The 131977-nt window shown below is 44.9% G+C and overlaps 3 protein-coding genes and 1 pseudogene across 8 annotated transcripts; 1 reads left to right on the top strand and 3 right to left on the bottom strand.

Annotated features, from left to right (window-relative positions):
• Positions 1-12955: 12955 nt before the first annotated feature.
• On the top strand, positions 12956-125820 carry WDR33 (WD repeat domain 33). 6 transcript variants are annotated; one of them, XM_062181414.1, is made up of 23 exons: positions 12956-13122; positions 24123-24153; positions 52178-52404; positions 54397-54465; positions 56597-56701; positions 59579-59674; positions 59857-60008; positions 61647-61744; positions 102826-102952; positions 104578-104732; positions 104814-104892; positions 105309-105419; positions 105893-105987; positions 106181-106267; positions 106500-106639; positions 107177-107329; positions 108329-109417; positions 113285-113393; positions 115765-116203; positions 121606-121772; positions 121859-121948; positions 122552-122767; positions 125182-125820. In XM_062181414.1, the coding sequence occupies exons 3-23, from the start codon at positions 52201-52203 to the stop codon at positions 125409-125411; spliced, it is 4011 nt and encodes a 1336-aa protein (XP_062037398.1). In that variant the 5' UTR covers positions 12956-13122; positions 24123-24153; positions 52178-52200; the 3' UTR covers positions 125412-125820. The 6 variants fall into 6 exon arrangements, with proteins under 6 accessions (XP_062037398.1, XP_062037525.1, XP_062037466.1 ...); XM_062181541.1 differs by lacking the exon at positions 24123-24153 and having other exon boundaries at positions 12957-13122; positions 122651-122767; XM_062181482.1 differs by lacking the exon at positions 24123-24153 and having other exon boundaries at positions 12957-13122; positions 122621-122767.
• On the bottom strand, positions 38865-41375 carry LOC133762773 (poly [ADP-ribose] polymerase 2-like; annotated as a pseudogene).
• LOC133765557 (NHP2-like protein 1) lies at positions 41439-41808 on the bottom strand. The gene is given in 2 exon segments (XM_062199112.1): positions 41439-41573; positions 41575-41808. Coding segments are annotated over 2 exon segments (369 nt in total).
• A 1445-nt stretch (positions 125821-127265) lies between the features above and the next one.
• SFT2D3 (SFT2 domain containing 3) lies at positions 127266-129736 on the bottom strand. The gene has a single exon (XM_062181090.1). The coding sequence runs from the start codon at positions 129725-129727 to the stop codon at positions 129077-129079; it is 651 nt and encodes a 216-aa protein (XP_062037074.1). The 5' UTR covers positions 129728-129736; the 3' UTR covers positions 127266-129076.
• Between the last annotated feature and the right edge of the window lie 2241 nt (positions 129737-131977).

Below are 131977 nucleotides of genomic sequence, written 5' to 3'. Positions count from 1 at the left end.
AAACCACTGTTTGGGATGGCTACATCCCATATCAGAGTATCTGCTTTGAGTCTTGGCTACTCCGTGCTTCTGATTCAGTTTGCTGCTCATGTATCCAAGAGGCAGTATTTGCTGGCCCAAGTACTTGGGTCCCTGCCACCCATGTAGGAAACCTGAACAGAGTTATTGGCTCCTAGCTTCAGCCTGGTCTAGTCCTAGCTTTTGGCATTTGGGGAATGAACCAGCAGGTGGAAGATCCCTCTTCCTCTCCCTGTCTGTCACTCTATCTTTCCAATAAAATAAATCTTTCAAAATAAAATTACTCAAACCAAGGAATTACTTGTTAAAGCAACCTCATGCCTCCCAGCCATTCTGCTGAGCAGTCTGTTCCTGCAATCCTGAGGCATCTTGCTGTAGAGAGGACTCAGCAGGAGACCCTGGAGAATCCGTAACCATCTGTGAAAACATGGTGAGGCTCACAATACCATATTTGCAAAAGCAAGAAAGTGGAGACACACTGCAAGAAAACAAAAGGATGTGTTGTCAAACCCTCAGTTCACCAGAAAGCTAAGTTAACCAGAAGAACCCTCTCTGAAAATTCTAGAGCTTAGTCTGTTCCTGCTGTTAAAATCCCTGAGTCCAGGACACTCAGTGATTAATAGAAGCTCATTTCTTAAACAGTTCTGGAGCTGGGAAGTCTAAGCTCAAGGCCCTGGTAGATACCAGCTTCTGCTTCCTGGATAGAACCATAGTCCGTCCTCCCAGCAGGTCACTTAGAAGGGTGTTCATCTCATTCACAAGGGCTCTGCCAAGACTTGCCCACCCCCTAGTGGCTCTATTAATAGTATCACATCAATGATTTCCAACTGAGTCACACTCAGACCATAGCATCCAGGCATTTGGCTTTAGAATGTAATAGAATTGAGGCTTGAGAAATAGCTTGATTAGGTGGGGCTCAAGCATCACTGAACCATTCTTGGTGGCCAATAACTTTTCAAGTTTATATAAACCACTGAAGCCCACAGGGTTTGCCAGTGCTCTGATGTTTTTTCACCTTTTTTATTATGAAAAAAATATTTTAAAAATATTTGATTTATTTATTTGAGAGGTAGAGTTACAGAGAGAGAGGGAGAGACAGAAAGGTCTTCCATCTGCTGGTTCACTCCCCAAATGGCTATAATGGCTGGAGCTGGGCTGATCTGAAGTCAGGAGCCAGGAGCTTCTTTCAGGTCTCCCCTGCGGGTACAGGGACCCAAGCATTTGGACCATCCTCTACTGCTTTCCCAGGCAACAGCAGAGAGCTGGATTGGAAGAGGAGCAGCTGGTAGTAGAACAGGTGCCCATATGGGATGCTGGCGCTTCAGGTGGAGGCTTTGTCCCACTGCACCACAGTGCTGGCCCCTATGAAAAATTTTAAACATGCAGAAAAGCTAGACGAGTATGTTGATCACCTGCATGTTCACACCTAGACTTAAACTGTCTGCTGAGGGGCAGGCATTTGGCCAGCCGTTAAGACAACTCTTGGGACTCCTCCATCCTATACTAGAATGCCTGTGTTCAAATCTCAGCTCCGTCCTCCATCCCAGCTTCCTGCTAATGTGTACCCTGGGAGGAAGCAGGTGATGGCTGAAGTACTGGAGCCCCTGCTGCTCACATGGGAGACCTAGATTATGCTCCAGGCTCTTCGTTTCTATCTGAACCCAGCCCTGGCTGTTGGGGGCTTTTGGGGAATGAACCAGTGGATGGAAGATCTTTGTTTAGAATAGGATACATTTTCAAAATGAAAGACAAAGTGGAAAGGTATAATAAAAGTGAAAATCAGGCCTGTGTTGTGGTGCTGCCTGCAACATCCCATATGAGTGCCAGTTCAGGTCCCAGTTGCTCCACTTGCAATCTAGCACCCCTATTAATTGTCTGGAAAGCAGCAGAAGATGGGTGAAGTCCTTGGGCCCCTGCACCCAAGTGGGACACCTAGATGAAGCTCCTGGCTTCTAGTTTCAGCTTGGTCTAGTGCTGGCTGTTGCAGCCATTTTGGGGGAATGAACCAGCTTCAGTATAGCAAGATAAAAAAAGTAAGTGGGTGGCTGTGGCACAGCAGGTTACGCTGCCTTTTGGGATGTCCGTATCCTATATGAGTGCCCACTCCAGTCCTGGCTGCTCTGTTTCTGATCCAGCTTCCTGCTAGCACTTCCTGGGGAGGCAGCAAATGATGGCCCAAGTACCTCAGTCCCTGCTACCCATCTTGGACACTCCTAAGTACTTCAGGCCTCCTGGCTTTGGCCTGGCTCATCCCCAGCTGTTGTGAACATTTGGGCAGTGAGCCAGCCAATGGAAGACCTTTCTCTTGCTCGCTCTGCCTTTGAAATAAATTAAATAAATAAATAAATAAGTCTTGGTGTACTCTTCATTTGTATTGTGACGATTTTGATCTTTAGTGAGCATTGCTTTTACTGTGAAAATGGGTACAACCTGAGTTGTGAAACACTGCTGTAGAGGGTTTTGCACTCCTCCCAGTGCTGTGGGAATATTTCTTACCATTATTTCCCAGTTTGAGGCAGGTCTTGTGGTGCAGTGGGTAAAGCCTCATTTGGGATGCCACCATCCCACTTGGGAGTGCCACTTGAGTCCCAGCGTCTCTGCTTTAGATCTAGCTTCCTGCTAATGCACCTGGGAAGTGGCAGACAATGGCTCAAGTACTTGAGTCTCTGCCTCCCGTGTGAGGGATGTGGACTGAGTTCCTAGCACCTGGCTTTGACCTGGCCTTGCCATTCGGGGTGACAACCAGCATATGGAAGATCTCTCTCTTTCTGTCTGCCACTCTGCCCTTCAAATTAGTCAGTAAATCTTTTAAAAAAATTTTTTTCCTCATGTAGGCATTGTAAATTTGAATTGAAACCCACATCTGACACAAGTTTCAAATTCTGATTTCTCAGGTGAGTGGTTTTTTTTGTTTTTTTGTTTTTTTGTTTTTTCCTCTTAGATTCACAGGTCATGGCAAGCATCCTTTTCTCGCTGAACTTGTGAGCAGGAGCCTCCTTGGCCCTGAGCAGCCAGCCCTGGCTCATATATGGGGTCTCAGTGCTTTGTTCCTGCAGGCCCAGCCTGAAGACCCTCCTGGGAAATCAAACAGGCACCTTCAGCAGCCAGACCTGATGCCACCTCTTGGCCCCATCTGAGGTCACTGCAGTCACACTTTGAAACTCACCACGCTGGCTTTCAGTTCCTACATGGTTTCGTTTTACTTTCTGGATGTTTGCTGTGTGTTTGCTCTTTTCAGTGGGAGCTAGGGGCTGGGTGGTTCTATCAAGATGGTATTTCTAGGTTTCTGCGTGGTGAAAGGTTCACTCAGTGGGAGTGTGAATGCCTAGGTTGGGAGAATTTCGCCTCCCACCTGTTCGTCCACCTTCAGCCCCTGTGAACTCCAGGTTTCCGAGGCCCGTGTTTCCTGCTGGGAGGAGAGCAAGCTGCCCCCTCTGGTTAGCATGTCAGATGAATTCCGGTCTTTGGAGACTTGCCCCAGCTGTTCCCTTCTCTGTCACAATGCCCCTAAAAATGCCCATGAACTCCAGAGTTCATGGCTAATGTCTGCACTGTGGCTCAGCCTCATTTCCTCCTGGCTTTCATTAGTTGGATAAATAGATACTGAACCCCTGTTAGCTCTCTCAGACACTGTTCTAGGCTCTAAGGATACAGGACGGGCAAGGCCAGCCAGAGTCTCCCTGTGAGGAAGCTGATGGTTTAGTAAGGGTTGAAAATGAAGCAAATAAGGTAATGGTGGTAATGGAAGATGTATGGAGAAAAGCAAGCAGACAGGGGGGAGGGGCAGCTCTGTGGCATAGCAGGTTAAAACCCCAGCCTGAAGCGTTGGCATCCCATATGGGCTCCAGTTCTAGTCCCAGCTGCTCCTCTTCTGATCCAGCTCTCTGCTATGGCCTGGGAAAGCAGTGGAAGATGGCCCAAGTCCTTGGACCCCTGTGTTAGGTAGGAAGTTAGGTATAAGCTTATGTGTGTATGACAAAGGCCTAAAGAGAAGACTTCTACGTCCACCATATGCATCTACATCTCAAAGTCATCCCGATAATGTTTCAGGGGCAGCCTGGCATTCGCATCCTGCCCTGCCCCTCTTCTAGCTGATAACCTGCCACGTGGGGGTCCCTGCCCCTTCTGCCTGACAATCTTCCACAATCTCCCAGATGCAGCCCAGTATCTGCATTTCAAACACCCTGCTCCGGATCCCCATTCTCTAGGGGGTCCTGCTCACCCTTCCTCTGAACCCAGGATGGCGCCAGCTAGGCTTCCTCCTGTCTGATACCTTCAAGGGAAAACTCAGATAGGAGCTTCTTAATATTTACAGCCATAAAATCCTTTGTTTCAGGAGGAGATGTGTGAAGACAAAGACCCATCTCCTTAAAAACCTAAATGTAGACCGGGCACTCTCTCTCAGGTCCTGTCTGGAGTGGTGCCCATCCGTTCTTGCGGATGTCCCTACCCTAATAAACTTTGCTATTTTTTACTTTCCACTACTCTGTCTCACGCCTGAATTCTTTCTTGCGCGAAGACAAGAACTCCGCATTTCTCCGGTAACACCTGCACCCGTGCAGAAGACCTGGAAGAAGCAGCTCTTGGCTCCTGACTTCGGATCAGCTCAGCTCCGGCCACTGCAGCCATTTGGGAAGTGAACCAGTGGATGCAAAACCTCTCCCTCTCTTTCTAACTCTCTTTCAAATAAATAAAAATGAATCTTAAAAAAAATATAAGAGTGAGTGAGTGGTTGAATGTTGGCTGCTCACAGGCTTCTCTGAGAGGCAGGAGTGGTGGGGCAGAACTGCCAGAAGAGATTACAATGTGTAAAGGCCTGGAGGTGGGGGTAGCTGGTGAGGAGAAGACCAGGATAGTGCATCTGGGGGTTAGCATGCAGTAATGCAGGGAGGGGTTGTAGAAGGCTGTGTGGAGTGGGGCTGGTGGGGACATGGTCAGGACAGGGTCCTTGCCAAGTGCATGTCTGTGTGCCCATGCGAATGACCCAAAAACTGAGAAGTCCACTCCGGGGGAAGAAGGTAACTGCAGGAGGAGAGCATGATGAGGTTCAATGACCAAGGGCAGAGCTAGGGCGGGAGCAGGGTTTCTTGGTTTTAATAGGAAATAAGCAGCAGGTGATGGCTCAACTAGTGGGCTCCCTGCCACCCAGGTTGTTGGGAAACTGGTGCAGTTTTAGCCAGGTGGCCGCATGGCCCAACCTCTGTGGTCAAGCCCCCACCCCTACCTGCATCCTAATGGGATTCGTTGCTCCTGCTTCCCTGCCCACCCTTGGGCAAAGTTTTAAAAGGGCTTGTTCCTGAACACGTGCTCTCTTGGTTCTTCTCTCTAGCCTCCTCCTCTGGTCTCTTGGCTCTCTCTCAGCTCCTCTCTGCTCTCTCCTCTCTCTTGGCTCCTCTCATCTCTCTTCTCTCCCTTCTCTCCTTGTTAGCTCCTCTCCTCTCCTCTCTTATACTCTCTCTCTCTTTCCCTTCACTGCCCCTTCACTCCGGTCTGTTGGGTGTTCCCCAATAAACCTTTTCCCTTACTCCAGTGTTCGGTGTGTTTTGTGTCGGCTAACAGTAATATATAACACAGGTGGGAGAGTGGGAGACCTAGATTGAGTTTCCCAACTCCCAGCTTTGGTCTGGCCTAGTCCTGGCTGTTGTATATATGGGGAGTGAGACAGTGGATGCGAGCTTTCTGTCTGCCTCTCAAATAAATATGTTGGAAGAGCAAGGACATGAGAAGTACAAGCACTCGCAGGCCATGGATGTTCTCTTAGTCTACTTGTCTTTCCACATGAATTTCACTCTCTCATCCCTGCCCATCTCTTTCTTGTGGCAGAGAACAGGCCCTGACAGCCCCTGAGTTTCATTATCCTCGCTCCTGCCAGCTGAGACAGATTGGGTCACACTCTCTTTGGACTCAGATTCAGAAATCCCAGCAATGGACTTGGTTCTGGTGCCTGCCCCTGAGGACGGTCATAGAGATGGGATAGGAGTCCACATGGTCAGGTAAACAGGAGGGTGGTGGGAGTGGACCTTGCAGCACAGAGGGTCAAGCTGCTGCTTAGGGTACCCATGTTGCATATTGGAACATGGGTTGGTCCTAGTTACCCACCTTCTGATCCAGCTTTCCTGCTAATGCCCTGCAAGAGGCAGTGGATAATGGCCCAAATATCTGGGAGCCTACTACCCTTGTGGGAGATCTAGATGGAGTTTCTGGCTCCTGAGTTCAGCCTGGCCGAACGATGGATCTTGTGGGGCATTTGGGGGAATGAACCAGTGGATGGAAGACCCCTCTGTTACTCTGCCTTTCAAAGAAATAAAAAGTGGTGGCAGTGGTGCCAGATGAAAAGAAGAGGTTCTTGGCCCAAGTACCATAAAAAACGTTCCTCCTTTGAGCCAAGGATTCCATTTCTGGGAATAATCCTGCATGCCAAATATCCTGAAATAGAAAAAACCTCTACATCTAGAGTTCTCATTCCTTTGCTAATAATGGAAAGTTGGCAAAGAATGTCCTGGGTTATCATTCACCTATTAAACAAGTAAGCTTGGGGCCGGCATTATAGCATAGCAGGTAAAGCTGCCACTGGCATATGGGCGCCGGTTCTAGTCCTGGCTACTCCACTTCCTATCCAGCTCTCTGCTATGGCCTGGGAAAGCAGTAGAAGATGGCCCAAGTCCTTGGACCCCTGCACCCGCATGGAAGACCCAGAAGAAGCTCCTGGCTCCTGGCTTTGGATTGGCACAGCTCTAGTCATTGCTGCCAACTGGGGAGTGAACCAGCAGATGGAAGACCTCTCTCACTCTCTGCCTCTCCATCTCTCTCTGTGTAACTCTTTCAAATAAATAAAAAATCTTCAAAAAAAAAAAACTTTAAAAAATAAACAAGTAAGTTTTTTCCGGGAGCTAAATGGTTGACAACCACAGTTATTTTGACTTCAAGTAAAGATGACACAAAGAAGATAAACATGTGTCCTTCCTAAAGGGACATTTGAGAAGGGAAATTGCTTTCTCACCCAGGTCACTTTACTCCAGATTGAACAACAGGGAGGTGCTGGATGCCTGCCTCCATTTCCCCCATGGACATACCAGCTCTGGCTATTCACACCTACTGAACCTGCTAGGCCTGGCCTCAGCTGGAGAGAGGGCAAGAGGCCTCAGCTGCACCCAGGACTCCTAAGAAGGCATCAATATATTTTTTTTAAGTAGTTAATTAATTAATTTGAAAGAGTGACAGCGAGTGATCCTCAGTTCACTGGTTCACTCCCCAAATGTCCACAAAGATCAGGACTAGGCTGGGCTGGGCTGCAGACAGGAGCCCCAAACTCCATTCAGGTCTTTTACATGGGTGGCAGGAACCCAAGCACTTGGGCCATTATCTGCTGCCTTCCCAGGTTCATTAGCAGGAAGATGGATTGGAAGCAGAGCAGCCAGGACACGAATCAGCACTCTGATGTGGGATGCCAGTGTCACAAGTGGCAGCTTCACCCTCTGGACTACAATGCACAGTGCAGTTTTGACACCTCCTCCTGTGGTGGCAACCACTGCTACAACTCACTCACACTCTCACTTGGGGCCCCACAGCTGATTTTCACATCTCTTGGGTTTTCAACACCACCTGTATCTGCATGTTGGGATCAGATGAAGAGGCTACAGTTGGATACACACTTAAAGTGGAAAAGCCAAACTGTGATCACCATGTCCTGTTTTGGGTAGATAAAAATGAGCTGGTTTAAATAACAATAATAATAATAATAATAATAACTTCCCTCCCTATTTAGGGACACACAGCAGCTATTGGCAAGGTCGGTTTTGAAATGTCCTTTTCAAAACTTTGCTTCTGTCAGTAAACCAATTCTCAGTAAATAGGAGTGACTGTGAAGATATTTAACCTAGGGGCCAGTGCCCTTCGGGCTGTCAGAAATTAACCTTCCAGTTGCTGGATCATGGTGAGGTTCTGGGGAGATGGGGTGTGGTGAGAGGTTCCTTATAGATGTATTTCAATTTTTAAATACCTAACAAATTAATCTTCATTTTATTTGAAAGGATGGAGTAGAAAGAGAGAGAGAGAGAGAGATCTGATTTACTCTTCAAATGCCCAAAAAGTAATTTGGGCTGGACCAGGCTGAAGCCAAGAGCCCTGAACTCAATTCAGGTCTCCTACTTGGGTGGCAGGGATCCAAGTACCTGGGCAATCCCCACTGCCTCCCAGAAGTTGGAATTAGAAGGACAGCAAGGACTCAAACCCAGGCAATCCATTATAGAATGTGTATGTCCCAAGCAGCATGGTTAACCCTGCACCAAATGTCTGTCTCCTGGTATTTTCATGTGGCCCTGGGGCACCCTCCCTGGCTGAATCTCCTTCTTCTCACTGCCTTCCTGCCCACAAACTCTTAGGATTATTTGCATTTGAAAGCAAAGGAGTGGGAACTGCTGGCAACTGGAGCCAGGTGTTTGTGGTTAGGTACTCTCAGATGTTTTATGTTTCATACTGAAACTTCACTGTAAACCTCTGAGGAATTTTTAAAAAACAGCCTAAGGTTCTTAGGCTCACTTGCTTTTCAATGTTCTCCTAACCATTTTATTATCTGATATTCCATTCAACAAAATTTATTGAGTACTTACCATATAGATTAGGATCAAAAAGGAGAGCAAGAAGGGTAGGGTTTATGGGGCCAGTGCTGTGGCATAGTGGGTAAAGCTGCTGCCTGCAATGCTGGCATCCCATATGGGTGCCGGTTTGAGTCCTAGTTCCTTCACTTCCAATCCAGCTCTCTGCTATGGCCTGGGAAAGCAGTGGAAGATGGCTCAAGCACTTGGGCCCCTGCACCAAGGTGGGAGACCCAGAAGATACTCCTGGCTTTGGATGGGTGCAGCTCTGGCAGTTGTGGCCAACTGGGGAGTGAACCAGAAGATGGAAGACCTCTCTAACTCTGCCTCTCCTTCTCTCTCTGAGTAACTCAGAGAGTTTAAAAAAAAAAAAAAAAAAAAAGGAGGGGTAGGGTTTAGCCTTGCAATTAAGATGCTGGAGTAAAGTCCTGACCCTGGCTTCTGACTCTAGCTTCCTGCAGACTGTGGGAGGCAGCAGATGGTGACTCAAGCAGTTGGGTTCCTGTGATCCACATGGGACACCTGGATTGAGCTCCTTGTTTCTGTGACATGCATTTAGGGTGTGAACTAACAGATGGGAGTTCTCTGTCTCTGCCTCTCAAAAAAATTAATGACAACATATATATATATATATAAAGTCCCAGCTATAGGAGCATCCAGGGAGAAAAAGCTCCAGAGCAGGAGGGAGGAAGCTCAGGCCAAGGGCATGCAGGATGGGAGAACCACATAGAAAAAAGTTGGGCCGGCACCGTGGCTTAACAGTCTAATCCTCCGCCTTGCGGCGCCAGCATACCGGGTTCTAGTCCCGGTTGGGGTGCCGGATTCTATCCCGGTTGCCCCTCTTCCAGGCCAGCTCTCTGTTATGGCCCGGGAAGGCAGTGGAGGATGGCCCAAGTGCTTGGGCCCTGCACCTGCATGGGAGACCAGGGGAAGCACCTGGCTCCTGGCTTCGGATCAGCGAGATGCGCCGGCAGCAGCGGTCATTGGAAGGTGAACCAATGGCAAAAAGGAAGACCTTTCTCTCTGTCTCTCTCTCTCTCACTATCCACTCTGCCTGTCTAAATAAATAAATAAATAAAAATTTAAAAAAAAGAAAAAAGTTGAAGTGGCTGTCAGTCCCCCCCTTTTTTTCCCCCAAAGATTTATTTATTTATTTGAAAGCAGGAGTTACACAGAGAAAAGGAGAGGCAGAGAGAGAGAAGTCTTCCATCTGCTGGTTCATTCCCCAATTGGCAGCAATGGCTGGAACTGTGTCAATCTGAAGCCAGAAGCCAGGAGCATCCTCCGGGTCTCCCATGCTGGTGCAGGGGCCCAAGGACTTGGTCCATCTTCTACTGCTTTCCTAGGCCATAGCAGAGAGCTGGATTGGAAATGGAGCTGCCGGGACTCAAACTGGTGCCCATATGGGATGCTGGCACTTCAGGCGGTGGCTGTACCACAGCGCTGGCCCCAGCTGTAGGTTCTTGAGTCAAAGAACACTGCTAAGAGCTGAGGTTGTAGATCGAAGCAGGCCTGGGTCATGGTACAAGACGCTTGGACTTCACAACCTGCACACCAGGAGGCAATTGCAAGAGTTTGGCAAAAACTGCTTGAATTACAGCAGGTGTCCACAAACTTCCTGTAAAGGGTTACAGTGTTTTGGGCTCTGTGGGCTACCTATAGTTTCTGTCACATATTTTCTTTTAAGCAACCCTTAAAATGGAGAAGCCATTCTTTTTTTTAAAGTTTCATTTATGTATTTGGAAGGCAGAGTGCCAGAGACGGAGAGAGAGATCTTTCACCTGCTGGTTCAGTCCCCAAATGCCCACAATAGCTAGTGCTGGGCCAGGATGAAGTCAGGTCTACCATATGAGTGGCAGGGACTCAATTACTTGAGCCACCACTTGCTGCTTCCCAGGGTGTGCATTAGTAGGAATCTGGATTGGAAATGGAGGTTGAACTTGAGCTCACGTAAGCACACCAAGCAGTGTCAAACGCCGGCCCCCAGAAGCCATTAGCTGGATGGCTGATACCTGGACTAGAATGACGAGATGAAATGTGGTCAGGTTTGCAGCTGACTTTGATGACTGAGCCAGGTGACTCTCATTTTACCAAGAAAGAAGCTGAAACTCAAACCAGTATTATGCAGCCAGCAAATTATATATGGAAACTTCCAGGGAGGAATTGAACATCAGACTATGTGACTAATGGGATTACAAGAGATAGGAAAATATTTAGGACACACAAGGATGAAGCTTTAGTAGTGGCGTTTGTGTATTCCCATGGCCAAGGGCAAATGCTGGGCCGAGAACTGAATACGCTAAGTGCTCCTAAAATTCAGTAATAGTCATAGTCGGGGGCTGATGGGGGGTAAGCAATGGCAGCCCACACTGGCTCACTGGTGTTTTTCCTTCTTTGTACGCATCGCAAGCCAGACCTATAGTTGTGTATGTAGCATTCTCCTTCACCCTTTTGTTTCCTTGAAGCCTCTGAGCCGTATAAAGAAACTCTATACCCTGTCTTTGGTCTTTTTTTTTTTTTTTTACAGGCAGAGTGGATAGTGAGAGAGAGAGAGAGAGAGAGAAAGGTCTTCCTTTGCTGTTGGTTCACCCTCCAATGGCCGCTGCACTGCTCTGATCCGATGGCAGGAGCAAGGTGCTTATCCTGGTCTCCCATGGGGTGCAGGGCCCAAGCACTTGGGCCATCCTCCACTGCACTCCCAGGCCACAGCAGAGAGCTGTCTTTGGTCTTTAATTCACACCCTTTAGTTGCTACAGTTTAGTTTGTTGCTACTGCTGCATTGAGCAGGCTTGTTATCTCGGTCTCTAGAAGGAAGAGGCTGCATACTTTACACCTGCTGGGAATCTGGGACTGGGATGCCTAGAAAGTCTGTTAACCAGGTGGAAGGTGATTTATGGAGCTGTGCTTAACACATGTAGAGAACTCACAAGGATGGTGACTGAAGCACTATCTGTATTAGGGAAAGACTGAAGTGATCTAAATGCCATCAGTAGAGGTTAAAAAACAGAGCACCTGTTAAAAAGCCTAAAGATATGTCTATTGGGGGTAAGACATCAAAAACTTTGTGGAAAATGGAATTCAAAGATTGGCAGAGCGGTTGGGACACCTGTATTCTGTATCATAGTGCCTGGCTCAAGTCCCGCCTCTGCTTCTGAATCAGTTCCTGACGTGCACCCTGGAAGGTAGCCGGTGATGGCTCAAGTATTTGGGTCTATTGGGAGACCTGGATTGAGTTCCAGGCTCCCAGCTTTGGCCTGCCCTGGCTACTGTGAGCATGTGAGGAGTGACTCGGCAGATGGAGGCTGGCTGTTTCTATCTCACTGCTTTTCAAATGTCACAGTGAATTTTTTAAACAAGGTTAACTCTATTTTGGTGCAAAAGATTTTTGAAATGCATGCAGTTTTTTTCCATAACAGGCATTTTCCATGAACTTTTTTTTTACATCTATTTGAAAGGCAGAATGACAAAGAGGAGAGACAGATATCTTCATTCACTGGTTCACTCCCCAAATGGCTGCCAAAGCCAGGAGTCAGGAACCTCCCTAGGAACTCCCTGTGTGGCAGGGGCCCACTTGAGCCATCTTCCACTGACTTCCCAGGCACACTAGCAAGAAGCTGGATGGAAAGCAGAGCAGCTAGGACTTGAACTGGAGCTCCAGTACCGGATGCCTGTGTTGTGAGCAGCGTACAAGCAGCTGCACCCCAATGTCGGCCCCTCCATAAGCTTTTTTTTTTTAATTTATTTATTTGAAAGTCAGAGTTACACACACAGATAGAGAGGTGGAGAGAGAGAGAGGTGGAGAGAGAGAGAGAGAGAGAGCTCTTCCATCCGCTGGTTCACTCCCCAATTGGCCGCAACGGCCGGAGCCGCGCCGATCCGAAGCCTTCCGAGCCAGGAGCTTCTCCCTGGTCACCCACGCGGGTGCAGTGGCCCAAGCACTTGGGCCATTTTCTACTGCTTTCCCAGGCCACAGCAGAGCCGGATCGGAAGTGGAGCAGCCAGGACTCGAACTGGCGCCCATACGGGATACCGGCACTTTAGGCAGCCTACGGTTACCGCTGCACGGCCCCGAACCAATACCTTGTTCAAACTCTGTAAAACGAGGTACTTTCCAGAGCATCCAGCTTAGCGCACAAAGCGAAGACAGTGAGCCCCATGACCCGCTCTCGCCCGGTTCCTCCGGGAGGCAGCGCGGACCTCCCGGCGTCAGAACAAAGGAAGCCCTCGGCACAGCGCGTGCGGTTCCCCTAGACCCGGCCCCTCCTCCGCACATGCGCAGGCCGAACCTCAGGCGATCCCGCAGCCCCGCGCGCGCGTGATGTAGTCTCGTACGCCGGTACGTGATGACGCAGGGGCGTGCGCTCAGTAGCTCATAGGGGAAGATGGCGGCTGCTCCTTTGGAGGAGAGGGATTGATAGGGGCGGAGGGAGGAGGCCATCCAGCGGAGACATTTCGGAGAGTGAAGACAAACGCTTCACTCGCCGTTAGGAGCTCCGCTCAACGCCAGACGGTGAGTCCGGCGGCGGCGTGGGACCGCCGGCCTGCAGAAGACGGCGGCAGTCTCCGCCATTTTCAGGCTCGGCCGTTGCGTGCTCTGGGGGCTTGGAGGGGCTTGGGACAGGTTGGAGGAGCTGGGAGGACCATCTGCGGGAGGGCTCGTTGAGGCGGGGTCGAGCCTTTGGGGAGGGGCTGGAGGCCATCTAGAAAAAGAGCGGGGTGGGGGTGGGGGGCACCAAGGCCAGGACTGAGAACTGCTGGCGACTGGAAGACGTGGGTAAGGCAGGCCACAGCTGAGACGTGAAGTTTGGAAGCGGGAAGCCCTTAGAAACTGATTTGGGGCGGGAATGGCATGAGGTGGGCCGTAGTGGAGTGTGGCTTTGCTTGGTTTGAAGGGGTCACTGGAAGTTTATGTAAAAAGTGCAGAAACAGCTGAAGATTCGGCCTTGATGCTGTCGCGGCTTGAAATCGGCGTTTGTTTCGGGGATAAAGGCCACGGCTTGACAAGCAAAGCCCTGCTCCTTTGGGATAGTTCTATTAGGTTCTGTTAGGTTCGCTTTAGATCCTGTTCCCCGCAAGCGTCGCTCTGATAACCCCTTCCCTGTGTCCAATTTCAAGGTTGCTCTCCTTCAGATAAGTAGTTAGCATCTTAGCATTCGTGCTTTAAAGAGAATGAAATAAATGTTGGTGCTCGGTTGTAACCCTTGTGGTTAGTGCCTCTTCCCTGGTAAGGAGGCGTTGGGGCGCGTTGATAGGGAACTCCCTAATAGGATCTGTTTAAATCCATTCAGAAAAGAAAGAGTTACTTGGAGAAAGCCCGGGAAGAATGTTTCAAAGAAGTTTCTCACAGATGATATTAACTGTTTAGGAACTTTGGAGGTCTTTAGGGTAAGAACTGAGAGGAGCATCTCTTGGGAGCTTCTGAGTGCACCCTGGAGAGAGAATGCATGGGATATTTTTATTTTATTTTCATTTTGATCTGTGAACATGGTGCAGTGTTAGAGCTATTTAGTTCAAACAGAGCTTTTAGTGACGGTTAGTTAAAACATGTTACTTGTTCCCCTGGTGGCATTTTTCTTTTCCTAATCTTAATTGCGTTTGACATCTGTCTTTTTTTTACTACTGTAAGATACTTTTTTTTTTTTTTAAACTGGTCTCCTTTCTCAATAGAAAGTAAAATGCTGTATAGGTTTGAATTTGTGCTGAGGCTTGAAATTCTATCTTCAGCTTGTTTTCTTGAAACTTATGGGAAAATTTTAGCTTTCTGTACGCAGGGAAAGAATTTTGGTAGAAAGTTGCCTTATCTCCACAGCGCTTTGGGGAAAATTACATCATTATCTATGAAGCTGATGGTTTAACCTGCATTTTTTTCTTTGGTTGGTGAAGATATTAAAGCAGCTGATTTTGTAATCACAGTTTATCTTCAAGCTTTACAAAGTTTATTTTTTCATGTACTTAAGGGGCAGAGCTAGAGAGAGTGAGAGACAAAGATCTTCACTGTTGATTCACTCCCCAAGTGCCCACAACAGCCAGGGCTGAGCCAGGCCAAAGCTGGAAGCTCAAAACTCAATCTTGGTCTCCTATATGGGTGGTAGGGATCCACATACTTGAGCTGTCTGCTATCTCCCAGGATCTATCCATGGGAAACTAGATCAGAAACAAGAGCTGGGACCAAACACTCCAGTATGAGATGTGGGTGTCTCTCTCAAGTTGGTGGTCTAACATGCTGCTTCATAGTGCCGGCCCCCTTTTAAGCTTTTAATTATATTTTTACCAACCACTTAAGATGCTCATTCAGAGCTCTGTTAAGTAACGAAAAGTCCATGTACACTTTGTGTTATTTGGTGAAAAAAAATTTATTTTTTATTTTTTTGACAGGCAGAGTGGACAGTGAGAGAGAAACAGACAGAAAGGTCTTCCTTTTGCCATTGGTTCACCCTCCAATGGCTGCTGCGCTGATCCGATGGCAGGAGCCAGGTGCTTATCCTGGTCTCCCATGGGGTGCAGGGCCCAAGGATTTGGGCCATCCTCCACTGCACTCCCTGGCCACAGCAGAGAGCTGGCCTGGAAGAGGGGCAACCGGGACAGGATCGGTGCCCCGACCGGGACTAGAACCCGGTGTGCCGGCGCCGCAAGGCGGAGGATTAGCCTAGTGAGGCGCGGCGCCGGCCAAAAAATTTTTTTAAAGATTTTATTTGAAAGGCAGAGTGACGAGACACAGAGATAGAAAGATTTTCCATCCACTGACGGCAACAGCCAGGGCTGGGCTGTGTGGAAGCAGGAGCCTTGAACTCCACTGGGGTCTCTTCCATGGGTGGCAGGGACCCAAGCGCTAGGGCCATCTTCAGCTGCTTCCTCAGGCAGAGTAAAGTGGAGCTGGGTGGGAAGCAGAGCAGTGGGATGCAAACTGGTGCTCCAGAATAGGTTGCCAGCATTTCAAGCAGTGGCTTAATCTTCACCACAGCACAGCCCCCCAGTATTTTTTAAAAAAGATTTATTTAGGGCCGGCGCCGTGGCTCAACAGGCTAATCCTCCGCCTTGCGGTGCCGGCACACCGGGTTCTAGTCCCGGTCGGGGCACCGATCCTGTCCCGGTTGCCCCTCTTCCAGGCCAGCTCTCTGCTGTGGCCAGGGAGTGCAGTGGAGGATGGCCCAAGTGCTTGGGCTCTGCACCCCATGGGAGACCAGGAGAAGCACCTGGCTCCTGCCATCGGAACAGCGCGGTGCGCCGGCCGCAGCGCGCTACCGCGGCGGCCATTGGAGGGTGAACCAATGGCAAAAAGGAAGATCTTTCTCTCTCTCTCTCACTGTCCACTCTGCCTATCAAAAAAAAAAAAAAAAATAAAAATAAAAAATAAAAAAAAATAAAAAAAAAAGATTTATTTACTTGAAAGAGCAACAGAGAGGGACACACACACACACATCTTCATCTGCTGCTTCATTTCTCAGACAGCTGGGGCTAAGCCAGACCAGGAGTCAGGAATGGCCAACTATATGGGATGCTGGTATTGCAGTTGGTGGCTTAACATGCTGTACCACAATGCTGGTCCTGTTAAAAAAAATTGATAATTGCCAAAGTTTTAATTGTTTTATATCTCAGAAAAAGAAAGTGAGGTTATGGAGTCAGCGTTATGGCATAACAGGTTAAGCTCTTGTCTGCAGTGCCAGTGTCTCATATAGCTGGCTGGTTTGAGTCCTGGCTGCTCCACTTCTGATCCAGCTCCCTGTTAATGCACCTGGAAAAGCAGTGGAGGATGGCCCAACTTGTTGGGCCCCTGAATCTATGTAGGTGACCCAGATGAAGCTCCTGGCTTTGGCCTGGCCCAACCCTGGCCATTGCAGAGCGAACCAGCAGATGGAAGACCTCTCCTCTCCATTATCAAAGTATGTTTAAATATCATAATTGTTTAAAGCATAGATTGCAGATTTTCTTTTTTTGTTTTTAAACTTATTTATTTGAAAAGTAGAATTATAGAGAAGGAGACAGGGAGAGGTAGAAAGAGATCTTCCATCTGCTGGTTCACTCCCGAAATGGCTGCAATGGCCATCTGGGCCAGGCTGAAGCTGTGAGGCAGGAGCTGCTTCCTGGTTTTCCATGTAGTTGCAAGGGCCCAAGGACTTGGGCCATCCTCCAGTATTTCCCAGACACATTAGCAGGGGGCTGGATTGGAAGTGGAGCAGCTGGAACTCAAACTGGCATCCATATGGGATGTCCCTTAACCCACTACTCCACAATGCTGTCCCCCTCCAATTTTTCTACAAAACATTATTCCGGGCCTGCACTGTGGCTTACTTGGTTAATCCTCCGCCTGTGGCGCCGGCATCCCATATGGGCGCTCGGTTCTAGTCCCGGTTGCTCCTCTTCCAGTCCAGCTCTCTGCTGTGGCCTGGGAGGGCAGTGGAGGATGGCCCAAGTGCTTGGGCCCTGCACCTGCATGGGAGACCAGGAAGAAGCACCTGGCTCCTGGCTTTGGATTGGCGCAGCGCCAGCTGTAGCGGCCATTTGGGGAGTAAACCAACGGAAGGAAGACCTTTTTCTCTGTCTGTAACTCTACCTGTCAAAAAAAAAAAAAAATTATTCCAAGAATTTCATTTGTATTAAAAGTTGCTAGTGAGACACATTAACTGTTTTGTTGCAATGCTTGGAAGTTTCTCAGTTGTTACAGTGTGTTGTGTGGCAAATAACCTGCCTGACCGTTTTAGTAATTAAAAACATTTTGTCTTTTGTCTTTAGCAGTGATTTAGGTTTAAAAGTAAAATTTTGTGACTTCAACCTATTTTTCATTTGTAACATTTCCATCCCCATTGCAGATAATTTATGCTGCTCCTTGGCACAGAAGCTCTTCAGTATATTGGAAACTGGGATGCATATTAGTGTCATTTTTTCTGGTCCTTAAATATTTTAGTAGTTTTCTGGCAGAGTAACTGATTTCACACAGTTTGTGTTGAACTTTGTATTCACAGTTTGAGTGCTTAATAAGTCCCCAGAGCTGGATGGTTTTGAAAAGGGTATACTTTAGGGGCTGGTGCTGTGATGCAGCGGGTTTAAAGCCCATATGGGTGCTGGTTCTAGTACCAGCTGCTCCACTTTTGAACCAGCTCTCTACTATGGCCTGGGAAAGCAGTAGAAGATGGCCAAGTCCTTGAGCTCCTGCACCCATGTGGGAGACCCAGAAGAAGCTCTTGGCTCCTAACCTCAGATCGGCTCAGCTCCGGCCATGCAGCCATTTGAGGAGTGAACCAGTGGATTGGAAGACCTCTTTTTCTGTTTCTACCTCTCTCTCTTTCAAATAAATAAAAATAAATCTTTAAAAAAATAAAAGAAAAGGGCATACTTGTTTCACAGACCTAAGTTTGAATGTCAGGCTCACCACTAACTTTTTATTTTGGGCCAGTTAATTCAACTCTAAGGTTCAGTTTCCTTACACATAAAAAGATTAGTTAAACCGCTGCCTGCAGTGCTGGCATTCCATGTGTGTGCAGCTTCCCTTCCTGGCTGCTCCGCTTCTGGTCCAGCTCTATGCTGTGGCCTGGGAAAGCAGTGGAGCATGGCCCAAGTCCTTGGGCCCCTGTACCCACGTAGGAGATATGGAGGAGGCTCCTGGCTCCTGGTTTTGGATCCGTGCAGTTCTTTCTGACTGTTGTGGCCATCTGTTGAGTAAACCTGCTGATGAAGGTTTCTTTCTCTGCCTCTGCCTCTGTAACTCTGCCTTTCAACTAAATAACTAAATCTTTTTTTTTTTTTAAAGATTAGTTAGAAAAGTTATCCCAAAGGAGAAAGTGCCTTGTGTATAGGAAGCATTCAGTAGATTTTGACATTTTTCTCCATGATTGGAATTTAATTGGTAAATCATTTTTTTTTTAAAGATTTATTTATTTATTTGAAAGAGTTACACAGAGAGAGGAGGAGAGGCAGAGAGAGAGAGAGAGAGGTCTTCCATTTGCTGGTTCTCTCCCCATTTAGCCGCAATGGCTGGAGCTGCGCTTGATCTGAAGCCAGGAGCCAGGAGCTTCTTCTGGGTCTCCCAAAAGGGTGCAGGGGCCCAAGGCCTTGGGCCATCTTCTTCTTCTTCTTTTTTTTTTTTTGACAGGCAGAGTGGATAGTGAGAGAGACACAGAGAGAAAGGTCTTCCTTTTTGCCGTTGGTTCACCCTCCAATGGCCGCTACGGCCGGCGCATCTCGCTGATCCGAAGCCAGGAGCCAGGTGCTTCTCCTGGTCTCCCATGGGGTGCAGGGCCCAAACACTTGGGCCATCCTCCACTGCCTTCCTGGGCCATAGCAGAGAGCTGGCCTGGAAGAGGGGCAACCGGGATAGAATCCGGCGCCCCAACCAGGATTAGAACCCTGTGTGCCGGCACCGCAAGGCGGAGGATTAGCCTGTTAAGCCACGGCGCCGGCCATCTTCTACTACTTTTTCAGGCCATAGCAGAGAGATGGATTGGATGTGGAGCAGCCGGTACTAGAACTGGTCGGTGTCTATATGGGTTGTCGGTACTGCAGGTGGTGGCTTTAACCACTAGCCACAGCATTGGCCCCATGGGAAATGATTTTCAATTTTTAAATCCTCAGATATCTTTGTTGAAAACAAGATCATTAGTATTCTTTCCTCTTTGTTACGAAGCATTTTTCATATATCTCTAATACATTTTGTGAATTTTTACACTACTTTCTGAGCACTTTGAACACAGATACTGTAGTGCTTTATATTTTTGTATTATTAAAACCTAGGCATTTAATGTTGAGTAGTGAATGGACTTTCTACAGAAATTCTCATGACTACTCTAGTCCGTGTTTCACACATGCCTGACTTATTTCTACTCTTGGGCCTTTGCTCACTGCCTTGATTGTCTTCTTTCTTTCAGACTATATATTCATATCCTTTTAACTCCTCAGTAGCCACCTAACTCTGATCCCATTAATAAGGTCTTGCTTGATTTCATTAATTAATTTACTTTTAAACATTTATTTATTTATTTGAAAGGCAGCATTAACAGAGAGGCAGAGGCAGGGAGGGAGGGAGAGAGAGAGAAAGAAAGAGTGAGAGGGAGAGAGAGAGGGAAGGTCTTCTTCCATATGCTGGTTCACTCACCAGATGGCTGAAATGGCTGGAGCTGAGCTGATCAGAAGCCAGGAGCCAGGAGCTTATTCTAGATCTCCCTCACAGGTGCAGGGGCCCAAGGACCTCCGCCATCCTCCACTGCTTCCCAGGCCACAGCAGAGAGCTGGATCGGAAGTGGAGCAGCCGGGACTCGAACTGGCAACCATTTGGGATGCCAGCACTGCAGGTGGTGGCTTCACCTTCCATGCCATAGTGCCGGCCCCTCATATATTTATAATTTGTCTCTCAAGTTAATCTAAGGCCTTTATGACTGCCTCATGTTACTTTATGTCTCTGGTTCCTGGCACTGTGTCTTACCATTTGCTTTTTCTTAATTTTATTTTTTAATTTTAATTATTTATTTGAAAGAGTTACGAAGAAAAATAGGGATAGAGAGAGTTCTTCCATCTGCTGCTTCACTACCCAGATGACTGGAGCTGAGCCAATCTGGATCCAGGAACCTCTTCCCGGTCTCCCAAGTGGGTGCAGGGATTGGGCCGTCCTCTGCTACTTTCTTAGGCACATTATCAGGGAGCTGGATCAGAAATGGAACAGCCAGGACTCAAACTGGCACCTATATGGATGCCATTGCTGCAGGGTGGGGTTTAACCCACTGAGCTACAGCACTGGGGGAACCCCCCTGCCTTTTTTTTTTTTTTTTAAAGGTTTTATTTATTTGAGTGGTAGAGTTACAGAGAGGGAGAGACAGAGAGAGAGGTCTTCCATCCACTGATTCACTCCCCAAATGGCCGCTTGGCTGTAGCTGAGCTGATCCGGAGCCAGGAGCTTCTTCTACATCTCCAATGCAGGTGTAGGGGCCCAAGGAGTTGGACCATCTTCCACTGCTTTCCTAGGCCATAGCAGAAAGCTAGATTGGAAGAGGAGCAACTGGTGCCTATATGGGATGCTGGTGCTGCAGGCTGGGGCTTTAACCTGTTGTACCACAGTGCTGCCCGCCGCCCCACCCAGCCTTTTAAAGATTCATTTATTTATTTGAAAAGGAGAGTTAGAGAATGCTTCCATCCTCTGGTTCACTTCCCAAATGTCTGCTACTGCCAGGGCTGGGCCATGCTGAAGCCAGGAGCCAGAAGCTTCATCTGGGTTTCCCATGTGGGTGCAGGGGCCCAAGGACGTGGGCCATCTTCCACTACCTTCCCAGGAGCATTAGCAGGGAGCCAGATTGGAAGTGGGGCAGCCAGGACTTGAACCAGTACCTTTAAGGGATTCCGGCGTCCCAGGTGGCAGCTTTACCTGCTGTGCTGTGTTGGCCCCTATTTTTAAATTAAAAAGTTAATTTATTTGAGAAGCAGAGAGAGAAAAAACCAAGTGCATATGAACAAACTGGTTCACTCCCCATAGCCTACAGTGGCTGGTGCTGGGCCAGGCTGGAGCCAGGAGCTGGGAACTCAGTTTAGGTTTCCCATGTGGATGGCAGGAACCTAACTACTTGAGCAATTGCCAGCTGCCAATCAGGTTTCATGTTAGCTGGAACCTGAAATGGAGAGTGGAGCTGGGACTCATACCCGGGTACTTGTCTGCCTCCTAGTGTCCCTATCAGTTTGTCAACTGTTTGCCCAAATGCCTACCACTCCATCTTTTCAGACTCTTGCACATTTAAAAATTTTCTGATGGCGTGCTTTAAATGTTACTTACTTTTCCTCTACTCCTTTTATTTCCTACAAATTGGAAGTTAACTCTACAGAGGTTTGATTAAATTTGAACTAAATATTGGCAAAGAATTTCATAGTTGAGAAGATATGATTTATATATTATTACATCAGGAAGGAAAGAATATCTGATTCCTTTCTCATTAGTTCTGAGCCCTTAATACTTGCTGTAGGGACTACCAGGTGTTAGTTTGCCCCATTATTTATAGTGCTGTGTTTGCTTGCTTTGTGTGATTTTTTTTTTTTTTTTTCCTGTTGGAAAGGTACATTTTCCCCTTTGGTATTATTCATGATCTGTAGCCTGATAAATTTGTCATCATGTGAGTACCCTGTAAGAACTCCTGTGTACTTCTTATCCTCACTTACCAATTGTTAATATTTTGTCAAATCTGCATTGTCCCTTCCTCATTTCCCCCAGTCATTCCCAGGGATTTTACATTTTTCACCCTAAGAACAAGTTTGTTCTCTTGAATACTAACAATATTAACAAATTCTGAATATTTAGGATTTGTAGAGTACTTAATGCAGTTCATAATTAAATTTCTTCAGTTGTCCCAGTAACATCACTCACAGAATATTTTTTTAGAAGATTTATTTATTAATTTCAAAGGCAGAATTAAATAGAGAAAGATCTGCCATCTGCTGGTTCACTCACCAAATGGCTGTAACAGCTGGTGCTGTGCCAGGTGAAAGCCAGGAGCCTGGAACTCCACCCAGGTCTTCCATGAGTGGTTGAGGCCCATGTCCTTGGGCTATCTTCCTCTGTTTTCCCAGGTGCTTTAGCAAGGAGTTGGTTGGAAGCAGAACAGCAGGGACTTGAACCACTGCTCATAGGGGATGCCGATGTTGCAAGCGGCTCCTTAACCTGCTGTACCACAATGCTTTCTCCAAAGTGTTTTTTTTTTTTTTCTCTAATCCAAATCCTATCTAGAATCAAACATTGTATTTGTCATATCTCTTAGTTTTAATTGTGATCACTTCTTTTATGACTGAAAATTTTAATATTTGAGAAGCAGACAGAGTCAGAGCTCCCATTCACTGTTTCACTGTCCAAATGCCGTCGATGACCAGAACTTGGCCGGGCACAAGCTAGGGAACTCGGTCTGGGTCTCTCATGTGAGTGACTGCTTCATAGGGTAGGGTCTGCACTACCAGGAAGCTGGGGTTGGGAGCCTGAGCTGGACATCCAACCTAGGTATTTTGATATGATATGGGATGTGGGTGTCCCACCCAATTAGGCCAAATACCTGCTCTGATAATTCTGTTCTTAATTTTTTTTTTTTTTAATATGAAAGAGGGATCGAGAGAGACACAAAAATCTTCCATTCACTGCATCATCCTCTAAATGTCCACAGCAGCCCAGGCTAGGCCATGTTGAAGCCCAGATCTCAGTCGCCCCTGTGTGTGGCAGGGATCCAAGCATTTGATCTATCATCTGCCTCTGAGGGTTTACATTAGCAGGAATCTGGAATCAGAAGCAGAGCTGGAACTTGAACCCAGGTACTTTGATATGGGATTTGAGCATCCTGTGTGGTATCATCTGTTGCACAGTATGCCAGCCTCAGTAGTAGAGAATCGAAAAAAAAAAAATTGATGGGGCTGGTGCTGTGACATAGTAGGTTAAGCCCCGACCTGCATCGCCAGCGTCCCTTATGGGCACCGGTTTGTGTCCTTGCTGCTCCTCTTCTGATCCAGCTCTCTGCTAATGGCCTGGGAAAGCAGATGAAGATGGGCCAAGTGCTTGGGCCCCTGCACCTGCTTGGGAGACCTGGAAGAAGCTCCTGGCTTTGGATCAGCCCAGTTCTGTCTGTTGTGGCCATTTGGAGAGTGAACCAGTCGATGGAAGACCTTTCTCTCTGTGTCCCTTTTTCTTTTTGTAACTCTGCCTCTCAAGTTGGACCATCTTCATCTGCTTTCCCAGGCCATTAGAGAGCTGGATCAGAAGAGGAGCAGCAAGGACACAAACTGGTGCCCATATGGGATGCTGGCGATGCAGGCCGGGGCTTTAACTCTGCGCCACAGTGCTGGTCCCCACAAGTGGCATCTTTTTTTTTTTTGGACAGGCAGAGTGGACAGTGAGAGAGAGACAAAGAAAGGTCTTCCTTTTCCATTGGTTCACCCCCCAATGGCCGCTGCGGCTGGCCTCGCTGGCGCGCCGCACTGGCGCACTGCGCTGATCCAAAGCCAGGAGCCAGGTGCTTCTGGTCTCCCATATGGGTGCAGGGCCCAAGCACTTGGGCCATCCTCCACTGCCCTCCTGGGCCACAGCAGAGAGCTGGGCTGGAAGAGGAGCAACCGGGACAGAATCTGGCGCCCCGACTGGGACTAGAACCCGGGGTGCTGGCGCCACAGGCGGAGGATTAGCCTATTGAGCTGTGCCGCTGGCTTTTTTTTTTTTTTTAAAGATTTTATTTATTTATTTGAGAGGTAGAGTTACAGACAGTGAGAGGGAGAGACAGAAAACTTCTTCCGGTCTCCCATATGGGTGCAGGGGCCCAAGGACTTGGGCCATCTTCTGCTTTCCCAGGCCATGGCAGAGAGCTGGATTGGAGGAGGAGCAGCTGGGACTAGAACCGGCGCCCATATGGGATGCCGGCACTTCAGGCCAGGGCTTTAACTCACTGTGCCACTGAGTCGGCCCCAGCAAATGTATTCTTTAGTGCAACTTAGAATTTTTTTTTTTTTAAATCATGGTAAAACACATATGCAGCAACTTCTGATCGTTGTTCTTTGCACTTTCCACTATAGGGCTCCTCAACCAATATGTGAGATTGAAAAAGTGAGTAAGGCTAATAATTTCTCTTTTTACTACAGATATTTGAAATCTGTGATTACTTGTTTCTTACCATGTTTTATGTTCCCTTTACAGAGCTTTTTCCAGGTGATTTGTGAACCCTCTTTTGATAACTATAGCTATTTTTGTTGTCATAGTAGAAATAAGTAACTCCCTGTACTCAATTGAGTACTATATTTTCAAAACTTTACACCCAGTTATCGTATTTCATTGGTACAGTTTCAAAAGTTAGGTACTGAAGGGTTCATTAAAGAGCTTTAACCCATGTGATAATACTCTGTACACAGTCACAATTATTTTTCTGTAGAGGGAAAGAAATTCCTGTTTTGAGTAGGATGCATAAAAAAAGCTTTAATGAAATTTCAGTTTCATATATAGCAATAGACTCAAACTCAGTTTGCATCAGGCCAAGTACAGTTTACAAAAATAAGCTTTATGACTTCTGTGGTTTTAAATTTAGATGTAGTGGGACATTTGATTTTTTTTTTTTTTTTTAATTCTGTACCTGGTTTGAGTCAATGACTTTTTTTTGAAAGGCAGAGTGACAGAGAGAGATTGTCTATCTACTGGTACATACCCCAAATGGCCTTAACATTCAGGGATTGGAAGTGGAGCAGCCAGGACTTGAACCGGTGTTCTGCCAGGAGATGCCAGCGTTGCAGGCAGTGGCTTAACACAAGCCTCTGAAAGGTGTTGTTTGTTTGTTTGTTTGTTTTTAAAGATTTATTTATTTACTTGAGAGGTTGAGTTAGAGAGGGAAAGACAGAGAGGTTTTCCATCTGCTAGTTCACTCCAAATGACCACCGTGGCTCGAACTGGGCTGACCCAAAGCCAGGAGCCAGGAGCTTCTTCTGGGTTTCTCATATTGTTGCAGGGGCCCAAGCATTTGAGCCATCTTCTACTGTTTTCCCAGGCCATTAGCAGAGAGCTGGATTTGAAGAGGAGCAGCTGGGACACAAACTGGCGCCCATATGGGATGCTGGTGCTGCAGGCGGAGGCTTAGTCTAGTATGCCACAACAAATGCTTGGGCCGTTTGTGTATCTTTGGAGAAATAATTGTCAGATCATTTCCCCATTTAAAATATTGGGTTGTCTTTTTTTTTTTTTTTTTTGACAGGCAGAGTGGATAGTGAGAGAGACACAGAGAGAAAGGTCTTCCTTTTGCCGTTGGTTCACCCTCCAATGGCCGCTACGGCCGGCGCATCTCGCTGATCCGAAGCCAGGAGCCAGGTGCTTCTCCTGGTCTCCCATGCGGGTGCAGGGCCCAAGCACTTGGGCCATCCTCCACTGGCTTCCCGGGCCATAGCAGAGAGCTGGCCTGGAAGAGGGGCAACCGGGATAGAATCTGGCGCCCCAACCGGGACTAGAACCCGGTATGCCGGCGCCGCAAGGCAGAGGATTAGCCTGTTAAGCCACGGCGCCGGCCTTTTTTTTTTTTTCTTTTAAGATTTATTTATTTGAATGACACGGTGACAGATCTTCTGTCCTTTGGTTTATTCCCAAAATGGCTGCAATAGCCAGGACCAGGCCAAAGCCAGGACCCAGGAACTCATTCAGGTCTCCCCCATGGGTGGTAAGGGCCCAAGTACTTCTGTCACCTTTCTCTGTTGCCTTCCCAGGCACGTTAGCAGGAGCTGAATTGGAAGTGGAGCAGTTGGCGTTTGAACTGGCACTCTGATATGGGATGCAGGTGTTGCAAGTGCTGGCTATGACCCTTGTCTTCTTTTTTTTTTTTTTTGACAGAGTGGACAGTGAGAGAGAGAGACAGAGAGAAAAGGTCTTCCTTTTTGCCGTTGGTTCACCCTCCAATGGCCACCGCGGCTGGCGCACTGCGCTGATCCGAAGCCAGGAGCCAGGTACTTATCCTGGTCTCCCATGCGGGTACAGGGCCCAAGCACTTGGGCCATCCTCCACTGCACTCCTGGGCCATAGCAGAGAGCTGGCCTGGAAGAGGGGCAACTGGGACAGAATCCGGCGCCCCGACCGGGACTAGAACCCAGTGTGCCGGTGCCGCTAGGCAAAGGATTAGCCTGTTGAGCCACGGTGCCGGCCGACCCTTGTCTTTTTATTATTGAGTTATTAAGAGTTCTTTATATATTTTAGATGCAGATCTGTTTTAGATACATACTTTGCATACATGTTCTTTAATTCTTTGGGCTCTTTTCACTCTTTTTTTTTTTTTTTTTTTAATTTACTATTTATTTGAAAGTCAGAGTTACAGAGAAACAGGGAGAGACACAGAGATCTTGCAACCAGTGGTTTACTCGCCAAATGGCCACAATAGCAAGAGCTGGGCCAGGCTGAAGCCTGGAGCCTGGAGCCTGGAGCCTGGAGCTTCATCCAGGTCTCCCACATGTGTGCAGGGGCCCAGGCACTTGGTCCATCTTCTGCTACTTTCCCAGGTGCATCAGCAGGGAGCTGCATCAGAAGAGGAGCAGCCGGGCAATGGCTTTACTCACTGCGCCAAAGTGCCAGCCCCTCTTTTCACTCTTTATAAAATAGTATTTAACGTTTTACTTTTTATTTGTTTATTTAGGAGAGAGCGAGCGAGCGAGCAAGGGAGCGATATCTTCCTCTGTCTGCTGGTTCACTTCCCTAATGACCCCAGCAGCCAGCTGGGCCAGGCATTTGAGTCTATCATGTAGGTGGCAGGAACCCAGGTCCTTGGGCCTTCATTTGCTGACTGCTAGGTTACATTAGCAAGAAGCTAGACCAAAAGCCAGGACTTGAACCGGCACTCTGATATGGGATGATGCATCCTAAGCGGCAGCTTAACCCACTACACCGTAATGCCCATTCCTTTCATGTTTGGTTTTGCTTTTTCATTGTCATGGTGCCAGCTGAGGTCATCAGTACATTGAAACTAGATTGACAGGGTGGCAACAGATTGTTCTGCCATTCCTCTAGTTTGAGTTGTACATCAAAGCTGGGACTGATCACTCCAAACTTGTTTAACCTTCTTGTGAGGTAGACAACACTTCCAGCTCTGTGATAATGAGTGATTTCAAATTTGCCAAGGTTGGGGCCAGTGCTGTGGTGTAGTGGGTAAAGCCACTGCCTACAGTGCTGGCATCCCATGTGGGCGCCACTTTGAGTCCCTGCTGCTCCACTTCCCATCCAGCTCTCTGCTATGACTTGGGAAAGCAATAGAGGATAGCCCAAGTGCTGGGGTCCCTGTACCCATGTGGGAGACCTAGAGCAAACTCCTGCTGCTAGCTTAGGATAGGCACAGCTCTGGCTTTTGGTGGCCATCTGGAGAGTGAACCAGTGGATGGAAGACATCTCTTTCCCTGCCTCTGCTCTCTGTAACTTTGCATTTCAAATAAATAAGTAAATCTTTAAAAAAAGAATACTCACCAAGGTCACTGCTTCATTATAACACTTGGAAACCTGACAGTGACTTTGGAGCATGGCCTAATCTAGAGAGCATTTGTCAGGACATTTGTGTGCACTGTTGCGGTGGCACAGAAACATGGTGGTTTTGGTGTCCTATCCAAGGGAGCTTTGCCTTTCCCAAGGTTATGAGTGTATTTCCTATATTGAATAAAATTTGCAATTGGTTAAGCAGTTGATTTTCTCAACGAAGAATATGAATTATGATCTGAGTATAAATATAAATATGAGTTTGACTTTTTGGTTAGAATAGCTATAACCTTTAGGTAGTTTTAATAAAACTAACTTTTAGTAACTGTGTTGAACCTTAACTATTTAGTAAAGGATGTTTCAAGTTACAAAATGGGCATGTTTCATTTATGAAACTTTTTTCCACTTTATTTTTAGATATTTAATTAACTTTCAGTTCATCATATCCTAATAAGCACTGTTCTTTGAAATCCAGACTGACTTGTTTGAAAGGATATACCTAAACTGTTTTGTTGTAAGGCAATTAAAAGGCATTATAGATTGCAGATACACTGAGGAACCAATTAGATTTTTTAGGCCAATGTGTATAGTAGAACTAGAAACTGAAAACTACTGTTCCAGAATCAGGAGGCTCTCTGAAACTTAAGCTTGTCATTTCCTCTTGCTATTGACAGATTTAAGAAATAGACAGGACCAACCAAATCTTTAGGCTGGTCCATTTTGGAATGGTTGTCTTTTTCTGTTAAATGCCTTATCTTCAGTTTGGTTGTTAAACCAGGTTTAAAAATGAGCTAAAAGAAATTTTGGATAAGTTTTAAAAAATATTTATTTATTTATTTATTTGAAACGCAGATTACAGAGAGGCAGAGGCAGGGAGAGAAAGAAGGGTCTTCCATCCGCTGTTCACTCTTCAAATGGTTGTAATGGTCGGAGCTGGGCCAGTCTGAAGCCAGGGTCCTGAAGCTTCTTCTGGTTTTCCACGTGGGTGCAGGGCCCAGGGCCATAGCAGAGAGCTGGATTGGAAGTGGAGCAGCTGGGATTCAAGTCAGCAATGATATGTAATGCCAGCACTGCAGGTGGCAGCTTAACCTGCTATGCCTTAATAGCACTTTCCATGAAATTAAAAAAATATATATTTTTATTTCAGAAGGCAGTCAGAAAAAGAAACAGAGACAGAGATCTTCCATCTACTGATTAGCTATCTAAATGCTTTCAGAAAGCTGGAGCTGGCCATACAGAGCCCAGAATTCAATCATGTCGGTGGCAGAGACCCAAATACTTTATTCATTTGCTGCCTCCGAGAATGCGCTTTAGTAGGAGGCTGGAATTGGAAGTGGAGCTGCACTCTGACTTGGGATTCACGTGTCCCAAGCAGGATATTGACATCTGGGCCCAATGCCCACCTTTAGTTTTAGCCTTTAAATCTGTCAGATAATCATGGAATTTGGCAGGATTTTTCTTGGTAGGTTTTATGTGTGTTGTGTATGTATATATATATATATACACTAAGTGTGTAGCTCAGTGTTTTCCTTATATTTTGTATCAGATATTCAAATTGTTGATATCAGGGAATTTTTCTCACCTATATTTTCTACCCACAGTGCTCATTTCCAACTATCTTTTTCTTTTCACTTTACTTTTGTGTCTAGAGTACACTTTCCTGATTTTACATTTCAACATATCTATAATACTGTTGTTAGTATTTTTTAGGGCTGGTGTTGTGGCATAGTGGGTTGAGTGTTGGCATCCCATATGGGCATCGATTTGAGTCCCAGCTGCTGTAGTTTCAATCCAGCTCCCTGCTGGTAGCCTGGGAAAAGCAGTGAAGGATGACCCAAGAATTTGGGCTCCTGCCACCCATGTGGGAGACCTGGAAGAAGCTCCTGGCTACTGACTTTGGCTTGGCCCAGCTCCATCCATTGTGGCCATCTGGGGAATAAACCAGCAGATGAAGGATCTCTCTGGCTCTCCCTTTCTGTAATTCTTTCAAATCAATATATAAAGCTTTAAAAACAAATTAAAAAAAAAATCTATTTGAATGGTATGATGATAGAGGAAGGGAGAGATAGAGATCTTCAATCTATTGGTTCATTCCCCAAATGGCTTCAATAGCTGGGGCTCCAGAAACTCCATCTGAGTCTGCCATGTGGGTGGCAGGAGCCCAAATATTTTAGACCATGTATAGGAAGTGTATTTGCGTCTGTGTCTTTATTGTTTTTCACATACATTGCAATATTCTGTACACTGTGTGCTTTGCTTTTTACACTTGCAGTTCCTAATTAAAACTACCTCCTTCATAATTGTATGAGTATTTCATAATTGTGTGAGTATTTCATGATTTACTGTCACTGGACCTCTGTTTACAGATGTTGGGTCGTTTCTAGTTTTTTGTTATTAGTAGCTGCTTCATTGAGTAACTTGATGCATAAGTTGTATGAGTATGTAGCAATATGTGAAAGTGAAATTGCTTGGTCATACATAAGCGTTATCAGTGTATAATATGAATGTCTCATACCTCATCAGCACTTGAACTGTAATTTTTAAAAAATATTTATTTTATTTGAAAGGCAGTGTTAGAGGAGAGATAGAGGTATCTTTCATCTGCTGGTTCACTCAAATGGCCACAATGGCTGGGGCTGTGTCAGGCCAAAGCTAGGAGCCTGGAACTTCATCTGTGTTTTCCATGAGGGTGGCAGGAGCCCAGATACTTGGGCCATCCATCCTCCACTGCTTTCCCAGGCATGTTAATAGGGAGCTGAATGGGAAGTGGAATAGCTGAAACTCAAACCAGTGTTCATGGGATGCCAGCATTGCAAGCAGTAGTAATTTAACCCGCTATGCCTTAACACTGGCCCCCCAAATTTTTACTTTTTTGAGTGCTGTTGCTTCTCAGTAAGTGAGGAGGAGTCATTCCTCAGCATGAGTGACAAGGGAATTTAAAATTTATTTGTCCCTTTTGGTAATTTTCATGTTAGACATTTTTAATGCAGTAAAAATGTTATGCAGCTTGTTGCATGCTAATTATGCAAGGTGGGTTCTAAGAGGCAGTCAAAGTCCTGATCAGCGTAGGTCAAAAGGTCAGGTTTCAGTGTAAAAATAGTAGACTTGTAAAAAAAATTTGTCTTCTACCTGGGTTATTATAGATAACCTTATAAGTCCAGATAAAAGTTGGACAGTCAAAAACTGTAAAAGGTTTATTTGAGAGGCAGAGACAGGGACTGAAACAGAGATCCCAATTTTTGTCTTAATTGGTAGGCCAAACACCTGCCCCCCAGTTCCATTTTTACTAACACCTTTTGTTATATTTTTTAAAAATCAAACTGTAAGTTTTTGACCGAATTGTTTTCTTGCTTCTTACCCCTCCTTTACATTGCAGAAAATTTTAATCCACATATCTGGCATTATTCACTATTGCTCACCTTAGTGGTTTTTATACTTTTTGGATCCTTTTGGAATCTGACACGGACTGAATGTTTTGTTTCTAGAAAAAGTACAGGCCTGTGCTGTGGCGCAGTGTGTTAAAGCCCCAGCCTGCAGTACCGGCATCCCACACGAGCACCAGTTCAAGTCCCGGCTGCTCCACTTCCTACCCAGCTCTTTGCTGTGGCCTGGGAAAGCAGTAAAAGATGGCCCAAGTCCTTGGGCCCCTGCACCCTCGTGGGAGACCTGGAAGAAGCTCCTGGCTTCAGATCAGTGCAGCTCTGGCCATTGCAGCCAACTGGGGAGTGAAACATGTGGATGGAAGACCTGTCTCTCTGCCTTGCCTCTTTGAAACTCTTATCTTTCAAATGAATAAAATGAATCTTAAAAGAAAAAGTAAAAGTATCCATACTAGAATGCTGCATGCAGCTTTGGGATGGGAGGTGTGATTGAACTTCTTTTGCCATCTGTGTATCCACAGACTCCAGTTAAGGCTTCCTGCTTTGCATTTTAGGATCCAGCTTCAAAGTATGAATTCAAGTTTCCAGTTTCTTCCCCTGCTGCTGTTTATTTTTCTTACTCTGTGAATTGTTTTATCTTAAAATCTTTTTTTTTTTTTCCCCATGGCTCACTTAGTTAATCCTCTGCCTGTGGTGCTGGCATCCCATATAGGCACCAGATTTTAGTCCTGGTTGCTCCTCTTCCAGTCTAGCTCTCTGCTGTGGCCCGGAGGGCAGTGGAGGATGGCCCAAGTGCTTGGGCCTCTGCACCCACATGGGAGACCAGGAAGAAGCACCTGGCTCCTGACTTTGGATCGGCATAGCTCTGGCCGTAGCGGCCATTTTGGGGAGTGAACCAATGAAGGAAGACCTTTCTGTCTGTCTGTCTCTCTCACTGTCTAACTCTATCTGTCAAATAAATTAATAAAAAAAATCTTTTTTTCTTAAAAAATTATTTATTTGAATAAGTGACAGAAGGAGACAGAGCTCTCCATCTGTTGGTTCTCTGTCTAGATGACTAGTAGCTGGGGTTGGGCCAGGCTGAAGTCAAGAGCCAGGAACTCTTTTAGATTTCCCACATGGATGCTAGGGATCCAAGTACTTGAGTCGTAGTCCATTACTTTCCAGGTGTTTTAGCAGGAAATTGGATCTGGAATAGAGTAGCTGGGACTTGAACTGGCACTTTGATATAGTATGCTGGTGTTGCAAGCTGCAGCTTAACCCACTGTGCCAAAAAAGCCAGCCCCAGCACATTTTTTTTTTTTTTTTGGACAGGCAGAGTGGATAGTGAGAGAGAGAGAGAGAGAAAGGTCTTCCTTTTTGCCGTTGGTTCACCCTCCAATGGCCGCTGCGGCCAGCGCATCGCACTGATCTGAAGGCAGGAGCCAGGTGCTTCTCCTGGTCTCCCATGCTGGTGCAGGGCCCAAGGACTTGGGCCATCCTCCACTGCCTTCCCGGGCCATAGCAGAGAGCTGGCCTGGAAGAGGGGTAACTGGGATAGAATCCGGCGCCCCAACCAGGATTAGAACCCGGTGTGCTGGCGCTGCTAGGCGGAGGATTAGCCTGTTGAGCCACGGTGCCGGCCCCCAGCACATTTTAAAATGCAGAAAAAAGGGGCTGTCATTGTGGTACAGGGAATAAGCCATTTGCTGCTTATGACAATGGCATCTCTGCCAGTTCCAGCCCCAGCTGCTTTGCTTCCAGTCAAGCCCAAGTGCTTGAACCCCTACCACCCATATGGGACACTTGGATGGAGTTAATTGGTTCATGGCTGCAGCCTTGCCTAGCCCTGGCTGTTGTATCTAATTGCATTAGCCAGCTGGTGGAAGATCACTGCTCCTCACTACCCTCACCTGCCACCCTTGTTTCTCCCTCTGTCTCTGCTACTCTACCTTCTAAATAAATAAATAGGCTTTTTTTTTTCTTTTTCTTTTTTTCTTTTTTTTTTGACAGGCAGAGTGGACAGTAGAGGGAGACAGAAAGGTCTTCCTTTTTGCCGTTGGTTCACCCTCCAATGGCCGCCGCGGTAGGCGTGCTGCGGCCGGCGCACCACGCTGTTCCGATGGCAGGAGCCAGGTGCTTCTCCTGGTCTCCCATGGGGTGCAGGGCCCAAGAACTTGGGCCATCCTAGCCTGGAAGAGGGGCAACCGGGGCAGGATTGGTGCCCCGACCGGGACTAGAACCCGGTGTGCCGGCGCCGCAAGGCGGAGGATTAGCCTGTTAAGCCACGGCGCCGGCCGGCTTTTTTTTTTTTTAAACTGACAACAGATAACGCTACTCCTACCTCCTTATAAAAATGTTATCTATATTTGTTTTGGACAACTTGGAGAAACCCCAGGTATGAAGAAGATAAAAAGATTTTACCATAATTCCATGTTGAGCTTTTTCATGTGTTCCTTCCATTTTTTGCCTTTTACACATAAGTATACATTACTTTTAAAATAATCAGTTATCATGTACTTTCCATGTAACATTAGATCATATATAGCTTGTTGAAAAACTTTTCATTTTCATGGAATTTTATGATATGGATATGCTGAAGTTGTTTTCCTATAGTTGCTTATACCTGTGAACTGAAATGAAGGACCCTCTTGCAGAATAGAATTTTTTAGGTTGCCTACATTGATCTCTAATAACCTGTTAAATTGTAAGCTTTCTTTTTCTGTTTATTTATTTGAAAGGCAGAGAGTTACAGAGAGAAGGCAAGATGGAGAGATCTTTAATCTGCTGGTTCACTCCACAAATGGCTGTAATGGCTGTAAAAGACTGTAAATGCTGGTGTTGCAGGCGATAGCATTACCCACTACATGACAATGCTGGCCTCAAATCACAAGTTTTTAGTTCTGCATGTATTTCAATGATGTAATATTTATTTCAAAGTCACCATAAGTGGCATATCCATTGCATAATTTGTCTTTGTATTTTGTCATATATATATGTATTTATATAGGATGATGGGACATAGCTAGATTAAATCATTGGATGTTTCTGAATTTTATACGTATTCGAAGGCACTTCTGAAAAATTACAGCTAGTTGTAACATGGCTTAAAAATAGCAAAAATTTGAGATCGATTTTGTAGTGCACCAGGTTAACCTGCAGGTTGGGATACCTCTGTCCCATATTGGAATGCTGCTTCAAGTCAAGTCCTGGCTACTCTGCTTCCTATCTGGCTTCTTGCTACTTCATCCTGGGTGGCAGCAGATGATGGCTCGAGTGCTTTTGGCCTCTGTGGACTTTGTGGGAGACTGGATGGAATTCTGGCTCCTGGCTTCAGCTTGGCCTGTCCCTGGGCGTTATGGGTGTTTGGGGAGTGAATCAGAGGATGGGAGATCAGTACATTGAGCTCTCTTTCCCTCTCTTCTCCCCCACCCTGTCCCTCCCTCTGTCATTCTGCCTTTCAAGTAGATGAAAAATAAATTTTAAAAATAGCAGAAATTGGGGGTGGGCATTTAGTGGAGTGGTTAAGATGGCATGGAATACCCACATTCTATGTTAGAGTGCCCTGGTTTGAGTACCAGTCTCTCTGCCTCAGATCCAGCTTGCTGCTAATGTGCACCATAGGAAGCAGCAGGTAATAACTTGAGTGAGTCTCTGCCACCCATGTTGGAGCTTGAGTGTTTATCGCAGCGCTATGTATAGTAATCAGATATTTAACCAGCTTAGTTGTCCACCGGTGCGTGAATGGATAAAGAAAATGTGACATATATACACAATGAAGTATTATTCAAAATATGAAATTTTGTCACTTGCTACTACATGGATGGAACTGGAGGACATTAAGTGACATAAAATAGACACAGAAAGACAAATATTACATGTTTTTATATGTGGAAACTGTTGATCTCATGGAAATAAAGAATGGAATAGTGGTTATCAGAGCCTGGGAATGTGTTGGGGGTAAAGAGAAAGGATGGTTACTGGGTACAGAATGCAGCTGGATGGGAAGAGTAACATCTAATGTTCTATAGCAAGGTCAGGTAACCATGGTTGCAGTAGTTAATTTTTTTTTAAACATAGCTAGCAGAGAGGATTTTGAATGTTTCCAGCACAAATAAATTATTATTATTATTATTATTATTGTTATTTTTGAGTTAGAGTTAGACAGTGAGAGAGAGAGAGAAAGGTCTTTCTTTTTCTGTTGGTTCACTCCTCAAGTGGCCGCCATGGCTGGCGTGTTGCGGCCAGCGTGCTGCAGGTGCTTCCTCCTGGTCTCCCATGCGGGTGCAGGGCCCAAGGACCTGGGCCATCCTCCACTGCCCTCCCGGGCCACAGCAGAGAGCTGGACTGGAAGAGGAGCAACTGGGACAGAATCCGGTGCCCCAGTGAGCTGCAGCGCTGGCCAACAAATAAATTATGATATTCCAGTTGTCCTGATCTGACCATTACACACTATATCCTTATTGAAATGTCACACTGTACCCAATAAATATGTATCGTTTCTATGTGTCAACTAAAAATAAAAAGCCAAGGTTTTCTTGAAAGTCAAATAAAAGATTTTAAGTATATATTTACAAATTTTATGTGTTAAATGGTATTAAAGATCCTAAATCTTGTTCCCCCACTCTTGAGGTTGAAGAAACAAAGACCTAGTGATCACAGTTTTCTCTAGGATAGGAAAGTAATAGAGCCTCAAGTTCATGGTTATTTGCCCTCCATAGTTGCTCCCCATTCTGCACCCTAGCACCTAAAATAGTGGTAATTAGAGTGGTACAATTTTGTTCCATTTCTTGAATTTGCTTCTGAGATGTGGCTTGAAGAAGGGATTCTGTTGCTGAAGGAGATTGCAAAAGACTGGAGAGGGGCAGATGTTTGGCTTAGTGGTTAACATGCCTGGTAAGACACCTATGTCCCATGTTAGAGTGCCTGGATATGATGTCTACCTCCAGCTCCTGATTCCAGCTTCATGTTGAATCAGACCCTGGAAAGAGGGGATGGCTTAAGTAATTGACTCCTACCACCACCATGGGAAATCTGGATTGAGTTCCCAATTCCCAGCTTTGGTCTTGACCCAGCCTTGGGTCTGCCTGTCTTATGCTGTCCTATCCAGTTCTATTATTTTTTTCTTGTAAAATAGAAGGTACTGCCAACTCTAGTTAATTCTTATTATTTACAATACTTAGGTTCTGTGAAGTCTTCATGAATACTGAATTAATTTTTTTTCTAAAATTTTATTTTATTAATTTGAAAGGCAAAATTGGAGACACAAGAGAGAGAGAGCTCTTCCATCTTCTGGTTCACTCCCCAAATGGCAGCAACGGCTGGGACTGGACCATGCTGAAGCCAGGAGCTTCTTCCAGGTCTCCCACGCGGGTGCAAGAGCCCAAGCACTAGAGTCATCCTTCACTGCTTCCCCAGGCTCATTAGTAGGGAGCTGGATTGGAAGTAGAGCAGCTAGGACTCAAATGAGTGCCTATATGGGATACTGGCACTACAAGGAGCGGTTTAACCGCCATACCACAGCATCTGCTGCTGAATTAACAAATATTGAACTATTAGTCTTAAGGGAAATACAGGGTAAGATTGCCGTAGGTCTATGGTGATTGTAATTTTGTGAGCTGATCAATACAAAATCTTGTTTTGTGTGTGTTTCTGTTATTTTAAAAATATTTATTTAAGGCCGGCACCATGGCTCAATAGGCTATTCCTCCGCCTGCGGTGCCGGCACACCGGGTTCTAGTCCCAGTCGGGGTGCCAGATTCTGTCCCGGTTGCCCCTCTTCCGGGCCAGCTGTCTGCTGTGGCCAGGGAGTGCAGTGGAGGATGGCCCAAGTGCTTGGGCCCTGCACCCCATGGGAGACCAGGAGAAACACCTGGCTCCTGCCTTTGGATCAGTGCGGCGCGCCGGCTGCAGCGCGGCGGCTATTGGAGGGTGAACCAACGGCAAAAGAGACCTTTCTCTCTGTCTCTCTCACTGTCCAATCTGCCTGTCAAAAACAAAAACAAAAAAATATTTATTTATATATTTGAAAGGCAGAGTGACAGATTTTCTGTCGTTTACTATCCTGATGGCTCCCACAGGTAGGATTTGGCCAGGAACTCTTTCCAGTCTCTCACATGGTTGGCAAGAACTTGAGTACTTGAGCCATATTCTGCTGCTTCCCTGGAACATTAGCAGGTATCTGGGTTGGAAGTGGAGTAGCCAGACTCGGATCAGCACTCCAGTGTGGGATGGAGTGTTCCAAGCTGTGGCTTAGCTCACAGCACCACAGGACCCACCCCTGTGTTTCTATTTAAAGGCATATAAAGTTGATCTGCTAGAACTTAACTCATAGCCAACATTTTTGATTTTTTTAGTTTTTATTTTTTTAAAGATTTTATTTTTTTGAGAGGTAGAGTTACAGACAGTGAGAGGGAGAGACAGAGAGAAAGGTCTGCTTGTGCTGGTTCACTCCCCAAATGGCTACAATGGCTGGAGCTGCGCTTTTCTGAAGCCAGGAGCCAGGAGCTTCTTCTGGGTATCCAAGAGGGTGCAGGGGCCCAAGAACTTGGCCATTTCCTACTGCTTTTCCAGGCCATAGCAGAGAGCTGGATTGGAAGTAGAGCAATTGGATCTTGAACTGGTGCAGGTATGGGATGCCAGTGCTTCAGGCAGAGGATTAACCTGTACCACAGCACTGGCCCCAACATTTTTTATTTTTAATAAAACAACTTATTTGGGTTTTCTCTTTTTGATTTTTTAAAACTTTATTTATTTGAAAGAGTGACCTTGCATCTACTGGTTCATTCGCCAAATGGCCAGAACAGGGCTTCACAAGGCTGAACCGGAGCTGGAACTCCATCTGGGTCTTGCACAAAAGGTAGTAGAGGCCTTCCCAGTGCATCACCAGGGAGCTGGATCAGAAGCTGAGTAGCTGGAGCTAGAACTGGCCCTTCAAAATGGAATGCTGGCTTTGCAAGCAGTGACTTATCTGTTGTTCCACAGCACTTCCTACAGCCAGTAGTACTTAAAAAATTGAGAGAACTACTGATTCATTTCTCAGGTGTTAGGAGCTAGGAACTTAATCTAGGTTTTACATGTGGGTTGTAGGTACCAAACTATTTGAGCCATCACCTGCTGCCTCACACGAAGCTGAAAACAGAAGCAGAGCCACAACTAAAACCTGGGCACTCCCAGGTATTTCCATATGGGACATGCGTATCCCTAGTGACAACTTAATGGCTGTACCACAGGCCCTCCTCCCACCTTTTTCTTTTTTTTTAATTCCTTTTAAAAAAATTTATTTATTTACTTATTTATTTTAAATTCAGGATTCCATCATAACCTAGACTAGTTAATTCTCTTCTCCTGTATTATTCTAGTTTAAATTTCTAAACCAGTTGTCTCAGAATGTCCTGTACATTTTTGTATGCTGTAGCTTTGATTTTACTGTCTCACTATATTGTTTTAAACTAGAGATTTGCTGAGATGCGTTAACTAAATTGTCTCATTTTCATGTACTTCTCCCTGACAAGTATAACTGTCCTAGTGATTGGACCCATCAGTGTATCAGAACCTTTGGCATGAAAAGTTCTCATTATAGGGGAGGGTGGGAGTGGGCATTTGGCACAACAGATGGGATATTCCTTAGAGTGCCAACATCCTGTATTTGAGCGCTTCTTGCTGGGGGAATGAACCAGTAGATGGATTATCTCTGTGTCTCTACTTTTCAAATAAATAAAAATTTAAAAATCTGATAATTTACAATTCCTGTACAGATTGCATGTTCAGTCAGTCTCTAGGTTAGTGTCATATAGTTTGGGAGGAGACAGTACTTCTGAGGTACATGTGAAAGGGTATCCATCCTTTAGGCAGATGTATTTGTATTTTTATTACACAAAATATATTTATACATAAAGAAATCAGAAGCACAACACTACTTATTTGCTGGAAAAGTACATTTTGTTTTCCTTGTTTTTTTAAAAAAATCAACATTCACCAGAGCTGTAGGAAATTAAATTGAACCTTTAAAAGGTATCGCATACGGACATAGTTGGGATTATAGACAATAAACTCATTGTAGTTGAGAGTATAACCCTCTGGATTCAGAATTCCTGTGTCACTTGCTGGTCCTAATGACATTGTACTCCTACTCAGGGTGATGGGGGAGGTGGGACTGGGAGCCATCTTGCCTAGTCCCTTGGTGCTGTGTTTGCCCTGAAGTAGTCCTGCTTTAGGATTGGCCTCTAGTAATTCATTACAGTGCCTGAGAGCTACCTCTGATAAGAGCAGCAGTCGTATATTAGGCGAGAGGCAAAGCAGTAATTGGCACTTTTGGAAGACATGTCAGCAAAATAGATTCCTTTCCCAAACATGTAACCTGTGATGGGAGCTTCAGGAGGGGCAGTTCGAAGCCCATGGCTCAGGATTCCTATCCAGTTATTCAGCCTGGAACCATGCCACAGCAGCATCCTGTTATGAAGGTCCTCTCTGAAGGCTTCTTTCTCACCCTCCTTCTCTACTTCAAAAACATCCAGCAAGGTCATGGTATAGTCATTGTGTGTAGGAGTGTGGGTAGACTGTAGGTACTGAGAAATCACTTTGAACTCATAACTTTCAGGCTCTAGAGGGTGCAAGGAACAATGTAGGTTTCTATAGTGTTGGTTCAATGAGGCAGATGTATTTCTTATTTAAAATAAACTGTAGTTAAAAATATCTCAAATATACTTGGGGCCGGTGCTGTGGCTCAGTAGGTTAATCCTCCGCCTGTGGCACCAGCATCCCATATGGGCACCGGTTCTATTCCTGGCTGCCCCTCCTCCGATCCAGCTCTCTGCTATGGCCTGGGAAAGCAGTAGTAGATGACCCAAGTCCTTGGGCCCCTGCACCCACGTGGGAAACCCAGAAGAAGCTCCTGGCTCCTGGCTTTGGATCGGTGCAGCTCCGGCCGTTGCAGCCATTTGGGGAGTGAACCAGCGGACGAAAGACCTTTCTCTCTGTCTCTCCTTCTCACTGTCTGTAACTCTACCTCTCAAATAAATAAATAAAAAAAAAATCTCTAATACACTAAAGATACTTATCTCCTTATTTCGTACTTTTAAAAAATATTTATGTTGAAGCTGATTGTCAGTTCTCTAGAAATATCTTCGGCTGAATCTCTGTTTGGAAGGACCCTTATCACATATGGGATACATGCTGTTTTTCACTTTACAGAACTTCCAACTAAAACTGCCCTGTATTTTTGGTTGAAAACTTAAGCCGATATAGAATTAGCAACTGAATTTATATTCTACTTGAAGGGCTGAGTTATGGAGGCAGAGGCAGGAGAGGTCTCCCATCCGATGGTTCACTCCTCAAATGGCTTCAACAGCTAGAGCTGGGCCGATCTGAAGCCAAGAGCCTGGAGCTTTTTCCAGATCTTCCACGTGAGTGCAGGGGCCCAAGAACTTGAGCCATTTTGAAATGCTTTCCCAGGCCATAGCAGAGAGCTGCATCAGACGTGGAGCAGCCAGGACTCGAACTGAGCCCATGTGGGATGCTGGCACTTCGGCAGCAGCTTTACCTGCTCCGACACAGCGTCAGCCCCCAAACTAGTTTCTTTTTTCTTTTCTTTTTTGAATTGGAATTATGAATTTATTTTTATTAGGATGCAAGGATGAATGATACATTAGCATTTTGGTGATAAAGAATCCACTTGACCCACTATGGCAGGAGACAGTGCCATGTGTCCATTGAAGACGGCCCTGTTCACCAGAGAGGATGTTTCCTTGAATTCCACCAGCTGCACTGCAGCTTCCAGCCAGGTCTCCATGATTTTCCCAGAATCCTTCATTCCAGCATAATCTAACCCTCTGTTACTCCTGACTCCTTCAAGAACTAGGTCAGCTTCCTTGTCTCATTCACCCAGCTGCTTGTGGAATCTCATGTCACCCTCAGGGTTGAGAACACAGTGTCACATCAAAAGCAAACATCAGGGGTACATTAGTATATAGTGCTTTGACATAAACCTAACAACCTCAGAGGATGCTTTCTTCTCAACCAGTACACATTCCCCTAGAGAGCAAAACAAGCCTCTCACTCATTTTAACATGTACGGGATGATTCTGTATGCCAGGCACAAGGGACGTAATGTGACTGTTGTTATCTAGTCATGAAGAGAGATAATGTTGGAATCCCTATTGAGTTAGAATTATTATACTATATATGCATGATACCCTGCACACAGTAGGAGGTTAAAGCATGAAAGGAACCCGATCTCTATCTTGGCACAGTCAGGTTTCTCCTGCTCTTCCTGCCTTTGAATGCTGCTGCCCTCTGTTTGGGGTATTACTTCCTTATTCGCTAGGGAAGGTAAAAGGATGGCAGAGAGAAAGGGTGGGAAAGGAGATGGGGAGAAACAATCCTGGAAACAAAACCAAAATACAAAAGTCCAGAGACCAGATTTAATACTACAATATTTTATAATAGAAAGCAGCTGAAAATGCTACACACTAACACAGACACCATGATACCCAGCCTCAGCCCTCAGGGGGAGGAGTCAGCGTGGAGGGCATGGGGGAGATCACAGGTTTACACTGAGAGCCTTTCAGTGGATTGCTGAATGGAGTGAATCTGCAGCTTCAGTTGTGACCCTTCTTTGATGGTGATGGAACAGGTGATGACAGCCCGCCCCAGGGCCTACTTGGAGCGCACAACCACATTAGGGCACTTTCTTGTCTTCAAACCGCAGCGGGTGGTGCAAGATGATGTCCAGGGGCTCAGGGACTGCTGCCATCACAGTGAACTCAGAGATGCCCCAGTTGAGGGTCTTGGTGGCTCCATTGGCCCCTTTCCAAAGCTGCTTGTAATTACACGACTGCTGAACCAGGTCTAGTAGCTTCTTGGTGAGGTGGACAACCATAAAGGGGCAGGCTTTTGGATTTACATGAACTTCAGTCATGGCTGCGGCTCTGCGGGCTCGCCACTCTCGAAGAACAACCAGTGTCAGAGCCAAAACTAGTTTCTTAAAACTTAGTTCTGGGCCAGCACCATGGCTTAACAGGCTAATCCTACGCCTAGCGGCGCCGGCACACCGGGTTCTAGTTCCGGTAAGGGCGCTGGATTCTATCCCGGTTGCCCCTCTTCCAGGCCAGCTCTCTGCTATGGCCCGGGAGTGCAGTGGAGGATGGCCCAAGTGCTTGGGCCCTGCACCCCATGGGAGACCAGGAGAAGCACCTGGCTCCTGGCTTCGGATCGGCGTGGTGCGCCGGCCGCAGCACGCCAGCTGCGGCAGCCATTGGAGGGTGAACCAACGGCAAACGAAGACCTTTCTCTCTCTCTCTCTCTCACTGTCCACTCTGCCTGTCAAAAAATAAATAATAAAAGATATTAGTAAGGCAGTATGAATGGTTCTCTGCCTCCAAATTTGATGACTTGGGAGAAAGTGAGCAATTTTTTCAAAGATTCAAACTACCAGAACTCATTCAGGAATAGGAACCTTGAGTAGTCTTGTTATCTATCAAAAAATTGAATTCATGGTTTGAACCTTCCAGAGGAAGCTTGAGGTCCACATGGTTTCACTGGTGAATTTTTTTTTTTTATTTTTATTTTTTTTGACAGGCAGAGTGGACAGTGAGAGAGAGAGACAGAGAGAAAGGTCTTCCTTTGCCGTTGGTTCACCCTCCGATGGCCGCTGCGGCCGGCGCGCTGCAGCCTGCGCACTGCGCTGATCCGAAGCCAGGAGCCAGGAGCCAGGTGCCTCTCCCTACATGCAGGTGTAGGGCCCAAGGACTTGGGCCATCCTCCACTGCACTCCCGGGCCACAGCAGAGATCTGGCCTGGAAGAGGGGCAACCGGGATAGAATCCGGCGCCCCGACCGAGACTAGAACCCGGTGTGCTGGTGCCGCAAGGCGGAGGATTAGCCTAGTGAGCCAAGGCGCCGGCCTCACTGGTGAATTCTACCCAACATTTCTAGAGGATAATAGTACCAATTCTACATAGTCCAGGAAATACTGGAGGAGTGAGCTCTTCCAGCTCATTTTTGAGGCTTGATGTAAACCAAATAAAGATATAACAAGAAAACCACATCAGTATCCCTCCGAAACATAGATGTTAAAGTCAAAACAAAATATTAGTAACTTCAATCTAGCAATATACAAAAGTACAATACATCAGAACCCAAGGGGTGGGACTGGCGCTGTGGCATAGTGGGTAAAGCCGCCGCCTGCAGTGCCAGCATCCCATATGGGCACTGGTTCAAGACCCAGCTGCTCCATTTCTGATGCAGCTCTCTGCTACGGCCTGGGAAAGCAGTAGAAGATGACCCCAGTGCTTGGGCCCCTGCATCCATGTGGGAGACCCAAAAGAAGCTCCTGGCTCCTGGCTTCAGATCAGCACAGCTCCAGCCATTGCCCAGTTGGCTAACTGGGGAGTGAACCAGCAGATGGCAGACCTCTCTCTGCCTCTCCTTCTCTCTTTGTGTAACTCTGACTTTCAAGTAAATAAATAATATTTAAAAAAAAACAAAGAACCCAAGGGGTTTATGCTAGAAATATAAAGCTGGTTCAACATTTGAAAATCAACATGGATAATTTACTCTAATAATAGACTAAGAAAAAAACCACATCATCATCTCTGTAGATGGAGAATAAATATAATCTTGTGCTGTATAACAACATTTCAGTTATTGTAGACTGCGTATGTAATGTCATTTTTTGAGGGAATGATAAGCTGTTAAAAGTGATAAGAATAAGCAAAGGAACACATTGATAAATTGATAATGCTGCCTTTTTTTTTTTTTTTTAAGATTTATTTATTTACTTGAAAGAGTTAGAGATGGAAAGACAGAGAGACAGGTCTTCTATATGCTGGTTCACTCCCCAGAGGTTTGTAACAGCCAGGGCTGGGCCAGGCTGAAGCCAGAATCCAGGAGCCATCTGGGTCTCCTGCATGGGTGGAAGGGACCCAAGTACTTGGGCCATCTTTTGCTGCTTTCCCAGGTCAGTAGCAGGGAGCTATATCAGAAGTGGATCAGGGGGCTGGCACTGTGGTGTAGTGAGTAAAGCTGTAGCCTGCAGTGCCAGCATCTTATATGGGCGCTGATTTGAGACCTGGCTGCTCCTCTTCCCATCCAGCTTTCTGCTATGGCCTGGGAAAGCAGTGGAAGATGGCCCAAGTCCTTAGGCTCTTGCACCTGCGTGGGAGACCCAGAGGAAGCTCCTGGCTCCTGGCTTCAGATTGGCGCAGCTCTGGCTTTGGGGCCATCTGGGGAGTAAACTTGCAGATGGAAGACCTCTGTCTCTTGCCTCTGGCTCTCTGTAACTCTGCCAACTCTGCCTTTCAAAAAATAAATTAATAAAAAAAAAATGTGGAGCATCTGGGATAGGAACTGACATCCATATTGGATGCCAGAATCTCAGGCTGTGGCTTTACCTGCTACACCACAACCCACCTCCCCCCTTAATGTTTATTTTTCATCACTTGAAAGGCAGAGGGACAGTGACAGAGACAGATCTTTGAACTGCTGATTCACTTCCAAATACCCACCATAGCTAGGACTGGGCCATGCCAAAGCTCGGAGTCTGGAACACCATCAGGGTCTTCCACTTGGGTGGCAGGGACTCAGCCACTTGAGCCATCATCTGCTGCAATAAGCTGGATTGGAAGCAGAGCAGCCAGGTCTTGAAATAGCATTGTGGGGCCAGTGCTGTGGTGCACCGGGTTAACGCCCTGGCCTGAAGCGCTGGCATCCCATATGGGCGCCGGTTCTAGTCTTCTGATCCAGCTCTCTGCTATGGCCTGGGAGAGCAGTAGAAGGTGGCCCAAGTCCTTGGGCCCCTGCACCCATGTGGGAGACCTGAAGGAAGCTCCTGGCTCCTGGCTTCGGATTGGCACAGCCCCGGCCGTTGTGGCCATCTGGGGAGTGAACCAACAGGTGGAAGACCTCTTCTCTGTCTCAAACTCTTTGTAACTCTGTCTTTCAAAATAAATAAAATAAATCTTTTTCTAAAAAAAGAAATGGCATTTATGATGTGGCATGTGGGAATCCCAAGAGGTGTGACTTAACTTGCTGTACCACAGTGTACACCTTATGTCTTGTATCTTTTCTCTCCCTTCACCGCCCCCCCCCCCCCCCCCCCCGCCCCTTAAGGGTTATTTGAAAGGCAAAATGACAGGGAGAAACCCACACATAGAGAATAAGAGAGAGAGAGAGAGAGAGAGATATCTTCCATTCACTGGTTCACTCCTCAAATGTCAACAGCCAGATCTGGGTCAGGCTGAAGCCAGGAACTTCATCTAGGTCTCCTTGGACTATCCCCTTTTACCCTCCCAGATGCATTCACAGGAAGCTGGGTCAAGCAGAGTAGTTGAGACTCAAACTGACACTCTTGAGGCGTCACAGGTGTCAGCCTAACCTGCTGTGCCACAACACTGATCTCACATTCTGTATCTTGATTGTGATTTTTCATTGATTCTGTGTATTTGTCAAAATGCAAAAATGTATACCAAAATGTGAATGTCTTTGCATACAACTTTAAAGTGAATTTAATCAAGTCCATGAGAAGCCAAGCCACAGAGTGGGAGAAAATGTATCTTATAAGGACTGATTTGCAAAATATACCAAAAACTCTTAAAACAGGAAGAAAAGGAACAGTTTGATTAAAAATGGACAAAAGGGGACCGCCACTATGGTGTAATGGATGAAGATGCCGTCCGCTGGGTTGGCATCCCATATGGGCGCCAGTTTGAGTACCGGCCACTCCACTTCCAATCCGGCTCTCTGCTTTCTTGTGGGAAAGCAGTAGAAGATGGGAAAAGCAGTAGAAGATGGCCCAAGTGCTTGGGCCTCTGCATCCACGTGGGAGACCTGGAAGGAGCTCCTGGCTCCTGGTTCCAGATTGGCCCAGCTCCATTGTGGCCATCTGGCGATTGAACCAGCAGATGGAACCCCTTTCTCTTTCTGCCTCTGTCTCTCAGTAACTCTTTCAAGTAAATAAATAAAAATATTTAAAAAAATATTATAAAAAATGCTCAGATGTGAAATAAACATGAAAAGGTACCTAGTATCAAACATTAGAAAACTGCAAAGAGAAAACAGCAAATACCACTACATGTCTGTTAAGAATGACTAAAATCTAAAGTGCTGACCATTCCAAATTCTGTCAAAGCTATGGAGCCCAGGAACACTCAACTCATTGTTGGTGTGAATACAGAATAGAACATTTTGGAGTATAGTACAGCAACTTTGACAGTTTCTTACAAAACTAAACTTACTCTAATGATATAATCCAGCCACAGTGCTGCTTTTTTTTTTTTTTTAAAGTGTGTGTATGTGTGTATGTGAGACAAAGAAATAGGTGAATCTTCATCTGCTGGTTTACTCCCCATTGTACCTGACCAAATCCAGGAGCCTGGAACTCAGTTCAGGTCTCAAATTGGGTGTCAGAGGCCCAAGTATTTGGTCCATATTCTGCCTTCCCAGTCACATAAGCAGGCAGCTGGATGGGAAGCAGAGCTAAGACTCAAACCGGCCCTCTGATATGAGATATCAGGATTGCAAGTGGTGACTTAACCCACAACACTGGCTGTTTGTGTGTGTGTTTAAAGACTTATTTGAAAGAGTTAGAGAGGTAGAGACAGAGAGAGAAAGGTTTTCCACCTGCTGGTTTACTCCCAAATGACCGTAATGGACAAAGCTGAGCTGATCAGAAACTTTTGGGTCTCCCACGTGGGTGCAGGGACACAAGGACTTGGGCCATTCTCCACTGCTTTCCCAGGTGCATTAGTAGGGAGATGGATTGGCAGAGGGGCAGCTGGGACTCGAGCCGACACCCATATGGGATGCTAGCACTGCAGGCTGTGTCTTTAACCCGCTGCACCACAACGCTGGCCCCTGGTCGTGGTATTTAACACAATGAGTTAAAAATCAGGATTTTAATGTAAATACAGAAAGCTTACCGTTATGATTTCAAATGACATTGTTAATATTTAATAAACTAGCACTTGTTACATTTTATTGCAGTATCAAAGAATATTCACAGTTATCTGAAAATGTTGTTAAAATATATATCTGAATAGATCCAGATATTTTTCTTTTCTAGGATTTATTTATTTATTTGAAAGAGAGAGAAAGGGAGAGAGATCTTCCATCTGCTGGTTCACTCCCCAAATGGCTGCAATGGCCAGAGCTGGGTGGATCAGAAACCAGGAGCTAGGAATTTCTTCTGGGTTTCCCATGTGGGTCCAGGGGCTAGGTATTTGGGCCATCTTTTGCTGCTTTCCCAGGAGCATTAGCAGAGAGCTGGATCAGAAGTGGAGCAGCTAAGACATGAACTGGCACCCATAGGGGATGCCGGCATTGCAGGCAGCAGCTTTACCCACTAAGCCATGGTGCCAGCCTTGCAGATATTTTTCATAATACTTCTCATATCCTTATAACCCAAATTTCTTATCACAGCAGATTGGATGGAGAAGCAGATAAGAGAATCCAGGTATTTTCACTTTAGCTAGACGTTAAAAAGACTTTCAAAAATGTAAAAAAACAGTGCTTCTCATTAATTAGTGAACTTAATATTTGAAAATGATTTAATATTAAAACATTTTTAAATTTAAAGTTGTATATTTGAAAAGTTGAGATAGAGATTGTTCATTCCCTAAGTGCCTACAAAAATGGGTAACTGGGCCAGGTGACAGCCAGGAACCAGGAACTCAAATTAGGTGTTGCAGTGGATGTCAAGAGCCCAGGCAACTTGAATTATCACTGATTACCTCCCATGGTGCTCTTTAGCAACAAGTGTAATTGAAAGCTGAGGTGCTATGACTTGAACCAGACACAGGATGTGGATGTCCAAAGTGGTGTCTTTACTGCTGCACCAAGTGCCCCATCCCAAAATTTCTGTTGTCATTTCTGTCACTTACAAATACCACAATAGGATTATAGTGGTTCTCTCTATCACTTTTAACTTTTTAACTTTTCAACTATCATTTATGTAATATCGGGTGGCTATTATAAAAAGTTATTTTGTGAGTAGTTGGGACCAGACACAGATTATAGTGGTTATGACAGCATCCCATGCCTGAGTGCTGGGTTGAATCCTGGCTATTCTGATCCAGCTTCCTGTTTGGAAAGGCTACACATGGTGGCTCACGTACTTGGGCCCTTGTCACCACGTGGGAGACCGGGATGAAGCTTCTGGCTTCAGCCTGGCTCAGACCTGGCTGTTGTAACTGTTGGGGAGTAAAACAGTGAATGGCAGACCTTTTTTCTTTCCTTCTCTGTTGCTTTCTTCCTGATAGATAGATTGTTTAGATAGATAGAGCTGGTAAAGTAGGAACCACAAAGACATAAGACTGTGGTAGAATTAGAAGTCGTATTTTAGTGAATTGGAATGCTGTACTTTATGCGGTACATAATGTAAACTAGGTCCTTGATAAAATCGTATGGTTTCTTGAAACACTGGAGATTTGTGTAGAGGAAAAAAAAATGATGGAGTCACAGTTTCAAGTATGTTTTTATACTTAGCAGTTTGCTTCTGTTATTCTGTTAAATCTTTTAGAAAATATTTTTCTCTATATAACAATGGGACTATTCAAAAGACTGTTATAATAGCATTGCTTGCTTTTTTTTGCATTTCTTTTTTCTTTTTTTTCAAAACTTTTTTTTTTTTTTTAAATTTGACAGGTAGAGTTATAGACAGTGAAAGAGACAGAAAGGTCTTCCTTCCATTGGTTCAATCCCTAAATGGCCGCTACGGCTGGTGCAGTGCTGATCCGAAGCTAGGGGACAGGTGCTTCCTCCTGGTCTCCCATGCAGGTGCAGGGGCCCAAGCACTTGGGCCATCCTCCACTGCCCTCCTGGGCCACAGCAGAGAGCTGGACTGCAAGAGGAGCAACCGGGACTTGAACCCGGTGCCCATGTGGGGTGCCGGCGCTGCAGGCGGAGGATTAATCAAGTGAGCCACGGCACTGGCCCTCCATTTATTAATTAATTAATTATTATCTATCGTCGGCCCTGCATCTATCTGTCTATTTATTTATGTGAAAGGCAAAATTATTGAAGGGAGGGAGGGAGGGAGGGAGAGAGAGAGAGAGAGAGAGAGAGAGCGAGATCGAGATCCTTCATCTGCTGTTCATTCCCCAAATGGCTGCAATGGCCTGTGCTGGATCAGGCTGAGATCAGTAGCCAGGAACTTCATCTGGGTCTCCCATATGGGTGACGGGGCCTAAGCAGTTGGGCCAGCTTCTGCTGCTTTCCCAGACACATTAGCAGGGAGCTGGACTGGAAGTGAAACAGTGGACACTCAAATTGATGTCCATTTGGGATGCTGGCGTTGTAGGCAAATAGCTTAACTCCCCATGCCACAACGTAGGCACCTGCATTTGACTTTGATTATCATCCTCATCTTTGTACAGTTGATCCTTGATTTTACCTGCCTCTGTGTATTAGCGTAATCTGAAGTTTTAATGTAAATGGAATCATAATATGTGACTTTTTTGTCTCACTTCTTTTTCGTAGCAGATAGTTTCTATGTTTATCCATGTTGTGATTTCTTTCAGTACTTCCAATCATTCTATTTTTATAAGCTGAATCATTTTTTAAGATTTATTTTTATTTATTTGAAAGGTACAGTTACAAAGAGAGAATGAGAGAGAGAGAGAGAAAGAGAACACACTTCCATCTGCTGATTTACTCCCCAAATGGCCGTAATGGCTAGTGCTGGGCCACATCAAAACCAGGAGCCAGGAGCTCCTTCTAGGTCTCCCAGGTGGGCTATCCTCTGCTGCTTTCCTAGGCGCATCAGCAGGAAGCTGGATCAGAAGTAGAGCATCCAGGACTCCAACCAGTGCCCATTTGAGATGCCGGGATCACAGGTGCCAGCTTTACCTGCTACAACACAACACTGACACCAGGCTGGATAATTTTTAAGCACCTTTTTTTTTTTTTTTTAACCTTAATCTTGATTTTTTAAATGCTAAGTACCTTTTGATATGTATAGAAATCTTTATTCACATTTGCTATTAAGAAGAAACTACTATTAAAATAATTCTAATAAAATTAGAAATTTGATTATTGTAACATGAAAAAATAATAGTTTTACAGTATACTTTTCAAAGCTTCATTCTTTTGGGATTACTGACCTAGACATCTGAATTGAAGCTATTAATTTAAATCTGATGTTGAGACTTAGTTGGATTCATGTTAGCTTAGTGAACAGATTTTTCCACCAACCTCATTGACTCAAAAGCTTAGTGCCGGTGCGGGGTTTAAGCTATAACTTGGGATATTTGCATCCCATATTGGAGTGCTGGTTTGAGTTCCAGCTACTCTGTTTTCAAACCAGTTTCTTGTTATTGTGCCTGGCAAAGCAGTGGATGATAGCTCAAGTAGTTGAGTTCCTGCTAACCAAGAGGAGACCTGAATGGAGTTCCTGGCTCCTGGTTTCTGCCTGGCCTAGCCTCAGCTGTTGCAGGACATTTGAGGAATGAACCAGCAGCTGGAAGATCTTTGTCACTCAACCTTTCAATTAAATAAATAAATTTGTCTCTAAAAGCATGGTGTGTTCTGAAGTTGGTATAGTAGATTAAACCGCTGCCTGCAATGCAGGCATCCTGTATGGTTGCTGGTTTGAGTCCTGGGTGCTCTACTTCCAATCCAGCTGCCTGTTAATGGTCTGGGAAAAGCAGCGTAAGATAACCCAAGTGCCAGTCATGTGGGAGACCCCGATGGTGTTCCTGGCTGCAGCCTGGCTGTTGGAGCCATTTGGGGAGTGGATCAGCTGGTAGAATATCTGCCCCCCACCCCATAACTCTGACTTTCAAAATAAACAAATCTTTTGCTTTTTAAAGCTTAGTGTATTTTGTATACTCCAAATTAATTCACACACCACTCTGAGAGACAGCAATATTTGTCATCTCATTACAAGTTAATATTTTGTCAGGAACCTTCCAAGATTGCTCCAGAGCAGTGGAAATCAGGTGTCAATTTTATTGTACTATTTAGTTTTGGTGCAATAGGGTCAAGGTTTTCCTTCTACCCCTTTTCCCTTATCCTCATTATTGTTTTGGTTATTATGTTATTCAGGAAGAACCGAAGTGACAAGGCTGAATAAAGTAGACTTAAGACATTTTCATTCAAAGGAAATAGTGAATCTTTTCAGGCCTTTTATTTAGTGTTTTGAGAATGAGGTAAGGGAAATATACAATATAGAAAAATAATGGTGACTGCAACCTTTCCTGCTCTTGAAACAAAAATTGTTGTGATTTGTTTCTAACTTCAATCCTTTATGCGTTTTTGGTGGTCAGATTTTAAAAACATGCTTACAAATTTGTTTTAAAACCATGCATATTTGTGTTATTGGCATGAAAGTTTAGATGTAGAACATGGAAGTTGAAAAACTACAAGGTTTAATATCTTTCTCTTCAGATGTTAATGTTCCCTTTGTAAATAAACATTTTGAGAGAGGAGTTTCTGTGGTAGTTATTTTGCTCCTGAAATTAGATATGTGCTTTTTGGTTCATTATAGATTGAAATAGGATAATTTATTCTTCTTTCTACACAATAATAAGAAATTTAAAGACAAACGTCAGAATTTAAGAATTTTTAGTGACTCATATAAAGTCTTAAGATGAACTTAAAATAATTAGTTTGGGGGCCAACGCTGTGGCGCAGCTGGTAAAGCTGCCACTTGCAGTGCCGGCATCTCATATGGGCGCCAGTTTGAGTCTTGGCTGCTCCACTTCTGATCCGGTTCTCTGCTGTGGCCTGAGAAAGCAGTAGAAGATGGCCCAAGGCCTTGGGCCCCTGCACCCACATGGGAGACCCGGAGGAGGCTTCTGGCTCCTGGCTTCAGTTGGCGCAGCTCTGACCATTGCGGCCAATTGGGAAGTGGACCAGTGATGGAAGACCTCTCTCTCTCTCTCTCTGCCTCTCCTTCTCTCTCTCTGTAACTCTTTCAAATAAATAACTAAATAAATCTTTAAAAAATTAGTTTGATTATCAAACATCTAAATGAAAATTCCTTTCAGAAAGTGTGAAGTTATCAGTGATTCTACCTTCCTTTTCTACAGACACAGACACATTTTTCTGTCAGCTGAGGTTTACACCAAATATGCCTATTGACACTGTTTTTTTTAATTAGCCTTTTTCAAATGTGTAACTGGTCTTTGCCATTCATTAATCCTGTAGTTCATTTTGCAGTTAGATTGAAAGGTAGAAACAAGACAAATTAGAAATGGGAAGGAAGGATAAAAATCAGAGTTCATTTGAAAGTGTTTACCAGTAATGTTGCAGTGCTAATACTTGTAGTGAAAGTATTTTTTCTTATTCTAGTGTCTTAGAAGGAAAGCATCACCATGGCCACAGAAATTGGTTCTCCTCCTCGTTTTTTCCATATGCCAAGGTTCCAGCACCAAGCACCTCGACAACTCTTTTATAAGCGACCTGATTTTGCACAGCAGCAAGCAATGCAACAACTTACCTTTGATGGAAAACGAATGAGAAAAGCTGTAAACCGAAAAACCATAGACTACAACCCTTCTGTAATTAAGTATTTGGAGGTAAGTCCAACGAATATGCATCAGGTAATCAGACTCTGATACTTTATTTTTTTAAAGAAGTATTTTCAGATTTGGGTAGTAAGTACAGCTGTGTTTCTTGAATTAGTGTGATGAGGTGAAATTTCATACAAGGCCATTAAGGGTGACTTCAGATTAGTAATACTTTTTTCTTTTTCTTTCTTTCTTTTTTTATTTTTGGTCAAGATTTATTTATTTATTTGAGAGGCAGAGTTACGGACAGAGAGGGAGATAAAGAGAGAGGTCTTCCATCCACTGGTTCACTGAACTAATGGCCACAGTGGCTGGAGCTGAGCCAGTCCGAAGCCAGGAGCTTCCTCTAGGTCTCCCCCAAGGGTACAGGGGTGCAAGCACTTGGGCCATCTTCCACTGCTTTCCCAGGCCATCAGTGGAGGGAGCTGGATCAGAACAGGAGCTGCTAGGACATGAACTGGTGTCCGTGTGTGATGCTGGTGGCTCAGGCAGAGACTCAGCCTACTGTACCACAGTGCCAGCCCCTAGTTGTACTTTTTTTCTTTTGTTTTGAGTGTGAAGCATCTGAAAAATTATTAGGCTACAGTTGAGAAATAGACTTTGTTTTAAAGATTCAAAACAAATCAGAAATAGCTCTGGTGCTTTATTCCCTTAGCCAACCTTAAAACACTTGTTGAACTCACATTGTGTGTGTATTGTAAAGCTTTCTCAGCTTACTATTTCTCATTTTTGGGTTCTTAGAAATTAATTTCTGTGATTTTTTTAAAAAAGATTTATTTATTTATTTGAAAGGCAGAGTTACAGAGAGGCAGAGGTAGAGACACAGAGAGAGATCTTCCATCCACTGGTTCACTCCCCAAATGGCTGCAATGGCTGGAGCTGAGCCGATCTGAAGCCAGGAGTTTCTTCCAGGTTTCCCATGCGGCTGCAGGAGCCCAAACATTTGAACCATCTTCATCTGCTTTCCCAGGCCATAGCAGAAAGCTGGATCGGAAGTGGAGCAGCTGGGACTCAAACCAGCGCCAATATGGGATGCTGGCACTGCAGTTGGCAGCTTTACCTGCTGTGCTACAGTGCCAGCTCTGACATTGTTTTTTTTAAAAGATCTATTATTTATTTATATATTTCTTTGAGAGGCAGAGTTACAGAGAGAGGGAGAGACAGAGAGAAAGGTCTTCCATCTTCTCATTCACTCCCCAAATGGCTGCAACAGCTGAAGCTGGGCCATTCTGATGCCAGGAGCCAGGAGCTTCCTCTGGGTCTCCCACATAGTTGCAAGCACTTGGGCCATCTTCCACTGCTTTCCCAGGTGTATTAGTGAGAGCTGGATTGGAAGAGTATCAGCTGGGACACAAACTGGCACCCATGTGGGATGCTGGTGCTGCAGGCGGAAGCGTAGCCTACTATACCACAGTGCTAGCCCCGACATTTCATTATTAACATTACCCTGTTTACTGGGTTGCTGTGACCTGTGAAAATTTGTCTACTTTTCATTAACTGAGACCTGTAGTTAAAGACCTATTTGCATATTGGGCCTGATTCTAAAGAAAGTTCAGAGTAGAGACAGATTTAGACTTTTCCAGAAATTTGAGTTGGGAAACCAGACTAGGAGAGAGAGTTTGAGAGGAAATATGAAAGCCAAGGGTGAAGAATTGATTTGTCTTGAGGGTTTTTGAGGAATTGGGAATGTCTGTCATCTCCAGCTGTGTTTGCTTTTATTAAGGGATGATGGTTGAGAATGTTTTGGGGTCAACAGCATCTTGGATGAGTGGGTAGGGGTTTATGTGAGTTATGTAAGGAGTGGAATTATAAGCAATGTCAGTAGGATAAGAGGGAAAATCGCTTTAGGATACCCATTATTATCCACATTCTACAAAATAACATTTTTGAATCCCGTTCCACTCATTTAATATAGCTAACATTTTTGTTATGTCGTTTCAAATTGACTATAGTTAAACCATATATTCATTAACTGATCTTTTTTCTTTTTTATTTTAACAGAATAGAATATGGCAAAGAGACCAGAGAGATATGCGGGCAATTCAGCCTGATGCAGGCTATTATAATGATGTAAGTGTAATTGTCAACACTAGCTTATAAAAACCTCCCTGCTTAGACATTTAAACCTCAAAATACATTGCCTCAAGTTGAAGTCTTATTTTTGAATTAAAAAAAAAAAATCCATTTTTATGTGTTTGAGAATCAGAGGGTATTCCTGCTCACTAGTTACTCCCCAGGTACCCACAGTGGTTGAAACTATTATCCAGGCACTCAATCCATGTCTCCTATGTTAATGGCAGGCCTTAACTATTTGAGCCATCACTGCTCACTTTCAGGGTCTTCATTGGCAGAAGGCTGGTGTTTGAAGCTGGAGCCAAGTATCAGACTCAGATACTGTTTATTGTATGGGATGCTGGAGTCTTTACTAGGCCAAATGGCCACCTATTTCTACATAAAATTTTACTTATTTGAGAGGCAGAGAGAAAGAGAGCTGTCTTCCACTGGTTTTCTTCCCAAATGCCCATAGTGGTGGGACTGGAACTCCATCCAGGTCTTCCATGTGGGTGGCAGGAACCCAGTTACTGTTGTCTGCCAGGATCTGCATTAGTAGGAAGAGCCAAGAATCCAACCCAGGTACTCTGGTGTGGGTCACAGGCATCTTAACATCTTAACCACTAGGCTAAATACCTGCTCTTGTTTTTACATTTTTATGACTAAAATAAACATTCTTCTTTTTTTTTTTTTTTTTAAAGATGTATTTGTTTGAAAGGCAGAAGTAGAGAGTTTTCCATCTGCTGGTTCACTCCCTAAATGGCCACAATGGCTGGGGCTGGGCCAGGCCAAAGCCAGGAGCCAGGAGCTGCTTCTGGGTCTCCCAAGTGGGTGCAGGGTCCCAAGAACTTGGGCCATCTTCCACTGCTTTCTCAGGCACATACCAGGTCGCTGGATTGGAAGTGGAACAGCCAAGAACATACCAGGTTGCTGGATTGGAAGTGGAACAGCCAAGACTCCAGCTGGTGTTCATGTGGGTTGCTGACATTGCAGGCTGAGGCTTAACCTTCTGTACCACAATGGCAGCCCTATAGTAAAGCATTCCTAAAGGGATAATATACTATATCTATGTAGACTATGGGTTATATTTTATATCAGTTTAAATTTTTCTTTTAATTAATTGAATTATTTGGATTTTCAATCCAAGTCTTTTGATTTAAGGCTTAATGTAATGTCCAACATTAAATAGCCTCAAAATCTTGTAATAGGAAAGTTAATTCTAAATTTGGCTTATAGGGCCAGTATTGTGTTACAATGAATTATGTTTCTGCCTATGATGACAGTATTGAATATGGGAGCCTGTTCGAGTCTCAGCTGATACGCTTTTGGTTCAGCTCCCTACTAAGTTGCCTGAGAAAGCAGCAGAAGATGGCCCAAATACTTGGGCCCCTGCCACCCTTATAGGAGGCCCTGGTGGAGTTCTGGGCTTCTGACTTCATCCTGACCATTCCCTGGTCTTTGGGGAGTGCACAAGCAAATTCTCCCTTTGACTCTCCCTCTCTCTCTCTAACTGTGCCTTTCAAATAAATAAATAAATCTTTAAATCTGGCTTATTGTAAACATGTTTGTGTTGACTTTGGGAAGTAACTTGGGAAACCTGATACTTAATCTTATACTTGATTTTGCTGTCTGTTTATTAGTATTGTATATTTAACTTTCTCGTATCTTAGTATTTTTATTTTAGTTAATAGAGACTAATTTTACTCTGTTATAATCATTTAAAAATATTTATTTATTTATTTGAAAGGCAGAGTTACAGGAAGAGAGGGAGAGACAGAGAGAGCTTCCATTCTCTGCTTCACTCCTCAAATGGCTGCATTGGCCAGGAACTTCTTCTGGGTCTCCCATATGGGTGCAGGGGCCCAGGGACTTGTGCCATCTTGTGCTACTTTACTAGGCACATCGACAGGGAGCTAGATCAAAAATGGAACAGCTGGAACTTGAACTGTTGCCCATATGGGATGCCAGCATTGCAGTCCGTGGCTCAACCAATTGCGCTACAGCACCCACCCCTATAATAATTTTTTTGTGAGTCATATATAGCCTCCAGTTGTCATCACATGTTGAAATTATTATCTTGCCTCTTTCTTGCTTTCTGTCCTATTTGTAATATGATGCTCTAAAAACCCAATTTTCTTTTTTTGTGCAGCTGGTCCCACCTATAGGAATGTTGAATAATCCTATGAATGCTGTAACCACAAAATTTGTTCGGACATCAACAAATAAAGTAAAGTGTCCAGTATTTGTTGTAAGGGTAAGTATTGAATATTGTTTGGAAAAATTAATCTTGTGTTAGTCTGCAGATTTGACAGAAAAAGAAAAATTAAGGATTATTTTAAATGTATGCCTGGGATAATGGTTTATTTTTAGTAATTTTATTTCAGAATACCACTAATTTTAAACTTTAAGTTATACAGATTTCATGTATTTCGTATATACAGATTTAGGAACATAGTGATACTTTCCTATCCTTGGAATAACACTAATTTATCTACCTTTATTAAGATATAACTTTTGGATTATTTTTCTTTGTATTGCAATTTCCATAGAATTATCTCTGAATACATGGATATACATTGCAGAGGTCTCAGACATGCCCTTGAATAGGAATGTTTTTGCTACTGTTTGCAAGGCAGCACTCTGAGGCGAATGGAAAGTTCTGAGGTGTTACTAAGAAGGAAAGTACCCGAGAATAGTGCAAGAACTGGTATGCTAAGATTGCTCTGCAAAGGCACATGGAAGGCACTCAGTAGGTTTTCAAGGAGATCTTTTTTTAAAAATATTTATTTATTATTTTTATTTGAAAGAGTTACACTGAAGCAAAGGCAGAGAGAGAGAGAAAGAGAGAGAGAGGTCTTCCATCCACTGGTTCACTCCCCAGTTGGCCACAATGGCCGGAGCATGCCAATCTGAAGCCAGGAGCCTGGAGCCTCCTCCAGGTCTCCCACGCGGGTGCAGGGGCCCAAGGCCTTGGGCCGTCTTCTACTGCTTTCCCAGGCCATAGCAGAGAGCTGGATCGGAAGTGGAACAGCTGGGACTTGAACCAGTGCACATATGGGATGCCGGCACTGCAGGCAGCAGCTTTACCTGCTATGCCACAGCGCCGGCCTCACTGAGATTTTTAAGAATACAATTTTAGGTCAGTGCTGCGGCTCACTAGGCTAATCCTCCGCCTGTGGCGCTGGCACCCCAGGTTCTAGTCCCGGTCAGGGCGCCGAATTCTGTCCCGGTTGCTCCTCTTCCAGTCCAGCTCTCTGCTGTGGCCCGGGAAGGCAGTGGAGGATGGCCCAAGTGTTTGGGCCCTGCATCAGCACGGGAGACCAGGAGGAAGCACCTGGCTTCTGACTTCAAATCAGTGCCGTGCGCCGGCCGTAGCAGCCATTTGCGGGATGAACCAATGGAAGGTAGACCTTTCTCTCTGTCTCTCTCTCTCACTGTCTAACTCTGCCTGTCAAAAAAAAAAAAAAAAAAAAAAAAATTAAAATAGTATATTCACGTGGTTCCAAAATTTGAGATTTGCAGGCGTATGCAATAAAAAAAAATTCTTATCTCTGTCACTCAGGCATTCTGTTACTATTCTGATAGGTTGTAGTGAAGTCATTTTTGTGTTTTGATCATTCTGTATCCTAACTAAAAATGTGTTTGTTGGTTAGCAATATCTAGAGTGGTTCATAGTAATGTTGAATTCATGACAGCTGAAAAAAAAGGGACAGAGGAAAACCAGTCATGGCAAACATTAGTGTCAAATGAGCAAACTCAGCAGATCTGATGTTGAGGAGGTGAGATAGCAGGGAGAATGGAGAGGGATTTGAAGAAGTGCCAGCTGGAGCTCTTTGGACATGGCTGCAGTTAGTCTTTGCCCTCTTATTTACTTCAAAGACTGAAGGCAATAGAAGCAGCTAGAAAAGAAATAATGTATGAGTAGAACCAACCACTGTGTGGTCTAATTTTATTTGTCAAGAAATCTGTTCAAAGGAATATGGTATGCAACCAATTGTAATATCATCTTAGCATTAGAAAACCTTTTTGAAATGAATAAAATCTGGGTATATCAATATTATTAGGTAGGTAAACCTTTTCATTTGAGGATCAAGCTTTAAAGTCTTAGGTAAAAAATATACACAAGTTGGAGACACAGTCCAAATTCAAAGATGTTAAGAAATAATGTGGGTTCTGTGTCTACAGTTTGGTTGCTTGCAGTGTTGATTGGGTTGAGATTTGTAACTGATTACAGAGATGGGGAAGGCAGGTGGCTTTTATTCAGAGTAATTGAAACCTTCACAGGGAAGTCATTAGAAAATTACATGTATGTCTGTAATTTACTAAATATTCTTTATATGTACTATCCAGCAGTTCTTAAAAAGCACATTTTTAATGTTTTAGTTCCTTGTCAAAGTTTTTATTTTGGAAAAGAAGACTGTTCTGTTGACATTTTGTATATATCTATCTTCTCAGGAAAATGAAACTGAATATTTTGTATTGACCAGTGTATTTGTCACAGATTCTCTCCAGTATGCAAATTGTGATATGAACATATTGATGTTAATTAGACAGAATTCTTCTGGTTTTTTTTTTTTTTTTTTTTTGGAGAGTATATCAGTCAGCATAAGACTTGTTTCTCCTTGGTACTGTGAATCAAGGAGAGCTTAAAATACTTTTAAGTATGTTTAGCCTGTAAGTATGATGACCTAGATGTCCTTAAGTTGGTGCTGATTGTTAACCTGTTTATAACTTTTCTGCCTGAATCTGCTATCAGTAGTAAGACATCAAATTCTTCATTCAGTCTTTGCATTTTTCTGGTGACTGAAAATGAGAAAAATGAGATCTTTGCATAGTGTGAATGTATTCTTTAGAGTGCACAGGTAAGTGTAATTTAGTGTGGAGTTAGTGGGAAAGTGTGTATACTCATAACACTATTTTCAATTAATGAGTTTTCCCTGTACTATGTGAATAGAAATTCTTTTCTGACAAAGTACTTGTAAAGTTGAGTTAAACTTTTTTGAAAGTCAGTGTTATCCATTTAATGTTGATTATTTGATATTTTATAAATAAAAATTTTCTTGGTGTTTTCAGTGTTACTGAAAGTGGAGGATTTGTACCCTCATATAATGTGCCTTTCTTTCTCCCCCAGTGGACTCCAGAAGGAAGACGATTGGTCACTGGAGCTTCCAGTGGAGAGTTCACCTTGTGGAATGGACTCACTTTCAACTTTGAAACAATATTACAGGTACCAGTAATCACTAGTTGACAGCATAGTCTTGGGCTACGGTACAGAACTTGAGATGGGGTTGCTTACGGGCCTTCTTAAGTACACAATTGAATGACACATTGCCACCTCAACACTCGGCCCGGTAAAGGCTTTCACCCATTCTTTGAAGTATTCCCTTACAAGTGTTTTCTTGTTCACAGGCTCATGATAGCCCAGTGAGGGCCATGACTTGGTCACATAATGACATGTGGATGCTGACAGCAGACCACGGAGGATATGTGAAATATTGGCAGTCGAACATGAACAACGTCAAGATGTTCCAGGCACATAAGGAGGCGATTAGAGAGGCCAGGTTTATACACAATATACCATTTTCTGTAGTCCCTATTGTCATGGTTAAATTATTCTCTAAGTGTATTCTGGGTGCAGAGATGCATGGGCTCTGTCAGATTCTGGGAAACTTTCTGCACCCTATGCACACAATATTTTTCTTTGTTTTCACACATTCACCATTTTGCTGGCATCTTTCTGAAGTAGTGTTGTCCTGGTTTCAGCCTTTACAATATGTTAGAGATGTATTGTCTGCCGCATTTTGCACTGGTTTTCTCTTTTCATTGATGGTAAATGATGTGTATACATTGCTCCTTTTTATTACCTTCTATGTAAGACAAGAATATTTCATTCCAAATAAAGAATTCAGTCTTTAATTATACAACTGAATAAAAACTAAAGCCTACAGAAAACATCTTCAGAATTCACACATAATACAAGGAAAAAAAAAGGCTTAAGTGAAGACCTGGTTGGCTTGATTATGCCACGACTTCAGAAGGAAAGTATAGGACTTAAAACCCTCACAGATAACTCTCTGGATGTGGCAAACATTAATGGATTAATGAATGGGTTCTTCAAGCTTTGCAGCTGTAAGCAGACCATGGGCAAGACGACTCTAGGACTTTTCTTCTGATTCACTGTTAATAACATCAGCTATACAAATGTATATTTTCAGTGAGTTGTATATTTTTGCATATCAATGAGATATGTGTAGTAAAAGTGAAGAAAGAAGCTCATCAACAAGTCTGAAAATGGCCACAGCCTCAGAATAAAGCTAAGCAGCATTCTGTAAGGTTTTTGCCACCACTTGTGGGAGGAGGTTCACATCTTTAGAGAAACACCATCCACTGCAGACACCTGTTTCTACTTTGAGAGTCTTAAAGAAATTGTTGGATAAGCATGCTTGCTTTTTCTTACAGACTGTGCTTTAGTGCCTTGTGCATATATTGAGTTTTCATAGTTGGTCCTTTCTTATTTGTAGGATTCAGAAGTTCAGGGGAGTTCTTAACAGTTAGTTGATAAACTTGATGACCTTTCACTACTGAGAAGAAACAGGCACCTCCCTATTTCAGCAGATTCTTTGCCTTTAAACTCAAACCCGAGTGTCCCTATTATAAAGTTTTCCTCAAAAGGTATAATACTTACTGGATAGATTGCCAGGAAGGAGTGAAAGTTTTCCACAGACCTTATGAATACATGAAAAACCATTGTATGTAGGAATGTATAGCATTTTCAGCTTATTTTATAAAATATCTGAGGCAGAAGCTGATGCTAATCTTTTGAGGAGTATTCCTGTGTGACTTACAGGCAACAGGAACATCGCAAAAATAGAATTCATTTAGCTTCAGTATTTTTGTCAGCTCCATGTGTTTTGCAGGTGTGATAGGAGATACTATGCTGAGAGTAGCATGGGCAGCATTAGTACTAATAATACACTTGTTCTGATTGTCACTGATCGAAAACTAAGAAACAGCCACTCTCTTGAAGTCTTCTTTTGATGTTTGTTAGCTCACAGCATTCTCTTTAAGGGCTTCTTCACTGGATACTTCCCTCTCCTGGTTATAATGCAGCACAGTGTTTTTGTTTTTCCCTGTCTGAGAAGCTCAGATATCTGTTAAATGCTGACTTCTTTCCCCTGCTGTGTGTCTTCATGTAACAGTTTCTCACCCACGGATAATAAATTTGCTACATGCTCTGATGACGGCACTGTTAGAATCTGGGACTTTCTTCGTTGCCATGAGGAAAGAATTCTCCGAGGTATGTGTACTAACGGTACTGATTGGAATATTTAAATAGGGAAGGCACTTGTGATTAAATCATCACAACACCACAAATGCTGGCTTACATCTCCATTTGATTTATTTTTTTATACATACAACATTCCAGCCAGGCTCCTTAAAGAAACCAACACTCTCTTCCCCTGGTTCACTCAATGTTGTAGCTTTTTACTACTAATATTGAGTTCTTTCAACTGTCTATTAAATACAAGATCTCCCTTTCCCCTTTCACTTGCTTATCTGTATGCATCTTTTAGGGTTCTATTCCTTTCCTGCCTTGTACCCATGATGTCTTTCCCCAACACAACAATATTATTCTGTTTAGATAGGTCACATTTTACATTATGAATTAATTGACAAGATCCATGTTTCAATGGCTATGCTTTTTTTTTTTTTTTAAAGATTGATTTGTTTATATGAAAGAGTTACAGAGCAGAGAGAGAGAAAGAGTAAGAGAAGTCTTCCAACCACTATGGCTATAACCAGCTAGGGCTGGGCCAGGTGGAAACCAGGAACCAGGATCTGGGAGCTTCATCGGGCTCTCCCACTTAGGTGCAGGGGCCCAAGCACTTGGGCCATCTGCTGCTGCTTTTCCAGGCCCATCAGCAGGGAGCTGGATGGGAAATGAAGCAGCTGGGACTTGAACTGGCAGGTGCCCATATGGGATGCCAGTGCTGCAGGCGGCAGTTTCACCTGCTATACCATAGAGCTTGCCCCCAATAGCTATACTTCTGTTTCTAATAGCAGTTGGTTTTTCAGTATACCACATTTGTACTACATGGCTGTCTTGTTAGTAGGCTTGTGAAGGATTGCTTCTTTACTTTTCTTCTCTTCATAATTATAAATAAACCTGAATACTCTCATCCTGCAAAGGAAATCCATATTTTCTCTTGAATTATTGAACAAGATTATCAGATGAGATTATTGGACTTCATAAAGTGGAGCTGTTGAAATATTAAACAGTTCACCAATGCCATTTTTGTGAATGCAGTAGTGTTAGAGTTAGGGAATTAACTGTGTGGTATACATTTGCAATACAGACATCACAACAAAAACATGTATGCTTCTAACTAAAAATCACTAGATTATTATTCCCTAGGAATGTAATATTCTCAAATGCTTCATTTGAACCTAAACTGGTGTAAATAAACAATACATTCTACTTCATATGGTTGATTCCCGTGTCCCACAAAGGTATCATCTTCCTCTGACACATAAATGCAGGGTGGGAGAATGGCTACCACACATACTGGGTGCCCAAAAATTATTGAGTGATTTCTCTTTCATTTCAAGAATCAGCAGAGTTAGTTGTCGTGGTGGATTTGTTAAGTTTCTCTTAACTTTTCGGAGCTTCATTTATAGCATATAATGTTGATACTTCTAGCCAAGGAAAGACTTGAGATACTTGAACCCTTATTTAACCATTTAACCCCCATTTCTGTAGCCAGTATCTGTGATGACATTTACTTAAGCATTTCCTGCTATGCACATTTTATTGGGTTCCTCCACAATGCTTTATGACTAAACATAAGAACATGGTACCTCACATATTGAGGGAATGCACTTGCTATGAAGTTTGGAATATTGTACAACTCTAGAATGAGAAGCAGTCCTTTCAATCATCTAGTCTGAGTTCTCTTTTGAGTGTGCACCATGACCCGGAATTCTCAAGTGATGTGTTCAAAGTAATACAGGTTCACAGCCAGGAGTGGCATCTTATCACCTGATTCCCAGCCTTTTTGATACACTAATGTATATTTTCATCACTATTAGAATTCCTAGCAATTAAACACAGATATGATAAACGTTTTTGTAAGCTTTGAAAATGCTTAGAAATATAATAGAAAATAATATATTAGAAAATAGCTTTATTCATTAGATGTGATTTTGAGGTGCAAAACAGTTTGACAGTAGATTATGCTACCTGAAGTTTGATTAAAAAAAACCACTGCAGTTTGGGTAAGCAAAAGAAGAAAATCTGCTATATGATACCATTTTTAAAATTCCACTAAGGAAGTGTTATTCTTTGGTTTTGGTAATGAAACTCTGCAAATTGTGCTTAAGTTTTTAGAGTGTTTGGGAAGTAACTAGCCATTAAATATTTTCAGATTTGAGTCATGGTTAATTTAGATGAAGTTAAGTAGATGCTGAATCATTAGTTCTTGAAGAATAGGTAATGTGACTTAAAAATACACCACACTCATGTCTGTTAATTGAATTGCTTTCTTTTTTATATGAGGACTCTTTATTTTAGGAAATTTCAAACATGCACAAAAGTATAATGACCCTTCATGTACTTTTGGCTTTATGTTCTAGTTTATGTCTTGATTTCTTTAAAACAAGTACTTAACTATCATCTTTTCTTAGTACCTCAATGAATATCTGAAGTGAATCTGTTAAACTAAGTTAATTATACAACTGAAGCAGTAGTTCTGATAGTGAGTCTGTGATCCCTTTTTGTCACCTCTCACTTTTCTAAATTTTATAAATCTTAACGAAATTTCTCACACCTCTACTTGATGGGTTGAGGGTCATGGGGATGGTGAATCTATCACGGATGATTTGAGAATCTTCAAATAAAACTTGAAGTGAACTTAATTCAGCTCTACCTGGAGAGAGAAAATTAGATCACAAATTCAAACAAATAGGGATAGCAAGCTTTAACTCCTGCTATGTCACTTGGTCTGTATTAATGGTGATGTTCCTGTTATTCGTATAGACCGTATATTAACCAACAAGCAGGCTTACTACTTCTTTGAATTATGTGTTATACAATTAAGCTATCACTTTCATGCTTAACTATTAATATAATCCAGGAACATCCTAATTAAGGGAAGTTTGTGATTATTTAGTCCAAGTCTATGTCAAATGCTTATCTTTTCTGTGTCATTCCTTAATATCAATCTTCTACTTAGAGATTTTCAGTAATGGAATATTCACTGCCTCGTGTGGTTCCCCTTTTCAGTTTTAGACAGCTGTAATTTCCAGAGTTGTTTTTTTTTTTTTTTTTTTTTTCCCTTGACAGGCAGAGTTAGCGAGAGAGAGAGAGAGAGAGAGAGAGAGACAGGATGACAGACAGAGAAAGGTCTTCCTTCCATTGGTTCACCCCTCAAATGGCTGTTGCAGCCAGCGCACGGTGCTGATCCGAAGCCAGGAGCCAGGTGCTTCCTCCTGGTCTCCCATGCAGGTGCAGGGCCCAAGCACTTGGGCCATCCTCCACTGCCTTCCCGGGCCACAGCAGAGAGCTGGACTGGAAGAGGAGCAACCGAGACAGAATCCAGTGCACCAACCGGCACCGCAGGCAGTGTGCCGGCACCACAGGCGGAGGATTAGCCTAGTGAGTCATGGCGCCGGCCGAGCATTTTCTTTGTATCAGAAATCTGCTTCCCTATAACTTGTCCTGTGTTTTAGAACAACCAAAATCCATTTGCTGTCCTCTGTGGAGCAGCCTATTGAATATTTAGCAGCAGCTATTATGTCATATTGACTTAATCTTAGTTTAGACCTGCAGAGTCCCTGTGCATAGCAGAAGCCATGATACCTTACTTTTGAATACAGAATTTAGTTGTTTTTGAATTTTGTTTCTGAGATTATTTTGCGTTTTGGAAATAGAAGTTACAAAAAAATAGTAATCAATAGTTTCTAAAATTTAAAAGGAATATAGGTTTTTGTTGAGAGACTTACTATGCAAAAAATTTTGCTGGTTTGTTCATAGGTTGAAAAAACATTTATGAAGCTGAGTATGCTGCAGCATTGAGAGCCTCTAAGTATATACCCATTACAAATCATATGTAATCATAGTTTATACACATTCATCCCTTTTGTTATAGTCTGAATTAGGGCACTCAGTTTGTGGACTGGGGTTAAAATAACATTTTAAACACGGGGAGTATATGCAACTGGAAGTCTTCAAGTTATTGGTACTTACATTTGAACCAAGTGAAGTATTACAATTAAAGCTCATTTAGTAAATAGTGAGCATATCCCATATGCAAAATACTTAAGTAGAATTTTTTTCTTACAAGATAGGACCCATATTCTTCTGCTTGTTAACTTCTAAGGAAGTTAAGATATTTTCATAAACTTTTTAAGACATTTGGTAATATGAGAGAAGAGTTGTGTGTGTTACAGTGTAATTTTTTTTTGGCATAGTAGTGGAAGCAGATCGTTTATTACTTGCAGGTTGAAAATATTGAATCAGTAGGAATAACAAATTTTAATGAGAGGCATTGAACCTAAAAATAAGTTTACAAGTTTTAGCATGCTTTAATTTCATTATATTTTCTTAATTTTAGTAATAGCTGATGTATTACACTTGATTGTATCATACATGTTCTAAGTACTTCATTTATTATTCCCAGTAACCCTATGAGATAAGAACTGATTGTTGCCCATTTTTGAAGTAAGTAAACCAAGGCACCAAAAATTAAATAAACCCTTCAGAAGTCCTACAGGTTTTTAGTGGTGGGGTAGGATTTGAACCCAGGTTGTTTGGCTCCAGATTTTATGCTTTTAACCACTAAACGATTTATTTATTTATTTATTTGAAAGATTTATTTATTTGAAAGGCAGAAGGAGATAGGAGAGATCTTTCATCCACTGGTTCAATTCCTAAAGGCCGTAATGGCTTGGGCTGGTCCAAGCCAAAGCCAGGATCCCGCAACTCCATTAGATTATCCCATATGGATGGCAAGGGGCCAAGCACCAGTGCATTAGCTGGGAACTGGATTGAAGTGGAGCAGCTAAGATTCAGATCAGCTTCTGACGTGGGATGCTGGTGTCCCAAGCAGTGGCTTAATTTGCTCCACAATGCCGACCCTGACCACTAAGTTAAAGAAATGTCAGTAAGGATTTAGCAGCATCTTCCTGAGCTGTATTGACAGAATTGTGAGGTAAAGATTTTTGAGAGGAGGACAAGGGTATGAGTAGAAGGAACTAATTTAGATATTCATGATTTAAATGCATTCTTCTTTAAAGCTGTATATATTAAATGTTTTGACTGTAACATACATTTAGCAATAAACTTCAATTTAAACACAATCAATGGTTTAAACTGCAAATGGGTTATTATAAGGTACATACCAGGTCATACAGAGCATGAACATAATAAAGAGTTACACTGAAACTTATTCAGGAAGTAGTCTGTTTTCAGTTTTAAAGTGTAACAAAGGAAATGAGGGCCTAAGTACTCATTGAACAGCTTAAGAGAAAGAGTATTATTAGTACTTTTGGTAAGTTTCTGTGTCCCTCCTTGGTGATTACATCTGAGATTTTTAGAGAGTGAAGTAACTCCTCCCCCACCCAGATATTTGGTTCAGCAATCTGTTTTTGAGGTAGATGAAGACAGTTTACAAAATCTGAAGAGTCTGAAAAACTCTTAATGCATGTTGATGGAAATAATTTTACTTAGTAAAGTAATGCTGACAGACTACATAATTTTTTTACTTTTATTTTTTTATTTAAAGATTTATTTTATTTATTTGAAAGACAGAGTTACAGAGAGAGTTAGAGACAGAGAGGTCTTCCATCCACTGGTTCACTCCCCAGATGGCCGCAATGGCCGGAGTTGCGCCGATCTGAAGCCAGCCAGGAGCTTCTTCCGGGTCTCCCACATGGGTGCAGGGGCACAAGGCCTTGGGCCATCTTCTGCTTTCCCATGCCACAGCAGAGAACTGGATCGGAAGAGGAGCAGCTGGGGCTAGAACCGGTGCACATATGGGATGCTGCACTGCAGGCCAGGACTTTAACCCACTGCACCATAGCACCAGCCCCAGACTACATAGTTTATAACAGTGGGCCTGATTTATTTGTATAAGGTTTTACAAAACGTTTCACAAAATCTAGTCTTCTTTCCAAGACAAAAACAAAAACAGCTTATAGCAGAATAACAATTTCCACTGACACAATATGCTTTAATATTAAAAGTACTTAAAACTCCTCCCATTTTGTCATCCAAATGACTGTATGAACCCATTTTACATGCTGATGCTGTTTTCTGTATCTGTGGTTATTTTGAGAAAGAGCTTAAGGCTCTGTTCTGTCCTGAAAAGACCAGATCATATAAGCTTATGGTAGGTTCCCTGATATAATTATCTGGGTATATTATAGGAGGGAATACTAGTGTAGTAATGGGCTGAAATATTTATATGGTACATTCATATTTTTACAGGAGTTGTGTTAAGATTTATGCTAAGCTTCTTTCTTTCTGTCTTTCTTATAGAGTTATAGACAGTGAGAGATGAAGACAGACAGAAAGGTCTTCCTTCCGTTGGTTCACTCCCCAAATGGCCGCTACGGCTGGCGGTGTGCCGATCCGAAGCCAGGAGCCAGATGCTGCTTCCTGGTTTCCCATGTGGGTGCAGGAGCCCAAACACTTGGGCCATCCTCCACTGCTCTCCTGGGCCACAGCAGAGAGCTGGACTGGAAGAGGAGCAAATGGGACTAGAACCCGGTGCCCATATGGGATGCTGGCACTGCAGGCAGAGGATTAACCAACTGAGCCATGGTGCTGGCCGCTAAGCTTTGTTCTATCTCTGATCTCCCACATGGGTGGCAGGGGCCCAAGCACTTGGACCATCTTCCCTTACCTTCCCAGTCGGCAGTGGCAGTAAACTGGATTAGAAGTGAAGCAGATGGGAGTTGAATTGGCACTTGAATATGGGAAGCTGGTGTTGGAAGAGACAGCTTAACCTGCTGTTCTCACCCCCCTCCTCTGCAAAACAAAACTATATTTCACTCATCTGCAAGCCCACGATGGCTGAGGCTTTCCAGGCCAAAGCTAGGAAATGGGAGCTCAATCCAGGTCTCCCTTGTGGGTTGCAGGACCCCAGTTACTTGAGTTATCACCTGTTGCCTCCCAGGGTGCACATCATTAGGAAGTTAGACAGGAATGGGGTCTAGACTGGAACCCAGGCACTCGGATATGGGACACAGGTGATCCAAAGGGCATCTTAACTGCTATGCTAGATATTCATTCCAATCCTGGATTTTTTAAATGGTTGATGTGTGAATGCTTGAGGCGTTTTCCCTATTTACAGAAATATTCAGAGTGGTGATGCTTCACTTTTGAGAGCTGTTGATGAGAATGGAAGAGGATCTGAATATTATGAGAACAGTAAAGGGGAGTTTAGTATTTAGCCTGGTCAAAAGGTTACAGTCATTTTTCAAAAATATAATGAATTTTCTATGTAAGTAAGATGGGGGTTATTTTGTACAGGTCCCTAGACTATAAGGCATGGGAAAGTATAGGACACTGTGTTTGGATTAGATTATAGAAATGTTTTCCTGTTGAAAGGTAAGAGAATGGACTGTTGTGTGAGCGTTTGGGCTTTTGATGGCTGAAATAGTGCCACAGTTACCTTCCAACCTACCAGGGAGATTATGAATGGATTTAATAATATTTAACCTAGTTTGTGTTTTAGTCATAGTTTCATGTTTTAGAGCAGATGCAAAAGTCTGAAAGTCAAGCAGTGGGCAAAGTATTAAGTGGACAAGTTATATTTCATAAGGAGATGTTGCCTTCTGTTGAGATATTAGAAAATATTATTAATTCTATTTGAGGTCATGAAATAGAGCCTCAAAATCTAATGTTTAAAAATACATATGTGTTTAAATTATTTATACATATAAATATAGAGAGAAGCACACAAATCTTAAATGCTACAGTGCTGTTTTTGCAGTGCTATGCTGCAGTGTGTTTTTGCTTGCTTATTAGCTCAGCTAGCTACCTCTAGATAAAGAGTATTTTCAGCACTCCAAAGATTTCTTCATGCCTGTTTTAGCTTTGGTTAGTTGGTTTAGGCTTTGAATATTTTTTTAAACAGTAAATTCTATTTTCATCAGTAGCCACCTAAAGAGCTTATTACACTGAAGATTATTTTTATTAAATGAATTTTCCTTTTTCTCTGCTCTTCTTCAAATTTATTTTGTGGGTTTCTGATTTCTGTTATCTCATCCTCTATGGTATAGAGTCACCTTAATTTTCTTACATTAATTTTCCTCCTATTCTTTTGAAAATACTATGATATTTTTAATCTTTCTGATTTGATCCATCTGCTAGTTTCCTGCTACTAAAGTGAACACCATGGAAGTTAATATAGGAACAGTATTGCACCTGATTACAGACACAGTCTGTAGAACCTGGATATTATTTAACAGTTTTAATCTTCAGCAGCTGTGTGACATGTACAGGTCATTATAGTGTATTTCTGTCCTAATCTGTTCAGTAGAGATTCATGATAACACTGACCTTATTGAGTTACTCTGAGAATTAAATGAGTTAATTCATGAGACTTTTACTAGTGCCTGTACATAAAGTGGTCAGTTATGCTATTTCCAATGCTAGTTTCAGAGCCTGTTTTCATATCTCTGGCCTGTTTAAGGACAAACATGATTATTTCAGAATTGTGCAATAGTACAGTATCACTGATAGGGTAGGGGTATATAGGTTTTAGGAGCCCCAAGAATTCCAAAATCTGTACATGCTCAAATACCTGAAATAAAATGGTATAGTCGTTACATGTAACCTGTGCTTATCCTCCTATATATTATAAATGATCTTTAAATTACTTATAATACCTAATACAGTATAAATACTATGGAAATAATTGTACTGTATTGTCTAGGGAATGATGACAAACATTTGTGTGTATTTAGTACATTTTTTTAATCTTATTAATTTGAGAGGCAGAGTTACAGAGAATGGTCTTCCACCCACTACTTCACTCCCCAAACGTCCATAATGGCCGGAGTTGGGCCAGTCCAAAGCCAGGAGCCAGGGGCTTCTTCGAGGTCTCTCACATGGATACAGGGGTCCAAGCACTTGAGCCATCTTCCACTGCTTTCCCAGGCCAACAGCAGGGAGCTGGATTGGAAGAGGAGCAGCCAGAACTCAGACTGGTGCCCATATGGGATGCCAGCAATGCAGGCGGAGACTTAACCTACTATGCCACAGCTCCGACCCCAGAAGAAAGGCCAGCCACTATTTAAAATAAAAAGATATTTTTGACCCATGGTTGGTTGAATCCACAGAGCTGGAACCCACATATGTAGAGAGCTGACTGAATTTTATTTTTATCATTTAAAATGTTTTTCAGCTGTGGTGGTAGAATGTACAGGTTTTTTTGTTTGTTTATAGGTAGTTCATAAATATTACCACTTTAAACAAAGTTTTGGTTTTCTAGTGTTTTCAGTTGTAAAAAACTTCAACAGGTATGAACTTAGAATTCGTCTCATAGAAGCGTTTAAGATTCTGTATTAATGTTAGATGAGCTTAATAATTATCAAAGTAAATAATGATTGCTCATTGTGGCCAAGGGTCTGTGCTTGGTTTGTTGATAAAAAATTTAGAGGACAGGCCTCTTCCCTTCAGGACCATGTCCGCCTTTTAGTTCTCTCATTTCTTTTTTTTTTTTTAATTAATTAATTATTGGAGAAGTAGAGTTAATGGACTAATGGACAGTGAGAAGGAGAGATAGAGAGAAAGGTATTCTACCTGCTGATTCATTCCCCAAATGGCCTCAATAGCTGGAGCTGGACCTTTCCAAAGCCAGGAGCCAGGAACTTCTTCCAGGTCTCTGACATGGGTGTAGGGGTCCAAGTGCTCAGGCCATCTGCTACTGCCTTCCCAGGCCATAGCAGAGAGCTGGATTGGAAGAGGAGCAGCCGGGACTAGAACCAGTGCCCATATGGGATGCCAGTTCCACAGGCAGAGGATTAACCTACTGCACCACAGCGCTGGCCCCTTCTCATTTCTTAAGATAACGTTTGTGGCTTGACAAAGTACTATAGTGAACAGAAATGCTGTTCACTCTGAACATTGACCATGGATAGTCTTCATAGTTCATCTCAGCCATAATGTCTGTTCTGTTTTGTTAAGACAGTATTGGTTTTCTCCAGACTGAAGATCAGAGTGTTTCCTTGTTGACCAATCTTAGTCATAGAAATTACGATCTGGCTTAATTTAGTAATAAGAATGTTAGATAATGAAGTTATAACTCTGATAAAATGTCATTTCTTTTTGCTATCTTGGATGAGTAATGTGATTAGCAAAAGGTAGGAATCTTGGGGAAGTATTTGTATGTATTTTTTGTTGGAGTAGATAAGATTTACAGAAATCTGATGTCATCAGTGAAGGTCTCTTGGGTACATTGTAGCCTAGTCTGCCCCCAGAGTCTTGGGTGTGGTTTGTTTTAGTGTAGGAGCCAAGTCCTTACCTAGAATGTAGCAAATATAGGCCTAATTAAATGATTGAGTGGACTATATAGGAAACATTTAGAATTAAAATTTTTTAATTATATTTTTAAAAGATCTATTTTATTTATTTGAAAGGCAAAGTTACAGAGTTCTTCCATCTGCTGTTTCACTTCCCAAATGTTTGCAACGGTAAGGGCTGGGATGAGTGGAAGCCAGAGCTTTCTCTGGGTCTCTTAACTTGGGTGCAGGGGCCAAAGCAGCTGGGCCAGCCTCTGCTGCCTTCCCATGCACACTGGCAGGGAGCTGGATTGGAAGTGGAACAGTTGGGACTCAAACTGGTGCCCACAAGGGATGCCGGTGCTACAGGTGGCAGCCCAACCTGCTGTGCTACAACACCAGTCCCAGAATGAAACATTTTTAAAATTTATTTTCACTTCATTTGAAAAGCACAGAGGGATCTTTCATCTGCATGTTCACTCCCCAAATGCTTGGGACAGCTGAGGCTGATGAAGGTTAAAGCTAGGAACCGGGAGCTCCGTGTAGGTCTCCCATGTGGGTAACAGGAACCCTGACCCTTGAGCTGTCACCTGCTGCATCCCAGGGAAGCAAGAATCAGAAGCAGAGCAAGAACTCAAACCCAGGCATTCCATATGGGATGTGGTATGATCTGCTGAGCCAGGTATTTTCCCCTAAGAACGTTTTCCCTGGTAAATATTGTTTACTTAATCAAGAAGCAGAATGACAGATCTTTTAAAGGTCATTTTAAGGTCAGTGATTTCATTTATAATTTTTGTTGTTGTTGTTGATTTCCATTTATTTGTAAGCCAGAGAGACAGAAACAGAGATCTTCCATTCACTTGGTCACTTGCAAATGCCTGCCTCAGCCTGGGCTGGGACAGGCTGAACCCAGGAACCTTTAACTGAATCTCAGTTTCCTGCATGGGTGGCAGGGCCCTAGCTATCTGAGCCATTACCTTCTGCCCCCCAGGGTGTGTGCTAGGAGGAAACACAGCTGGGACCTGAACCCTAGTATTCCCATATGAGTTATGTAGACTTTTCCATTTATGTATTTTTTCAAGTATCATCCTTGCTTGAGAACATTTTTTGTTTTACAAATTTTTTGAAAGACTTATATTTATTTTGAAAGAGTTACCAGAGAGAGACAGGAAGACAGATCTCTGACCTGCTGGTTCACTTTCCAGATGTCCACAGCACCCTGTGCTGGGCCAGGCTGAAACCAGGAGCCAGGAGTTTTATCCAGGTCTCCTACATGGGTGGCAGGGGCCCAAACACTTAGACCATCTTCTGTTGTTTTCCCAGGTCATTAGTAGGGAGCTGGATTGGAAGTGGAGCAGCTAGAACAGGAACTGGCACCCAAATGGGATGTGGGTATCACAAGTGGCAGCTTACCTGATGTGACATATGGCAGCCCAAAGTTTCACAGTTCTAAAAAATTTATCTGTTTATTTATTTGAAAGGCAGATTTAGGGAGAGAAGGCTTTTTTTTTTTTTTTTTTTTTAAGGTGTATTTTATTTTATTTGAAAGAGAGGTAGGTCGGCCTTCTGTCAGCTGGTTCACTCCCCAAATGGCTGCAACAGCCGGAGCTGAGCCAATCTGAAGCTGGTATCCAGGAGCTTTTTCTGGGTCTCCTACATGAGTGCAGGGGCCCAAAGACTTGGGCCACCTTCCGCTGCTTTCCCAGGCACATTAGCAGGGAGCTGGATCAGAAGTGGAGCAGCTGGGACTCTTAACGGGCACCCATATATGATGCCGGTGCTGCAGGCTGGGACATTAACCCGCTGCGCCACACTGCTGGGCCCAAGAAGGCTCTTTAAAAGGCTGATTTTATAACTGACAAAATGCGTTCTTCCTTTTCTTTGGAGTGGAGGTGGATTGCTTTTTTATTTCCCTGAAATTCAGTTAAGATTTCTAGTTTTTTTAACTTTTGTGTTAAAAAATTAGTAATTAGCTTTAAAATACTTAGTTTTGACAAAATGTTTACTTTGTGTCTCTGATTTGTGTTACAGAAATATTATTTGTGCTAAGTGTGTATTTTGAGTGTGCCTCTGGATGTGATTAATGTGAGTATGTATAGAAATAGCATTCATCTGCAAAGAGTTTGTACATTTGTAGCAATCTTTTGGTGAAAGAGTACATAAGAAGTATTCTCACAGCTAAGCTATTATCCAGATATTTTAAGGTGAACACTTTTGTCTTCAAGCCTTAACAGTTTCCAGTGTGATTGTCAGTAATGCTTTTTACTTTATGTATTTGGTACATTTTAATAATACTTTTTGTATTTGACATTAAAAGTACATGGAGAAATCACCTACCAAAGTCATCCAAACCTGCCCATTAGGTGATGTGCATGAATGAGCTGTAATTTAGGGTCACTTTGTAAACCTAAAACATTTTCATTCCACTCTTGAGTATTCCCAGGAGTCAACACCCTTCAGCCAAGACCACTAGGAATACACCTGTAGTTGGACAAGTTGCTTTTGTTACTCATTGAAGCAAAGAACACAGACCATAAGGAACCACAGGGTGTCTCAGTAAGAAAGAGTAATGAAGAATCTATTACGGGGTTTTGCTTTGATTAGTTTTTGGGGAGAATATAAGGAAGTGGGCACTTGATATTAATTGGATACTGTCAGAAAGCAGAGGCAGTTCTCTGATTGGGCATCAATGAATCTTACAGACAGGGCAGATGAGAGTGAGAATGCAGCCAGCAGTAATTGGAGTGCACTAAGCTGTCACATTTGACAAGAAGTTGAGTTTGTATTTTGTGAATCATATGGTGACCTTTTTTTGTTTATCTTTATCATAGTCTCATAGTGACTACTTTTGATAACAAAGTGATCAAGCTGAAAATGTCACATCATTTTGTGATTACATTGAGGCTTGTATGTGAACATCAGATTAGTTCTTTGATATCAGGTTGCTTTTTTCCTTTCCCAAATGTATTCCAATCTAAGCTGGACTCTCACTGTGAAGGAGGTCATGATTTAGCAGGACTGCCATTAGGGATGTATAAGTTGGAATAGGCTGCAGCATGCCACCAGTTACAAAACAGAACAGCAATTGGGAAGTAGTTGGTGGCATTAAGTAGCATGTGTCCTTTTTGAACTGAATGTAAGTAGTGGGTGTTATTAGAAGCATGCTCTTTTTACGAAGTAAGATGACTATTTTTTTCAGCTTTAATCTCTCTTGGATTTATTCCACTAGATTTAGTGTGTAGGGATTGCTTTTTAGCTCTTCAGGAGATGCTCCTTTAAAGCTTGAAAGAGTCAACTGTCCGTTTTCTATATGGTGTATGTGACTACAAAAGATTTTCCAAGGCTTTGAAGACTCTTTTTTTATTATTTATTTACTTGATAAAGTTACACAGAGATAGAAGGAGAGTCAGAGGCAGAGAGAGAGATTGGTCCTCTATCTGCTGGTTCACTCTCCAGATGGCCGCAGAGGCCATAGCCTCGCCAATCTGAAGCCAGGAGCCAGGAGATTCTTCCAGGTCTCTCACATGGGTGCAGGAGCCCAAAGATTTGGGCTATCTTCTATTGCTTTCCCAGGCCATAACAGAGAACTGTATGGGAAGTGGAACAGCCAGGACTTGAACTGGTGCCCATAAGGGATGCTGGTACTGCAGATGGCGGTTTTACACACTATGCCACAGCGCTGGCTCCTTAGTTGTGTGTTAAAGTCTTTGTGTCTGTTTATTTATTCACATAATTCTTGTGTGTTCAAGGTGGGTCAGGTACCAGGCACTGGGTGTTGGGGAGGGATTGGTCATTCTAATTTTTTTAAATTTATTTTTTCATATTTGAAAGGCAGAGGATACAAAGAAAGGAGAGAGAGATAGATCTTTCATCCACTGGTTCGCTTCCCAAATGTCTGGCAATAGCCAGGATTGGGCCAGGCCAAAGCCAGGAGCCAGGAGCTTCTTCCTGGTCTCCCACATGTGTGCAGGGGCCCAAGGGCTGGGAGTGGAGTAGCCAGAACTTGAACCAGTGCCTATGTGGAATGCTGGCAGTGCAGACAGAGGCTTAGCCTTTTATACCACACAGTGTGGCCCCAGTCCTCATCTTCACACACAGTGTAAGTGACCACTGGAGATGGTCAGTTCTGAAACAGCACTTTTAATGGTATCATTCACATAACATTTTTTTAAAAGATGTATTTTATTTATTTGAAAGAGTTACAGAGAGAGGCAGAGACAGAGAGAAAGGCCTTCCACCCGCTGGTTTACTCCCCAGATGGCCACAACGGCTGGAGCTATGCTGTTCAGGAGCCGGGAGCTTCTTCCAGGTCTCCCACAAGGGCACAGGGGCCCAAGGACTTGGGCCATAACCTGCTGTGCCACAGCGCCAGCCTCACATAACATTCTAAAATAAGCACTGCATTATAATATAGAGAAGATATTCCTGTGAGTTATGACTAATTTTTACAGGGTTTATGATCTTAAAAATGATAATAACTTTTTAAAAAAAGATTTATTTATTTATTTGAAAGAGTTAAGAGAAGGGAGGCAGAGAGAGAGAGATCTTCCATCTGCTGGTTCCCTCCACAATTGGCCGCAAAGGCTGGAGCTGCGCCTATATGAAGCCGGGAGCCAGGAGCTTCTTCCGGGTCTCCCACATGGGTGCAGGGGCCCAAGGATTTGGGCCATCTTCTACTGCTTTCACAGGCCATAGCAGAGAGCTGGATTGGAAGAGGAGCAGCCAGGACTTGAACCAGTGCCCATATGGGATGCCAGCACTGCAGCCTGCTGCTTTACCTGCTATACCACAGTGCCAGCCCCTATAATAACTTTTTAAAATCAACTTATTAGGCAGTTTTGGAGAAATCTTTAAAATGTGTAGATCTTCAAACATAAACTATCTTTTAATAAACTCCAGCATATGTTTCTTCCATTGTATCTTTACTTTGAGTGATCAGTTGAGGATATTCTCCTTTTTAAAAAAAAAATGAAGAGAATGAGAAAGAGACAGATCTTCCATCTACTGGTTCACTCCTCAGATGGTTGCAATGGCTAGGACTGGGGTGAAAGCCAGGGACTGGGAGCTTCATCTGGGTCTCCCATTTGGGTGGCAGGGACCCAAACATTTGTGCCATCTTCTTCTTGTTTTTCCAGGCCATTAGCCAAGTGCTGGATTAGAATTGGAGCACCTGGGACATGAACCAGCACCCATTTGGGATGCTGGCATTGCATGTGTCAGTTTTACCTGCTATGATGCAGTGCCGGTCTTGAGGGTATGCTCTTTTTTTTTTTTTTTTTTTTTTTTTTTTTTTTTTTTTTTTGACAGGCAGAGTGGACAGTGAGAGAGAGACAGAGAGAAAGGTCTTCCTTTTGCCGTTGGTTCACCCTCCAATGGCCGCCGCGGTAGCGCGCTGCGGCCGGCGCACCGCGCTGATCCGTTGGCGGGAGCCAGGTGCTTCTCCTGGTCTCCTCTTTAACACTGAACCCTTAAACTGCTTGGTATAATTGAGTAAGTGTTAAAGCTCTAAAGTTAAATTTGTAGTTACAACTTAGCTATGGGAGCTGGTGCTGTGGCACAGTGGGTTAACGCCTTGGCCTGAAGCGCTGGCATCCCATATGGGCGCCGGTTCGAGATCTGGCCGCTCTATTTCCGATCTAGCTCTCTGCTATGGCCTGGGAAAGCAGAAGATGGCCCAAGTCCTTGGGCCCCTGCACCGACGTTGGCAACCTGGAGGAAGCTCCTGGCTCCTGGCTTTGGATCAGCGCAGCTGTGGCTGTTGCAGCCAACTGGGGAGTGTACCAGCGGGTAGAAGATCCCCCCTCCCTCTCTGCCTCTCCTCTCTGTATAACTCTGACTTTCAAATAGATAAATAAATCTTTAAAAAAAAAAAAAGACTTAGCTATGAATGTTTTAATAAGTGTAGAGCACGTTTGAGTAGTGTCACATGATTAGAGAATCCAGAGTATCTGGCTTCAGTAGAAAAGATACTTTATAGGCAGAACCAGTCTCTTCCAGTAGTGCTACTAATACTGCCATTGCTCTCTAGAATTTTCCCATAGAAATAATGTCATCATGTTTTGCTGTTGAAATCTTCATAGCTCATTTAATGGTAGCTATGAACACTTTGCAAGAAACTGCATGACTTTTAAGAAAAGATGTAAATTACAAAGGCTTTTACATTTTGATTCTTTCAGTAGAGCAGTAATGTAGTAAACTGCAAATATTGTTGATTTGCATCAAACTAAGGATAGAATCTTTTCAGAGTAAGATTTTTTTCCTTAGCGACTATTGCACATGAATATTTTTGAGGTTTTAAACATTCTATAATGATCTATCATTTAGATTTACTTAGTCTGTAATTTTTCAGGGAAAAACTAATATTTCAGGATTACCACAAATTTCAGAATTGACGGGAAATACACAGCCATTTTTGACTGTGTCCAGGCTACATATAGATGCCAGAATGCCTCTTTACATTATTTAGGCTCATAAGATTTGTGATCCATTGTCTTAGTGATAGTGTCTAGATAATAAGGCTTTGTATTTTGAAACTACAGCTCTTGGAGTAGAAACCCACCTTTGTGATTCCTACCAAATTCTCTGCTCCTGTCACTGCTGTAATCATTGTGTTTACATTTATGTTGTCAGAAGGACTGATGTAGAATAGTACCACTTTACTATGTTTTTAATGGTGAATCCAAGTATATTAATAATCTTATTTTTCCTATACAAAGGGATACAAACTATTTTGTGTAGTCTTTAAAATTGAATAGCAGAAGAATAGAATATATCACTGTTGTCAATGGTTAAATGGCAAGAAAGAAGAAATTATTAATATTGTTGAACCTCTTCTCTGCCAGCTTCAAAATCCAGGGTATAGTCCTAGTTCCTGTTTGCCACAATCTTTATTTTTCTTCTTGGGTACTCAGCAAAAAGTCAGCAGGTCTGTCTGATTCCCAACTTTGTCACTGGGCAAGTCTGTCTTTCCAACCTGCAAGTCCTTGTGTCTAATGTGGGTCTCCTGATACCTACCTCACAGGGCTGTTGTGAGGGCTGCAGACATACATGGAACCAGTCGCTCCCAACAGTCCAGGAGGAAGCACGTGTTCATTGCTTAAGTTACAGATGTCAAGGACAGATGCTAAAAGGCATGATGAGAGTAAAGAAAGTAATATAGTTTAGTTAATTTGAGAAGAGGTTGGAATTGATTAGGAAAGGTATTAAAGAGCTCATTTAAGGAAGGAGATAATGGGTCAAGAGGTAGAATGCGGTATGATTATCAGTAGGCATTTTAGGTTTAGAAGTGTTACTGATAAATCAATTGTATTGTAAGCCACATTTAAATAAATAACATTACACAGAAATGAACTATGACTTATTTTTTAAAGCTTTATTGTATAAGTCCTCATCCTTCCTCTGTCATCCCAGAACCGTGGGATGACCATAAGACAGTCCTTCACCCCAGAGTTCCCCATTCACCATTTCCAACATTCTCCTCTTGTTGTCTCTGCTCACTAGCTTGTTATTTGAATAGCTGATATGTTGGAACCATTCTTAAGAACCACTGTCTACTTTTTTGAGTTCTAGTGAAGTAAATCTATATTTATTGTCTGTGATACACTGAGTTACTCTGTAGATTTATCACAGAGTATTTTTTATTACCACTTTTTACTAGGTTTACAGTATTTTGAAAAACTATAAAGATCAAAAAAAGGTATATTTTTATGGTGTGATTTATTTGGGCATTTTTAATAGACATTTGGATCAAAATCAAACACTCCATTGTTAAAAATACTTGTATCAGCAGTGCTTGATTGCATTGTAAGTTCTCATTTAGACTGCTCATCTTCAGTCTTCTTTTATTTATTGTTACGCTTTCTAAAAAATGAGTAGTGAAAGAAAAAACCACTATTCAAACACAGTTAAGGGTAAGAAGCCTTCACTCTCCCACATTGCTTCAATTTGGCTTCAGTGTGTGGCTGAAGAAGAGAAGTACAGACCAGAGACTGGGAGCTTCCTGGTCCCACAGCACAGAGAGGCTGTGCTGCAGAGACCATTAACCAGCATTCTCTCTCTGGGAAGGGTCAACAGCATGATTATGTGATTAGTGTGTGCTTGACTGGAAAAAGGAATGCATACATTTTGGTCATGTGTGTACACAAATGTGTTCTCCAGAATACAACAACCATGCCAATGAAGCCTACTCCGATGTATTCTAAAGAAGTGTTCTTACAAAGGGATTTACTTTGAGCTTTCCATATCTTGTTCTGTGATCAGGAAGATGACAGAGGATGAATACAAAAGCAGGCTGACTGCCTAACAATCACTGACCTGTGTGGAATTTCATTTGCAACCTGGCCCCATTATCAGCACCATTCCCTAAGCAATCAAGCTGAAGAATAAATGCAACACAAAGATGCCTTTTTTTCCATCAATCACACATGGTGACGGGTATATTCTATGTGCTGCATGGAAGTAAGAATTTGAGAGAGTTGTAAGGTGGACTCACACATTCACACCATGTGCCATATGGAAGTTTGAGATCTGTGGTTCAACAGTATGGAGGGTAGGGGATGGAATAGAAAGGTATGGAAGAAGTGGGTGGGGTTAATGTATGAATTTCCACCTTTTACAAAAGTAATAAACATCCATAAAAAGTTCAAGAGTCAACATCTTCCCTTTTCCCAATCTCACATCCAGAGGTAAGCACTTTTGTGTGATTAGGTTTGTGTGTACCTTTCCAGAATTCCTGTGCAAAAACAAAAGTATGTATTTTAAGATTACTATATGGAAGGTGATTGTACTCCATAAATTCTTTTCTGTTTACTCCCCTACTATACAATGGATCATGGTCATCTTTCTGTATCATTGCTACCCCAGTCTTTCTGACTGCTCAGTGGCATTCCATAGAATGTATCAACCATAATTTACTTAGCCATTTCTCATTGATAAGACATTGAGGATTTGTGTGAGGTTTTTACTGAGACACAGTTGTGCTCAGAGCCTCCTACCTTTATGCTTGTATCCACATTGAAAATTTTCCTTTAGGATAGATACCTCATGATAAACTTGGTGGATCAGAGTATGAACATTTAAACTTTGGGAAGATGAGTTGACCTCCCTGTTCCAGAAGTCATTAAAGATGAAGTTTTCTCTCTTTTTAATTCTGACTTTCATGTAAGTAAATCAATAAATCTTAAAAACAAAACAAAACAAAACAAAAACGGAAGATTAAGAAAGTTGTGATCTAGCCAAACTCTGGAGCTTACATAGGGTTAACAATTTAGGAAATTTCCACCATTTAAAATTTTAACTGTATTTTTTAGAATGGTAAAATCTTCTCTAATGCCACCCAGAGATGGAATTTGAAATGTGAAAAATCTAATCATTTATTTCTCCCTAGAGATAATATTTTAAAACTAATTTGTTTTTGTTTATACTTGTTCTGATAGTCTTTTAAATAATATCTCTCTTGATACATCTGATATATTTTGCCTTGGCACCAACCATATCTTTTCTCTCCTGGTTTTTTTAATGAATTATATTTGTTTTGGTGGTTTTTTTTAATAGCTTTAACTTTTTTTTCTTTTTCTTTTCTTTTCTTTTTTTTTTTTTTTTTGACAGGCAGAGTGGACAGTGAGAGAGAGAAAGGTCTTCGTTTGCCGTTGGTTCACCCTCCAATGGCTGCCGCAGCACGAAGGCAGGAGCCAGGTGCTTTTCCTGGTCTCCCATGGGGTGCAGGGCCCAAGTACTTGGGCCATCCTCCACTGCACTCCCTGGCCACAGCAGAGAGCTGGCCTGGAAGAGGGGCAACCGGGACAGAATCCGGCACCCCGGCCAGGACTAGAACCCGGTGTGCTGGCGCCGCTAGGCGGAGGATTAGCCTGTTGAACCATGGCGCCGGATATAGCTTTAACTTAACGCCTGTATTTTGCAGACAGGGCAACAACTTTAGGCAATATTAGACTCACTAAGTTACAGAGAGAAGTCTATGCCCTTCACTGTTTTTCTACTCTTCTACCTTTATTTGTACATAATCAAGAATTTTGAGCCATTTTATTCTCTTCAGCTATAATTCTGTTCTCTTCCTATGTTAAAATTGTAAAAAATGAAAACCAAAAAAAAAAAAAAATCACATTTCTACTGCAAATTACGTTATTGATTATACACTTCAGTGAAGGGATGATAATCCTGTAGCAGTTAAAAAAAGTTGTTTATGCTTCAAGAATGTCAAGGTCAATTCCGATTCTGTTTTCTTAAAACCTATCACTCTATCAACTATTGAAAATAATGCCACAGCTTGGTTTGCTTTAGTGTTTCTTGGGATTTCTAATTATCTTTTTTCTTTTTCTCTTAATGTCACTAAAACCTTTTATTTTTTTTTTATTAAACAGGCAGAGTTAGGCAGTGAGAGAGAGACAGAAAGGTCTTCTTTTTCCGTTGGTTCACCCCCCAAGTGTCTGCTATGGCCGGCGTGCTGCACTGATCCGAAGCCAGGAGCCATGTGCCTCCTCCTGGTCTCCCATGTGGGTGCAGGGCGCAAGGACCTGGGCCATCCTCCATTGCACTCACGGGCCACAGCAGAGAGCTAGACTGGAAGAGGAGCAACCAGGACAGAATCTGGCGCCCCAACCGATACTAGAACCTGGTGTGCCGGCGCCGCAGGTGGAGGTTTAGCCTAGTGAGCTGCGGCGCTGGCCACTAAAACCTTTATGATAACAAATATTTACCTTTGTAATTTTGCAGTTTGAGTAATTAGGGTTTTTGTTTTTTTTTAAGATTTATTTTAGTTGAAGGGCAGAGTTAGCAGGCATGAGAGAGGTTTTCCATCTGCTGGTTTACTCCCCAAATGGCCACAATGGCCAGGGTGAACCAGGCCAAAGCCTGGAGCTCCAACTGGGTCTTCCATGTGGATGCAGGTGCTCAAGCACTTGGGTTGTCATCTGCTGATTTCCCAGGTGCTTTAACAGGGAATTAGATTGGAAGCAGAGCAGCTAGGACTCGAACCAGTGCCCACATGGGATTCGGGTGTCACAAGCAGTGGCTTAACACACTTCGCCACAGTGCTGGCCCCTGAGTAAATGGGTTTTTGTTTTTGATTTCCTGCTCTAGTTAGGTCTACTACTTTTCTGAACCTGTGACAAAACTCAGCCTGGGATTTCTTTACCCTCTTCTTAAAGTCTATTCACTTTTTTCAGTTTAGTTGAAAATGTATTTTATTTGTTCTCAGAAACAGAGCTTGGTGAATACATTTCAAAATTCTTTTTTCTGGAAAGGTCTTCATTTGCCATCATACTTGACTCATAGTTTGGGTTCCAAGTTCTTTTCCTTCAGAAGTTTGAAGGCTGCCATTATATTCTATGCATTTTGCAGACAGTTGTATGTGTATGTTCTGGTTTTTCTATTTGAACATTGGAAAAATTATCTTTCCTCTTTCTTTCTTTCTTTCTTTTTTATTTTTTTACTATTGGTGTAGGTGTAGGCATTTTAAGCTTCATCTTTCTTGACGCACTTTAATACTCTACAGTCTCCATTCCATTCAGTTTTCCTTTTTGATTACTGTTTCCTTGTCTCTACTCAGCTTACGGAATTCTTTGTAAGTTCTTGTTAGTCCTTGTGGAGTTGTCTACTTTGAGTTACCTTTTCCTTCCTATTTTGTGTTTCTATCCTTTCTCTAAGTATTGGGAGGCTTCATTTTGCCTTCCAGAATACTTACCTCGTCTTTCAGTCACACTCAAGCTATTATTCAGCATGTCTGATGAAGGTTTTATTTTGTCAACGGCATGATTAATTTCTGAGTACTTTTAGTGGTTCTCTGGTCTCTTCATTTTTCACAGTGGCCTGTTTTGTTACTTGTTTTTAATGAATATACCTCTTAAAACTTTTAGCATAGTAATCAAAGTGTTCATGTATTTGGTATGATCTAATGCTCTGTTTTCCTCTGAACTGCTTAATCTGTTTTCTTTTTTAGTTTTTCTCTTTCCTACTGGTTAATTTTCTTCAAATCTCCAGTGCGCCTTGATTGGACAAATATTTGGTGGCTTGTGTTGGTTAATACAAGTGGTTGCCCTCCTAAATGGTAGACTTCTCTGTGGACGATGTGCTGGGGGGTGTAGGATGTTTAGGATGTGTAGGATAATATTGGAGTAGACAGGCACCTGCTCCCTGGCCAGTGTCGGTGGGTTGGACTCAGAGGTGGAGTGTTGATTCCGCTGTGGGTGGCACTGCCGCTGTCCTCCCTCCCCTTGCTGCTCTCACTCCTCTTTCCCTTTTCCTTCCCTGCCTCCTTTCCGTCCTTCAGGATGGTGGCAGGGCGCATCTGCAAGCTCCATGCTGCTTGCTTCTCCAGCCACAGTTCCTGCTCTGTGATTTTGTTCTCAAACTTAGTTTTGTTTTGTTAAGAAAGCAGTCGTTTGCCTCTAGCTGAAGGTAGCTATTCTGTATAAATGGATGCTCAGGAGGGGCCCCTGGACAAGTTGCCTTTGGTGAGTCCTGTACTTACACCCCATCACTGCATCACAGTCAATATACCTGAGTTGTCAGGAGTTCCTGACATCTACAGCCTTCTATGTATTTTGTGTGTTTTGTTGTTGTTGTTCTGGCTTACTCAGTCATATGAGTCCATCTGTTTTTGACAGATGCCCACCTTTGGGTGGAAGTTTTTTCAACTTTTCCTTAGATTTAAGGTGAAGGTATGTCAGTCTCGGGAAATAAGTTCATGTCCTACAAACCTTTGAAATTAATTTACCAAGGGGCTTGAAAACATGATTTCATTAGTACTAAAATCTTGATTTGATTCTAGCCATAGTTCCCTGTTCATATTAGTGACCTTGAAACAGTTTCCCTGATCTCTGGTATTGTACCTACTACCATCATTTCTCTATTTCCTTTCCTTTTCTTTTGCTTTTTCCCTTTCCTTAGATGTACTTATTTATTTCAAAGGCAGAGCAATGGAGAGGAAGACAGAGATATCTTCCATCTGCTGGTTTACTTCCCAAGTGGCCACAACAGCTAGGTCTGGGCCAGGAGCCAGGAACTCCATCCTGGTCTCCTACATGGGTGATACGGACTCAGTTACTTGAGCCATTTTTTGCTGCTTTCCCAGGCACTTCAGCAGGAAACTGGATTGAAAGTGGACCTGCCGGGCCTGGACTGGCACTGAGATATGGGATACCAGTGTGGCAAGCGGCAGCTTAACTTGCTGTGTGGCAATGTTGTCCCCTATTTCTCCATTTTTTTTTTTATAAAGATTTATTTATTTATTTGAAAGAGAGGAGAGGCAGAGATCTTCCATCTGCTGATTCGCTCCCCACATAGCCACAACGGCCAGGTCTGGGCCAGGCTGAAGCCAGGATCTTCTGGGTTGTCCACGTGGGCACAGGGGCTGAAGGACTTGGACCACTTTCCATTGTTCTCCCAGGCCATCAGCAGGGAGCGGGATTGGTAGTGGAGCAGCTGGGACAGGATGCCTGCATTGCAGACAGCAGCTTAACCTGCTGTGCCACAGTGCGAGCCCCCCATCTCTCCATTTTTAAAGAAATTCTACATATTAAAATATGTATAAATAAAGTACATATACATGGGCTTTAATCATGTACTTGATGCTTCAGATAATCATGGTATTATGGGATTTAGAGGTAAGTGATCAAATAAAATAACTTGAAATTCCTTGAATTAAACCTAGTATTTTTTCTGTAGGATCTCTGTTCCTAAACATGAGTTGATGTTCTTTAGAAAATGAGAAACTGTAACAAGAATTATTTACACCATAAATAAAAGGAAGTATTCAAAGTGGCAAGTAGAATAAATAGTTACATTGAAAGTATTATTTATCTTAATTACTTAAAACAGTGGAAATGATGAAGGTAACAGTGTCTCTGATAGGTTTTCTAGCTGTGAGAAGTGATTGCATTGTATCAAGTCTAATACTTAGGCTGGGTGTTTGTGATTTTCAGGGGGTTTTTGAAAACAAATTTAACAGTGTTACAAAAGTCTTTAAGGAAGTACACTTAGGTGGAATCATACTATGCCTTCCCATACTATGTTCATAGTAATAGAAGCTGCTTTATTACACTGGTTGGAAATACTGTTCCTTGATGAAGTTTTTCAGGGCAGAAATTGCATCAGACTGAAAGCTTTCATTCATTTAGTGTTCAAGATGTAAACTAGGCATGATACTAAGTGCCTCATCTATTTCACTTAATCTCTGAAATGCAGTAATTAATTGACTCATAGTCTGCCATTTGACACACGAAAATGCTATGGCTTAACAAGGGTGAAGTTGTAAAAGGATTGAAGTGGTAAGTGACATCTAAGATTTAAACATCTGTTTTACTTGAGATTTTGCTAGTTACATTCACGTAGCAAATGAGCAATGAACACAGAACTTAGACTTGAATTAAATGATGTCTCACATGTCCCTTTTTTTTATTTTTTATTTATTTTTTTAATTTATTTTTTGACAGGCAGAGTGGACAGTAGAGGGAGACAGAGAAAGGTCTTCCTTTTTGCCATTGGTTCACCCTCCAATGGCCGCCGCGGTAGGTGCGCTGCGGCCAGAGCACCGCGCTGTTCCGATGGCAGGAGCCAGGTGCTTCTCCTGGTCTCCCATGGGGTGCAGGGCCCAAGCACTTGGGTCATCCTCCACTGCACTCCCTGGCCACAGCAGAGAGCTGGCCTGGAAGAGGGGCAACCGGAACAGAATCCGGCACCCCGACTGGGACTAGAACCCGGTGTGCCGGCGCCGCAAGGCGGAGGATTAGCCTACTGAGCCGCAGCGCCGGCTATGTCCTTTTCTTGATTCCAAAAAAGAAACAACTAAAACTGTGCTTGTTGTGCTCCTATTGGGTGAAGCTGATTTCATCTCTGTTTGGCCTTTCTTTCTCTTTTTAAAAAAGAGATTTATTTTACTTGAAAGGGGGAGTTACAGAGAGAGAGGGAGAGACAGAGAGAGGTCTTCCATCCTCTGATGCACTCCCCAAAGCGGCCAGAACTGAGCTGATCCGAAGCCAGGAGCCAGGAGCTTCTTCAGGGTCTCCCATGCAGAGGCCCAAGGAGTTGAACCATTTTCTGCGGCTTTCCCAGACCATAGCAGAGAATTGGATCAGAAGTGGAGCAGCTGGGACATGAACTGGCACCCATATGGAATGCCAGCACTGTAGGCAGTTGCTTTACTTTCTATACCACAGTGCTGGGTTATGCCTTTCTTAAGAGAAGGAATTATGTTATAAGTGGAAATGTGAAGTCTCCTGATTGATTCCTTCTTGGCCTGCCCAGAGAGGAGGGCAGAATAAAATGTTAGTCTGTTTCACCCAAGAACACAATTTTTGGTGTTTTTTTTTTTTTTTAACTTTATTTTTGAAAGATACACACACAGAGACAAGGGGTTTCCATCTGTTGGCTCACTTTTCAAATGCTACTGTTGTTAGCCAGGGATAGACCAGGCCAAAGCCAGGAGTCTGGAACTCAATTTGGATCTCCTATGTGCGTGGCAGGGACCCAAACACTTGAGTCATCACTGCTGCTGCCTCCCAGGTACTCCAGTAGGTGATGCTTATGTCCCAGGCAGTGACTTAACCTTCTGTCTTTCCTTCTCTCTCTCTCTGTAACTCTACCTTTCAAATAAATACGTGAAATCTTTTTCTTTTTAGATTTATTTATTTATTGATTGATTTGAAAAAGAGGAGAGACAACAGGGAGATTTTCCATCCTTTGGTTCACTCTCCAAATGGCCATAGTGGCCGGGCCTGGGCCAAGCCAAAGCCAGGAGTCAGGAGCTTCTTCCAGCTCTCCCACTTGGATGCAAGGGCCCAAGAACCTGCGCTGTCTTCTACTGCTTTCCCAGGTGCATTAGCAGGGAGCTGGATCGGAAGTGGAGCAGCCAGTACTGGAACCAGCATCCATATGCAATGCTGGCACTACGGACAGTGGCTTAACCTGCTGCTCACAGAGCTAGCCCTAATAAGTAAAATCTTATGGGGCAGGACAGGGGGTGGAGAGGGAGCAGAGCGTGGACTTTAAGAACCCAGGCACTCAGATAAGGATGCAGGATTTCCAAGAAAAATCTGCTGCTCCAGACACCTTTGTTTTTTTTTTTTTTTTCCACAAAGAATTATTTATTTATTTGAAAGTCAGAGGTACACAGAGGAGAGGCAAAGAGAGAGAGGTCTTCGATGGTTCACTCTCCAATTGGCCGCAACAGCCGGAGCTGTGCTGATCCGAAGCCAGGGGTTCCTTCTGGGTCTCCCACGCAGGTGCAGGGGCCCAAGGATTTGGGCCATCTTCTACTGTTTTCCCAGGCCATAGCAGAGAGCTGGATCAGAGTTGGATCAGCCGGGTCCCGAACTGGCATCCATATGGGATGCCGGCAAATACCTGCAATGACCAGGGCTGTTCTACACCAAAGTCAGGAGCTGGGAACACAGGTCCTGCATGTGGGTGTCAGGGACCCAGTTACTTGAGTCGTCACCACTTCCTCCCAGGATCTGTAATAGCAGAAAATGCATCAGGAACTGAAGCTGAGGATTGAACACAGGCACTGATAAAGATTGCAGGTTTCTTAACCAGCATTTTAGCTTTGAGACCAAACACTTGCCCCTGGAATGTGTTTTCAATATGATGGAAATGAAGTCATATGACCAGTGGAGGTTTATTTCTGCTTTGAAACAAAAATCAAGATAATTATCAATATCCAATTTAGAGTCGTTCCAGATTACTTATTAATGGGAAGAAAATTTAGTAATAGCTAGAATTGACTTGGGATTCTGCAATAGATACACACCCCCAGCAATATTTATGGGTTCATGTAACCTTTGTTTTGATACAGGAAGATTTCTGTCATTTCCATTGTTACCTGTCATTCTCCCAAGAGGTAAATAGTAGTTGAATTAAGAGTATAGGGCACTACACTTCCCAAAAACGTGTGAATGTGCTCACAAAGATTCTGGGAAATGCAGGCTTACGATACAGTTGATGCTGTGAGTGCCTATGGTTACCGTGGGAATACTTTATTTTAGCTGCAGCCAGCATTGTTGCTTCTATGTACCTAAACTTTCAACTTAAAAAAAAAAAGGATCAATCTCACCAAGTAAAGTGAACCCATTCACCTTTTTAAATGGTTTTCAGAAGGAGAGCTTGTTCTCAGAGTACCCCAGAGTGTCACTTCAGACATCTTTTTTCTTCTTGGCTGTTTTTTCTTTGCTGTAAGGAGCTTAATTTGTGACTTTTCTTCATTTGTGGTGCAGATTATCTCCTGGCACTAACTCCTGTATTTACTTGGCATAGGTGGGTACTGTCTTTACGGTGGCCATATTCCTGTCAATCCTTTATAAAGATTTTCATATTTTTCTTTTTCTACTTTTTTGGAGTGATGACTACATGCTACTTTACTTGATTCTATATGTTGCTATATGAATTGTAAATGTCTGAAGAAAATTTTTACCAGAGAATCAATGGCTATTACATGCACACACATGTACACACGCATACACACACAAAATGCATCATTTCTTATCAAGGACATGTGTGGGATCCCAGTCTCACATATTAGACTAATGACTGAACTGCTTTAATATTTTTGTTTTAAATTTATTATATTGGTTTGAAAGAGTGGCAGAGAGAGAGAGAGAGAGAGAGAGAGAGAGAGAGATGTGGTGGTGAGAGGAAATCTTCCATCTGTTTGTTCATTCCCAAAATGATCCCAATAGTTGAGCCTGGGCCAGGCCAAACCTAAAGCCAGGAACTTCATCCGGGTCTCCCATGTGGATACAGGGGCCCAAGTATCTGAGCCACCTACTGCTGTTGTCATAGACGTGTTAGCAGGAAATTGGATCAGAACTGGAACAGCCAGGTTTGGAACCGACAGTGCAGTAGGGGATGCTGACTTTATAGCCGTGCCTTAACCCACTGCAGTACAGCGCAGACCCCTCTGATGTCACTAATACCAAAGAAATAGAAGAGTATAACAACAATGAGGGTGAAGAATATTTGGTTGTTCCATTCTGTTCCTTTACATTTAAATTTATTTTTTTCATTTATTTGAGAGAAAGCAAGTCCACTGGTATAGTCCCCAGTGACTGGGAACTCAATCCAGGTTTCCTCTGTGGGTAGCAGAAACTCAACTACTTGAGCCATCACCAATGTCTGTGCCACATTAGCAGGAAGCTGAAATCAGAAGTTGGAGCAGGGAATTAAACCCCTGTACCCTGACTTGGGACGTGAATGTCCTTTCTGGCATCTTTACCCATTTGGCCAAATGGTTAAAATAATCTGCAAAATAGCAGTGCCTCCCTCTCTCTAAATGATTTGAATTTTTAAAGTTCTGATGAGAATGTACTGGTCGGCACAAAAACCTACAAAATTGCTTCTTTCTGGTTTTTGGCATTGAAGAATATAGAGGATTGACACACATTCTGAATACTCTGGGGCAGTGTTTGGGGGGAAATATTGTAGATTTTCCTAGTGTATCTGTTATCTTCTCACTATTTCCATTTTATAATCTTCAAGATTTTTCCAAATGCAATCTTTAAACTTCATTTACGTGGAAATCGTGCCCTTCCCTGCTTATGCATTTCCTCCAGGTTATTGTATTAAAAATTTGACAACACTTTGGTATGTCAGCAAAATATATGCCTGTATATGTTTTGACTCAAAATTGCATATTTCATCCTACATTCATAAGAATTTGTTCACATTGGTGCTAGAGGTACTTAAGTAGTTATACAGCATTATTCTTAGAAGCTGTATGCTTAACTTTAATTTCTAACCTGATTTTTTTCTTTTAGATTAGCTTTTTTGTCTACCATGTAAATACATAATTGGTAGAAACCATGTTATCTGCATATGCAAATTGAATGTGTAACATAAGTGTGAGATTGAGTTTCTAGTTTTATATTTGTGTTTCCGTTGCTCATCAAATCCTTACACGTTGCCACAACTTAATTCTGGTTTTTTAAGAGGATAAATACACATTATAGATACAGTCAATAGCCCCTTTGCATGCTCCATTCCAATCTTCTCCTCCTCCTTTCCCCGAGGTGTCCACTTGGAATTTAGATTCACCGCCACCATACAACATAATGAGCTAGCATTTCCAGTTTCCCAAATTGGTCTTCTGAGAGATTTGAAAGTGTTCTGGGGAGACTCATGAGCACGTTCTTTCTCAGATTTGTGATAGATACTGCAAGCACTGAAGGTCCACACGTGGAAACAAACTTGCCCATTTTCAAAAAACTTATTTGACCCCAACTTAACTTGAACCCCTTCAGCTCCAATCCTGTGCACTGTAGATGCTTGGAACATATTTTGTGGAAACACAACCTAGAGGTTATACCCTTTGCAGAATTAATTTCCCATTTAATTCTGTAGTTGTTTGCTATTGTAACTTTCTAGATTTGGATGACAAAGACAATTAGTCACTCCCAGTTGATGTTGACTGTTGGATCATGGTGAGAATCATGATGGCAAAATGGAAGGTAAACTGCTAGTTGCATATTCATTGACCAGGGTAATTTTGCTGCTTCAATTTTCAAATATCTGAGTCCTCTCCTACACTGAAGTGTTTGCTTCTAGACCATGGCTTTGAATACCCTCTGGCTTAAACTGATCTGTTACATTTTATGTTCTTAAAGCTGGAAGGAGCAGGAATTTATTGTTAATGTGTAACAGATTTTCTTGAGTAACAGTTCTTCAACTTATATTGTACGAGATGATACTTGAATTCTTTGTTTGCCTTATTTTTAATTCCTGTATTGGAAAATATTGGTACTTTCTGTAAGTTATGTATGAAAGAAACTTTTCTTAAGATTTGTTTATATAATGGCCTGATCCAGGAGAAATAAAATGGGAAAATGGACACTCGTTCTGACCTTCAAATAAAATTCATTAAGTATTGGTTTTCAGACTGTTAACCAAGCCTTGGGGTCGTACACACTGCCTTATGGTGAGGCTGTTTACTCTTCCTGGGTGAATGGTCCCTTAAAATCTGGAGAGGCTATGGAGGAGGGTCAAGCTCCTGAGAGATTCACTGGGGCCCCGTTTACAAACAAGAACCTCATCTCAGGGAAGAGTCAAGGAATAGTCCTCGTTTCCTTACTGGCTTCACTGCTAGGCTTCACTGTACTGCACTTGAGGATCTGGGGATGGCAAATAATGAACAGGAACGCTCTGTCAGAGTCTGGAATGTCTGCCCAACAGCTGTCTAAAGTCTGTTATTGTAGAACTTTGGGGTTATTAAGAAGCTCTCTCTCCTTTTAAAGAAAAAATTAGCTTTTTTTTTTAGTAGAAAAATTATCTTGTGTGCAGTGTTGGTTTTCTTGGGAGTTGCTGTTCCAGGACTGTGTAATCCTGCAAGCACTCCTTCAATATTCAGTCCTGGTTTTGTTTGGTGATCACATATTTTAGAAGTTCCACATGTATAATAGGAGCCTTGTACATGTTGGTGTTGTGCACACTCATTTTGAATTAATAGATAAATGAGACACACGAAATGTGTGAAGGAATGATCAAGTGGAGTAAGTGAAGTCTTTATTTACTTCCTGTTCAGTATGATTTTTAAAGCACAATTGTTTTCTGCAATTATGAAATAATAAGTTAAACATTTCTGGCACGTTAGACACAGGTTAGTTCACAGAGCAGGGTCGCCTGTCTCCAACAGACACTAATTCTGTCACTATTCATTTAGGTAGGATTCCAGATGAATGTTTTGCTAGCTAACTTGTCTAGCTCTAAAGAGGTGATACAGAATTCATTGCCCTCAAAACTTCCCCTCTAAAAATAACCCAGTGTGTTTATGTTAATTTGGAACCTTTTTTAGTGGAGTGAGGTCATCAGAGCTACTTTCTTTTATTCCTTTTTTTTTTTTTAAGACTTACATATTTGAAATGCAGAGTCAGAGAGAGAGAGAGAGAGAGAGAGAGAGAGAGAGAGAGAGAGACTCCCCAAGTGGCCACAACTACAGGAGCTGGGCTGGCCAGGAGCCAGGAGTTTCTTCCTTGTCTCTCACATGGGTGCAGGGGCTCAGACACTTGGGCCATCTGCTTTCCCAAGCACGATAGCAGGGAGCTGAATCAGAAGTGGAGCATCTGGGACTTGAACCAGTGTTCATATGGGAAGCTGGCACTACAGGCAGCAGCTTTACCTGCTACACTACAGCACTGGCAAGATCCTGGTCTTCAGAATCAATTTGACTATTTCACAGGTTGTTGACAGAATTAACTATTTTTTATTTTTAGATTTTATCCCTAAGTTTATTCTATCACCTTGTATAGTTTTGTGAGATGGAAAGTGATATAGAAGTTGTCACACAGTTGAGAAAGTGAAGTTTGATTTTAATTAAAAGGAAATATTCTGCCATTTCATTTGCATCTTATATTTAGTACGATCAAGAGAGGGCTGGATCAGGAAGAAGAAAGGTGGAGCCCGTTCCCCCAGTTGGCTGCCCACCTGTTTAGGCCTCACTGTTATGTAAAAATTATAGGGCTAGATCATTTTGCAAGTCTAGCATCAGTTAAAGGTAATCTTTTGTTGTTACTGGTTCATTGTGAAACTGTAGAATAAAAATAATATGGCTATGGAAATTTATAGAGAAATTTTACTTTAAGACTAGTTATTGTCCAATAAGACTTTTTATGGTGATGAAAATGTTTTATTATGTCTGCCCTGTGCAGTATGCTGGCAACTAGTCACATGTGGCTAATATGATGGAGGAATTGACATTTTAGCTTTAAAACACACTCAAATTAGCTGTATGTGACTATTAGCTACCATACTGGATGGGGCAGGTTAAATTCTTAAGTATTTGAATTCAAAGTGAATTCCACATAGAGATCTGTGACAGTCTTCTTCTTTATATATTGAAGCTCTTCCTTTTAGAATTCTGCAGTTGCACCCCCATATCTCAGTTGCAGTCAAGTGTGGATAAGGTGCCCTGACTTTCCCCAGTGATCCTGGGCTCTCGATAATCACCTTGCTACTTCACTGGTGTCCTTAAGCTCTGCCATCCTACTGAGGACTGTGTATCCCACAATGCCTACCTTTAGGCCCGTGTTCTCCCCGTGTGGCCCATCTTTGTGGCTGTGGAAGGTATTGCATTGACTGCAACAAGTTTGCTGTGGACCAGTTTCATTTTCATGGTTTTAGGAGCTTCTTTCTGAGAAGTTGAATTAAATGCTGTTTTAAAAAACTCTGGGTCCTTCACTGGCAAGCACATTTTAGCACTAAAGCATCTAGATGACTAAGTTATAAACACAGCTGCCACCAGAATGAGTTTTCCATTAAATCTGTATTAATTGCTTTGGCATTGCAAATACTGCATTCTTGGAATTCCCATGTTTGGGGATCATAGACAGCCTTGAGTGATTCCTGAAATTCTGTTCCCTCATAAATGAAAGAATCAAATTTGATGTAGAGGCCTTCTTTAGGGGTAATGTTTGAAATTGATAAACCATGTATGTGGTACTCAATTGGCTTTCTATGAGATTTATGTAAGATGAATATTTTATATACAGCTTGCCAGTTCACAAACTCCTAATATACTAGAAAATTGATTCAGCCATACTGAATCTGAGGGTTGTCAAGGAAAACCGCCTCCACTCAGGATTTGAAGGGCATCTTTCTGGAGCCACAAGTGCTGGCTAGCCCTTTACAGTTTGCCTTGGAAACCATGGGAGATGGGTTCCAGGAATCCCCCAGTCCCTCAACAGCTCTCTACCCCACAGAATCTGCAGACACTCAAGTCCCTGACATAAAATGGCGTGGTATTTGCATATAACCTGTGCACACCCTGCTGTGTGCTATAAATGTCTCTAGATCACTCCTGATAGCTAATTCAGTGCCTACACATCACTATTCATGTAGATTCAGTGAATTACATGGCACACAGCAAATCCAAGTTTTGCTGTTTGAAATTTTCTGAATTTTTTCCTGGATATTTTCTGCCTGAGATTGGTTGAATCCATGACTGCATTCGTGTGGGACATTGTGAGTTTTGGATAGAGGGAGACCAAAGGCAGCTGTCAGAAAGAAAGTGATAAAAACTCCTGTTAAGAAAACTTCAACTAGTGCAGGAGAGTAAATAATCTTCTCACTTCATACTGTTTCTTCTCCCTGAAAAATTAGTGCTAGCTTAAGTTACTTTATATATGAATGGAACCATATTATACCTGGCTTTTCAGCCTGTAGTCTTTAAAAGGCACATTGACGTATGTTTTACATAAGGTAGCACTCACCCCTTTTAGATATGCAGTACTATGAATTTTGACAAATACACACATTACAACTGTGGTTAAAGAACATTTCTACCAATCTTGGTATGCTTGTGTGTTATAGGGTAAATTTCTAGCAGAGGATTTAGAGGAACAAAATCGTCATGACTTTAAAATACAGGTATAGGTAACTGGCCTTTCCCTAAGTTGTACTGGTTACTTCCCAGCCCGTTACAGATGAGAGCGGCTGTTTCTCTCTCCTACTGAGTGTCACCAAACAAGTGATGTTAACATTACTTAACAACATAACTTACATTCTCTTGATGTTTTGTTCTCACGTTAAAAACATGCCAGAAAGTTCACACACATAAAAATCTAACCCATGTTCTTTGTTCTCAACACCACAGTATCATGCTCCAGGAAATGTGAAGAGAAAAATATGACCTTTGTTTCTACTGTCCCAGTACACTTTTATTTTCTGCTTATCTGCTTCTACACTTTTGTAACCATACATGTGCAGTTTTCGTCATCCTCACAACACATGCACAGTTTGTGAGTTATTTTGTTTGCTTTTTGTGCATATTATTTCATGAGCTTTTTTCTTTGCTTCCAGAATTTTCATTTTTATAGTTGTATGGTTTGTATGTTTTGGCTAAAGCAGAGTTCTAAAAACTGTTTCCAAGTTTTCACTGTTAGAACAAGGCTTCGAATACCATCTCTACATATAAGTTTTTTTTTTTTTTTTTTTTTTGACAGAGTGGACAGTGAGAGACAGAGAGACAGAGAGAAAGGTCTTCCTTTGCCATTGGTTCACCCTCCAATGGCCGCTGCGGCCAGCGCGCTGCAGCTGGCGCACCGCGCTGATCCAAAGGCAGGAGCCAGGTGCTTCTCCTGGTCTCCCATGGGGTGCAGGGCCCAAGCACTTGGGCCATCCTCCACTGCACTCCCAGGCCACAGCAGAGAGCTGGCCTGGAAGAGGGGCAACCAGGACAGAATCCGGCGCCCCGACCGGGACTAGAACCTGGTGTGCTGGCGCCACAAGGCAGAGGATTAGCCTATTGAGCCGCAGCGCCGGCTACATATAAGTTTTAAAAGCTCTTTTAGTTTCTTAGGATAAGTTTTCACCCGTCTTAATGCTTCTGCATCTAAATCCATCAATATTGACATGAGAGGGTAGAACTTTCTCATTTGAAATAGTTTTTGTCACTTGGATAGAAATTCAGTAACTTTTTCCTTTATAACAAAAGATGCAGTTGCTTATCTATTTGCCTCTGTGCTGGTTCAATCTGGTTAGTTCATTTTCTTAATTGAAATGTTTTCTCAATATGTCATGTGTTTCAAAAAGAAAAACTGCATAACACTATGAGGTTGACTATTCCATATCTGAAATGCTTGGGACCAGAAGTGTTTTGGATTTTAGAATTCTCCAGATTTTAGAATATTTTCATATACATGACAAGCTATCTCAGGCATAGGACCTAAGTGTAAACATGAAATTCATTTATGTTGTCTATATGCCTTGTATAAATAGCCTGAAGGTAATTTTACACAGTGTTTTTTAACAATTTTGTACATGAAATGAAGTTTTGTGATGTGAGATTTTCCATTTGTGCCATGGTATCAGTGTTCACAAAGTTTCGGGTATGGAATTTTCATAGTAGGTGTGCTCAGTCTGTGTAGCGAGAAGTCGCCTTTCCCACATTCTCCAGCTCCCTAGTCACTTCCTTGGAGGAAGTTAAGACCACACTGATAGGTGTGCTTTCAGAAACATCTGATGTGGTTTTGAGCAAATGAATGTTTGTGCTGTGTGTGTGTGTGTGTGTACCTTTTAAAAGTCACAGATGTTAACATGCTGCACACACTTTTTTGCACCTATTTTCTTAGGCAGCATTTGTACTTAATTTTAAAAACTATTTTATTTGAAGGGCAAAGGTCAAAGGAGGTGGTGAGAGGTCTTCCATCTGCTGGTTTATTCCCTAAATGCTTACAACAGCCCAAGGCTAGACCAGGCCAAAGCTGGGAGCCAGGAACTCATATTTGCTTCTCCTCGTGAGTGGTAGGAACCCAAGTACTTGAGCTATTACCTGTTGCCTTCCAGGGTGCTCATTAGAAGGAAGTTGTGTCAAAGTGGAGGTGTCAGAACTCGAACCAGCAGCGTTGTGATACGTGCTGTGTGATGCAGGTGGCCTAAGCAGGAGCTTAACCTGTTGCAGCAACACAATGCCAGGCCCTGTATTTAATTTTTTTTAAAAGTAGCTAGTACCTCATACAGTTCAAGATAGTATAATTTCGGCTAAAATAATGGATAGTTTTTCTCTGTCTCAGTTTCCTGTCTGCAAATACCACCCACCAGGAGTCTTTATACACACAGGAGCAAAGAAGAAGGTACACATCATTGTGCTTTCCCCTTCTTGTTCTCTTTAAAGCTGGGAGTGTGGTGCAGTCCTGAGCTGTGCTTCTTGCATTCACATCTCTGTTCAGCCACAGAGCAACTGTAGGATTCTGAGCAAGTTCTTTAGCCGTCTGCTCTATAGTAAAATGTCTGCTCATATGGAAGATGATGCTTTCTGACTTCCCTTAGAATAGTACCATACATATAAGGGCACTTTAGAAAGTTCATGAAAAATGCATATTATGGAAAAACTATTAATGGATTTCAGATTTTTTTCCACCAAAGGGACCTTCTTTCAATTCCATTTTCCCATGAACTTTACTGTTTTAGTTGAATGTGTTTGCTACAACAGTGACCAGTAAAATATTATTACAGGATTAGTAGCAATGGATTTGGTATATATTCATGCTGTGAATGCGTATGGAAAATTTTACCTGAAATAAACTTTAGGGAACTCCAGAAAACCAAATTAAAGCAGCTGAAGTATATTTTATTCTTTTTTAATGGGTTGATAGCGTTCTAATTTTACAGATACTCCTTTAAAATAAACTCTATCTTTAAGTAGATATGCTTTTTTAGGTAATAAAATTTCCCTAGAAAAGATGAGAGTAGTAATAGTGCCTAAGAATTTTTTTTTAGCATAGGGCATTGTAATTTGAAAGTGTTTTTTCATGCACGTTCCATAAGCTCAAATTTGAATGGCTAAAATTTCTGTTCTTTTTAAGGATTTATTTATTTGAAAGGCTGAGTGACAGAGACAGAGGGAAAGACGTCTTCTTTCTGCTGCTGTTTCACTCCCCAAGTGGCTGCAAAAGCCAGGGCTGGGCCTGGCTGAAGCCAGGAGCCTGGAACTCTCTCTCCCATGTGGGTGGCAAGGCCAACTTGAGAATTCTCCCTGCTTTCCAAGGCGCATTAGCAGGGAGTTGGACAGGAAACAAAGTAGCTAGGACTTGAACCACTGCTCTGATATGGGATACTAGTAGATTAACCCACTGCACCATGACACTGTCCTCCACATTTATTTATTTATTTTAAAGATTTATTTATTTGAAAGGCAGAATTACAGAGAGGCAGGGGCAAAGAAGAGAGAGGTCTTCCATCCACTGGTTTACTCCCCAAGTGGCTGCAACAGCCGGAGCTGAGCTGATCTGAAGCCCCGAGCCAGGAGCTACATCCTCTTCCCATGAGAATGTAGGGGCCCAAGGATTTGGGCCATCTTCTACTGCTTTCCCAGGCCATAGCAGAGAGCTGGATCGGAAGTGGAGCAGCCAGGTCTTCAACCAGTGCTCATATAGGATGCCAGCGCTACAGGCTGCAGCTTTTATCCACTACTCCATAGCTGCAGCCCTCCAAGTTTTAAGAGATTTGTTTGTTTGAAAGGCAGAGTGAGAGATCCACCATTCTAAGACTCTGCTGCTTAAATTTTTTTTTTATTAAAATAAAAAGATTTATTTAGTTGAAAGGCAGAATAGCAGAGAGAGAGAGAGAGAAATCGTCTATCCATTGGTTCATTCCCCAAATGGCCACAAGGCTGAGGCTGAACCAGGCACTCCCTTCAAGTCTCCCACATGGGTGGCAGGATCCCAAATACTTAGGCCATCTGCTCCTTCCACTGGTTCGTTAGCAGCAAAATGGATCAGAAGCAGAACATCCAGAACTGGCCCTCTGATATGCTGGTGTTGCAGGCAGTGGCTTAACCCATTGTGCCACAGTGCCAGCCCCTCCACTGGTTAAAATTCATACACAGTAATATGTAATCCTTATCTTTTTTTATTTTTAAAAGATTTTATTTATTTGAGAGGTAGAGTTACAGACAGTGAGAGGGAGAGACAGAGAGAAAGTTCTTCCTTCCGTTGGTTCACTCCCCAGATGGCTGCAACGGTTGAAGCTGTGCTGATCCAAAGCCAGGAGCCAAGTGTTTCTTCCCAGTCTCCTATGCAGGTGCATTGGCCCAAGCACTTGGGCCATCTTCTACTGCTTTCCCAGGCCATAGCAGAGAACTGGATTGGAAGAGGGGCAGCCGGGACTAGATCCGGTGCCTATATGGGATGCTGACGCCACAGGTGGTGGATTAACCTACTGCACCACAGAACCTGCCCCAATCCTTATCTTTTGATTACAGTGACTTTTTAAAATTAAAAAAAAAAAAATTTTTTTTTTTATTTGACAGAGTTATAGACAGAGAGAGAGAGAGAGAAAGGTCTTCCTTCCGTTGGTTCACTCCCCAAATGGCCACCATGGCCGGCACTGCACCAGTCTGAAGCCAGGGGCCAGGTGCTTCTTCCTGGTCTCCCATGCAGGTGCAGGGGCCCAAGCACTTGGGCCATCCTCCACTGCCCTCCCGGGCCACAGCAGAGAGCTGCACTGGAAGAGGAGCAACCGGGCCTAGAACCGGCGCCCATATGGGATACCATAGCCGAAGGTGGAGGATTAACCAAGTGAACCACGGCGCCAGCCCCGATTATAGTGACTTGTAAGGTTTTAAAATTTGCTGACTGCATCTTTTTAGGGTCAAATCCTTCATAACATTAAAATTGCTTAAGGAAGGCTTATGGAAACTGAATTAGTTTTCTTTTTTAAAAAAAACTAATTTGTGGGAGGGAGGGAGGGGGAGAGAGAGAGAGAGAGAACAAGAGCACTCCCATATGCTGGTTTTACTCCCTAAATGCCTGCAGTGGCTGGGGATGAACCCCAGGACTTCAAGCTGAAGCCTAGAGTGTGAAATGCACCCTGGTGTCCCACATGGGTGGCAGAGACCCAAACACTTGAGTTATCATCTGCTGCCTCCCAGGGTCTGCATTAGCAGGAAATGGAACTGGGAACCATAGCCAGTACTCCAACCCAGGTACTCCAGTATGGGATGTAGATCTCTTAATTGCTAGTCTACATGCCTGCACCTGAATTATGTTTCTATTTCAATTTTTCTGTCTTCAGTTGATTTTTCTTAAAAGACAAAGCAACAGCAAAACCTTTTCCTTTCTCACCCTTAGATGGCAGTTAAAAAATATGTTCATTTTATAAAATGTAAAAACATAGGGAAATGAGAATTTCCACCCCCACCTCCCTTCAACTTACTGTTGCTTCTCTTAACAGGTTCGTGTATAAGCTGTTGCCTTTTTCTTTATATAAAAATGCACACACAGTCATTCATTTTGCTGATTTCTTTATTTCCTACAATGTTGATATAGACTAATTGTTTTTTTTTAAGAAAATCTTAATATGGATACTTTAATCATTTTTTTGAAGATTTATTTATTTATTTGAAAGGCAGAATTATAGAGAGGCAGAGGAAGAGAGAAAGTCTTCCATCTGCTGGTTCACCCCTGAAATGGCCACAATGGTCGGAGCTGGGCTGATCCAAAGCCAGGAGTCAGGAGTTTCTTCCAGGTCTCCCACATGGGTGCAAAAACCCAAGCACTTGGGCCATCGTCTACTGCTTTCCTAGGCCATAGCAGAGATCCAGATCAGAAGTGGCACAGCCAGAACTCGAATTGGTGCCCATATGGAATGCTGGCACTGCAGGCAGTGGATTTTTACCTGCCACACCACAGAACTGGTCCCTTGATCATGTTATTAAATCATCTATATGTTTATTTATAAAAAGTACAACATTTTTCATTGAGTACATATGTCAAATTCCAGTATTTTTAAAAATACATTTGCATTGCATAAATAAACTGCACTAGTAGACATTCTTGCAGACAAATCCTTTTGGGCAGACGTGGTTTCCATGTGTTAAAACTGGGGACGTTAGGCCGCCGCCGTGGCTCAACAGGCTAATCCTCCGCCTTGCGGCGCCGGCACACCAGGTTCTAGTCCCGGTCGGGGCACCGGATTCTGTCCCGGTTGCCCCTCTTCTAGGCCAGCTCTCTGCTGTGGCCCGGGAGTGCAGTGGAGGATGGCCCAAGTGCTTGGGCCCTGCACCCCATAGGAGACCAGGAGAAGCACCTGGCTCCTGCCTTTGGATCAGCGCGGTGCGCTAGCCACAGCGTGCTGGCCGCGGCGGCCATTGGAGGGTGAACCAACAGCAAAGGAAGACCTTTCTTTCTGTCTCTCTCTCTCACTGTCCACTCTGCCTGTCAAAAAAAACAAAAAAACTGGGGACATGAGATTGGTGGTAAGATCTACCCTTTTTCATGCTTTTAGTACATGTTGCCACACTTCAGGTAGTTGGTATCGCTGTACGTGCTTCCCAGAATGGGGCTCAACCATGCCTCTTTGAGATGAGAACATTTCTCCTTTCTGAATTGGTGCCAGTCACTTCCAGTGCCTCCAAGACCATCTGTGCTTTCTTCCCTACTTCTGTATCCTTCCTCCTCTCCAACTCAGAACTTCTCAGAAGCTGGTTGGAGAAGGAAACTGTGTGAAATGCTCTATCTTACTCTCTGTGTGCTTCCAAGTGCATCTGCTATGTAAAATATTAGCAGGACTCTGAATGACACCCAGCTTTTCAAAAACCGTACCCTTGTCTTTCAGTTGTATGACTCTTCATGTTCACATTTATCATTTATTAATCACTTATCTGTCAGATTTGTGACGTGACCTCCTGCTTGAGCACTGAGGGTTAGTGCTCTAACCATCTCTGGAAGCCCATGCTTTAGACCCAGACCCTACTCTTCTTGCTGACGGGCTTTGGAGACGAGGGTGCCCTACTTAATCCCCCCTGGTCTTCTATTTCTCAACTTGTAACATGGGGATAATGCTTATACGTGTCTCCAAACTTGGTGATGATTCAAAAGGGTGATGCTTATATATAATTTATATACTACCTAAAATATAGTATGCACTCATTAAGGTAGCTTTTAATATCTGATTATCACAATGTTTTTGTGACTCAAACAGGGATTGTTTAGACCTTTCCTGTCTTCACAAAATTGAGAAAGTGGTGATTTCAACCTGAGTTTAGTGCTTTAGATCTCTGAGGATTACTACAACATGGGAAAACTGAAGTGAGTGACAGGGGTTGTAAAGCATGAAAAGCTTCAGTGGCAAATATAGAGGGACTTGAGTGTTGCAGATTCCAGGAGACAGTAGATGACCTGCCAGCAAGTTGGAGAGAAAATACACTTAGTTCCAGGGGAAGAGGGCCAGTTCCTGTGCATCATGGCTTCAGAGGGTAGGTTGCTGTATCCAAAAGGCTTCTAGACACGGCCACAGAGTCTTCTAAAGACTAAGTTAACTGAGCACTAAAATCAAGCATTTAATAGGTTTCTCTGCTTTGGTTTAAATTGCAATGAAGTCTTGCTTTAAATGCATATGACTGATTAGGTTTTTATCCTAACTTGTTTCCAACAGGGCATGGTGCTGACGTGAAATGTGTAGACTGGCATCCAACCAAAGGGTTAGTTGTTTCAGGAAGTAAAGATAGTCAACAGCCAATCAAGTTCTGGGATCCCAAGACTGGGCAGAGTCTTGCAACACTGTAAGTGGTAGGAACCCCACCTTGGTCCCTCAGCCGAAGATCACAAAGCAGCTTGCCTTCTTGAATGTTTAGCTTTCTCTTCTCTCATGTGTTCCTGAGAACATAGTTTAGACAACAGTTGAAGACTTGCATCTGTGGACTTCTTGTTAATTAAATGTGCTTTATCTCTAAGTTTCTAATAAAGTGAGGCTTGATTTTTGTTCTGCCATACAACCCTCCATTGAATTTGGTTACCATAGGAGGTAGTGATGAGGAGGAGCTGGTTATTGCTAGTGCAGCTTGCTGTCTCTCCTCATCAGAGGGCCTTCTGGCACTGTGTGGAGTTGATACGTGTGCCTCCTACTAACAAACAGCCATGCCTTCTCCATCTCTCACTACATCTACCTGGAAAGGAAATATCCCTCCGCTTTTGAACTGTTCTCATTTTTGTCTGATGTATTTGGATATGATGCAGCTACATAATTGAGTTATTTGTAAACATTCACAGCTATTTGAATACATTAATGATTTTTTGACCAAGCAGCTGTAACCTGGTCCTCTGATCAGAAAGTGGACCGTATCCAGCAAACACTGGTTGGAGCAAGGCTGGCCCAGTTGTACAGTTCCGACGACCACAGCCAACACACAGCACCCTTGAATGGTGTCCCTTAGAGATGCACACTGTGCAGGCATTGGGTTTCAAATTAACCCTCAGACTACCCAGCACTCATTTTTATGCTTTGCCTTACTGAGAGGAACGTCACTGAATTTCCTAAATTTCGGGAGCGTTATTGAGTACTTTTTTTTTTTTTTGACAGGCAGAGTGGACAGTGAGAGAGAGAGAGGCAGAAAGAAAGGTCTTCCTTTTGCCATTGGTTCACCCTCCAATGGCCGCCGCGGCCGGCACGCTGCGTTTTTTTTTTTTTTTTTGACAGGCATAGTGGACAGTATCCGTAGGTGGAGGATTAGCCACAGCGCCGGCCCTTATTGAGTTTTTTTTTTTTTTTTTTTTTTGACAGGCATAGTGGACAGTGAGAGAGAGAGACAGAGAGAAAGGTCTTCCTTTGGCATTGGTTCACCTTCCAGTGGCCGATGCGGCCGGCACACTGCAGCCGGCGCACCGCACTGATCCGATGGCAGGAGCCAGGTGCTTATCCTGGTCTCCCGTGGGGTGCAGGGCCCAAGCACTTGGACCATCCTCCACTGCACTCCCAGGCCACAGCAGAGAGCTGGCCTGGAAGAGGGGCAACTGGGACAGAATCCAGTGCCCCGACCGGGACTAGAACCTGGTGTGCCAGCGCCGCAAGGCAGAGGATTAGCCTATTGAGCTGCAATTATTGAGTATTAATTGATGTATTCAAATGCTTCCCCTGCTTCAGGAGAAACTTTGCTATGCAGTTGGAGCTCTGCTGCTGCTTTAACTGGCTGGAGAGAGAGGGCTGTGCTTGGATAGGTGACATTGCTGCTGCTGACCTATTTATTTCAAGTGTACTTCAACCTGGTCCTGTAATGTTACATGCTTTGTTACTTCTAGGCAAGTCTCTTGCCACCTCGGTCCATGTACTTTTCAACAAAAAAGGGCCATTGGATTGCTCTATACTCGGTTTCAGTTCTCACATATTACTTTCTTGGTGCTTTGCTTCTAGTCATGCCCATAAAAACACCGTAATGGAAGTGAAGTTAAATCTCAATGGGAATTGGCTGCTCACAGCATCACGTGACCATCTCTGTAAGCTTTTTGACATCCGAAACCTGAAAGAAGAGCTTCAAGTCTTCCGGGGTCATAAGAAAGAAGCCACAGGTTGGTGGTTGTGATGTGAGAAGGATAGAAAGACTGTTAACCTGTGGCATTCTCAGACGGCAGTAATTTTGTCTTTGACAGCTGTGGCCTGGCATCCTGTTCATGAGGGACTTTTTGCCAGCGGAGGGTCTGACGGTTCTTTGTTATTCTGGCATGTTGGGTATGTAACACTTTTTATATAAAGGAGCAGTATATTTTTGCAAAGAGAGCACCTAACTGTGTAGGAACATGATAAGGTTTTGTGTTTTTTTCTGAGTTGTTTGAATGTCCTGGGTTAAACACTGAGTTTTCCGTTCTGTCCACTTTTGGTGTGGAAGTCATCAAGGGAGAATAAAATAGACTTCCTGTTTGCTTACTGGGGTACTAATTCTAGGAGCATGTTTCCTTTAGGAGTGCTCTTTGGATAAAAGAATATATTTCTGATGACAAACCAGCATCTTTGAAATATGTAGAAATTGTCCACATTCAAAGAAACAGGCTTTGGTAGTCTTGTTTTAAAGCTAAAAGAAAATGCCTTTTTTGGGCAATGGGGTGGGGTAACTTATGAAAAGACTTCTTTGTTGCATGCCATTGTAGGGTTGAGAAGGAAGTGGGTGGGATGGAGATGGCCCACGAAGGAATGATCTGGAGTCTGGCTTGGCACCCTCTTGGACATATTCTCTGCTCAGGTTCAAATGACCACACCAGGTGAGCTCCATGTCAGAAATAGCCAGGGGTTGCTGTACTCACAGAGTAACATGACGTGCATTTTATGTGTATTTAGTTTAATTTATTGATTGATATTCTAGCTTCTTAGAAACATTTTTTAGTGGCTTAAAAATACTTGTATTAGAATAAGAAAATTTGGTATCAAATATAACTTTGGTTATTTGATTTTTGTTTTGCTTTCTGATTTCAAAAAAACCTTGTAAGCAGGAGGGAGGAAGGGAATATCATTATGTGCTTAGAATTGTGTCTACAAATCACATTGAATGTGTTAAAAATGAGTTAAAATTAAAATTAAAAGAAATTTTAAAATAAACCTTCCCATATTTTAAAGTTTTGTAAGAAAGACATTGTAAAAAGTTGTGTTTGTCAAGGGACTGCTTAGTACTATGTAGTGCCCAGGAAAACACTTAAACCATGCCCTACCTCCCATTACTTTTATCTTATTTTGACAGCAAATTCTGGACTCGAAATCGACCAGGTGATAAAATGCGAGATCGATATAATCTGAACCTGTTACCTGGGATGTCTGAAGATGGAGTAGAATATGGTGAGGCTCTTGCACATTTGAAACTCAACATTCTATGAGAAAAGTGTTAGTTGGAAGATAATAAATATTTCATTTCACAGTTCATTGATCTTTAAGTCACCAATGATATATATGAAGAATATTTAAGGGACGTTCATTTATTGACTACTGTTTTTATGAAAATCTCTTTTCATTGAATGCATTACTATTACAGATGACCTTGAACCTAATAGCCTGGCCGTAATTCCAGGGATGGGAATACCAGAACAACTAAAATTAGCTATGGAACAAGAACAGATGGGTAAGAGAAGCTACACAAATACATTTTACTTTTATAAGGTTTATATAGACCTGTTTCTTACCTTCATAATAAACTATGTGGAAATGCCAAAATCATTTATGTGGAGAAGTATTGAGAAAAGTGACCTAAACTACATAGTATTTAAACATCGCTTTTTCCAAAGATGTGTTCGTGGAACAAGTGGCCAGTTCCTTTAATTTGGGGGACTAACTCTTTCTCTTTATGGTTACAGGGAAAGATGAAGCAAATGAAATCGAAATGACAATTCCTGGTTTAGATTGGGGAATGGAGGAAGTGATGCAAAAGGATCAGAAAAAAGTACCTCAGAAGAAAGTTCCTTATGCAAAACCTATTCCTGCTCAGTTCCAGCAGGTGAGGAGCTAGATAGGACTCCTCTGCATCCAGACACTGGAGATTATGGTTGCTTAGTTTATTTGATGTGCAGAAATAGATTTCTCTTGGATTATTCCATCTGTTGGAAGTATTTATGGACTATAGATTTTTTTTTGGAACATTCTTCACATTTTTCATTCACTCCTAGACAGTTCCCATCTGCTGCTTTGCAGTTAGGTTGAGTTGGCCTTGGATTGTTTGTTTGTTCTTTCATTCTGACTGTGTACCATCAGAAGAATGGTCATGGAGGCGAGAGAGTGAGCCGACACTCTTCCCCATTGTTTGTCTGCTCTCTGCTTCCACTGGCCCTCGACACAACGTACTGAGAGCGGCAAGCTTTCTGTTCAGTAATAATATGCAATGTCTTGCAATTTTTATCATTTTAATTTCTGCCTAATAGTCTGCCTGCCTAATAACCTCATTCCCATGTCACTAAGAATTAATAAGAGAAATGAAGACATTCTTTGTGTTATAATTTTCATGTTTCTGACATATTTTAATATTCTTTTTCCCAAGGCTTGGATGCAAAATAAAGTTCCAGTTCCTGCTCCAAATGAGGTGCTGAATGACAGAAAAGAGGACATTAAATTGGAAGAGAAGAAAAAAACACAAGCAGAAATTGAGCAAGAAATGGCCACATTACAGTATACCAACCCACAACTTCTAGAGGTGAGTGAAGCTCCTTAAGGTATTCACGATGATGCAAGAAGATAGAGACATGTTTTTTATTGATAAACTCTTAAGGAAAAGGGAAAGGGCTCTCAAAATTTTCTGATGAACACCGTAATTTCCTATTGTTGCATTGGGAGCCTCGTTTCTCAAAGTGCCCTCTTTCTCACACTTTTAAGATCATATCAATGGGCCTGAGTAAAATATTATCTTTAATAGAAGAAGTAAAGTCAATATTGTTTTAATTTGGATTAATTTATCTGTGAGTATCCTTCTAGCTAGAAGAGCAGATAACTTTTTTTTTTTTTTTTTTAAGATTTATTTATTTATTTGAAAGTCAGAGTTACACAGAGAGAGAAGGAGAGGCAGAGAGTGAGAGAGAGAGGTCTTTCATCTGCTGGTTCACTCTCCAAATGGCCTCAATGGCCGGAGCTGTGCCGATCTGAAGCCAGGAGCCAGGGGCTTCTTCCAGGTCTCCTATGTGGGTGCAGGGGCCCAGGGACTTGGGCCATCTTTTGCTGCTTTCCCAGGCCATAGCAGAGAGCTGGATCGGAAGTGGAGCAGCCAGGTCTTGAACTGGCGCCCATATGGGATGCCGGCACTGCAGGCGGTGGCTTTACCCCCTGTGCCATAGCTTCAGCCCCAGATAGTTTGTTCTTGTTTCTCCTCTCTATGAGAGCTATCAATAGGGACAAAATCTATTGAATTATTGCACTTTCCCTGGTCAAAATAATATATAAGCAATCCTGTCTGCCGTGTTCCCAGCACCTAAAAAGAAGCAGTCTAAAGGGCGCTTGAAAGCCTTGGTGCTGAGAGGTTGTATGTATCCTCACAGTGCTGGAGTTATATGGACCCTAACTGTTCAAGGTGTTAGAAGACTGGGCAGTTTTTATGTTTGTTTTGAGAATCTGGTAAGGAAATAACATGTTAGCAGGATTGCCATCCTTAAGGGCTCCAGCTCAATGATTCAGCTTTTTTTTTCCTTTCCTTTCTTTCCAGCAACTCAAAATTGAAAGACTGGCACAGAAGCAGGCTGAGCAAATCCAGCCTCCTCCCTCAGCTGGCACTCCTCTCCTCGGACCCCAGCCCTTCCCAGGACAAGGTCCAATGTCACAGATTCCTCAAGGTTTTCAACAACCTCACCCATCTCAGCAGATGCCAATGAGCATGGCTCAGATGGGACCTCCAGGTCCACAAGGACAGTTTAGACCCCCTGGACCCCAGGGGCAAATGGGACCACAAGGCCCTCCACTGCATCAGGGAGGTGGGGGGCCACAAGGATTCATGGGACCACAAGGGCCCCAGGGCCCGCCTCAGGGGCTGCCACGGCCTCAGGACATGCACGGGCCCCAAGGAATGCAGAGGCATCCTGGGCCTCATGGCCCTTTGGGGCCTCAAGGACCGCCTGGACCACAGGGTAGTTCTGGTCCTCAAGGTCATATGGGTCCCCAGGGTCCACCTGGCCCCCAGGGTCACATGGGCCCCCAAGGTCCACCTGGTCCCCAGGGTCACTTGGGCCCCCAGGGGCCTCCTGGTACGCCAGGTATGCAGGGACCACCTGGTCCCAGAGGAATGCAAGGACCTCCTCATCCTCATGGAATGCAAGGCGGGCCTGGGTCTCAAGGGATCCAAGGCCCTGTGTCTCAGGGACCTCTGATGGGATTGAATCCAAGAGGAATGCAAGGCCCTCCTGGCCCCCGGGAGGGTCAGGGTCCTGCTCCCCAAGGCATGATGATGGGTCACCCGCCTCAAGAACTGAGAGGACCTCACCCTCCGAGCGGACTCCTTGGCCACGGCCCTCAGGAAATGAGAGGTCCTCAGGAGATGCGGGGCATGCCCGGGCCGCCACCCCAAGGATCGATGCTGGGCCCTCCCCAGGAACTGCGCGGGCCACCAGGCTCACAGGGCCAGCAGGGGCCACCCCAGGGCTCTTTGGGACCTCCACCCCAGGGTGGCATGCAAGGGCCCCCTGGACCTCAGGGACAGCAGAACCCGGCAAGAGGGCCACATCCGTCTCAAGGGCCAATACCATTCCAGCAACAGAAAACACCTCTGCTAGGCGATGGGCCCCGGGCGCCCTTCAATCAGGTATTACTTATTTGCAACTTGTGGCAGTAACACATTGGGAGACGCACTGTGCACTGACGTGGCACTGCTGAGGCCCCCAAAAGCAGTCACAGTTGCGCTCCACAGGTCTCGAGGAGTGGTGGTGGCTTAGCATAACAGCGTCCTGGCTGAAGAGGGGAATGCAGAGAATGATGAGCTGGGTTCTGCCACCATCAGCACCTCCAGGAAAGGTCAGCTGTTCGACTGAAGACAGTTTGCAGTTATTCCAGGGCTCCAAGAGACCCGGGGCCCCGAGGAGGAGGCTGCCACGTGTGGGCAGCTCTTGAGGCTTTACCTTGAAGCCTGGTGTTCCATGGGCCTGCCAGCAGCTGAGCCACCTCCAGCCTGTGTGCCAGCCCTGCCTTTAGAGATGGCATGGGGTATTGAGCTCACCGTTGGCACTGCAGGCTACGCTCCCTCTTTTTTGTTCCATGAACCAGAATTGAACTTTCTAAACTGCTGAGTCTTTGGGTGAAATTCTGTTCAAGTTGTTTTCAGCTCACACAGAAAAGTATTTGCAGTAAGGTGTATTTCTGTAGAAAATTCCTTCATCTCTTTTCAGGGACTTGGTTTTTGTTTTTTTAAAGATTAATTAGTCAGTTTACATGAATAGCAGCCTGACAGAGGGAGAGGGAGACAGAGCAAGGGAGAGATCTTCCATCCCTGCTTCACTCTCCAGATGGCTGCAACAGCCAGGGATGGACTGGGCTGAAGCCAGGAGCCAGGAACTCCATCTGGGTCTCCATGGGTGGCAAGAGCCCACGCACTTGGGCCATCTTCCACTGCCTTCCCAGGAGCATTAGCAGGGAGCTGGATCAGAAGCAGAGTAGCCAGAACTCAGACTGGCAGTCTGGTACAGAATACAGGTGTTGTAAGCAGTGACTTAGCTCGCTGTGCCACACCAGCCTCCAGGGACTTTGTTTTTGTTAGCCGGGTTTTGTTGCTTGCTCACCAAGCTGGTGCTTGAGAAGTGATGTCAGGAGGGTATCAGTTGTCAGGAGCGAGTCACAAAAGACCACATAAGCACGAGTGTCTAATCTGGCTTCCTTTGTCTCTGTTTTACATTTTTCTAGTTTCTTAGTCTAGAGGCATTATTTGGGTATGAAAAATTGGGTTTTATCCCTGGAGTCAGTTAGGGACCAAGGCAGTGAGCAGGTATTGATTCCCTGTGCCATCGCTGAGAGGTGGGCGGTGACAGTGAGGGGATGCCGTAGAGGCTGCAGGCAGAAAGCACCGCCTCAGCATCTGTACTGTAGAGCGAGCCGCTGGATTTACGGAGCTAAAGCCGCTAGCCAAATCCGTGAGTCGTGTGATAATCTTCAGTCATTCTTCTAGAACTAAAAAATACAGCCGTGAAGAATATGAAGGCATTTGAGTTTATTTCAGTCTTATTAACCACTTTTCAGAATTTAGTTCAGTAAACTCTAGGATTGCTATTCTCAATTGCCCTAAAGCTTGAATTATTCTGTGTTCTATTTAGTGTGTATTTGTGTCTGTATACAATATTCATTTATGGTAAGCATTTTTCTAGCCTTATGGTAATGGATTAATTTTCATTTTGAAAGTTAAAAAAGTAATGAACTTTAGGTACCATGTTATGACTGAAATTATAAACATGCCAGCATCAAAAGGTCAGGTCTAAGTGTCTGGTATAATCCAGTAAGAATTTGTATTACACCATGTAGTAAAACATTTTATAGAAGAAAAGCATAATATTCTAAAATTTTAATCAACCTGTAGAAATTTTGATAAAATGAATTTGAATATTCAATGCTTTGTAGGGCATTTCAAATCTCAAGTTGCCAGAAAAAAACCTCTGCTCTTTTTTAGTATTATTATTTTTAATTTTTTAAATAAGCTGAACTCTTACTTTCTACATTTTGACCAGGCTGGTTTTAGAAACCAGCTTCTCGGCCAGCGCTGCGGCTCACTAGGCTAATCCTCCACCTTGCGGCGCCGGCACACCGGGTTCTAGTCCCAGTCGGGGCGCCGGATTCTGTCCCGGTTGCCCCTCTTCCAGGCCAGCTCTCTGCTGTGGCCCAGGAGTGCAGTGGAGGATGGACCAAGTGCTTGGGCCCTGCACCCCATGGGAGACCAGGAGAAACACCTGGCTCCTGCCATCGGATCAGCGTGGTGCGCCAGCCGCAGTGCGCTAGCCGCGGCGGCCATTGGAGGGTGAACCAACGGCAAAAGGAAGACCTTTCTCTCTGTCTCTCCTCACTGTACACTCTGCCTGTCAAAAAAGAAAAAAAAAGAAACCAGCTTCTCTCATTGGTTTACTTCCATGGGATCGCTTCCAAGCACTAAAGCAGCAGTGTGGAAGGTGCTGGGGAGAGCATTCCTGGAGGGGAAAGGGCCGGCACCGAAGTGTGACTGAAGTTCCTGCTGTTGAGTTCATGGTGGCCACTTGGGACTCCTGGTGTTACACCTCCTCTCAGGGCCAGTTTGAGGAGGGGAAGCAATTTTGCTATTTATGTTTCTGAAACTGTGCTAGGAGGAAATGTCACTACATGTATTTTGTAAAATGGTCTTTATATCTATTTGAAAGGCAGCAGGGCCAGCATTGTGGCATAGTGGGTAAAGCTGCTGCCTGTGATGCCAGCATCCAGTATGGGCACTGGTTCAAATCCCGGCTGCTCCTCTTCCCATCCAGCTCCCTGCTAATGTGCCAGGGAAAGCAATGGAGGATGGCCCAAGTGCTTGGGCCCCTGTACCCTTGTGGGAGATTCAGAAGAAGCTCCTGGCTCCTGGCTTCTGCCTGGCCCAGACCTGACCGTTGAGGCCATTTGGGGAGTGAACCAGCAGATGGAAGATCACTCTCTCTCTCTCTGGGTCTCTTCCTCTCTCTTTGTAACTCTGATTTTCAAATAAATACATCTTAAAAAAAAAAAAAAAAAAGGCAGGGTGACGAGGGTTGAAGGGACAGAGGAAGACAGAAAGAGAGAGAAGTGTTCCATCCAATGGTTTACTCCCCAAGTGCCTGCAACAGCCAGGCCTAGACCGGGCTGACGCCAAGAGCCAGGAACTCCACCTGTGTGCAGGAACTGAAGCACTTGGGACATCATCTGTTGCCTCCCAGGAGTGTTAGCAGGAAGCTGGATTGGAGAAGGAGGTGAGACTTGATCTCAGGCACTTCAGTGGCATGTGGGTATTCCAAGTGGGAGCTTAGCCTGCTGTGTGGGCTATACCACCTGCCCCACTGAACATTAGTTTTTATATGAGAGAATAGCTTTGATATATTTGTCTATTTACTTATTTGTTGAGAGCCCTATTCCAAGGTCACTGGGCTATGGAGAATAAAAATTTAGACATAGCTAGGTAAAAATACAGGCTGTTAGGACTAGGGATAAGCTGGGGTCCCTGAGCAATGGGATTAAAGGATTAGGGGAGTAGATTTGTATCAGGATGGATGGGGTGACTTAAACGGGTCTAAGCCGCAGGGTGCCCAGGAAGGAGTGAGGAGGCCCCAGGACCTTCTGGCTCAGCAGGGCCCCTTTCCAAGTCCTGCTCTGACCTTTGAGAGGACTCTATTTCTGTTACCAGTAGGGGTCCTGGGCTTGACAGAGTTTGCCTCTCTTGGCACATTGCCAGGAAGTTACTCCCCTGCGTACAATGGTGGTATTACTGTGTCACGGTTTCCGTGTGCACTGATGTTCTTGCTTCACGTTGCATGTAAAGAGTTAGCCATAAATAAAGCATGTTGTCAGCCAGCTTGAAGGATCCGTGCTGCTGTGTGCTGTAATGTCACCAGGGCATGCTTACTGCTGTAGGCCACCTAGTGTTTTTATCGTGTCGCATTGTAATGCAGTTGCTATGATTTCACACTCCCGCTTTTACACATCTTTTCAGGAAGGACAGAGCGCAGGCCCCCCACCCCTGATCCCAGGCCTAGGGCAGCAGGGAGCACAAGGCCGCATCCCCCCTCTGAACCCCGGACAAGGACCTGGCCCTAACAAAGGTAAATATCTGCTCAGCTGAGCAAGAGATCACATTCTGTCACCTGTGTGCCTTTTGCAGGAAACAGTTTGTCTATACATTATTGGTAGAAGGTGCTTTGAACTCCTGGGGCACGTAAGGGAACAGCCATCTTAGGTAATCCCTTTGTCCTACCTGTTCTCCTATATTGGTTTAGTTAGGCCGCAGTGCTGGCCCTCGGAGGTGAGCTCCTCTTAGCCCAATCTGGCAGGGATGGACGGCGTTCTGCGCTCATTGACTGTGAGTCAAGAGCTGAATCGTTTGTGTTCCAATTTTTTAATGGGATAAACAATGCAGTATTTCAACTGTTTTTATTATCAACCCCTTCCCCTGCAATTTGAGTCATACTGAATTCTGCATTGTTTGAAAAGAAGAAAGTAAAGTACCCACATGTGGCCAGACATGAGAACTGGCAGTGTGACTGGTCTCAGGAGTTAGGACGCACACCAGGGGCCCTTGCTGGGGATGCAGAGTTAGAGGGGTGGTGTGGGGGCAGGGGACTTAGGAGATGGAGTTGTTACACATTCCACAGATTCTTCCACTGGGAGAAGTCCCGGATCAGATCCTTGGGAGCTTCACTCCTTTTCCTGGCTGAGCCCTCAGCACTGTGTGACATGGGTTAGGTTTCCCCTCCCCATTGGATCAGATTAAGACAAGTCTTTGTCAGCAAGCATTTCCAGCCCTAGGACTTTGGAAATTGAAAGTTCACTCTTAGATATATACACATTAATCGAGGTAGAAAAGAGAGAGAGAGAGAGAGAGAAAGAGAGAGGAATTAGCATTTACTTTCCTCCCCTCCATGGGAGTGGGCACACAGGCTATGCAGGAGGAGTCTCTAGGTTGGGGCCACAGGGGCCACCATCCACCTCTCCACCTCGTCTCCTCCCCCTGCCCTGTCTCCACCCCTTCCTTCTCCACCTTCTTCTCCCTTTCCCTTTCCTCTTCTTGCTCTTTCTTTCTTTTCCTTTCTCTGTCCCCCCCAGGGAACCCAGAGAGAAGGGAGAAAGTGGCCCCACTGCTGCCCCTTGTTAATTAGCATGGTGGGCTTCTCTCCTTGGGAAAGCAGGGCACTTCTAAGCAGATAGAGGGAAGCAGAGAACAGGTAGTCCTAGCTAAGTCCAAATGGAGGATGTTCTACGTCCTCCTCAGAGGTCGCTGTGTGCAGTCACGCTAAGTTCAAGCGGCACAGACTTAGAAGCCATTGGCCCAGGCACATGCTGAGAAGCGAGGAGTTGGCCACCAGGAGTGCGTGTCAGGTGTTGGCCATCTGACCTGGGGGCCATTCTGGGGGGCTTCCTCAGCATGGAGGGACTGCAGAGGAGGCAGAAGAGGGAGACTCCTTCTCATGGCATAGATTCTGCTGAGATTTCCAAGCTCTTCATGAGTTTTGAGTGGTGGGGAAGCACAGAAGTGGCCAAGAGAGATGACCAGGCGGGCTGCAGGAGGGGTGGGAGTTAAGGCTGACTGTGGCACAAGCCAGGGCACGGGAAGAGCAGCAGAAGGCATGAACTGGGCAAGTGGAGGCCTGTCATTCTAAAAACATAGTTGTATAGAAGCAAGAGTGTCCCTTTGCCACCTGCTATTTAAAGCCTGTTTGGGTTACCTTGTATGTCGACATGCAGTAGGTATGCTTTCAGTAGCTGGGGAAGCAAACCCTTCAGTGTTAGGGGCGCACCAAGATAACTGTTACCGATTTAATTGGCCTTTTCCCATTTTTATTCCGTGCTCTGAACACAGTCCAAACACTCAGATATGTTAAGAATCTTTAGTGAGAGTCTGCAGCCGGTCTGCCAGCGTTGCCCATGTGGGATTGATTCGCAGAAGGCAGCAGAAGAGGTGTTCGTGTGAACCTAGAGACTGAGGGACAGCAGATGCCCTGTGGCTGATGGGGATTAGTTAAGATTTACTCTAAAGGAGGTGACCTCTGTGGGTGGCGGCTGTGCAGACCCAGCACCCTGTCGCTGGGTTGCGGCTGTCCCAGGTGTAGAGGTGGGGTCTTGACGCTCGGCTTCCGCCTGCAGCGTTCTTTTCCTCTGGGCGTGGAACACAGGGTCCTTGTGAAACCACGGAAGGAGAGGGTCAGGGAAGGGAAGCTCATTCTTACTCTGCCAAGGAGGCTCGCTCGTGTCCTCTGACCTCATCTGAGGCTAGTGGTTTGCCTTCTCTTAGCAAGTGAGTGATGAAGCTGAAATCCACACCCCCAAACCAGAGTCCTCTCCATGCAGTGACGCCTCTGGGACCCTTGTCTTGTAAGGAGGGCAGACATTCTAAATAGGCATGGTGATGCTGTGAATCAGACCTGTACAGGCAGGTTTCCTGGAAGCCCTGGTAAAAGTCAGCTTTGTTTCCTTTAGGTGACTCCCGCGGCCCCCCAAACCATCACATGGGCTCGATGGCAGAGAGGCGGCATGAGCAGAGCGGCGGCCCTGAGCACGGGCCTGAGAGGGGGCCTTTCCGGGGCGGCCAGGACTGCAGGGGTCCCCCTGATAGGCGCGGCCCTCACCCCGACTTCCCCGATGACTTCAGCAGACCAGACGACTTTCACCCCGACAAGCGCTTTGGCCACCGATTACGCGAATTTGAGGGTCGAGGAGGACCTTTACCACAAGAAGAGAAGTGGAGGCGAGGGGGGCCCGGGCCTCCGTTTCCTCCTGATCACAGGGAATTCAGTGAGGGCGATGGCCGCAGTGCAGCCCGAGGCCCCCCGGGGGCGTGGGAAGGCCGCAGACCTGGAGACGAACGATTCCCCCGGGATCCCGAGGACCCACGTTTTCGAGGGCGCAGAGAAGAAAGGTGGGACGGAGACCGTGTGGGCCTGTTCCATCTGCCCTGGAGCTTTCTGCCTGTTCCTGCCACCGAGGCCTCTTTCCTCTTGCTCTTGGGAGGAGCGAGGCCTCCTCTGTCCTTTCTAGGTTCTGCCTTTCAGCTTTTAAAAAACTTAATGCTTTCTAACCTTTATGTGGTTCTTTTTTGTCTTTGCAGTTTAGAAATCCTTTTCTCTTTGCTTCCTCTTTGGTCCTGTTAGAGCTGAGAGGATTGGTTTACCCTGCGAGCATCTCGGGTCTGCTGGACATGTCCGTGTTCTTGTTGATTCGAGTGATGCCGGAGGAGGCACACACCTAGGCTGGAAGCAGAGGGACTGTGACATAGCTTGTAGCTTGTCAGGTCCAACTGAGGAACTGTCTCCCTGTTACACTTAGTCCAGGCTTGATCGCTCAGCCTCCCTCTGCGGGGCATAAAAGGCAGAGAGGAAACCTAGGGGGAGAAACAACCATCGGTGAAATCTTGAGAGAGACAGAATGGTCAGTGACGATGAACGCTGAGGGCGTAGTCTGTGTTGTCACCTCACTGAGGGACACCTGAGATTTAGGAATTATTGGCAGCAGCTTCTGCATGAGGAAGCAGACTGAGGAGCAGGGCTAGGGCTGGACTTGCAGAGGTCTTGCATGTGTTGGGGGTCGGGGCCAGGCTCCTGCCTTGGGACTCCTCAGGCTTCTGACTCCCGTTGCCAGTGGGTGGGTGGGCCAAAGAGTGACCTTCCTATCCCTGGGGGATGTGTGAGAACAGAATCGCTGTTGACATCGCCGGGAAGGGTGAAATAGCAAGGGCTAAGGGCTAGAAAGCAAGATTTGAGGGCTCCCAGGTTTCTTTTTTCTTTAAAAAGCCTTCCACTGACATGGGATCATTGCACGTTTTTATGGATACAGTGCAGCATTGCAGTAACGTAGGGCGTGAGCAGTAGTCAGACCAGGAAATTAGCATCATTAGCACCTCCCTTTCCTAAGCCTACCTTCACTCTTGCAGCTGTGAGCGCCTCTCGTGCAGCCCACGCAGTGTGGAATCCGTTATTGCTGTAGAATGCTGGAACCTGTCACGCTCTCTGAGCAGTGTTCTGCCCTCTCTGTGTCCCCTTCATGTCAGCTTTTTGTAACTCGCTTAAGAGAGAGAAGGTGCAGTATTTGTCTGTATGTGTCTGGTTTGTTTCGCTGAGCGTAACGACTTCTAGTTCCATCTATTTTTATGGCAAGTGCAGAATTTCATTCCTTTTTTTTATGACGGAATCGTATCCCATTGTGTGGGAATACCATGTGACCCCGCTTTCCTATTCCTGAGTGCATGAACGCCCAGACGGAATGAAATTGGCGTGTTGTAGAGATACCCCTGCTCCCAATTTTTCCCTAAGGCCCTCTCTCAGTGATATATAAGCATTCTTCTCTTCGGGATGGCTTTTTCTGTCTCTAAGACCTTGGCGTCAACGTAACTTGTGTTGATTTCTCAAATCAATGTGCAAAATTGCCCATTTTACCATGTCTGGGTTTGTACTGTATTGCATCTGTCATGACAGACAGGTGCCCTGGGCTCTCACATAGTCAAAGCTCCACGCTGCTCTCACCCAGGCCAGGACTGCTCCTGTGCCCAGGTCTGTGTGCCTGCATCCTCTCTGCCTGTGCACGCTCTCCCAGGTAGCCGTGGCTCGCCCTGCTGCACCCAGTTCCTTTACCCTGCTTTGTATTTCTTCCTGGCACTTAGGCCAGCTTGGCATGCAGTAATCTGTTTAGTTCTATATAACCCGTGTCTCCCACAGGCAGGTCACCTTCCCCGCTGTAGCCTTAGGCCCTGGAGCAGGAAGGGTGCTCGGTAGCCGTTGAGTAAGTCAGGTGATCGAGGGCCAGTCCGTTAGGGACAGAGTCTGCAGGAACAGAATACCATGGGCTGGGGCGCTTACCTGACAGGAAGTTATTTTCCCAGAGTTCTGGGGGCTGAAAGTCCTAGGGCACAGTCCGGCAGTGCTGGTTTCAAGTGGGGGCTGTCCCCCTGGCCTGCAGCCAGTCTTCTTCCCCTGCTTCCTCACATTGTGAGGAGGGAACAGCATGCCTGCTCTGGTGTCTCTTACAAAGGCCCTAATCCCCCCATCAGGGTACCACGCTCACGAACTCACCCAACCCCATCTGTCTCCAAAAGGCCCCATCTCTAAATAGCATTGCACTGGGGGTTAGGGCTTCAACATGCAAAATTTTTTTGGGAGTGGGGCCAGACACAGACATTTAGTCCCTACAGGAAGTACTCTGATAAGGACAAAGTAGATTTTCTTTGCACCCTGGTAACCGGCCAGTCCTATAATGGATGATGCAGAAGACTGCTGCAGGGTCTCAGGGAAACTGCTCCCAGCAGAGACTGGACCTGGCCCACCTGGCCGGTCCCCCGCCACTCTCGCTTGCCAGTGGCCTGGCCCACGCTCCCTACTCACAGGAAGCCTGAATTAGTGAAGATACCTCAGGACCAGGAAGGTTATTAAGAAGACAGCTGGGTGTGGATATTTGGCCCATCGGTTGAGACCGTGGTTAAGATGTCAGTATCTCGCATTGGAGCACTTGAACTGATTCCTGCCTCCAGCTGCTGACTCTAGCTTCCTGCTAATGTAGACCTCGCCAGGCCACGGTGATGGCTTGAGTACTGGGGGTTCCCGCCGCGGTGAGACCTGGGTCGAGTTCTTAGCTCCTAGCTTTGACCTTGACAAAGGTCACAGGCATTTGGATAAGAACGAACTCTCTGCCTCTCAAAAAAAGTGCATTAGTGGTGTAGTGCCAGAGAGAAAGCACATTTTTACAGCAGAATACAAAGTGAGAAGTGTAGGAGGGAGGCTAGCTTTAGAAAATCCCATCTTTTCCTGATTGCCACAGGCTGGATCATCAGTCAGGGAGGGGCTGGCCTGCTTGCAGTGACTTAAGCCACGCCTCTCAGGCATTCCGTAGCCCAGTGCCGGTGTGAGTCCCAGCTGCTCCGCTTCCAATCCAGCTCCCTGCTAATGTGCCTGAGAAGGCAGCACAAGATGGCCCAAGTGTTTGGGTCCCTGCCACCCAGATGGAGTTCCTGGCTCCTGACTTCAGCCTGTCCAGGCCTTGGCTGTTGCAGGCATTTGGCAAGTGAACCAGTGGATGGAAGAGCTGTCATTTTGTCTCTCCCTCCCTCCCTCTCTCTCTCTCTCTCTGTTGCTCTGCCTTTCAAAAAAAAAAATACACTGTGGGGAAGCAGCTGTTCTCCCAGTGCCACAGAATCACCCAGAGCACGTGTTCATCACAGAGGAGGGAATGCTCCTTGACAACAGCAGAATCTGGTGGCTGCACAAACCTCGAGACAAACTGGCAGCTAAGCAGCTCTCTGCAAAAATAAGTACTCTGGGCTGGCGCCGCGGCTCACTAGGCTAATCCTCCGCCTGCGGCGCCGGCACACCGGGTTCTAGTCCTGGTCGGGGCACCGATCCTGTCCCGGTTGCCCCTCTTCCAGGCCAGCTTTCTGCTGTGGCCAGGGAGTGCAGTGGAGGATAGCCCAAGTGCTTGGGCCCTGCACCCCATGGGAGACCAGGAGAAGCACCTGGCTCCTGCCATCGGATCAGCGCGGTGCACCGGCCGCAGCGCACCTACCGCGGCGGCCATTGGAGGGTGAACCAACGGCAAAAAGGAAGACCTTTCTCTCTATCTCTCTCTCTCTCACTGTCCACTCTGCCTGTCAAAAAAAAAAAAAAAGGTACTCTGGGCCGGTGCCCCGGCTCAATAGGCTAATCCTCTGCCTGCGGTGCCGGCACCTCGGGTTCTAGTCCCTGTCGGGGCACTGGATTCTGTCCCAGTTGCCCTTCTTCCAGGCCAGCTCTCTGCTGTGGCCCGGGAGTGCAGTGGAGGATGGCCCAGGTCCTTGGGCCCTGCACCCACATGGGAGACCAGGAGAAGCACCTGGCTCCTGACTTCGGATCAGCTTGGTGCGCCGGCCGCTGCGCGCCAGCTGTGGTGGCCATTGGAGGGTGAACCAACGAACAAGGAAGACCTTTCTCTCTGTCTCTCTCTCTCTCACTGTCCACTCTGCCTGTCAAAAAAAAAAAAAAAAAAAAGTACTCTGAATCTGATCCCGAGGGAACAGTCAGATGAACTGAGATTGTGGAGTACTCTGTGAAACACCTGTGTGGGTCTGCAAGGTGTCCGGGGCGTGAAAGAGATTCGGGAGGGGACTTGGCTAGAATAAAGGCGGACAGAGAGACGTGACCGTAAGTGGCAACGTTGGCAATGGCAGCGTTCTGTCTTCCAAGACCATCAAGTGTGAAGGCCGTTTGGAGGACACTTGGGAGAAATTTGAGTTGGACTCTGTGTTAAGAAGCAATATCACCCCCTTGAGACGGGGAGTGGATTGTGGTGATGTGGGGAGAACACCCGTGCTCCTAGAGGAGGCAGCCTGAGTTGTTTGGGTGTGGAGTCAGCAGCGGGTTTCCAGGTGTCTAGGGCACACGTCTGTGGGCAGCTGGGCGGAGAGAAGATGCAGTACTTGTGGCTGAAGGGTGAGAGTGGATGAAGTGAGAAGGGTCCATGGATGTGCACTGTGTACCTTCAGCTTTACTGTATGTTTGAGTCAAACATTGGAAACTCAGGAAAGAGCAGGAGACCCTGGGTGCGAGAAGGGTACAGGCAGTGCGGCCAGCCAGCAGGAGGGCTTGCCTATAAGCAGATGCCCCCCCGCCCACAGGCCAGGCTTCCATGGAGCAAGGCCATTGGGCCAGCTCATGGCTGCTTAGGCCTGCCCAAGGTGGAGGCTGGGGACCTGAGCAGGTAGCAGAGCAGAGACCCCAAACTGAAGTCCAGCAGAGCTGGCAGACATGATATCTAGGACCCTTGCCCCCCACCCCCCGATTATGTAAGTAGTAAGTGTTCATCATAAAAATGGAGCTGATGATGAGAACGCTTGGGAGGTAGCAGTGCAGTCAAGAGCCTGGGCTTAGGGGTCCAGACTGGCTGAGGTCAGATCAGAGCCCTTGCTTAGTGTCCTGAAGCAAGTGCCTGCAGCTCTGCGGGCCTCAGCCGCTCGCCGGGGGCTTCGGCGTTCTTCACGGAACCAGCTCCACGTGCTGGTGGTGAGGAGGAAACGGAAGCAAATGTAGAAGGCACTTGATTGCTGTAAGCACTTAACGAAACGGTCACCGCTGCAGTCATCCTGCACGCCAGAAGGAAAAGTGACCGCGCCCTCGGTCTCTCCCTCCTGTCTGCACCTCTAACGCTAGGGTTGGACCGTGTGCTTTCCTAAGTGTGTGCTTTCTCCTCTGTCTTCTCCGGTCCACGGGGCACCTCTCCCACCTCCCTGTGCCCCTGCGCAGTGGGCGGCCCGAGCCACAGGCCTTGCCCCGAGGTGGACGCTCTGCTCTTTCCTCTCTGCAGCTTCCGAAGAGGGGCCCCCCCGCCGAGGCATGAGGGCCGCGCTCCCCCCAGAGGGAGGGACGGTTTCCCTGGCCCTGAAGACTTTGGGCCGGAGGAGAGTTTTGATGTGGCTGAGGAAGCGGCCCGAGGCCGGGATCTCAGAGGTCGAGGTCGGGGAACCCCACGAGGTGAGCGGTGGGGCCGGGGAGGCAGGGCTGAGGCCGCGCTGCCCCCAGCAGGGTGCGAGTGCCTTGCTCTTGACTCCATTGCATAGGAGGAAGGAAGGGTTTGCTCCCCACTCCGGACGAGTTCCCACGCTTTGAAGGACGGAAGCCAGACTCCTGGGATGGAAACCGAGAGCCAGGTAAGTAGGGCTGAGTGCCATCCCAGCGTGGGGCCGCCAGCTGCCCGCCCTCCTCCACACCTCTCCCCGCTGGCGGGGCTGTCTTCCTGCCCATCCACCCCAGCAGCAGCAGGTTGGACAGAGAAGGGCTTTGTCCAGTTACAAATCAGCACTACTCTTTCCACCAAGTGCTTCAGGTGTTAGGAAGTAAAGTTATCTGATTCACAGTGTGCTTGGTCTTAATTGCTGGCACGGGAAATGTTAGTAGGTGGAGCTTGCATTAGCAAATCTTTGTGAGATCCTCAGTCATTTCTTAGAGTGTAACGATATCCTGAGGCTCAAGTAGCTGAGGAGCACTGGGCAGGCGCTCGCCTGCCGCCGCTGCCGCCTCAGGAGGAACTCTGATGTTGAAGTTCAGCGTTTTTTTAAGCAGTTGCCCTGTGACTTAGACCTGGCTTGCGCTGTGGCGGGGAGCTGACACGGGTGTTTCCTACGTGGAATCCCGGGTGGGGCTCTGGGGACTCGGGGTTCTCGCAGCGCCATCTCCAGCTGCCGGGGCTGCACCGCACGCTGTGGCAGCCGCGTCGCAGTCTCTGCTTCATGCTTCCGTGGTTCCTGTTTCAGGGCCTGGTCATGAGCATTTCCGTGACGCTCCCCGCCCTGATCATCCCCCTCATGATGGTCATTCCCCAGCCAGCAGAGAACGCTCCTCTTCTCTCCAAGGCATGGACATGGCGTCCCTCCCGCCCCGAAAGCGCCCTTGGCACGATGGGCCAGGCACGTCCGAGCACCGAGACATGGAAGCCCCAGGAGGCCCTTCTGAGGACCGAGGAGGCAAAGGTAAAAGGGCACGGGGGGTGCGGGGGCTGGGGGAGGCCTCAGCCGTGCCTGTTGCGTGGGGTCCTGCCAGGGTACCGCGCTCCAAAAGGTGGCGTGCGTGTGGCCGTTGGGGCCCCACCAGGGCTGGGCGGGGCCATCCCCCAGTGCCCGCAAGCTCTTTGGAGGATCAGCTCTTGGCCAGCATGCCTCAGCACCGCCTGCTGGCCTCGCCAGCTGGAGCCTCCTGCTCTAAGCAGCCGTTGGGCCCTCCCCCAGGGCTGCCCAGAGCCCCCCAGGGGGTCCTCGGTAGGAGGGAGGAGTTGTCCTTTTCCAGGTTCTGCGTTGCTTTTTGCAGTCTGGGCCTGGGAAGAACGCTGTTTTAGTGGGGCTGGCAGGTTCTTAGCACTGGAAATGGGTGTTTCTAGGGGGCAAGTAGACTGTCTCTGCAAATAGAAACTTCGGGTTCTTATATTTTTTAAATGTTTGTTTATTTTATTTGAAAGGCAGAGAGAGCTAGAGAGTGGTGGGTAGGTGGGTGGGGGAGCATATCTTCCACCTGCTGGTTCACTTTCCAACTGCTCACAACAGCCAGGGCTGGGCCAGGCCAAAGCCAGGAGCTCCGAACTCCAGTCATGCCTCCCACAAGGGTGGCAGGGGCCCAAGAACTTAAGTCTTTGTCCTCTACCTCGCAGGATGCATTAGCAGGCAGCTGGGTCCGATGTGGAGTAGCTGGGACTCCAGTGTGGGAAGCAGGTGGCACAAGTGGCAGCTTAATCCACTGCACCAGCACGCCCACCTCTGTATCTTACAGGTGCCTCTTACCCTTTAGCTGGGGTAGCAGCCGCTAAATACCAGAAGTCTGCTCTCAGCTTAGGTTGAGCAGCTGCGGGAAAGACTTTCAGGCCCTGTGCCCTGACTGTGCGCTGCTCCCCGAATTAACCTGCTTGGTGTTCACAGTGCTTCCACTGCAGAGTTGGGCGTGGTAGTTCGGTTGTTCTCAGAGCAAAGCCACTTCTACATGAATCTCCAGCAGGTCTTTGCCACCTCCATGTGCGGCTCGTTGTTAGTTCACTAGGATCTTGGGCAACTTCACGGGCACACGGGCCACCTCTGCAGGTCCAGGGTATGTGCCAGTGTGGCAGTGACTTGCCGCCTGGCGGCTTCTCTGCCTGGGCATACTCAGGGGCCATGTCACACTGGGAGAAAAGCCAAAATGCAGCTCTTACCTCTTTTCCCAACTATGTTCAAGCTCTGTTCAAAAACTTAGGACAGATAAAGTTTTATTTTTATTTACTTAGAAATTAGGGTTGTGGTTTTCACTTAAATTTTCCTTAAAGGACAGATAGATTCCACATGCTAGCCCATTCCCCCAGATACCTGCAGCAGCGGGGGCTGGGCCAGGCTGAAGCCAGGAGCCAGGCGCTCCATCTGGGTCTCCCGTGTGGGTGGGTGGCAGGAACCCAAGTTTTTGAGCCATCATCACCTGCTGCCTACATCAGCAGGAAACTGGATTGGAAGCAAAGGAGGGGGGGGGGGCTCAGTCCTAGGTACTCAGATATGAGATGTAGGCATCTCAAGTGGTAGCTTAGCCTGCTTGTGTCACAGTGCCCACCCCAATAAAAGGTGTGTGTGTGTGTATATATATATATATATATATATATGATGTATTTATTTATTTGAAAGACAGAGTTACAGAGAAAAAGAGACTAGAGAGGTCTTCCATCCGCTGGTTCACTCCCCAAATGGCCACAATGGCTGAGGCTGGGCCAGGCTGAAGCCAGGAGCTTTATCTGGGTCTCCCGCATGGGTGCAGGGGTCCAAGTACTTGAGCCATCCTCCGCTGCCTTCCCAGGCGTATTAGCAGGAAGCTGGATCAGAAGTGGAACAGCCAGGATTCAAACCTGCACCAATATGGGATGCCAGCACTGCAGGTGGCAGCTTAACCCTTTATGCCACAGCACTAGTACCCCCCTCCCCATAAAGTTTTAAAAGGTAGTATTTTAATAATACCTGAACATTTGTGGGTTCGACTCTGAAACAAATTAAGCTATCCTTGGGAAGAAGTAATTCTTAAACCCAATGCTCTTCAAAAAATCTTTTCTTTCACTCAGAAAGGAAGCCACAGGGCACGTGTCACGGCAGTGTCTCCCAGTTGGGCGCTTTTTGTTGACATTGTGGTCGTTTGTGCATCTCACTTGCTTCCACAGTCAAGTCTCTGCTTTTCAGAACTCTTGAACACCCCCTGGAGTCCTCGCTCCAACCACTCCCCTAGTCTGTGGGTGTCGCCAGGCTACTCTGTGTGGATCTCGCGGTTTCCTGTTATGTCACACAGCCTTGAGGCCAGGCCACAAGCCCCCGTGGGGCTGAGGTGGTGGCTGGGCCGGGCTGACCGTCTACTACAGAAAGTCACCTGGGAAATCAATGTTTTGTTTCAGGCCGAGGGGGCCCAGGACCTTCCCAGAGAGTGCCAAAATCCGGCCGTTCCAGCTCTTTGGACGGAGACCACCATGACGGATACCACAGAGACGAACCTTTCGGGGGCCCCCCGGGAAGTGGCACGCCTTCTCGAGGGGTCCGGAGTAGCAGTACCTGGGGTAGAGGAAGTAACATGAACTCTGGCCCACCGAGGCGGGGCTCTTCCCGGGGCGGTGGAAGGGGTCGGTAGGAGTCGGCGCCGCGTGCCCCAGGCCCGCCTGGACAGTTGTTAAGAACTTCTGGTGGACTCCACCAAGCCTGCACCAGTGTAGTCCCGAACTCTTCTCTGGGGCAGCTGCATCCCAGGAGCCCCTAAAGACGTCTTCAAGATGGAGAGACTGCTGCCGGCTCCCGAGTAGCTGGCCCCGTCTGGTCCTGTCCACCCTCCTCTCCCTAACCCCCATGTTGTTTTGTGAAGATAAAAGCTGGAATCTTTTTTTTTTTCTTTCCCTTAGTGTCATGAGACATGGAGCACCTCCACAAATTTAAATTCATGTCCAATTGGAAATTTATTTCTATATGTACAGTTTGTCAGAGAAAAACATTAAGTTGTTTTTGTATGAATACAGAATGTGACTTAACGCAAGAATTAACAGAAAACAACTAGTTGTGAAGTGTTTGCCTTAAGGAACCCTTGGTTCTCAGATGGCGTTGCCTAGATCTGCGGGGGGCGGGCGTTGTCACTGATGTTCACGAGCATACTTGATGGGAGCCCCAGGTCTCTGTGAACCCACGTGCTGTCACACTGGTTTTGTTGAGTGAGGAAAGCTCTAAAATGACGCTAGTGTGTTCTGAAGCAGGTTCCAGGCTTTAGACCTGTGGATGGAATCTTACACACACCTTTTCTGGGGGGGTCTCATGGCAATCCACTTTAGATTTGAATCGCCTTGTTTTGATGGAGAGGAACTGGGTTTAAGAGAGAAATTAAGGGCCGGTGCTGTGGCTCAGTAGGCTAATCCTCCGCCTTGCGGCGCCAGCACACCAGGTTCTAGTCCCGGTTGGGGCACCAGATTCTGTCCCAGTTGCCCCTCTTCCAGGCCAGCTCTCTGCTGTGGCCCAGGAGTGCAGTGGAAGATGGCCCAAGTCCTTGGGCCCTGCACCCCATGGGAGACCAGGATAGCACCTGGCTCCTGCCATCGGATCAGCGCAGTGTGCTGGCCGCAGCGGCCATTGGGAGGTGAACCAATGGAAAAGGAAGACCTTTTCTCACTGTCCACTCTGTCAAAAAAAAAAAAAAAAAGACTTATTTATTTGAAAGGTAGAGCAACGGAGGAAGAAGGGGGTAGAGAGAGGGGGAGAGAGGTATCTGTTGGTTCACTCCCCAAATGGCCACAACAGCCAGGTCTGAGCCAGGCCAAAGCCAACAGCTCCTTCCTGGTCTCCCACGTGGGTAGCAGGGGAAGTACTTGGGCCATCATCCATTGCCTTTCCAGGCACATTAGCAGAAAGCTGGATTGGAAGAACAGCTGGGATACAGCAGCTGGGACTTCCAGCTGCACTCTGGTATGGGATGCCAGCATCACAAATGGGCTCACCTACCATACCACGCCAGCCCCAAGGTGGCTTTTCTTATTAAAGGGACAGTCGGGTGGACCCTGACATTTCATCACATTGCCAGCTTCAGTTTGATGTCAGAGTTTACTTGGCAAATGTAGTTGTGCTCGAAGTCTTCAGTGGTTGCTTAGAAAAGGGATATTGATGTAGTAGTTAGCTGGTACATAAAAACCTCTTCTCTGGTTCTAGATTAATGTAAAAAAATTGCATCAGTTTTTATTCTGTGGAGTAAGAAAATGTCAACCCGCTACACTGTTTTCTGAGATGTTAGACACTAGAGACTCCAGGTGAGTTTTTTTCAATTTCACTTTGAAATGGAAAACACCTGACTGTCAGCACCTCCTCTGAGCACATGCTGAGGTGACTCCAATAGTGCTTTGGGGTAATGGGTGTGCCACACCTGCCCTGCAGGAGAGATGTTTAGAGAAACTGTAGTCAAATCCCAAGAAGCTAAAAAGGAAGCCAGACACCAGACCAAACCCATATGGCAGTCATGCTTTTTTTCCTGAGGTGAATGTGGGAAGAATTTTATTAATATTTTAGACTTTAACTTTAAAACAGTGCATCAGTAAGCGGATAACCAAATCACACTTGGAGAATGAATTCACTTTAGAGAAAACAGAAATCTCATACATTTATTCTTAGAACATGAATATATATATGGCATTTTAAAACATCACTGTTGAAATACATAGAAGACACCGTCCTTCGAATTTTTGAACATTTCTTGGAAAAACATTGGAAACAGTTAAAATCTGGATTTAGGAAACAATATCATTAACATAAAAATGTGTCCAACACTGACATCTTCAGCCATGTAAACTCCAGAGAAATTTTTAACTAGAGCAGAAAATCCAAGGGCCCACAAAGAGCAGCCAGCCAATGGCACAAAGCCTTCCAATTAAAATTTTTCTCCAGGAAAACACTGCATTTACCTGCCCTGAGGTAGGGAATCCTCTTCACCGAGGGGCGAACAGGCAGTACGCTGAGCGAATACTGGTGATGAGTCTGCAAACCCACAGTGTGGATGCTGCCACCAACGTAAGTCAGTTCTTGGCGGAGGGCTTGCGGCATGGATCAGGACCTAGAAAACTTCTATTTTAAGGTTGGAGGAAAGGGTAGTGTCCTATTGCACCCAACAGACACCCTCCTAAGGCAACACAGGCACACAGTGCTAGAAAATGACTTTCAAATTGTTTAAGTCAATGCCAGAATGGTTGTGAACCCTGGACATGGACCCCTCTCTGCCCACCCTCCCAGCCCCTGACCTGAGGCCTGGCTCTTCAGGCAATTCAGAACCACCGTCTCCGCACTCTCACATACTAAAAATACGTCTCACTTACTAGTTAACAGCTACTGACAAAAAGCATGTCGTCTTCTGGACTCATTAGGATATTGGGCCCACCCACGTTTCTCTGGCCATGAATTAAGGTAGGTAAAAGTAAACGCTTGAACTTCAACTCAAGGAAATTCGCAATTAGGAAAAGCATCTTCTATTGCATATGAATCCGTCTGCAAATTGTACACAATGGTTTAAAAAGCAGACAATAAAATTTGGAAATGATCATCAGAGCTTGGAGAAACTGTTTCCATAAAACACGGAATTCTCCCAGGATTCCCTATGCCCCGTTCTGCAGTAGCATCTGCAAGCATTTCCATGTACTTTAGCCAATACCACGCCTCTCAGAACAGAAATTTTTTCTTTTGGTTCATTGCGTTCATCGCTTATTAGGAACTAATTTTCCATGTTATCAGGTACCATATTTACAATTTCTGTAACTGACCAAAAATCGAGGTAAACGATTTTAAGAATTTTAATGCCAGAGGCTAAATCTAACGTTTAATCCGATACCCTCCGGATTCATTTGCACAGCATAGTAAATAATTCCCAAGTCTAACGTTATAGCAAAAACAAAACCAAGAAGGTTTTGGGGCTAAAATACAAAGCCCATTGGATTTTTTAAAAGACAAAAGGTAAAAAAAACTGAGAAAAATCACAAAAACATCTAATTCAAAGAACCATAAATTTTTTTTAACCCAGGTGAGTCTAAAACCATAGCTAATGCAGAAGTAACTAACAGCCGTTTCACAGTATGTGGCAAAAATCTGGCGTTTCCAGAACGCAGGTTTCGGAGTGCAGCACAAAACGCCGAAACGCTCGAAGTCTCAGTTCGTGATAGCCGCTCGACGGTCAGCGCCGAGCCTCCAGCCGGGTCCGGGCGTCCAGTCCCGGAGCCTACGGCACAGTCTTCGGCCCGCTGCTGGCTCCGCGTCCTCCCTCGACGGCGCGGCCCCGCTCTCTCACACCGGCAGCGTCTTGGGCAGGCCGGCGCCGCGGCCCAGGCGGCCCAGCGCGAGCCGCAGCGCGGCGCCGCTACCCCAGGGCATCAGGCCCAGCAGCGCGGCCAACAGCGCGGCCACCTGCGCGCAGGCGCCCAGCGCTGTGAGCACCGTGCTGCGCAGCCCCAGCGCCGCGTACAGCGTGGCGCCCAGCGCGGCCACGTAGAGCAGCGTGGGCCGCGACGGCGTCTCCTCGCCCCGCAGCAGGCGCCCGCACGCCGCGCCGCCCCGCAACAGCGCGCCGCCGGCCAGCGCCAGCGCCGAGCCCAGCGACCAGAGCAGCGCGAACTTGCGCGCGCGCAGCAGCAGCACGGGCGCGTAGAGCGCGGCCAGGCCGAAGCAGAGCGCGGCCAGCAGCAGGCACCCGCCGCCCGCCGCCAGCCGCTGCCCACGAGTCACGGTGGGCAGGCACGTCGGGCCCGCTGCCGGCTCCGCGGGGCTCCGCGTCCACGTCCAACGAAGGCCTGCGCGGCCCAGCCACGCCCCCGCCGGCCCGCCCCCGGCCGCAGGCTCTTCCGCCTTCTCTGCGGCGAGTAGCGGCTCGGCGGCCGCCGTTCCGCCGGCTTTGCCCTGCGCCAGGTACTCCTGCAGCTGGCGGTGGAGGTCCGCCATCTTGGACGGGGCGCTGACAGGAGGGAAAGGCCGCGGCTCACTTCCGGCTGTCGGGCGCTGGCGGAAGTGGTTGGACCCTCGGGCGCCGGTTGGTCGGGCCTGGCGGAAGGGGCGGGGCCTGTGGCCCGCGCGAAAAGCGTTCAGTCCGGTTCTCGATGGACGTTAGCTGTCGCCGCGCGTTACCAGGCTGCCAGTCCCCTTGTAGTCACTCTTCCAGTGACTGTGTCTTTTGTGTTCGCCGTGTGGCGCACGTACTTCGTACGTGCCAGATAAGCCCTATAAGCACTAAAATGTGGGGGCGAGGGCGCCCTGCGCTGGAGGGAATGTGTCTTGACAGCGTCAGAATACACAAACTCTTGTTTCTTACCTTTGCTGGCTAATTGCAGTCACCGCAAAGTTAAAAAGTGGATTTTTAATAAAGTTCAGACCCTCAGGGCTCTTTTTTTTTTTTTTTTTTTTTTAACGGGGAAGCTGGTAGAATAGACGGGTTAACCCTCACCCCGACCAGTCTGATGGTTCTGTTTCGCATTCTGGCCTGTGATGGTGTCGTGGTTGGGTTTACCCCTCCGTTTTCTCGTCTCCGACTCGTCCTCGCCCGACGGGCTGGCCTGCATCCTGCCAGTTCCCGATCTGTTGCGGGGCAGCCCCCTGGAGATGCACCTGCCTGTGCTACCCCCCCCCCCCCCCCCCCCCGCCTCCCTCTGCGCACCTTCCCCAGGTGTGCTCAGCTTCCCCAGGTGTGACGGTGTATTTCAGACTGGGCCAGCTGCTGCCTTTCACCTCCCTCTCCCTAGCGCTTGGCAAGCCTGTTGCAAGGATAGAGCCAAAAACGGTTGGCAGAATGGGCCAAGCTGACAGTTGCAGTGCAGTATAGGTGCCCGCAAGGTGCTGCCTGAAACGATCGATTGAAAGAAAATCTGGCCCAAGTGCTTGGGCCCCTGCTACCCAACACGGGAGGCCTGGCCTGTTGGCTCTTTGGAGGGTGAACCTGTGGATGGAAGATCTCTTTGAGACTGTCTCGGTGTCACTCTGCCTGTCAAATCTTTCTTTAAAAATCTGTTTTGCTGAATGTAATAAACGGCTTTTTTTTTTTTTTTTAAAGATTTACTTATCTGAAAGAGAGAGAAGGAGAGGCAGAGATCGATCTTCCATTTGCCAGTTCACTCCCCAAATGGCTGAAACAGTCAGCTCTGGGCCGTACTGAAGCCAGAAGCTTCTTCAGGCTCTGCTATGGGAGTGCAGGGGTCCAAGCACTTGGGCCAACTGCTGCTGCTTTCCCAGGCCATTAGCAGGGAGCTGGATGGGAAGTGGAGTAGATGGGACACGAACCGGTGCCCGTTTGGGATGCCAGTGTCTCAGGTAGTGGCTTAACCCGCTACGCCACAGCACTGGCCCCACAAGTCAGGTTTCACAGCAGTTCACTTGAGATCTTTGGCCTCAGAGAAGTCCTTCCCTTCCCTCTACTAGAAGTGAGGTCTCTGCTGGCCCCAGATGGAGTTTCCATACTCCTCTGTCCCCTGGCCTCCAACCAGGTTCCGCCAGTGGGAGGCGCTGCTGAGAAGCCAGGGTGTTGTCCTTGGTCCTCCACGCCTCCCCTGCTGGCCCCAGCCTTAGGCAGGGAACAGCACTCAGGTGTCCATCTGCTACTTGAGGGAGTTGCAGTGTTAATGGCTTTTTCTGTCAGCCGCTTAGCCTTGACCATTATATGTATAACTGATTACCCCCCTTCCCCCCATTGAATTCTTTTTTAATGCTTTGTGCTTTTCTGGTCGGATCCTGACATAGAATTCTTTTGGAAAACACCTTCTCTGACCTCACTTGATGGTTATAATGACCATCCGAATCACTTACCATGAGCTAAACCATCAGGATGGCTGCAGTCAACAAACAGATTACCTAGGGAATAACAAATGCTGGCAGGTTGTGCAGAAATTGGAACCCTTGTGCGCCGATGGTGGGGATGTAAAATGGTGCACTGGAAGCAGTGTATAAAATAGGGTAACAAGTAGGGGCGCAGGCTTTTGGCCTAGCAGTTAAGACTTTGTGTCCCACACTGGACTGCTTGTGGTCAATTCCTGACTCCAACTCCTAACTCCAGCTTCCTGTCAGCAAGTGATGGCTCAGATAACTGGGTTCCTGCCACCCACATCGAAGACTTGGATGGAGTTCTACCTCCTGGCTTAGCCCCACTGCTGTGGGGCATTTGGGGAGGGAACCAGCAGGTGGGTTTGCTGTTCCTCCTCGTTTTTT

Source organism: Lepus europaeus, chromosome 1 (genome assembly GCF_033115175.1).
Source record: "Lepus europaeus isolate LE1 chromosome 1, mLepTim1.pri, whole genome shotgun sequence".
Classification (NCBI taxonomy): domain Eukaryota; kingdom Metazoa; phylum Chordata; class Mammalia; order Lagomorpha; family Leporidae; genus Lepus; species Lepus europaeus.
Note: the sequence above shows the minus strand (reverse complement) of the source record. Positions and strands in the feature narration are given on the sequence as shown.

Excerpts from the sequence above, each read along its gene's own strand:
- WDR33 (XM_062181414.1), top strand. The coding sequence starts at position 52,201 with ATGGCCACAGAAATTGGTTCTCCTCCTCGTTTTTTCCATATGCCAAGG. Across the intron at positions 104,893-105,308 it reads TTGTTATTCTGGCATGTTGG|GGTTGAGAAGGAAGTGGGTG; the intron begins GTATGTAACACT and ends ATGCCATTGTAG. Across the intron at positions 107,330-108,328 it reads CCAACCCACAACTTCTAGAG|CAACTCAAAATTGAAAGACT; the intron begins GTGAGTGAAGCT and ends CTTTCTTTCCAG.
- SFT2D3 (XM_062181090.1), bottom strand. The coding sequence starts at position 129,727 with ATGGCGGACCTCCACCGCCAGCTGCAGGAGTACCTGGCGCAGGGCAAA.